Source organism: Sipha flava, unplaced genomic scaffold, assembly GCF_003268045.1.
Source record: "Sipha flava isolate LNK unplaced genomic scaffold, YSA_version1 102_pilon_pilon, whole genome shotgun sequence".
Classification (NCBI taxonomy): domain Eukaryota; kingdom Metazoa; phylum Arthropoda; class Insecta; order Hemiptera; family Aphididae; genus Sipha; species Sipha flava.
Window position 1 is genome coordinate 662257 of NW_020271716.1, and position 144179 is coordinate 806435.

The window sequence follows — 144179 nt, forward strand, 5'->3', positions numbered from 1 at the left end:
GCACAAGAAGATCGCGTACGGCGCGGGCGCGCTGCTGGCCAAACCGATGGGCGGCAAACGGAGCGTCTCGAACGTCCAGCGCCGGAACTCCGCGAGGAGCACGCGCTGACCGCTGACCGGTGGTCGGCACAAGCTCGTTTTCCGCACCGCGCGCACGGGCGAGACGATAGCCATCGACGACGACCGATGACCGTTTCGTTTTTTATTATTATTTTTTTTTTTTTTTTTTTGTACACCCGATACATTCCAATACAAATATACCTGTTCCGCGCGAGCCAAATACACGTTTTATTTTTTAAAAAACCGTTTTCACTCAATCTTTGATCCGCTCCCGTACCCCCGTACTGTTATTATTGTTATTATTGCTAAAAGTTGTAGGTACAGTGTGCCGCTATAATACGGTATTGCGTTTTTCGTACAATCGACCTAGCGACCGGTTTCTTCGTCATCTCGTTTATTGGACGGACAAACGCAATACGCGCGGATACACTACCGGATCGGGTAGTTTTGATTTTTAACTTTACGTCCAGCAGTGGAATGTTGTTTGCTGATATCGTACAAGTTTCCTTCAAGTCTCCTTTCCGAACGTTGTAGTTAAGTAACACGCGTATTGGCGTGCCCAGACAAATTTACCAAATTATGTACTATATTATAACTATTATTATTATTATTATTTGACGTAAAGTTTTGTCGTCATATTAAAAACGAAATAAAATATATATATATTCATTATTATTAACCACTACTTTGATCGAAAACTGTTTTTGTTATTGTTTCGATGTTAATTGTTGAGATTTGTTGTGCTCGACTGCATCACGTTAACACGTATCAAGTACAGTTATAGCGAAGGAAAAACTTTGCAACTCTAAAGAAAAAAAAATAATACGATTTCCAATAATGCTAACAAATTTGCCGTGATATTTTGATATTCAATTTTGTATGTTACGTTGGTTTTTTTTTGGAAATCACTATTCACGATCGCATTATAGGGACAAGAGATAATGGCCTCTAACCGATATTTTCGATAATAAAATTAAAATACAAAACGTGCACGTAACAACTATAACACAATATTCATCTACATTTTTCGATGCAGAAAGTATTTTATTATTGTTTTACAGCAAGTACATGGTTCGTAAGCTATCGTAGGCATCGTTTACGAGAAGTTAAGTTTGAGTCGTGATGAAAACGGATGATGACATTGAAAATCAAACTGAAATCGATGTTGGGCACGTTATAATAATCGTTTCATGACGGTCTTGCGCGCATGTTTATTCTAATCTTCAAAACGAACCGTCGCGTCGGTTGATCGTTACGGAAAGATATTTTAACTGTCGTGTCATTCAGATTATCGTCGCGGCAGACGATCGAATATTTACACGAAAGTTCGTAAAAGTTCGTGGGGGTTGAAATCCTGCGTTACAATATCACGCTGATTTGCATTATTTTTCGGTCGAATAGAGAGGGTCCGTCGGTCGTGTGATGAACGGCTCGTTTACGTGCAACAACACCGTTGCCTACGGTAATATCGTTCAGATATTGAATCGCGACAATAGACCTGTATTGTTGTGTAACACGCGTAAACAGTGCGTCGTTTATTCGGCGTGGCACATGTTGCCCGTGCTTGCCTAAAGTGAACCGTCGACGATTATAACATTACAACTATTGTCGTTGCGTTATTTTACAGGAGTGGCGAACACATGTCAGCGCGATGTAATGTGATTATGTTAATGTTTTTTGACACGTTCAACTACTGCGGTTAATAACAACGTTTCGCGGTCGACAACAAAACCTATATATATATATATTAGGTACGCGATAGTAAAAAAAAAAATAAAAAAAATAATAAAAACCGAAAAGTTTAGTGCACTACCGCGGTAAAATAATAATTGTCGTTCGCAGGCGCATTGGAAATACAATACAAAAACACGATGCAATGGTGTAGCGTTGAATTTCGCGAACAGAAACTTCGCTGTTCCGTACTCGCGTACGGATAATACGTATGGGGTGATTTTTTTTCCTTCCGAACATGCTCGAACGATGCATTTTTTCCCCCTAATTCCGATTTACGGAAAACGTAAACTGTGTACAGCGAAACCATACGTATAGATTCGTTGTACCCCCCGAGAAACGTGCCACGACGAGAGTTTCGGAAAAATCTACTGGACGGTCGTTTGCCGGCAAACGATGTTCTGGTTTGCACGGCAAAAGTTGATATTACCACAAGACGATGATAGGCTGTAAGAGATGTGAATCGGAAAATATAGCTTGTAGGTAACGTGGACATTAGGGTGGTCCTTATTTTTTTTTTTTAAATTTAATTAGGTTAGCCCAAAACTTATTCAAAACTATAAAAAAATAACTTATGTTAAGTTTCATAAAAATTGGTTAATCCTAGAAGGGTCCTCAAAGGGGTTAAAGTTCATAAACTGTGCTTTTTTCAATATTTTCATAATTTTCAATTTCGGCCTAAATTATACGTGATAGGTAAAAAATGCATAGAATAAGATATTTTTTTAATTAAATTTTCTATAAAAAGTGTTACTTATGCTTATTTCGTTAAACGAACCATTCAACTAAAAAATACAAAAACTTGTTTTTACAATATTTTAACTTGTATTATTTAATACAATATAAGAAATAATCGTGAAGTGTTATAATATATAAAAGTATTATAATATATATTTTTAATTCACGTTATATACTACCATTTCATAAATAAATAATATATACAAATATTATAAAATTAAATAGTGAAGTTAATAATTACTTTTTAGGGTATCTTTTTTTTCATCAGGATACCTTTGCCGGTAATCATGAATGGTTTGAATTAAAAATTGTTTCTGGTCTTCGTTTTTGGTAATTAAGTTGTTATAATCACTAATTAATTTTACATTTCATTCTGCCACGACATTGACAACTTTTAAGCTTGTAAATTTTTGAAGTCCTAGTATGAAATGCTGATTTTTATTCCATAATATAAGATCTTCATTTACAAATCAGTTTTAATATTGAACCTATGAAATAATTGAATTGAAGACTTGTTGATAAAATGTTGGTGTAACTCGTCGTCTTCATATAAACTTTCATCTGTATCGCTTGTAGAATATAACTCCACAGTGTCCATATATTCAACTAAAAGTTAAATTGTAATTTTATATAACTTAAAAGTATTATACAATAAATTATAAAAATATAGAATACAAAATACTTACAATTAGATTTTATTTTATTATCATTAGGTTTCTTTTTTTTTTCATATTCTTCTAAATTTTTAGAATGTTTAATTTTTCTTTTTCGACTAATCAAATCAACACTCATTAATGATCTTGGACGACCTTTTTTTCTTGTTAAAAATTGTCTGCCCAAGTCACAATAGTCATTATATCTAATGCGTCTGCATGAGCAATATCGAAAAGCTCATCAAAACATTATACAAATTAATTTTCACTTTTAATTTGAGTATTTGAGTATATTTTTTTAAATTGTTCGCCAACATAATTTTTTCTGCAAATTTTTCCATATGTTGTAAAATTTTTTTAATTGCGGTACACAATTACGAACCTCTCTAGTAGGTATTAGTGCTTTTTGCCAAAATATTAATGCTTTGTCAATCATTAACCTTGTACTTTCGGGTAAATTTAACTTAACTTCTCGAATGTTATAAAATAATACCGATCAAACTTGTTTGTTTGATGGTAACTTACATCCAGTAAGTTGATGTGAAGTAGTTCCAATCAAATAAATAGGTTTACGTAGATTTATTTTACTATCCACATTTTAAATAAAAATTTAAAAATTAAAAACAAATCACAAGGCGGACTTAAGTCGTACGGACTACAGACGTTCACAATTAAATACCATAGACAGCTGTTTACTACTTATAATTTATATCATATTTACCGACAACCTAATCGACAATATTTAATGCGATTATTGTGTATTAAACGAAAAATTAAAATCCAGCATGTTACCTATTGGAAAACTGTGGAATACAGTCATGATTTACATAGGCTATAAAATACTAGCAATCAGTACACTTCATAAGTATAATTTAACAATTATTGTAGTATTATCTCCTACTTAAATGTTACTAGAAACTAGAGAATAGCCCCGGTCCTATAAAAATGGGATCGGACTAGACCAAATATTTAAGATGTTTTGTTTAACCGGACCAGACCAATTCATAAAATATATTTTTCAACCCAAACCAATTTGAACCAAGCTCATAATTTTTTTTAAAAGCCCGGATCAGCCAGTTTGGATTTTATATTAAAAAAGAAAAAAACAACCCGGACCAAGACCGTTTTTATTTGATAATGAAAATCCGGACCAGGACCGTTTTTATTATTTAATATAAACCCGAACCATGACAAATATGGTGATTTAGAAACTAAACAGGACTGTCTACATAAAAAAAAATAATCAGAAACAAAATAAAAAAGTGTCGTTCCATTGACAAATCATCAAATTAAGTATTAATCAGAATTATATATTTTAATATTTATTATACATTTTTTTTCTTGGTTGAACGGTGTTGCCTGGTGGTAGTGATGGGTAAAATTATCTTGGTCTTGGTCTTACAGCAAGACCAAGACCAAGACTGAGACTGCAAGACCAAGAACAAACAAGACCTACACTGCAAGAGTCTTGCAGTCTTGCAATATTTATTTTAGTTCTTTTTTTTAAAAAAAATACCAAAAAATACGTCTTTTAGTGTAGTTTTTTAGGAATATAATAAAAATGTAATATTGCATTTAACGTATAAAACGTTGCAGGAATTGAGAAAATAATAAATTATTGAATTATTGAAAACAATATCACAAAAAGATTTTAAAAAAATGGTAAAAAAAAAAAATAAGAATAGATAATGTAAGAGAAATATTCTTTTATTTGCATGAAAAAGAAGTGAATTGGCAGTAATTTGTTTCCAAAAATTAAAATGAATATTGTATTAGATATAGGTACTCCAAATAAATCAACAAAATGACTACTTTGGCAAAATGTTTATTAAACTCATCAGCAATTAAGGATTTTTAGTAATTGTACAATTTTCATAAGTGACAATTTCACTGAAACGTTTTTTTTTTTTTAATAAATTGAATGGACAATAATTTTCCATATTTTTTTAGTTATTTCCTAAATAATTGGCCAAATAACTATTACTTGAAATAACTACTAGGTATATAAATATACTATATAAATAATTACTAAATTCTTATGCTTACTATGTTCGTGGAATGTATGAATCAAATATCGATGCGGCGATGCTTCTCCGATGAACGAACAAAATAAAATAAAACAATTTTAGACATTCACATTTCACAGTATTATTTGTAAATCGTATTATATTGTATATTCAACAGTAAACAACGTTTATTTTTATAATTTCTTGACTGGAAGGAAAATAATATTAATAACTGATAATACATGAAGAGTGAAATGACCGTAGTGAAAAGTAATTTCAAGAAATACGAACATAATATAACCTAATCTATGCTATTTATAAATAATTAGAAATAAATTGAAAAAAAAAAATTTTAACCCAAACCAAAAGAACAAAAGACCGAACCGGACCACACCAGTGATATTAAAAATATATTACGATTAAACCAAACCTAACCCATTATATGACTTCCCAGGCCCGAACACACCTAAACCAAGAATATCTCAGCATGTGACCGGACCTAACCCGATCCCGGTCTGGGCTTTTTTCGGTCCGGTCCGGGTTGAGCTTCGGGTCTGGGTATAGCTTCTACAGTATGATCATTACAAAATATGTAATATATTTGTGAGTTTATTTTATTATTTTAGATGATTATCTTGGAACAGCCATCTATTAATGAAATTGATCTCCCACCATTGTCAGTAGAAATGGACAAATCTGATAAACCTTATAGTTTACAAGGAAGACGCATTGTAAATATTAATCACTTTGTAAATGCTATAATTAATATTGGAAACCATTTGTCGTTTTTATACAATGGAACGCTACAGGCTGATAAAAGAAACAAAAGTTGGTCTAGGATTTGTTCTGAAATTTTATTGTGCCACTTGTAATCAAATTCAACTTGTGTCTTCTGAGGAACAAATAATTTTGATGAATTAAATAATACCTCTGTTTGGACAGCTCTATGGGTTGAAATAGAGTATTGACAATTTGCCGATTTATTTAGTATTCAAGACATTCCTACTCCAACCGAAAAGAAGTTTAGAAAACATGAAGTAATTGTTAGAAAGATATATTTTTGGTGTATATTTTAATATATTTAATAGTAAAATATTAGGTATATTATAAGTATAATTTATAATGTATCTTCTTTTTTTTTTTTTTTTATAAAATAATTAGAATTTTATTTGGTATAAAAGTGTGGTTTTGAAAAAAAATAAAATCACATTTTATAAAGTGTAACGTAATGCATATAATTGAATATTTAGCTACTTTTTCTTTGCATATTTGCATCATATTTGATACTTTTTAAATGCATATAAATCCGGGCTCTAGTTATAACTTATATGTTAAAAATCATAAAATTATAATATTATTTGGTAGTCTTTGAATATACATTTGTAAAAAATAAATACTATAGAACTTATGAGGCAGCTAAAAAATCGAACAAACCAATTGAACATATCTGTTATCGAAATTACAAAGGTTCAAAAAAAATATTGAGCAACATGGAATAATGTACAAATATTACATTGGAGATGGTGATTCAAGTGTGTACACAAGAATTATCGAAAAAATGTCATACGGTAGAGACGTTATTAAATTGGAATGTGCAAATCACATTACAAGAAACTTACACGATGGACTTCGAAAGTTAGTTTCTAATAAACACTATTCACTCAGATGTCATCAATTACTTGGACGGGGCTTACCTTTGTCTATCGATCGTTTTGTTAAAGGAATAAGAACAGCTATAAAAGAATGTACTAAAACAAATAACGTTCAAGTGCTACGAAAAGATTTAACAAACGCACCGTACCACGTGTTAGGCCGTCATTTAAACTACAGACCGTTTTACTGTAAAAGAAATTACGATATAGAAACTGATTTATTGCCTATCATGGGAAGTGCTAATTTTATGGTTGAAACAAATAGTAGTCAGAAAATCTGATCGTTTAGTTTACAATACCACTACAAACAACGCTGAAAATTTTATGAGTTTAGTGGCAAAATGTAATGGAGGAAAACGAATTAATCTTACGAAAAATGGTTAATTTCAAAGACGTGTATTGGCTGCTTCCCAAAATTACTCAAATGGTCCAACCTGGCATAACAGCCCATGGAAAAAAATGATCGGAAAAAGTCCTGGTAAATATTTCAAAATTAATATGAACAGAAAAAAAATTATAGCCGCTAAAAGACAAAATGGTATTAATAATAAATCAAGATAAAAGTTGGTCTTCAGTAAGACAACAGGCGACTATGACTATGATCCAAATGCAGCCGAATTAGATATTAGTGAAGAAGAATTACAATTGAGAATGAATTTAGTAATGGAAAAACTTAATAATGAAGCAGCAAATCAACAATTAATTAATGCAACTGAAAAAAAAAACAGTAGGACAAAATGATAATATAGAATGGCATGAAATTCGAAAAAAATCGTTTGACTACATCACATTTTGGAACTATAATTACAAGGCGATCAAAAACTCACTGTCATAATTTAATAAAAATACTGCTTTATCCAAAAAATTTGATTTCAAAACATATCGAATTTGGAAGAAAATACGAAAACAAAGCAATCGAGATTTTTGAAAAAAAAACTTCTCTTACTGTTTAAAAATGTGATTTTTTTTATTGATAGCGAACACCCTTTTTTAGGGGCTAGTCCTGATTATGTAATAGGTAATGATGCCATTATAGAAGTAAAATGTGTACCTTCAATCGAAAATAAAAGTTTACTTGACGCTGTTAGAGATAAAAAATCGTTTTGTTTAGAAGAATTTGATTCAAAATTAAGATTAAAAAAAAAAAAACATTCTTTTTATTGGCAAATTCAAGGGTGATTAAATATTATAAACAGATCAAAATGTGCTTTTGTTTTATATACATTGGCCAATGATATGTTGAATGGATTTATAAAGATTTACAACTATGGAATGAAATCATGTTGCCTAAATTAAAATTATTTTATATGAACTGTATGTTGCCAGAAATTTTTGATGCAAGATTGGCCAGAGGTATGCAAACTAAAAACCTATCGTTAGTTCAATGCTCGGCTGGAAAAAACGATGAAAATAGTTCGGTTTTATACTAGTCTGGAGCAAAAAAAAAAAAAAAAGGGGTTTCATCTCAGATTTTATTTATATTATATTGTACATGTTTAGTTTTATTTGTATATTTATGTCATTAAATATGCTTATTAGTTATTACGTATACTACAATATTATATTGTATTGAAAAAGTTATATGGAAATATGTATCAAATAAATAAGGATAATATTAGTAATATACATATATATCTATGTGTATGTATTTTTTTTATATTACATTGCTATGAATATATGTAGATTTAATACAATAACAGTATGTGTTTTACCATTTTTTAAAAGTGTTATGTAATATTTACAAGGTGAAATACGCTAGTAATTACGTCTTGTATGTTGAAAAATGTAAAGCTGATAAAAATTGGTAAAATTAATATTAATTTATGTTTAATATACGTGACGCGACCCAACGGAATTTAACAGTTTGAGAGTGGTATGTTCAGCCTCAAGTGTATGAAACTAATAGAGTAAAACTAATTTGTGCGTAAATCTTCATGTGTATTACGTTTCAATTTATTTACGCGCACACCGATTTTTACTTTTAATTTTAAGCACTTATTATTCTTTAATAGTTAACTCACATCAGTGATCTTCTATTTCATTATTCATATATTATCATACGTATTATAGGCTAACGTAATATTTATAACTTAACGATGTACAAGAAAACACACAGACATAATAATAATGTTGGTTGGTTTTCGCGAGAACTCGTACGGTTGTACATATTGAATCGTTTAAGTTATTCCTCGGAGACACGTTCTTAATGCATTATAATAAGATATTAAAATACCATTAATTCATTTACGATTTAATCAATTATAAGAACACATATCGACAAACAATTAGATACATTTTTATTGGTTAGTTATTTATTTATTAGAGTTGAATTCTCGAAAAATGTACATACTATTATATATAATTAATAAGTTTAAACGAATATAAATAAAATAAATGAACCTAGATATTAACAATGCGGTATTTTGAATTTTTCACAATGAAATAATTTCTAAACGTTCACAATTAAAAGTGAGTTTTTTTGATTCCATTAAATTACAAATAAACGTAAATAAATAATTCTTATGGTATGACAATATTCAGATGTAGTTGTATAAAATACCATCAGAAACATTACCGGCCATGCTTGATAGGGGTTTTTTTTAACAAAAAATGTACATATCAAGGAATCGGATTCTTACATAAATATTATAAATACAGTTTATTGGATTTTTTTTACGCTACATTTGTATCTTATCAATTATTTAAAAGAATTTTTTGTTCACAAATTGTACCCATAGGTTCTCGTTAGTATTTACTTCCATGTAAATATATTTACAATATCTTATACATCAATACAATACAATAAACATTTTAGCGTTTGTAGACAGAAAAAAATATACTTTGTGCAAGTTCAGTTCTTACAAAATTTTATATAAATATATATATTTTCAATCGGTGTTCTACCTATAGCAATTAATTTATAAAATGTGTATAGTTTAATTTTAAATAATTTCGTGATAATTAAGCGAATCGTAGATTATTATAGAATTTGAATTTCGAACAGTTTCATTCGTGAACGACAGAACTTTTAAATGCACATAGTCGAATTAACAATATTTTCAACGGCAACACGCGAGCAATATATTTTAATACATTTTTTTTTTTTTTTTTTTTATACAAAAATAAAAGTAACTATTATAACGTGAAATGAACCATTGGCTTATTGAAAAATATTATTACATCCAAACAACACGTCATTATGATCAAGAAACGTATTAATTTAAATACAATTAAACGTATTAAGTACTTAATCGTTTTATTTTTGGAATTCGTTTGGTAGGTCGATAATTGGTTTATACGCGATAATAGATATCAGATGACAATATTTAATTACCGCGACACACGAGTTGGTATTAATAAAATGCAAGGTTCAAAAATACTTTTGAATATGTTAATTGATGTTCCTTTTAATAGAAGTTTTTCAACATAATATTATAAAATAAAATAATATAATATTTACAAAAAAAAAAAATCACAAACTAAAACAAAATTAGGACAACAACAATTAAGTTACAATGTTATATAACAGTGTTATAAAGAAGATTTTGGTATAAAGCACCGTTTAAATTATAAAATTATGCCTATGAACTAAAAATAAAATATTATATCTGTATTATAATAGTAAAATTTAAAAGAAAAAAAAACAATTTTTATAAACACTTATGGTGCTTAGTCATCAAATAATTTTTCTTCTCTATCCATTTTATAACACATATTTATGCATATACATAATAAAGTGTCATGTATAAATAATGCAGTACCGTATACACGTTTAATATACGGCACTTATTAATCAAGTGTACATCTAAGTATGAATATTCAACACAATATTACTGTTAAGTCAAAAAATTTCCATTACACAACAAACTAGTGTGTATAAAATAATATAAGTTATGCCGTTGAAACATAATGCTAAAATAATTACTATCCCTGTCTGTTAATTTGTAGCTTAAAATTTAAATGAACAAATACAAAATGATAACGGTCTTAATACATATTTAAACAATCTCGGCCCGTGTCTCCGCGCCTTCGGTTGTGTTATACAATAATAATAGTAATAATAATAATAATAATAATATGGTAAAAGTTATAATAATAATAATAATTTTAATAATACATTTCTTCACGTTTAATAATGTAACGACTATCGCAGAATATCCTAAACAATATTATTATATTATAATACGTAGCATTACTGTTAGTCATTAACGATCGTACAGAATCCAAACGAACGGAAGAAACACATCTTATTCGTCTAAATCAATTTTTAGCGGTCTGCTAGCATTTCACATAGTAAAATCAGTTTATTATTATTAGCAGTTCGTTGCTATTTACCGAGTATTACAAATCGCCGAGCTCGATTCAGCTCTGTTTTTATACTAAAATCGTACTTCTTAGTACTCTTAAAACACAATATTAAATTACATTAGATTTACATGTTATAATACTTTGTTGTTTTTTTTTATTTTAATATTACACAACGAAAATAAACAATAATAATAATATATTCGTTTTTAAAACGTTGTACATAAATATACCAATAAGCGGGTGAGATACTCGACGTCGTTTGTTAATAAAACATATGAAAGAAAGAAAAAATTAAATTAAAACAAGGAAATAAACAGATTTCCTAAATTATGCACTTATCATAATGAATTGCCGTCACCGAGGTTGTACGGTGAACACGGGAAGAAAGTACATAAGTAAACACACGCGTAATATTATGTACATATAAAACGTTATCTCGTTTGCTCCCGTCTACAGGGTGTGTGTTGTTATAACCACGAAGGACGAGGACGACGCTCGTTCTCTCGTCTCCGCGGCGCGCTACGTGGCATCAGTTTATGACCAGCCACCGGTCAGTTTGTGGAACAGTTCCTCGTTCAGCGATTGGTTCACCTCTTTGGAACGCATCGAACAGAATATGTACCCACCGATGAACTCGTGAATCACCTTGCAGTCGGCCGATTGACAGGCAAATATTATGTTGCCCTCCTCGAACTGCACCATCATGTGCTTCACTTCCCAGTTGATGTTCCACGCCTGAACGCAAATAAAACGTAAAACATTAATAACCGTACCGAATCTACCGACGCGTCAATAGCACTGTCGTCGCAAATGCAGTACCTTCATCGTGTTGTATCTCCAAGTTTTTATATGATCCCCGGTTGTGATGTCCATGCGCATCAATCGGTTGTACGCGATTCCCAGGAGCTCTTCTTTCTTGTGACCCATGAACTTGACGACGAATAGAGAGATGCCGAACTCGGGCAGCGACTGCCACGCTTTGATGTAGTTCATCTTGGCTTCCATCAGAGTGAGGTCTTTTAGGTTCGCGTGCGCCTCGAGAATGCGCTGGACCAGCTGCGAGTTGGCAGATAGAAATGAAAACAATTAATGAAACACGCAAAAAACCGGACGAAAACATGTCACGTTTCGACAGCATCGACGAGTTATTTCGTCATCACGTTATCAATTAACGTGCTGATTGACGCACCTTTCCCTTAAGCTTTTTGGAATATCTGTGCGGCACGTAATCCTCGACGGCAATGTCCAACGACGACGGGCTGATGACCGGTGACTGCGTGACCGACGGGTGTTGCATCTCGAGGAACGCTTTGATGGACTTCACTTCGGACTCGTAAGTGTGATCGGACAACGGGCGCCCCTTAGCCGCCAGTCTGCACGCGGCCATCCATTTAGCGTACTGTTCCTCCTGAACGGCGGACAAAGTTGTGATTGGTAATTTTATAACACAATAATATTTTTTTAGCGGGTATCCATCCCGAAACTTACGCTTTCGCATCTGATGCACATTTCGGTCATGCCATCTGCACTTGGCACTTCCAGTTTTATACCAAACTTGTTCTGTGATATGTTCACATCAGGCGTCACCTCGCATCCCCTCAGACTGACGCTGTGTATGGGCAAAGCACCGACTTCGAAATCTTCCGCCGACTTGTACATCCTCAAATGCAAATCTCGACAAGTGAACCAATACCGTTTGAATGCTTTCAGTGTAAATTTCTTGGGTCTACGAAAAATCACAAATTATTTATTCCACTCATTTCAAGTGTTTCGTTTGAACCGTGCTTAATATATACTCACTTCAAGAATCGCAAGTAGTCGGATAATTCTGGTGCGTGATTCAAGTTGGCCATATTGCTGGGAGGTTGGAACCCTTCGAGAGTAATTTGAAGATCTGACAAAGCAGCATCAATATCGTCATCTCCACCGGCCGACTCAATAAGTGGTTGTGGCACACTTGCTTTTAAATTTATTTGAACCTAAAATTTAAAAATATTAATACGTTTGTTCACATATTTTTACGAATAGTTACACTAATGACAATACCATATGTCAACATTTCACCAAATGCTCAGGAAAGTGAAAAAAACTGAATAAATATTAACAAATATTATACATCTCATATTTTATCAAGTTTAAATTTGGTTGCTGTTTAAAATTTAGTGTATTTACTAAAATTTTTATGAGATACGTGTTATTGAGTAGAGCTTTAATATGGTTGATTTTTATAAAAATACTAAATAATATATCCAATTTGGAGGGGAAATAATTAATTTTAGGTTATTGTACAGAAAATATACTTTGTGCGCAAGCAGATAACAAATATTTTGATAGAAAAAACTCATTTTATGTAAAATATCATATACATAGTGTTGTCATTGGTATAACGAAATGTTTTAATATCGTTCTTTTAGTATACGATAGATTTTATTTGTTTTATCTGAAGTGAAAAGAAACAAATCACGCTAATCGAACTTTCAAAAATTTTATATTGATAAAATTTAAAAACTTATATTTTTAAATGGACCATGCCATTAAATGTGACGAGTTTATTGCAACATTGTTTTACCTGTAGTGCAGCAAACATAAGAGCTTCCTCCTCAGTACAATCGATTTCTCCGCTAAGTAAACTCCATTTAGCCTGTTCGTAAATTTGATTGATGCGCACAGCATCTAACCTGGGATTTAAATCATAGAAAGAATAGAATTTGAACCGTAATTTCAATAAGTCATATTCCCTGACACCTTGTTCCATGATCGACAATGAAGAATCTAACCATCTGTATTGGAAAAAAACAACATTTTATAAATAAAGTGTGACTACCTTTATTAAAAGCTACGAAGCCATTATACTTACGCTACATTCATTCTAGCTTTTTCCACCAACGATTTGGGTTTTAGAACTTTGTTTCGCACCTCTTGGTTTGGCGAAAACGGGCTGTTGGCCAACGATGTATCGAGCGATCCGTTCAGCATTTCCAATGACGTGACGTTACCATTCATTTCCGGTTTACTGTATCCTTTTTTCCAAGTACCGTTTTGCTATGAAACGATAAAAAAAAAAAAAAAAATCAAATATACCAAACAAACTTGCAGCTGATTGCGGTAAATATAATACAATACTAACAGACACCGGTGAACTGATGGGCGTAGAATGATGCTTTAGCGGAGCGCATATGAACGGCGAAGAAGACGTCATGTCCAGGCTGCCCGTGGAACCGGCCGGGCTATGATTGTTTACGGAAAATGAATTGGTATCGGCCGAAGGCGTTTGACCACCATTATATTGCATTTCCTTCATGTTGTGCTTCAGGTGATAGGCTTCCAGCGGCTTACTCAGGGACAATTCTTCCGGGTGTCTGATGTCTACGCGAAGTAATAACAAATTTTGTTAAAATAAATAATTTTATAGCATACATAATATTAAATAATATATATGCCACGAAAAGAAATACTCACTGAGCTCTTTGCATATCTGTATGACGGCGTTGAACGTTTTAATGGAAAAATCCACGCGCATATCCACGTACCGGAGATCGGGCAACTGGATGCGTGCAGTTTTATGCATTCTGGTAAATTGCAGCTTGGCGTCTGCTTGAACTCCGTATTGGTCCAACGTTGACCGTGTCCTGGTAAGCCATGAATTGCGATTAGGCCACCATAGAGCGTGATCCGACCAGTCCATAGCGATATCTGTGTAACAAACGGACGTTTTCGAAATTAGTTATGTCTATAAAATATTGCATGCAATCTTATAATTTTTTTATCGTTTCTATACATATTTCATTTGCGGGACAAGGTGACTTTCGTTAGGACGACGTAATTAAAAAGTCTGCGTTCCCAACGTCATAATTATGAATAACTGTTTTACTGTTTACTAATTGAACATATACGTACAATTCTATTCTCATGTACAAAGATATTAAATTTTTTACTGAAAGTTCAAGCTCGAACATTTTCCTTGTGAAGTAGAAGAAGTAGTATTAATATTTTCTATATTATCGCATTTGGATAAGTCAATTTACGATTCAAAACTTTCACGAGTTATATGCGAGCAACGTCATATCTAACAATCAAAATTGTCGCCATCAATTTATGTTTATTAATGTTAACGATTTGACATTCAATTTGTAAATATTAAGATTATTAATCATTAGACTCGCTGTTTTTATACGAACTAAATTAATTGACGTTTTAAACACAGTTCAATAAATTCCTTTCGGTTTTAAAAAAAACAATTCGATCAACAAGAAGCCACACAATATATTTAGAATAATACATCATATACGACTACTTAAAAAGTATAGTAACAAATAAGTAACTAATGCATTCCTTTACAAGGTCATCGTTTTGAGAACTAAAACGTCTTTTTTTTTCACTTAACGACCCGCGTCAAACATTTATCGGTAATATGCACAATCGTTATACTTATTTGAACCCATCCATCTGTGTTTAATCTACTACGTATAATATGTGACTGTCATCATTGTGTACCTCTCAACTCAACATTCCGAGGAATACTCATTAAAATGTATTTCATCTCTGAGGAATGTACTACGCCTCATTTCACCTATAGACAACCACCATTTTACAAGTTAAAATAAAAAACGCAATTAAATAAAACGAATTTATTGTTCGTTTTACTTAAACACTGGTATTTAAACGTTAATTTAAGCTTCAAACAATAAGGAAAATTTGAGTATTTTCGCGTATTGATATTATTTGAAACATTGATCAAAACTTTGAATATTATAAATGGTATTACATTTATTTTCATAAACACGCAGACATGCTATCAAATATAAAACATATTGGACTTAAATGTATCTACATACCGCGGTGGCATATACTTTCTAAAGACATATATGCCTATTTATGTAACTCATAGTCGTATTTAATAGGGCAGGTCGTGTGTTCTTTGCATATTGTATCTATACGACTAACTACACCGTATGGGTTTATTGCGATTAATTATGCAACTTCGACGAGTTTAATTATTTGTTAACTAAGGTCGTCGTTTGCAGTTTTAAATTAGTTCCAATTAATACATAACGTCGTATTGTGCGTTGTTAGTAGGGACATTTTCAAACATCGTGTTGTAACTCGAGTGGTTGTGAAAAAATGTGCGTACGTTTAATATAAAAACATTATCACGTTTATGTTACAAATATTTAATATAATTGTAAACACACACACACACACACATATATATATATAGTTGTATTGGTGAGCGGCAAGATGTTAATTTGAGTGCAAAGACTTCGTGATGTTATCGCGGTTTCTGTGTAGCGATGAAATGTGGTTTTGTGGTTTTATTATTACAGGCGCCGCAGAATCGCGACTCGCGCGCGAAAATTTATGAGCTGTTGCGTTTTTTTTTTTTTTCGAAAACCCCCTTCGAGCAAAGACGAAACGGAAGCTAAGTACAGAAAACGTCGTCGTGGCCTGGCCTTAGCGCGAGCACGGCCGCGACGATGACACGTCAACATCCTCATTATGTCTCTGCGTTGAAGTCATCGTCACGTCATATGGTTAAAAATATAATACACGTATCGTACTATTTGCTTTACAGAGACAGCATCTGTGCGTGCGTGCGCGTGCGTGACACAGAATAAAACGTCTTTGGTCCGGTAAGGTAATAATAATACGCATTATAACAATTTACACACATGGTCGTGCTGCCTGCCGTTGCCACTGATTTTACCGTAAGCAAACGCCATGTATGGAAACTGAATTCTTCGTGCGGCCGTCCGCTGCCGCCGACCGTCTCCGCTCCTGGCGGACTTTCTCTGCTGTGTTTCGTCGGCTGCGCGTGGTGTCTTCTCCGCGCGCGCGTACTGTTTTTCATCCGTCGTCGCCGGGGTACCTATCCGTAGGCCACACAATGGCCGGTGCGTTACCCGCGGTATGTTGTCCAGTCTACCGGAGGGGATAAGGTTTTTTTTTTTTTTTTTTTTTTTGTATTTTTTGAAGTTCCGATTTCACGCGAAACAAAAAAACAAGTCATATGCGTCCAGGTCAGCGCCACACGGTACGTCGGTATATGTCAATACTTCCCCTGGACCAAAGACGCGGAAATCGGTTCACTTCGACGGCGCGTGCATCACACCACGTTATGAGATATTAGCACCGGGGTGATGTATGGAAGTGTGCGCCCCCCCCTTCCCCAGATACACGTGACCGCGACCATAGCTACCCTCACCGCTTGGCCGAGGAAACGCGTGTTTTTCTGCTATCCGCAGAGTCGCGCGAGACGTGTTACAACGATCGTCGAGACCGCGCGGCATCCGTCCGCGGCCAATGAGAAAGCTGCACCTGCGAACCGGCCTTATACGGGAGTCGATCCGGCCGTTTCGCCGCCGCCCGTTGTCCTTGCCGACTCATTATTCAACGTAGCATTGTACTATGTATTTATATAAATTAGAAAACGTATTATAAAGTTATAAGGGGAAAACGTTAAGAAACGAAAATAACGTCGTCGTCGTCACACGGCCTTGTGTCGCTGCACTGTACGTGTGTAAACATACGGTTTCACGCGAAACAAATACATTTATAACGTACAATGCATATTACGCGCACCGCGACGCTTACCGCCTATGTGCGCGCGAAATATTGCGGTTCGTGGCCGCCAAAGTTAGACGGCTATCCTCGAACCATTTTTTCGACCATCTTCGATTCACAACTCGACAAATGAAATAGTCGATATGGTTAAATACTGTTTTGGTTTTGGTTGTGATATCCGGGTAATGCGTGTAGTTCTTATAAACTGTCGGTTTTTACGGAAAATTCCAAAAGATACACTACTACATCGAGTTGTTTTCAAACAACAATTGAAACACAAGGCTGCTATCGTTATTGGGCGGCACGAAAAAAAAAATTTAAATTAAAAACTTCGTTCCAACTCGTATAGTTCAATGATGTTTTCAAAACAATATGAGTGAGCAGAGCTTGAAACGTTTTGAATGATTATTGTTATTGTACTACCCCTATTTATATTCAAAACATTATTATAGTTACCGTAATACTATGTTGCGATGTACAATTAATTAATATTAATAGTCAGCAGCCGTTACGATTCGTATATTATGATTTGTAAAAAAAGGGACACCAAGATGCTGAAGCCATGAACTATTAGATCGAAGTAGTTCGTCTAACTTTGATTACGTATTATTTACATCGACGTTTGCAAAACGCAATTTATAACGACCGCGTTCGATGTTTCGTGCGTCATACAGTTATAATTCGCGCGTGTGCACTGCAGTTAAATGAGTTTTATAACTCGGCCGGGGTTATCGTCGGAACGAATTACGATCGGATGCACGTATACAAATATATTATATTAAGACCGGAAAGCCGTCGAACAGTGTGTCATTCCGTCGATCGGTACAATAAACTGCAGTTCGACGGTCACCCCATCGCGGTTAGTGGGCCGAAAGATTCGATGTCCGAACGATTTCGCCAGCCGTTGATGCAGTGAAGCTGTCCATAGACACGGTCGGAGGGGCGCACACTATGCAGGCGAGAATTTAACTCGCAACGAAAAACATGTATTTCGTATAAATGCGCGGTGCACAACGACTGCGATGATAATTCGTCGTACACGTCAGGAGAGAGAAAGAAAGAGAGAGAGAGAGAAGTAAAAATAATGATACAAATAGGTCCACCACCGGAAAAGGGATACGACGCATATAGACGATAATAAATGGAGTAAATACGAATACGCCCCAAAAGCCTGAGTGCGGTGGGTTATTATATTAATTCTCCTAGCGAGATTTCTTCTGAGGGACGGCCGACAACGGACAAATATTATTATGTGACACACGAATATAATAATAACAACAGTAATAACGGTAAAATGTTAACGAAAAAATAAATAAAATAGAAACACCCGATAATAATAGTAATGATTTATTTTGGGTATTCGATATTTTTTATGAAATGCAACGTTAATTCAACACAAAATCCGTGATTTCGTTTCAGGAAAATGTCAATACGTTCGTAATCAACGAGGCCATTCATTTTCCAATTCAAACACACACACACACACACACACACACACACACACACACTTACACACGTATACTTGAAACCAGTTTTGATTTGTGCACATACGTCTTGGAGCATTGTAACAATGACTGAATTACATCCGGACTCCCTATTATTATAGAACACACATAATACAGGACTTTGGTGCGCACATCCGACAAACGGGTAGCTAACTCTGTATTCCGTTCTGCAGCTTGCGGTACATGAAAGGATCAAATTTAGGAGCAGAGCGATTTTGGTTTCGATCCCCGGATTCGTTCAGAGTACAATAATGTTAGTTACCAACACGTGTATGCGGTGGCTTATTATTAAGTATATAAATGATAGTTCACCGCGGTAACAGTCGTTTTAATTTCATTTTTTTTCCCCGCTCTTCTCTGCTGTGGTCTCCCGGTGGTCACCATTGTTTTTACGATTTTCGACAAAATTACCTGTCCATATTGTATACTTAAATTATGTGTCCATGAGACGAGTCTATTGTGACCGCGATCGCGACCAAGTACGATTCCCACGAATAGGTCAAAAACCCGCGGGGGTGCTCGCTTGGAACACGCGCGTTATCTTGATTTTTTCGGATTTGCCATGAATGGGCCCGGCCAGATCCACACGAGTTGATTTCACGGCATAAACGGAGAAGATTTCGTCCGAGGCGGGCGGGAGGTGCTCGAAAAACCTCGGCGGTGACTTCACAGAAGTTCGTGAACGTTTTGCATAATTTTACGCGACACATAATACATGTATAAGCGTGTAATGTACGCGCGTTTATTTCGACGACGGACGTCTGTGCACGACGGTTGTATCACAACATCACGTACGTCGATTGAATATAATGTACATTGTTGTATTTATAGCAGTGCGCCGTTTGTCGGCCGCGTTGCCAAAAAAACTACCGTCGCTCATTCTCGGTGCTACTTTTTTCTCCATTTTAAACAAGAGTTCCGCCGGAAACATAATGCGTATACGATTCGAATTTCCATTACGTATCCGTCACATCCGTCGTCGTCGACGTCGCCATCGGAATCGTTCAGGTTTCCTCGACGGTGAACCGTACAACACTAAATCGTTGTATGGTAATGAATAATGATATTTTTCAATCGGTAAAGAAAATATATATAAAAACTCATTGCATATGCTCGTGGTCGTTATTAAATGTACACTCTGAATTATGTATGAGCTGTGTTAAACGTCATATCTGCGCGCGTTATATTTCGTCATAACTCATTGGTAGCGGGTAAAAATGGTAATGCGACGCCACTGTGCTAAGTAAAAAAAATGATAATTTAACGTACTTAGTAACTATGTTTAATGACGCAATTGTGTTTTCACGCACACCCAGAACGAGTTGTGTACGATACGGTTAGCGTGAGCTCATTAATAACGATATAAATTGATATCTAATTCGGATAAAATATATTACGCGGCGATGAAAATTTGTTCAAGTAAATTATTTAAATAATCTATAAGGATATTCGTTTATAATAATATAGTATATTTATGTATGCAACTACGACCATTGCTTACACAGGAGCGTGTAGTATATAATTAGCATGTATAATACGTAATCAATGCTAGATGACGCAGCTCAGCGTCGACAACGATTGTTTTACTTAACTTGTCCGAAGAATGATGTGGGCAAATCGTATTAAAAATAACGACGATTTTCGAACAATTATAATGTATTTCGTAAAAAATGTATACCGAAGTAAATCTATAGAACACATCATCATTAAGTACCACCTCATTATATTATACACTAAGTCTTCCTTACGACAATTACACGCAGGTAATACACTCCTCATTAATCATCCCCTGAATCATGTGTTATTGTTCTCAATGGATAAATCGTGTAAGCGTGTGCATGTGAACGTGTATTTTTTGATAACTCGAGTGGATGAGTCGTAATGACAAGAAACGTTACAATAAATCATAACATATTATATGTACTGAAATTAGATTACTTTTCGTTTGAATCCCACTCGTTGGACCGAAATCCGATAAATGGTTTTGATTATAGAAATTCTCATTATAATGATATATTGTTCTACATTTTTGGTATAGACGGACATTTATCGTACAGTATAATGTACACACATACGCACTTGAGTTATTTAAAAAGAAGATAACGATTTAGTTATTCATATGTCATTAATTCTCTTCGCCCAGGGAAAAAAAATAATTCCATTAAAATATTATGAATGAACCGTAATACAGATAAGTAATAATATGCATAAGTAATAATAGTAGGTACATGTTATTATTATATAAAAACGTTCGATTGATATATATATATATATATAACCCAAGACATATATTTCAAGCGTCATTCAAAAGTGGTACACTACAATCTGTTCAGGTTTGAAAACGGACAGTGTTGATTTTATTTTATTTATTTAGACGACTTACAATAACATTAAATACTTATATTAATAATAGGTTGTCATCATCACAATTGTGTGCCACGTTGTTTACGAAGCGGTTTCTTGGACCCCGTAAACGATTGTTATTAAAAAGACCTATTGTTTACTGGAAAAGTATTTTATTATTTTTTTTTCTGTTACTCCTTCGTTGCTAACTCTATCGGTCCCATACCGGATTCGATCCTGATTCATCGGGCACCGCACACGTACAACGTAATTTATATGGTACAATATTTACATTTTCGGAGTCGGTACACTACACAATAGCCGTCGTATATAAAATATATTTATACAAGTATAAAAGAGCTAAAGAGAAAAAACATGCGATGTATGTATACGTTAACGTTGTGTATAATGTTGCGTCGTAAACGCTCGCAACCACCCACAGCGATGATGTTCTAAACGCGCGGCGTTTACGCCACCACCGCGATCCTTGCCAGGGGGAAAAGATGATCGGTTTCGGTGGGGCCGAGGTAGCGGAAGAAAAGTCGGGAGGGAACAAGTGAAACTAATGACTGGTTATGTCGCCGCCGCCGCTAATAGATAATAATAATATAATAACGCAATAGTAATTAGCCGGGATTTGTAATGGTATTATTGTACGATGTGATTATCTACCGACTTCGCGTCGACCAACGTTGTAGTATTATGTACGCCTACGCCGGCCGACGGACACGCAGCTAACCCGCCGCGTTTCTTTCACACGACTTTTCGACCAGCTGACATAATACGCCGCGGTGTCGTGCGCTATCCACTGTCGATTTATTGGTGTCGCATTGCTACCGATATAATAATTCAAAAAATAGAACCAGGGTAGTTCGGACGAATGGACGAGCGTACACGACTTTAATAGATATATTACAGTTTTCTTCGCCAAACCGTTAACCTCAGCAAGAACATCAAAAACCCACGTACAGGTGTTCAAACATAAATTGAATCGAGTGCTGCGGAGACACGTAAAAGTAATATCGCGTACGATCGCGTGGAGAAACAAACCCACTCGTCGGAAGGCAATCGAAGGAAGAATGGTGACGTTAAGCTCATCCGACCTATGTTTTCGAAAGTTTTTTAAAAGATTTAAAAAACACATTCGTGTAAGACCATTATAATTTCAACGCCAACTGTGAAACTAAAAGTTCAAATAAGTTAGGAATACATTTTTCGCATAGACAGCATACGATAAACAAGTAGTCATTTCTTTGTAGATAGCATACCCCGGCATACCACACGTGTACCTACATTGCAGCTGCTCCTGGTAAACTTCGATGGACTACCTCACGAGAGACGTTTTCCGCGCAACAAGCGTCCACCCTCTGTAACATTATAATATGCTGTCGTTGCCGAAACGGGCGAGATTTTTATATTTCTTGCACTCATCGGCATGTGTTAACTAAAAAGTTACAATCTATGATATGATTACCGTATGTTATAGCAATAGTTTTTGCAACGGTGTCAAATACACCCACATCGTGAACTAGGGCAAGCCTACGCGTTATTTATTTTCTTTCTTTTCATTCGGAATAATTGTGCTTGTGACTTATATACGCCAACGAGGGAAACTACAGCATGCGTACATTATATTATGTATATATTATCATAGCTACTGTAATTCCATAATATATAAATAGATGTGTGTACGTCGCCGTCTAATTCTCAATTTTTATTCGGAACGGAAATTACTTTCCTTCCCGCTACGATGAAATAAAGGTACATCTGGCGACAAGGTCATCCATCATTCATAATAAATATAACGTTCAGCCAATATAGCGTCCTCTCGCCCTCATCCACCAGCCATTATCTAGTCCGCTCGTGCGCGCACCGCGTCAGAAATTACCTTCCCGACTTATTTATTACACCAACAAATTGATCGTAAGTGGAGCAACAAAGTCTCCTTTGTTTTATCATTCCAAAGCCGCCGCAGTTGTCGATTCTTCAATAGAATTACTAAATTGACAGCGTCATTCGGTCAACCGTTTCTATTAGGATTAATATTCTCAACGCTTCTCAACTCACAACAATCGTCTACTCTATTTTTCCCGTTACCCGCCGCATCGCACACACGTTCCGGAGGAACGTAATATTTAACCGTTCCGACAAGACAGTTTTTTAGTTTAACATTGTTGTATGTCACTAAACATGTACCAAACGATCCCTGCAGAAATGCGGAACAATACTTTCCTACCCATGTCGTTTTATTAATTTTCTCGATACATAATCGATTTCGTTCACTAAAATGGATGCACCAAAATTCGAAATCGTCGATTCATTGATTTTTACGTCGGGGGAGAGTACTGTGAATACAACTCGTACAGTTATTACGCGTGTGATCGAATACGTGCAATTGTCCACGCATGGTTTCCATGTGCATTCTCGTTCGGAATTTTGTACGGCCTCATTACGCGCAGCGCCGAGCACGTATCGAACCAGCAACAGAGACAGTCTGAGGAATTCCACTGACTCGGTACGTATGCATAATAATTACATTGAAGGAGGCGCAAAGGCATCTCCACGTGCAGCTCGCAATAAAATCACGACAGTAATATGATTACATGTTGGCTCGACGAAATATACTGCTGTACAGTACAAATAACACATATTGCTCATCAGGGGCGGATCTGAAGCCTGGTTTAGGGGGGGGGGAGGCGAATAGGAATATTTATGAGTGATATATAGAGTACAATGAATATTTGACCGTTATCTAACCAATTTATTGAAAAATAAGCACAAAGCTTAATACAAATAACTAACTTGGTGTATTTATTTAAGTACCTATAAAAGTTCACTATTCAAAAATATTAATTACAATAATAATTTAACATTTCTTTTTTTTTTCATTTGCAAACATATTAACGACTTCTTCTGTATTTACAAAAATATATAGAAAATAATTAAATAAATCTGTAAAAAAAATAAATACTCAAGGGGGGGAGGCGATCCCCACGTTACCTCCCCCGCAAAGATCCGCCCCTGTTGCGCATAGGTTTTCGTTTAAACGTTCACGTAACGCTAGATTTCAATTTGTTATACCGTGTCAGTATTAAATAGTATTATGCGACTGTACACGCGTTATGCGCATGGATATAATAATAACATTTTTTTAGAAAAACTCATGATGCGCGTGGAAACCTTACGTCCAAAAATATAATTAAGGTCGTTCGAACACGGCCAACAGTCGGTAATTATTCATCTACAGCTGATATTATGTGTAACGCACGAAAACGATATAACTCTATTCTCTCGAATTGCGTACACGATTTCGGTTTGGCCGTCACACAATTAATATACGAGTACACCACTATCAACACGTAATAAAATCTTACCGTCAACGCAATGTTAAATTTTGCGCCATAACCCTTTTATGTAAACAAAATTATTATTATTACTTTCGGTCGAGTCATAGGTATATACATCTTACGATGTAAAATATGCAATTAAATTTCAAAATAACAACTGATCAAAAAGGATTTATTAACCGCCAAGTAGTCAAATGTAATCATCACTTAGTTCAGTCTGTATAATATGTATATACAAATAAACAACGTAGTACACACCGCGTGCGTCTGCAACGCTTCTATTTTTATAAATACATGTTTAGAAATATATTTGTAAGAACCGTTTATAGAAAATAAAATAATAGCGATTTCGAATAATATCCTCACTTGCATTTTAACCGCGGCATGCAGCGTACATCGTCATTGCGAAAGAAATCTGCATACTATAGATTTTATGCGTGATTTATCGCACGCCCGTTTGGCAGGCAACGCTCAACTAATAACCCAACCATGATTTCATATTTTGAATATAAATATCCGACAGACCCCGGAATCAAACGACCGCCGTACAAAATACATTCCATCGAAGATTTTCTCATAATTCTTACAGCGAGTACATAATGACTTGTTGTTTTATCTTGGCTGTGCTCGCCGTGCGAGCGCACGCGCGTGGATAATGAATTAAATATTTTAATAACGCAGGAGAAAAAAAAATAATAATGAAAATTATTCGAAACGCGTGAAACATAAAAGTATTTTTTATTCGCAGTTGAAACAAAAACCGCTTAACCTTGGGAGTAATTAATGTCATTACTAACAATACACGTGGAACAACGTATTTTAGAAGCACAGGATAGGTCACCTAACATTTGATTTACTATAAATCTATAATACGTGTGTACAGGTACAGATCCTTACGTATTGTTTATTTTAACCTTATACCTCGTTAGTCAAGTCGCGTAATATTGTTAACGTCGTCACCGCGTAGCTTTGACGTAGATATTATAATAAGATCTCTCGTTATGCATCGTTATTATTAAATTTCGTACAACAGTTAACTCGATTTTTGGATAGATCTCTATGTTGCTACGTAATATAATATTGTTGTGACTCTAATAACCTTGAATGCGTGCAACAGATAAGCTTCAGTGGCTTCATTTTAGCAAATTTTTTTTATCCTTTTGTTGTCACTGTTTTAGCGGTTGTGAATCCCTTAGCAGTAAATCTTAAATCAACTCAAAATCATCTGATAGTCAGCTTCCTGGTGTGATCGAATCAACCACCATACATTCATCGATCGATTTCAAAAAACCCGCAGCAACATACACTTGTCTTCTACCTCTTTCCTTGTCACAGTTCGCTACGCAAACTGTCCGCTTAACCACCATGCCCATGTTATTAATTTATTCGTTTCTTTATTAATTTATATTTTTTTTTGTAATACGTAAAATGCATGTGTTTTTTAAGTGCCTAGCCCGTATAATTAAAAATAAATAACAGTTCGATGCCGGATCGCATGCAGGACACGCGCCATTTATAACGAAATATACTTCAATTGCCATATATTTTTAACTGGCAAAGGGTTTCCCGTTGTGTTTATAGACCGCGAATGAGACTCTGTGGTTGTGTGATATTATTCCGTTCAACCCTTTCATTCGGTTTCGTGAAAAGGTGCTCCCCTATGGATCGTCATTCATGCTTTGTCACAAACACATATTATTGTAATACTGTACATACATAATACATGTTCGGCTCCGTGTGTATGTGTCGTGTGTGTGTGTATGCAACGTAGCACCTTGTACGTCGCGAAAGGATTATTGTCGAGTAATGTCATGTATGTTATATATTTATATAGTTTTTGTACGATATAAAAATAATAATAATAGATGTGCGTGACTCTTCGTGTCGCAGTTATTGTCAATTGGAACTGTGGATAATTTATAACGGTGTGAACTTGCCGCTTCGTTATATAATCGTCTTCGCCTTTTCGGTCCTTATAACAATAACACAAATATTGTATATATAATTAATTTATTATATAATACAATGCACAATATATATATATAGTAGTATAACGCATGTATTGTTATATTGATACATATATACATATATATATATATATATTAGGTATAAGAAAATAAATAGGTATACAGGACGAAAGAGCGTGACGAGAGATTGACGGGACGTCCTTGACTTTACAGTTCAATAAAAAGGAAACTGATAACGTCATTATACACAACAGTCGCGGCTTCGAATGAAACGCATTGTTATCATGTTACGAAAACTGTCGCGTCCAAAACAAAACTAAAAAAAAAAGCTATAGTCACCACGCACATAATAGTATAGCTACGGCGTAAATACCTGTCACTTATTATTTTATATTTTATTTTTCATCCCGTGTGGTCCGTATATAACGTATTGCATCGCGACTATCCTGAAGTCGAGAAACGTCTGACAACGGTTGCAATAGTATAACGTATATAATAATATTATAATATTATTATTATTATAATATTTATAATACACGTTTCTGAATTCACCGTTAGCGGAAATGAAAATTCATCGAACGCGTTTTGTTTATGCAACCCGATAAAATATCTCCTCGGTGTATCCCATCGTTGTAATTATAAACAGACGTATATAAATCGAATAATTACACGATTGACGTTAGATAAAAATTTGCAAACACCACATGCAATTATTATATTATATAGTTGTACCATTTAATACTGCCGGTAAGACTATGTGCGCTTGAAAGTTCCAATATATGTATTTTTTCACATTTGAAACGTTACGAAAACATTAAATTAAAATGCAAATCGCGTCGAAAATAAATGAAATGGATGTCCGTCTGTCAGACGCTAACGAGACATAAACACAAAACTTTTTAGTCACTTGAATTTGTCATATCTTTATGATAAATCCGTCGTCGTTTCGAAACAGAAAATTACAGCAGTTATAGTTAATAGTATCAAATATTTTCAAGTGTCATGCGCGCTTGACAACACTCGAAATGAAGACAAGTTCTTTTATTAGTCCGATATAAAGTTTACAGTCGCGATTGATCGAACAGAAAAAAATAATAAATCAAACACTCTGGCCGGCGCACAATAACATTAGGGTCGCGCCAACGTATTCGTCGCAAGACGACATTAAGTATCGTCCGTCGGCAAATAATATTGTAATATGCTGCTAAGGCTGCATCGTTCGACATTAGCAACAGAGCGTACCAATAGATAGATATACATGTATAAAAGGCGCAGCCCGTTACCGTAACATTTGACCCACATTAAAAAATGTTTGCAGCTTAAAAGAATTAAAAAAGGCCTATCGCGCGAAATAAAGGGCGAGGTCCCACAACAGCCATAAGTTACGCACCTGAACGCTGTGCATAAATATACACGGTTCGACGTAGCGCGTCGGCAATCGTTATTGATGGATTCGTGCGGGTTGTACTTATAAAGTTAAATCGCGAACCGCGCATATTTACATGGGGACTAATGGGCTATTAGTCTTCGGGTAGCGGACGCGGCGGTTGTCCGGTTCTCGAACGAATATTTTTGCACGAAAATAATGACGACAAATCGTCGTTTGGATCATTTTAGTGATTAACTGCTCGGCAAAGGGCAGAACAGAATAACCGTACCAAATGCCAACCCGTTCAAATGTCAAACTTTTGCGTAAAACGGACGCGAAATGTTATCGCGAAACGATATTAACGCTGTATACAACAACATTTATTTAAATACGTACACACTGCTTGGTGTACACTCGTTGGTGAACAGGCACGCGTTATGTGCTACGCAGTTTACGTGCCCTGAACGATACACGTATAACTCGACGATGGCAAAATCGTAAATATATTAAGTACTTGCTATGCTATTGCTCAAACACTCGCCTACGCGATTTTGATAACGAATTAAAGATATATATTGTGTTCTTGTGAGTAGAGGTGATTTTTGTTCTTTAAAACGGTGTGCAGTACGTATAAGAATTGTATTCATCCAAACTCTGATAAGAAACATTAACATCGTTATTACGTGTGTGAACCGTAACAGTATTAAGTACCTGCATCGATAACTTATTTAACAACAGAAATAAGTCATCCGCGCAGTCGTTATTATAATACTGTCGAACAAAATACATTAAACCCAACCTAAGAACACATTAAGTAAAGATCAATTAAAAATGGTTAATAGGAGGCATAACGTGGAAGCAATGCGCGTATTTTGTGTTACGTGCGACTTACAATGCGTAGTTGTAAAAACTTCAGTATTTGAAAAAAAAATAGTTTTTTTTACCAGTCGGATAATATCGTATTCATCTAAATAGGTTCGAAATATTACTAGTAGTGGAAGAGTTAAAGCAATACACATGCACACACGCACACATACCCCTACATACACACACATAAAATTATATGTATATACTATATAGATTTAAAAAAAAAAAAAAACTTTATTTTACGATTCATAAAAATGAACACCGAACGGCAGTAATCAGAGACTATCCGCAGTGTTTCAAATTTCAACAGTCTCGGGAAATAAAATATTGTTATTACTTAAATTTTATATGCATGGATTTCAGTTATTATTTTTTTTCTCTCCGTTTCAACGTATTTCCATTATGAAATAATATACGTTTTTTTTTTTTTTTTACAATCGCAACGTCGTGATTTCTATTTTAAGATGCGATCGATATTACCGCACGATTTTAATTTCGACGAACACTACGCAAACCGCCGCCGCCGCCGTTGGGCACAATAAAAAAAAGAGATCGAAAACCGCTGCGACGGCACATAAGCGCGTTTTATTGATAGGTTATACGTATATCCGATATTATAATAGTACGTTATAATATTATCGTGTCGCCGTTATCCAGTGCGACGCGGGTTCGGTGTTCGACTTTCTATAAACCCCAACGATATACTTACGCCGCCTACAACAGTGCCGTTTGTTGGTCTCGACGTATAGTATGTATAGTATTTATTTATTATCAAAAGCCCGGGGCCTGGTGAGCTACGAATACAGTGAGTTTATATAACGTACACAATAATAGATGTGTAAAATATATTAAGAGTACAAACAGTAGGTGTACGTGGTTGAAATGAAAAGGTAGGGTTTAAATTGGCTATCGCTTGCGATCCATTAGTAGTGTGGTGGTTAGTGGTGTACACAGGGCTCTAGAAAGGACCATAGTGATTACGCGAAGAAATTTATAGAACCGAAGATAGACATTCTGTTGTACCTGACTAAGGAAAATAAAACAAGCCGAGTACCCTCCTATCGGTTGACGAATATTGTAATATTCTCGCGGTACCTGGCAATTCTGACATCGTGCGAGGTGGTGAGGGGTCACAACTCAACTATCGGTTACTACGCGTATCAAAACGCACGCCCACGACGAAGAAGCCACTCTGTACAATCCGACAAAACCTCACAGACCGGCTTCGTGTTTGTACGCACATTTATTAGTGAACACACCACACGATCACCGAGGATTATTACCTTGATGCCTCCGGGTAGCCTCCGCGGTAAACTTTGGACCGACCGACAGGGTTACGTATCGCACGCCTAGGTAATTACGATGGTAAAAATAAACGATGCACGGCACGCACTCCGTACGCGCACACCCGCAGCTACCCGAAAAGCCCGGCGAAGGATATTCTATTACAGCGCGCGCTCGCGGCGCTTCTAGAAACCCGTACATCGCACATTATATTATTATAACGATCGTATCTCGCCGACCGTAATCGTTGCCGTGCACGTGGTAAACACACATCGAGCGAATTGTCCAGACATTGCCAATATATTGAAACCGAATATTATAATATTATTATTTTCACATACATATTATGTATTGGCGTGTAAACTACACCCGCGGGCGACTGCGGTGTCATTGTTGCTGTGCGCGCGCGTGTCGGTAATCGTTTAATTATATACATAGGTCACTCCGTAGCATTGAAGCATCGCGCACGCGAGAGAGAAACAATGAGCGAAACAAAAAAAAAAAATACAACCCTCCCCCCCCCCCCAATTTGTACGACGGACTTATGTGTATTGCGTAGTGGAATTTTATTTCGCACGTGAATTCGCGTGTACGCGGATCGCGTGCCTACGGTTCGGGGTCGAATTGATGGGCAAGGGAGGGGCACAGAACGCGTTAACACCGACAAATTGGACAAAACGAGAGTAATAGATTATTATAATATGTTCGCGTAATATATATTTATATTCGTGTATATATTGCTGTAACCCACGGTGCGACGAAGAATTATTCTTCTTTCTTAACAGTTCTTTTGTACCCGACTCGTAAATCATCGTCATCTACCCTTCCGCCACCACAATAGGAACTTGAACGTTTCGCCACCGATTGAATTGGACGAAAAGCTACGAGTAAGTCGGTGGGCTGGGATCGACTGAAGACTGAAGACATAACGGATGCTGAGATGGATACATTTAAGATTAAGAAATAAACAAATCGTGCGAATGTGCAAAATATTTTATTTATTTCACTAGGTTTTTTGTGAACTATAACGATAACGGTAATATCGTCAGAATCAAAAGGTCTTCAGAAAAAAAAAAATCATATTTTAGTCCTGTTCTGACCCTGATGCTGCTGTGTTCGGATGGAGAAAAAAAATCTCGGACATACACAATTCTATTCTCTCTACTCTATTCTATTGTATCTCAATACAATTTGGAGTGTATAAGGCATGCGCACAAAATACTACAACTGTGACAAGCGGACGTCCAGACAACCCAGCGCATTAAACCGTCCGCGTCTTTTGTGCGTGAGCTCTTTTCCCGAAAACGCCATCGTAATACATATTAATTTATACATGCATTTCACTGTTGGCTAGCTGGTTACAGCAACATGTCGTTAAGGCGTACGCTGCTGAATCGATTGTGGAATTGATGTGGACGGAGAGACGCGCTGGTGTTTAGGGGTAGAAAATTGTTATTGCGAACGTTTCGCGATGAAATGTACTGCCGTATTTCATTCCGCACGAATATTTATGTTTCTCAATACAGATTTCGCCCGGACAAACTGAAAAATAACATCTAACGCGTTTTACTTGCGCCAGGCTCGCACATTGATTTACGAAATACGTACAGGGCGTTGTAATAAGAAGAATGTTAAAACCAAAAAGGTTAAACACACTCGACATTTAACTCCATTTTCGTCCTATCAACATTTTTTAATAAGATATCTTACAAGTGTACTTGTATTGCGTTACATATATAGCACCTATTTAGGACTTTATCTGATAATGATATGCTTATAATTTAACACTCGTTTAACACAGTTTTATTAAATAACGCGAAACATATTTATCATACGCTAGATTAATAAATTACTGTCTACTGAGAGTAACGGATCACATATGAGTATATTACATAACACACATGGTTTTTCAACTTAACACACGTACACAGGGTGGACCGTCATATCTTTTACTTTATTATGGATGTGATTGAAAGCGATACGTGGAGAGGAAGGAACGACTGATTTCCATAAATTTCATACACAACAATAAATATAACTCAGATACATATATATATGTTATATATGATTTATAATATCCGCTACCGAAGCAATGGTAGTCCAAATACTTGAACAAACTTATTTTTAAAAATTGTATTTCAATAATAAATATAGCACGATAAAATGAAAACAAATCGACGTAAAAGATAGAATGGACATTGTGAACTCGTATACTCCATGTTGACTCACAAAAATATCAAAAATATTTTACAGATTTTCTCATTAACTGGTTGTACAGTTAGGGAATTAATTATTGAGTTGCTTACGGCTAAATCATTGACATTTGAAATAATTTTCAATTTTATAACTTATAAAAATGAAATTTCTAAATTTAATTTATGCGAATAATTGATGTCATACAACACGAATAGTTTTCGTGTTCAGAAACGCTTGATATTACACTTAATCAAAATTAACTTTTGAAAACACTCGATGTTGTGTTAAGAAATGTCGTTATTATATTACTCCAAAGCGGCCTTATAATTATCGTGTAAATATTGTAATCAAATCGCTACAATAATAACCTTTGGTCAAATCATGAGCATAAAAAACTTACACAAAAAAGTGGTCTGTTCTATTTTTTTCCTTAATGTTCTTAAATGTTTCGTGTTTCACAAAAAACAATTGTTGTTCAGAGACTGCGATGAGCAACTCGTCGTCGTTCGAATATTATTATTACTATTAACATACCATCCCCTTGGGACCGGTGCGTCGTATTCGAGACCACTGGTTCGCTGCAGCAGGAATACGCATGTGTACACGACCCACCCTAACGGTGGACGTACGGACGAGGGTCCGGGGCATATTGTGGAGCGAAGCGACGGCGACGATTCCCAAAAACAGCTGAAGCCGGACATGTACACTCGTCATCGTCCTGCGAACGGATGGCCTTTTGTCCGCCGGACACAAATCACACCTCGACCGCAGCACCGCGTCTCTCGCCCGTGCACCCGCGATGACGTCGACATTTTGTCGTCGAGTTGAAACGACCGCGCGTACTATAAGGTATATTACGTACCTAACCTAACCTACGCACCCGGTTCGCACCGCACACCCGGTCCTGGCCCTTTGCCGCAGCAGCGACACAATGTGTACATCCGGACGAATATTTTACAGTCCTTAATAAACCATGGGTTGTGCGTGTACGTACGCGTATAATTTGACCGAGCATTGTGCATTGTACACGCGCGAGAATACACCACTGACGCACGCGCTCGTATGGTCCGTGCTCGCGCCGTCCAGGTGAACATTACGTATAAATAACAATATATGTATATGTGTGTTCGCCTCCACTAGCACATGCATACGAAGAGGGGTCGGTGACAGTACTACGTAGAAGGTGCGTATTGTGTTTTTTTCCCCGTTTTCACAAAGAAAAACCGTGCAAGGGGATAAACGAATATTGTGTATGCCGAATTTTCAACGAATACGGTTGTAAAAAAAAAAAAAAGAGCACTGATTAGCGGACAAAATATATTGAAATAAACACCAAATTACACGCGCGCACGTTTTAACTCTAGTGAGGGATGTATTTACAATTGTATGTAGTTTAAACGTACTATCGGACACTGTTGTGTTCATGCTAGTCCGTTTGGTTTTTTATTTTTTTAATTTTTATCGCTGTTATGTATTATTCTTGTTAGATATTACAGCACCTGATAATGCACGTTAAATCGAAACAAGGTTTATTTTTTTTATTATTTTCAACTAAACGAATGATATTGGTTCCGTGGGAACGTCCATTACGCAGGCCGTATTTATTACCAAGTAAAATAAATTGCCGCCAATCGACGTAGGACATAAGTTTTATTCGTAAAACGAAGCCGATAAACATGACAGTTCATCAATAAGCTTTAACAACAAAAAAGATATTATTCTAAATACCAACGGATTTTCAATTGTCGCGGCTTCCTTTAAGCGTGTACTTCATCCGAAGTAGGTACGTGTTTGACTAACAAGTAGGTGTGTATTATCCACGTACAACCGGTAAGAAATTTTACGGTCGATTATGTTAACTCATTAGTCGTTTTATTATCATTCAGACGAGGATACAGATAAATAATACGTATTGTGTTGCATTAGGAAGAGAACTTGAACCACTACAGATACGTCTGTACAATAATATACATCCATATGCATACGTATTCCGGTGCAGGGGTCATACTGCGTGAAAGAAAGAAAAATATGATTTCTATATGATAAGTATCGTCCGAGGCATTGTTACGGAGCATTATTTTTCCCCCTTTCTTTTCTCCGCTGTCTTGTCCGTAGTACATATCGATTTAGAGCACACAGAGTTAAGTTCCCGGAGGCAGAGTTCACACTGCGTAAGAAGCTATTTATTATTATTATTATTATAATTTTTTTTTTTTTTCTTAAAGAGTTGCCAGACAAATCGTATTAATAACACCGAAAAGAATTCTCTGAGGGACACAAAAGGTATACGCGTACGTATTTCTAATACTAAAAGCCGTTTAGCGTAGTGTTTCGTACGTACACCGAAGACGGATTACTTTTACCTAGAAATTCAACCCTTAATTTGGTGTGAATAATGGCGGTTATTATAATAATATTAGATCTTATTAGATCTTATCGTCTACCGGGTCCAATAAAACCAGTTTTCTTTCTTACCAGCGGCACTACAATGAACCACTGGTGGAACACATCTCACAGCGTGCGTTTCCCGCGTGTACACTCTTCGCCGTCGTCTGGAGGGTAGGTAAACAGTGTATTGTAGAGGATGACAGGTACGGTAATTTTTAACAAATAATTGTAATAATAACGTACGCAAACATTACACTTTATCGTACCACCCAAGTGCACCCCAACATGTAGAGACTGCGATTGCGGTATTATAATATTACTGTCAATACGATAATAATGTACCTACACGCCGAATATGAATGCGTGTGAAAACACGTTAACCGGTCATATATTATCATTATTATTATTATTATTTTATGTACAATTATAAAAGTCGAAACTATTAATATTTTCTACGTATATAAATTTGTAAAATTGTCGATTCCCACCAGAAAGTATTTTCTCTTTAGCGTAAACAAACTTGCTGCGCAATAATGACTGTACTGCAGTGAAGTACCCTACAGAAACCGGTCCGAACTCCTGTCTTTCCTATGTACACGACCAATATAAATAACCTGTTCTTAATAGACAATTTTTTCTTTAATTTTCATCTCGTACATCACTTATGTATCAGATTTATATATATTATATTTTGTACTGAAAATGCGTAAACTCGTATTGGAATTCCACTACAAAATATATAATGTACTATGTAAAATATAATAACTTCAAATAAAAAAATAAAAAAACATCGCTTACTGTCGTTTTTCTCGATTTCAGTGCCACACGCAAAAAATATAATACAAGAATACCGACACGTAATAATTGTATAATTAAGTCGACACGTAGAATGAAAAACTGATTATGATTTTCATTTGTCCGATTATTGGTGTACTATATAGAGACTATTGACAAAACCGATTTACCGACAAGCGCGTACTCCTATAACCGACTGAACTACTGCTCCAGGTGTTATTTTTATCCCAATCGATCATACGACTACCAATACGGCAACTGCAAAATACATATTATGCATAATATACATATATACCTTTATTTTATTGGTACGTCATTAACTACTAATAGAGGGTTGAAAAATATATGACTCAGTATTACACTGTCGAGGGTTCCGCCGTGTTTGTTTTGAGTATAATACACTTTTTTTTTGTGCGTCCCCGATGACAGTATCTGTAATAGTGTTCCAATATGTGTGGGGACAGAGTCGACGGCTTAAGTGGTAATCGATGGATGGATAAAGGCAGACGTTATTGGCTTCGAAGGGTCTGCCGTCGCCGGTGCACGTATTATACAAACCGTCGTAAAACCCGTCGAAATTAATACATCTCAGTATTAAGCTGACCTCGTACCGAGCACAAAAGCTGTATCCATCCCACCCTTACGCGCGGCTGTTATGAGTGTGTCGGACAGTCGAAATTTGCCACAGAAACCAATAAATAAAATATCGATTTTTCTTTTTTTACGACCTACAGCTACCATTTAAGCACACCATGGGTGTGCGAGGTCACGATACCTGTCAAACGAACATAAATCTTTCACTAGCGGTTTTTACGCTTTTTTAGACGATTTTATAATTATAGAATGTACCTACGTGGTTGTGTTCAGGTTAAAGGATTTATTATTACAAAAATGTATTACAATGATATTATGTTAACCTAATTTGAATACGGGTTTGATCTGTGATCTGATTCATAAATTGAAATCGTCAAATTATATTAATATAACAACAACACTAATACGGTAGCGTACAATATAATATACAAGACTAATTTTGACTAGTGTTAATAGTATACATCATACCGGTAAAAATGTACGAGTTCAATAAATAACTACTATACGTGACAAATATAAAATACTTCGGAAGAAATATTTCTCATAACAATACATAGATAGCTAAAAGTGACACTGTTCAATTGTGTTAGATTATTTAAAAGCATTTTTGAAATTGTTTCCAGATGAATAATGACTGAACGACAACAACGCAGTGCGTACAGATAGGAATGAATACAGAACGCGATGGAATGCGTTGTTCACGTAATTAAACAATAATTATTAATTCCAAATGGTGCGAACCGTACATACCTAACCTATACGTTTTTGTGTATGCGTAGCGTGTTATATTATAATATCTGTTCGCAGTCTGAACTCGATGTTCTACGAAATTGGAAACAAGCGAATCGACTCCACGATCTCGAAACGTGTGATTTTCATCTTTTGAAAATAAATCGCTCGTATTACGAAACGCATTTTAATATTTAACCGAAGCTCGAGTGCATTTAACAGAATGCCCATGTGATTTACAAAAGCCAGTAGTAAGCCAGTAGTAGTATCGTTTATATTAAGGCCGTGCAGTCACGCGTTCAATCGCCCTTGCTGCAGTCGATGCGGTATAATATAGCGGTATTTTTCAGTCGCGATAAAAATAACAGCACACAAGCTGCTGCGTAATAACGAAATATCTTATTTTTAGTGTAAGCTTAACCATTTTACTAGCAGTCGAAATCTGCTACGCGTTATACATATGTTTTTGCGACTCCGATAAAAGGTACTGATCGTCTTCAAGTTTTATCTCGTTTGCGTTTTTTCGTCGCACTAGGATTTCTGAAGAAACTGTTCCGAATTAATTCTCATCAGAACGTGTGTAACACCCCGTGCAATTGATTCTGAATCTGAAGTGGAAAAAAACATATGCCAACAGGGTTTCCGAATAAATCACCCCTGTACAGGCGCGTATGTACGAATACAATATCGTTTAACATGAAAACCTTTTTGCCGAGATTTTTTTCACTCGACTCTTACACAATGATAGGTGCCGGCGAAAAGAACAGAATAACGTATTGGGTGTGGGCGGAAACCATTGCACGCGTGAATAATGACAAAACGCACTTAACCAGCATCACTGCTCGTAGCCTGTAAAAAAACCGTACCCTTAGGTCGTTCGTTTCATTTATTCGACACAATTTTTCTGCCGATATAAATCGAAGAATCACGATTTAATGTGCATATAGGTACAATGTAGTAAAATTTGTTTAGCGCCAAACCGGCGCGTCTTTCTTAAATATAAATTCTGGTTTGTATACATAATACATATACATGAAATAGCGCGAAGATTCAAGGATTCCACAAAGGGTCCACCGCGCATCAAAAGCCTCGAATATAATAATATACACTATTATTATTATTATTATTATTATTATTATTATTATATATAAATATAATATGTTCTCGGATAATACAATAAAGGATCTATTGTTGAATCACGTCCTTCTACCATACCTCTCCCTATTTACACACACACACACACACACACATATATATAGCGATGTACAGCTGATGACGATCCCTTTTCGCGCGGAGAATACACGTTATATGTATACATGTATATATATATATATACGTCATCACCCAACCGAAAAACCCACTGTTTTGTCAAAACGCACATTTTCAGCGAACAATATCTAATCTCCGACCATAAACGACGCGCTGCGCACCATGCGATACACTCATCGCAACCCATAGACGTAAGTGTTATATTTGCACAATATACGAATGAAATCTTCCAAGGAGATAACGTCGCGTAGAACTATTATTTTTAAGACTTTTTGTTGTTGTTGTTTTCCACCAGCACCATCGCCATTACCACCACGGCTGAGTATAACGCGATTTGCGCACCCTTCGAGCGTTCATGTATACGCGCGACCGATTTAATCTAAACGTAATCGTTTTCTGCCCTTTCCCGACTGCATTGAGCAGCTAGCGGTGGCGATATATCGCCTCGATAACACGTTAATAGTATCTTTATTATTATTTTTTTTTATTCTTCCGATTGGGTTCGAAAACCACCGTTACGCGCGGTATACTATGCACACCGAGACCGGTGTTCCGATCGCGTCACCGATATAATTTATAAGTTTATAACACGCGTTCTACTACGGAATCAGAATGTTATAATAATATATTCATGTACGCAATTTATCTCCGAGACGGAGTACAGTATACATTTGCATGATAAAAAAAAAAAAAAAAATACTGGCACACCAATGACTATTCTATCGATCTCTACACATGTACCTACATCGTTTTGCGCGCGCGGTTAGGTAAAGTTCCCGTATACAATATACTGAAGGACTAAATGTTACAGTACGCGCAATATTTTATAGGGGGGGGGGGAAACCTTTTAGGGTAATTTTCACTCGCGTGATCGTTCTTCATGCAAAAATATTACGCTTTACACATATATTATTATACATCATGGTTATTGGAAAACGTGACCGTTTCTTTCTCCTCGTGTTGTACGCATAATAACAAAGACTGCACATCATACGCGCACGTATTGCGACGATAAACTCTGGACATGAATAATCGCCCAAAGGATTTACCGTGGAGAAAAAAGAATAAAATGCAAACAGTTATGTTGTCGTCGTTATTATTATTATTATTTTTGTCGATTTTCTGGACTAAAACAGTCCGATCGCAAGCTCTATCTTTGCGGTTTTCGCGGCAATGGCTCGCCGACTGCTGCATAGACCACCGGGTGTAGTTCTCTTCTGCTGCTGACACACGCGCACCACACATTCAACAATAACAACACACTGCGACTACCTACATACCTATTCTTTCCCTCTTGCGATGAATGCACACCGCAACAACCCAAACACGACTTTTCAACACGTCATTTATAATAATAATAATAATAAACAAACATTGCGGGGTGACGAGTCTGTGCGGGCGTATTGATTAACGAGTCGCGCAGCAGAAGCGTACACGCAGAGATGTCAACCGAACGGCGACCGCATGCGCCCGCAAGATAATGTACATAATGGCGGTTTTTGTGTTTTGGCTTTCAGGCAACGGATACACAAAAAAGAAAGAAAAAAAACAACGAACAAACGGTTCACGGACGGCTGCAGCGGAGGCAGTCGTGACGGGGAAAAACTGAAGGCTTCATTAATAACATCGTACGGGGGAAGGTTTAAAACGTCATTTCCTGCCGCGAGACGACAACGGTACACGATATGCACAGCGACGCAGCTCCGGAAGGATACGATTTGTCCGTCTCGGAGGACTATGACGGCCAAACATATTGGGTAATAATGATCCGAAGAATTGTGTGCGTTAAGACGACTCGCGTTAATCCTACGACCGCGCGGCATAAAGCGCGTATTTTCGTCCGCGAACGCGACTCCATTGTACGGCGTATACATATTATTTTTCCGTCTTCATTGTATTCGCACATCATATTGTGTTGTACGGTAGTAATATATTATTATGACGAGACGTTTTTCACCGTCCGGTGCAGTACGCGTTCATAAATTTTTTTCTCTTTTCCGTCGTTCCCACCTCCACCACCACCACCAACACCACCGTCCATGGTTTTCGGTCGTCGTAGATCTCGGGTGAAAGTTTCACGCGACTGTTCACCGAGACGAACTGTCGTCCGTCGTGTTGACGATTAAATTATGCGCGAGAATCTGTCCGATTTGAACACTACCGCTTCACCGCATCGTCGGCCGCGTTCGTAGGAATTCTGAGCGCCCGCGGTCGTCGAGATTTCATCCGTAGCCCAGCAGCGGCTGCATTCCGACTTTTTACGATCGTTCAACTTTTTACGACCCCCACCCTGGGGCTCTCTTATTGTGTTCCGCAACATAACGTCGTGGCAATATTATATCGATGTTGCGTATCGAAAAGAACACATCCGAAGATGACGGTGATGTCGCAATGTACAATAATTACCACGATACTCCTGTGTGTATTACGACCGTACCGATATTGTTTGAATGTACCGATTGATTAACCGATCGGGACATTTGTTCATTTTAATTTTATAGCGATTGTTTTTATACATATCTCGTACACGGATATTGCGGTACAACGTAATTACACGCACGTACACACGAAACACAGCTATAATCCGCATATACCTATATATTTGTTTATCATTCGGACGCGCACATTGTCGGATAACGTTATTCTAACGTTGCACGTTACAGGTCGCGCAACTTATCCGACAGAAATCCGACACCGCCGTCCGTAGAGGACCTTACCGTTTTTTTTTTTTTTTTTCACAACTATATTCTGTAGCCAATTTATATGTAAAAACAAAAAATAAATAACCAAAGCGCGAGCACGTAAATGAATTAGTAGAAGAAAAAAAATATTATAAAAAAATATTTAAACAAATGGCATTCAATTGTAAAGAAGAATATGTTGATCCCACACGTGCGGCATGTCCGGCCGACGAATTAATGGGCCGAAAAAAATAAATACTGGTTGTGAAACGACTTGAGGTCATATGGGTGTTTCAAGGCTTACACCTCACGGGTTTTTTTTTTTTTTTTGTTTCTTATTTCGTTCCTACTAAAACGAATCCGCATATGATACTGGCTTCCGTGGATTTTTTTTATCGCTGTTTTTTTTCCCGTCAAAGCACGTAACCATCGAAACTTGTACAGTTATTGTCTACAGCACAGTGTGTGTGCGGAGGCGTTTTTTTTTTATGAATTAAACGCGTGTACGATTCGAAAGCATATGCATTGAACGATATAGCAATCGTACGCGACTTGACATTGGGAAATACCACGCAGTAGTCTAGATCCGAACGCAGTATCCGATGATTCAATCGTTTTAAGAAGAAAACGGAAAAATGAACATACACAACCGCCGTGGTCGCATGCGCAACGTATCGATATTTGCGAGTAGAGGATTCGCGCGAACGACAACGGCGGGGGTTAAGTAATGGTACAGGATAAGCACAAACACAGGTAAAAACGTCGATAAGGAGAAAATTATGTACACGACATTCCGCATTTCAAACCGTTCGCGGATCCCGTGCGTTTCTCGCGTTAAAACGTAGAGCGTAACAATTCGTTAGCCCCGCTGGCACGACGATGCGAAAGCAATTTATATTTTTATTATTTTTTTTTTGGCGTGATCAGCGTGTTCAAACGTGTGCAAAAAAAAAAATAATAATAAAAATTGATGAACGAGTGCGGTAGGAGAAGGCCGCCGAGTAGGAGAGACGGGTCGGTCGCGATCGAAAGCTATACAGATACACATAGCCGGGTCGCGGAATAACCTATTACTTTATAAGGCGTTTCCTAAACGCGCTACACGATTGAATTGCGTCATGTAATTTTCGGATTTCCGGCCAATAAAACGCACGCCCACCGTCGACGCGCGCGAGAAAACGGACCGCGAAAATCGAAACGCACAGTAATACCAATAATTACACACAAGTGTATCTGTCCGCCGATCGACGGGTCGTGTATCTGCATAGCGGCGGCGGTGTTGGAAAAAAAAAAAAACGGTAAACGTATGCGAAATTCAAAAAAGTATATACCAATTGTATTACTTTCGTATTATTGTATTTATATTGAATACGAGTTTGCGGTGAAAACGGTCGAGACGTTTTAAATGCGGCACGTGGTACCGGGAACCATGATGCGCCCCGTCAAAATATTGAATAATATCGCGGAACCGTTATCGAGTCTCAAATCTAATAGCGTTCAATTATTCGAAAGACAGCCGCCGGGTGATTTTTTTCTCCCCCGGTGTTTAACATATACCCATCAGGCGAATTCAGTGTTCCCTTTAGAAATATTCGCATTATAATATTATTGAGTGAATATTATGATAACAAATATTTAAATTGGAGAAATAATGTTGTTGATACTACATGCAGGACACTCGTCGTTTTAAAATTGTGATTATACATACACTACGCATTTAACCGATTGTTATCTGTACAAATGAATTACTAAGACATTTTATGACGCATTTTGTGTGCTATAACGTATAAATATTTAGGCGCATCCGTCAATGTAACAAACGTCATTGACATACCATCATGACATACCGTGTAATAGATTAATAATTACCTTTTAATAATCATTATTCAGTCTGCCTTTATGCGTGTTATCATTTATAAATCCATTAAAGGAATGAAAACTTTCTTTTTCTAACATTGAATAACTATTACAGTAAAAATGTAGTATTACAATAAACATAATATTATACGTAACGTTTTCCTTTATCCAAAGACCCGTTTTGAACATGGAAACATTATCGCGTGCTAAAGAACCACAAGTAATTTAGATCGAATCGCACGAAAAGTTTTAAATAGTATAAAATGAATTGTAGATGAGTTGATAAGAAGAATAAAAACGTGAGACAATTTGTGTGCATTAATTGAGTTGTCGAAGGGAAAAAAAAATTAAAAAAAAAGTTCCTAAGCTTGAAATAAAAGGTGTGGATTGGATCGTGTGTGTGTGTGTGTGTGTGTGTGTGTGTGTGTGTATTTCCGCTCGTTTTGAATTTGTTAGTCGGAAATATTATTTTAATTTTTTAGAACGAGAAAAGGTCAAACGATTCAAAACATATTCGTAAAAAAGCAGCAACGTAGTGACATTCCTACGCAAGCGTGTAATGTAACGTACAAAAATCCCCCCTTCTTATTGTCAGACCCTCTCGAGCTCGACAGGACTACCAAAAGCAGCAGTCAATCTGACATAGTATTTGCATACAAGGCAGAAAATTATACGCTCCGCAAAAATGCGAAAAAAAAACAGTATCTTATTACGATCCCACTGCATATTAACAATAGACGCACATTGTGATTTTATTAAAATCATACATACACGCCACAAAGTAAATCGAACAACAGAAAAAATAATAAAAATTATTAAAAATAATATTATTTTGCGAAGAGCTGTGCAATGCTATTCATATGTACACAAATATGTCTGAAATGATGTCGTATATCAAACAACCAACACATTTTCCCATACCTTATTAATATACTACAGCAACGAGTTTTTTGTCTTATACTGCACCTACCCATACACTCTACAGATAACTAATAAAGAGTTTTTATTTTTATGATTATTATTGCTATATCACGTATGCAGTTAATATGTAAAATACCGCGTACAAATCAGTGAAGTCTCCTCTGAGCGGAGAGCGCAGACGAATAAAACTACAGCTAAATACAACATGTATAATATTATATACTGTTTATTCTGCGAATACGTTTGTTTTGGCAATGTTCCTGTACGGCGGTTAATTAAAATTTACTTTGTGCTCGGAATGTGCCGCGCGACAATTGCCCAAGCTCTTGTGCGCTACGTGTTAAAGCAATTTATCAAATTTAATTAAATTTTAAACACACTGATTAAACGGCCGTATAAGGTAAGACGAGATGTTCCCATATATTGAATTCTCCGAGGTTAAAGTTTGTGGTAGATACGTTTACATTTTATTAACGGTCGCATTCGGTTTTTGTTAATCAATTTTAACCTACAAGCTAACACGTTATATTTTGATACATTCTCAATAACGGATGATTTACAGTAGTTGCCAGATAAATTGACACGGCGGCGGCGGCGCGATAACGAAAAACCAGGGGTTCTCTGTATTTGAATATTATTACCGAAAATATATCAATATAAACCAACAATAATCGCAAAACATTTTAAAACGGATTTTATGTTATTAATTAAAAATCATATATTCTGATTATGTTCTAATTTTAATTTTAATTTTATAATGAAAAATAAAAATTGTATTAATTAATAATAATTGAAGTATGTTATTTGAGCACAAATTTATCTATATTTATTCTATATAATACGTGCACAGTACGAGCTTTAATTGGTATCCCATCGATCTTCATTATTTTTAAATAATCCTATGTTAGTAATCTTTTACTATGTGGTTCTTATACGTAATCAGTGTCACTGGTTAAGAATAACGCGGTAACATTTACTGTACAGATAGGAAACACAATAGTACATAACTATTAAATTAATATAAGTTACTATGTGTAAAACACAACACAGATATATGCGTAAACGAGAGTGTAATGTAATGTATATTATCGAGGAAAAACCGAAAACTAATGTAGTATAATCCGACGAAACGAGGTTTCGTGAGAACAACATTATTATTATTTTTTTTTTTTTTCATAATTCCAAATCGAATCAAAAGTGTTATTTTTTTTCTTCCCCCGTTTTATACACAGGAGTTGCATGCGTTTAAAGTGTATCAAATAGAGAGAACAATAGACTAATGGGGTGTAACGAACAGCAGCCATAAATCGTAGTTTATATCACACAACATTATATAATATACAAAAAAAAAAAAAAAAAAAAAATAGGATTTGACGTGAAAAAAATTATATTGCGCGTCATAACCGTCACTAACCTTTACATGACGTATCTCTGCATGAGACCGTATGCTGTATTTACTTTACACGCATACGTTATAACGCTCATCGCAGGATCGGCGGAAATTCAAATTTACTGTTTTTGGAGGTTAAATCAAAGGAGAACGTATTGTCGTTGTCGTGATTTCCGAAAGTGTGGGTTTATCTGCTCAGCTGGGAACAAGATAAACGCCTATAGGTATGCTACAGGTCGACCTGGGCCAATAATAATAATCGGCCCACCACATTTTTTTATTTTTTATTTTTCGACGTCCTACCCGAAAGAAACGCTATAAGTATGATAATCCAAACGCCCACGGGGTGCGTATACACACGTACGTTTACGTGCAATCGCACGTTTCTGTATACATATATATATATATCGAAGGGGAAATAGCGTTAAGTAAAAAAATCAACAAGCCATTTATGTAAATCTCATTCACCGGAAAGAGAGGCGAACAAGTTTTCCCACCAACAACAACACCCGACGGCGAACCGACGACATGATTTTTTTTTTACGTAGGTATCTCTCAATCGGGTATTTATAATACCTACGTTATTATAATATATGAAGCACGCTTGTCACAAGCGCACGGACAACAGGCGACGGCCCGGCGCACCGACGAGGAATGTCGACAATTTTCCGCTGGAACATATGTGCGCGCAAGTACGTTCTCCAGCTCTCTCTCTCTCTCTCTCTCTCTCTCTCTCCCGCACAAAGAGACGGCGTCGAAAACGCTTTTATATTCAATAATATTCGTCTTGAACACGTGTCCACGGGGTGTACAGAGTTCGTGCACAGTGTGGTGTGTACGTGGACAATACTATATAGGCTTACACATATGCGTGTTGAACGCTGCGCTCGCGGGACAAGGGTGAAACAAAACGATTTCGGAAAGCAATACGTTGACGGAAGGCGAGAAATGATATGTACACGGGTATCCGATAAGATAAAGATAAAACGCTGTACACGTGCGCGTAATACATTCGTACCCGTGTACTGCAGGTGCCTATTAAATGCATATTTTATATGATGTACGCGGTGCGCGTTTGGAAATCGTGAAACGCACTTCGTCGTACAAGGAGTTTAAGTACGTATGCTTATATCGCTTTGATTCGGACCGTTTCCCCGTGCACAACAATGCGCATACGACGTGAATTACGTTACGCGGGTGTGTATTATACAGGGTATGTGATACGTGCGCGCGCGCCTATATCCGAGTACGGGTACGTGACCCGTTGTGGTGTATAATTTAAACTTGTTACACGCGGTGTAATGATATTATTAAGACTTGTATATAGTTGTGTAGTGTGCAGAGGATATTTGTTTTATAGTTGTTATAAGCGTTCTTTTATTTTTAACTTTTTGATAAATTCGTATGCGATCTATTTTCGACGATATTTATCTCGAATCATTCGTATTGGCATCATCCCGTCGAATAGAATCATTGATTGGTCCTCCGGGTTACTACGCATGATATTGTGCGTGTTTTTTTTTTTTTTTTTACTTAAAACGGCTGTAGCACAATTATTGATACATAGATAAACACAATAGTAATAATACATATTATTATTATTACATTCGTTGTCGGTTTCGTTTGAGAAATATAAATCATACATTCGAATAGTAAAATAAAAAAAATTAAAATAATACCTACCCATTAAAAGTCGATTAATAATAATACACTCGAGAGGATGTAACATACCAATACGTCATCGTTCATAGAATGTCTATCGATAAGTATCTATCGCATAGGAAATAGACAATAAAACATAAATTGGATGACCAAACTCGATTCAGACGTCCGAACTGTGACGATTTTTTCGTCTGTTCTAAGATTTTCTTTATCAGTTTTGTCGGAAGAATCATATACATAATAAAATAAAATACGCCGTGTAGGTATAACATAGCCCGGGCACAATAGCACACCAGAGCTGCGCATATTGTTGAACACACGTCGTCAATCACGGTGATTTAAACGATAATAAATTAAGAGAAAAAAAAAAGACATTGAGAAGAGGAGGATCAATACCCCCGAGACTCGTACTGATAGTTAAATATACATATATTATATCCACGTACGTACATTGAAACAGATGTTTAAACTATATAATATCCATTTCGGCTGGAGCGTTGTTTACGATTTTTCGGATTGGCCGCCAAAACGTCAATATTATATACAAGGACAGCGTGCGGGGGGACGGAGAAAAAAAATATACAACCGTAAATACATAAGTACATACGTACAAAAAGATCCGTACATGCTACGGAGAGAGATAGGGGTAAATACAGTGTGTGTGAGATAGAGAGAAAGATAGACGGAGAGGCGAACATGCATTATATTATGTATAACGAGCGTACATATAATGTATTTTTGACAGACCGACTGTCGTTTCGATTCGTTTCGGATTATTATAATAATTATTATTATTATTTGCAAGTACACATTCGGGCACAGCCAGCAGCTAATCGATCAAATCTGATGTTTATGTATTTTGCAAACGACCGGGTCCATTCGCAATTAGACACACTGCTTTTGCTATACACTTCGAATAAGTCATAACCCAAGGGAAATATCAAAATTTGCAGCAGCAGACACAAAATATTTAAAGTACACGCACATTATGTATTTTACAATTTAACATGTATGAATAAGTAACTACACAACGCATGCGTTAACCATTCGATGGTATTTTTGAATCACAACAGTGTTTGAAACACGATACACGCATTGTATATACATATAAATGAATATATATATATATATATATATATATAAGTATTAAAAACGCACGTGTTTCAATTGTTTTTTTATAATTAACTATTTTTTTCCATATATAATTTCCGGCATAAAGCCAAACGGCGGTAGCCATCGAGGGGAAAGTGTATACATTACCTATATATATATATATATAACTATCGCAGCCGTCTGCAGCCAAAACAACAATACGTATAGAATAGACTACATGATATAATAAACGCATGGGTATATTGTGGACCAGACGTCGAGGAAAAAAAAAACAATTCAGCTGTTGCGAAGGGGTTTTTGTTTTGATTTATAATTTTCCGTTTGTGCGCGTGTTCTTTACAATAGCGATAGATTGATGATTTTAAGTTAAAAAACGCGTAATCTGTTTACAATGCAAATGCTACACGTTCGTTGTACGATTGCATGAATCTGGCCGAAAACGCCTCCACGAGTCTCCGAGATATTGGATCCAAAAGGCCTAACCAAAAAAATGTACAGCTCCCGTCGTTTCGGTTCAACTATCACGCTGCTGCTGCAGACATCCGTTCTGCGGTCGTGTGATTTATATACGTGCAAGTTTGAGTGTGTGTGGGCGATTGTCTTTGTCGGTGGACCGGATCAACAGGTATGATGAAAAAGATGAGAAAAACAGCATATAATATTACGCTAATAATATTATAACAAAATAATTTTACGCGCGCATAATTATAAATTAATGGTATATAAATGATGGTAATCTATGTGGACTCGAAAAAAAAACGCTTTTGGTACAATTATATCGTTCGTACCCAAACGGATTTTTGCGTGTTGACGCGATTCGTTTACGCCGTGGTCGCGTATAGAATTAGGGATGGGTCGCAGCCGCCGACGATAATTAAACATATGCCATGTACATTATTATTCCGTGTTAATATATTCCTTATGTGATCCGCTGCGTAGTTTTTAACGGGAGTGCTCCAGTGGTTCTCAGAGCCATCGACTTACGTCGCGGTGCATGCGCACCGTAAATACGGGGTGTTCCGGAAAAATAGGAAAATCTGAAATAACTCTTACAGAAGTTAAAAAAAATATATATAGATAATTGTATTGTTCGAAAGAAAATGTACATTATATGCCATTAAGAGTTCGAAAGGTTCAAATGTCCTATGATATAATTAATGTCCGTTTAGACATATACATTCTCGAAATCGAACGCTGATATTGCAGTGCACAGCTCTTTTCACAATAGCTACGAAGTTTTTATTGTTCTAGAGCTAAAGTCATTGAATCGCCGATCGCGGCTACTGTTTAGAGAGAATATGACGGAAAAGAAAACTGCGAAAGATCCGGATTTTGTTAACGACTTGATCATGTCGGACGAGGAAAATTTTAATTTTAAGAATTTATTATATTATTACTTAATTCTTTTAATTATATTAGTACAAATAGACACCATCTTACAGAAATTAATTCTACAAAAATAAAATGTAGATTGTGTTTTTAATGAAAGAAAATTATCGAAGTACATATTTTTTTATTTCTGTTGGAGTTATTTCAAAATTTGTTTGTGGATATGGATATACTACGGATGACGGACGTACACCATACCAATACGTTGTATCTACATATTTACGCAAATCAACTAACGCAGATAATGTGCGACCTGATTAAGGCACGCGCTCGATTGCATACCAAATGCGCATAAAATAACAATTCGTACGCACGCGATACGCTTCGCTGCAGTGTACACGTAACAAGTGAGTACAATATGTAAATGTGCGTGCCGCGTACGTTATTGTTTTCCCCAAAACGAGCCTGGTTAACGAATCGGCACACAACTGCCATTCAACAACGCGCGGAGATGAAAAAAAAATGTATAAATTAAGTTCATACCACAGTAATAATAATAATAATAGTAATAACGTACGATTTGGTCGAAGCTCGCAGAAGCAGAATGTCACGCGGCACAAACTATATGGTCCGTGAAACCGGATTCAGAATTTACACGAATAAGACCAATAAAAAACCATCTTAGAGAGACAAGAAACGATATACGCAAACACACACGCACGCACGCACACTGCGAAGCCTGCGGCAGGCTTTCGACAGCCGCGACAATGACAATATTGTCACATGTAGACCAATCCGGCTCAGAATTTCTCCACCGTAAATACTAGCTTGTAATCTTATATATAAGCACGAACGCCGTGTGAAATCGGCGCCCCGTAAAAAAATTTGTCCTCTTAAGCCAATACGTATCCATGACCTACAGAGAATAAATAATACGCGAGTGTTGGTCGAGAGAAAAGCAGAAAATAAAACGATTTCCCAAAATAATACCATAACACCAGACATTCCTGCATTCGAAGCAACGCGGTGCAACGCCGCGTTTATATTATTATTATTATTTATTATTATTATATCTATCGTTTATTACGTTGAGCGCACTGTAGCAGCGGTGCATTACACGTAGGCGTTGACCCGATGTCGACAAAAACCAACTGTGAAAATAAACACATAACAGGTTTCGGGTTTTTTCTTTTTCCTTTTAATTATAATATATGCATACATTTAAGTGTGTGCGTATGTTTCCCTCGCCGTCGCGCCTTTCCTTACCACACACATACGCACACACACACACACACACACACACACGCTTACGCAGATATGAAAGCACGGTTGACGGCAATGATGAAGGTTTGACATTGCTCGAGCTACACGTGAAAATATAATTTTTGTACATACATACATAGTTCTGATAAAACGTACATGCGCGTGTCATCTGCTGCGATACGGTAGGAACAGCCTATGTGAAATGATGTACATATTTGTCGAGTAACAATATATTAATCATGATTATATTTAGTTGTAATGTTTCGTGGGCACGGCGGACGCGGGTGCAGACGCGATCGTCACCCGTCACGTCATCACGATCGCGGACAAGACGTGTTGTACGATACGCATCAAAATATTTATTTTTTTCTCCTCCTTCCGTACTATATACTAAACGTTCGTGCGCACATTACACGCGTTGATATTTTCTTGATCGTATGTTTCGCGTAGAGAGCATAGAGGGATAATATAAAAAAAAAAAATGTTGATGACCAACGGTCGTTACGCGCGCGGACGAGTTTCCTAAAGGGGCCCCGGACACCGGATGTGCATAAAGAAAATCGACCGGTCGCGCGCGCGCGCAGTGAAACTCTGTTTTTCGAAATGCGCGACACAACTGCGCAGCATTGCTGTACGTATAAGAGCACGCCCGAAAACGGAATTCTCACAACCTTCCACAGTTCTCCGCGACAGTACGGCGTGTTGGATTATTCATTATTATTCACATCCGTCGGCACGTGTTTATGTTTCGGTGCTTCGCGTGGAATGCACATCGGGCCATTATTAAATCCGTCGTATTTTATCGTATAAATATCGATGTTTCAAGCGCGCCAAGTTTCGAGTCCTAGGAATACGGATGCTAAGACGAATCAAGCACTTGTTTTCCGCCCGGAGATTAATATACCGTACGCATCGAACTCTGTGCACATACCTACGATTGTTCGGAACCGTGTCAAACTCAATTGCACGTGTAATATGCGACCGAGCACAAACGAAATCGAGTTATTTCAATACATTTTTTTTTTTTTATTATTTATTTATATAATCCCTCGGGCGCGCAATCGCAGTCCAACCCTATAATGGTTTAATTTTCGATCGTAATAATAGGTTTCACACCCTCCACGTGTATGGAATACGTACCGCATATAATAACAATGTACGCGGTTTCCGACAACATTGAAAAAAAAAAAAAATCGGTTATATATCATTAAATTATTATTATTATCTACATGGGTACGTACGAATGAACAATATCACATGTATTTCATGAATCCGACGATAAAACCCGTTGCACCGTCGAAAGCTGTTGACGCACTTAGTGCGGTCGTGTGTACCCATCGTGTTAGTCAGCCGCTCGTGTTCAGATATACGAGTCTCTCGTACGTATACGCGCGTTGATCGCGATAACGACGCGAGTTTCTATAACACACGCGCATAGCACCGCAGATTGAAATATCATGTATTGTTAACGGACTGTACAGTTTCACTACGATCGGTTTTTAAAAAAAAAATCGTACATTTTCATCGGCTTCTAGGTCGTCGAATGATTTAATAGACTCGAACTGCTTTGGGTAATTTATCTATATTGTATATTATTTTTGTTCCGAAAATCAAGCAGATAAAAGCCCAGCCATATGGGATATGTCGTCTAGTGAATATTCTAACAGAACTTTTTAAGTATATCCAACAGGTCGTCAAACAATTGACATTCGAAAATAATTAAAAAAATGTTCCGAATGATCCCTAAGCTTCGGATACTAGGTAATATAATGGCTTGAGGAAATTCTTGGATGGACCAATATTTTCTTTCTTCCTTTTGTCTTCGTCTTCTCATTTTTCGATATATGACCCACAAACACGCAGCTTCTGGCACGTCCATTTTCGTCTAAATTGCGATTAACTGACGCGCGTATACGTCAACCATCACATTTACGGATAAAAAAAAAAAAAATAAAAAATAAAGTACTATATTGCATTTACTGACGTAATTATACTGATATCGTCGGGAGACACATATGCACGCGTGTCGTGGCAAATAAACAGCTATGTACATGATTTGTGCTGCAATGACGTTCGATTGTCATCCGTATATTGTAATTATTGAACACGTACTGTATTTTATTATTATTATTAAAGTGCGCACCGCCCAGCCGTGTGTTTCGTGAAAAGCGCGCGGCGTATGTCTTGTAACGTATAAGAATGTTGTTATTTTTTTTTTCGACTGAGACTGAGAAAGAGTACCGTAGCAATGACACATCATGCTATTGTATACAATCAAGCGAAAAAAAAAATGTTAGTTTTGCTACACTACGAGAGCATTCGTGACGACGCGTGCACTTACACACACACATACATAATATATATATAATAATATATAGTGATATTACGTCTTGTACATAGATTTTGCGCATGGTACAAGTGTGATATTGTCTCTGGTTGGATGTATGAGGAAAAAATCATCCTAGGTCAGCAGTTCGTCAGGATTTCTCGCGCATCAGTGAAAGGTTTAGACGCGCGGAACGCGCAGCGTCCCGAAGAACGCGACCGCTGGTAATTACATTGCACACCACAAACGGGTGGTGCCGGACGAGATCGGTGCGAATGACCAGGGCAACAATACTACGGCGACCGCGATGTACACGCGCACAAACGTACGTACATACGTATTAAATAATACACGTATGTAAAAGCACATGGGCACGAGCTGCGGCCACTTTCTAATTAAAACGTAGAACGCTCGCCACTCGATACCAATATACACGCGGACGTCTACCGCCAGGTACACGACCGGGATATTTATCATTAGTCAATTATTATTTAACACTTTATTCACTCTGTCCGCAAACCGCTGCAGCGCCACGCGAATTCTATGGGAAAAATATCACTTCAATCGACACGCTCGACGTTCAAACGGAATGAATGCGCGACATGTACACATTACACATACGCCCGTACGTTAAATGCATTGCATTTGTACACTATTACGGTCGCTTCACACCTACCGAATGGTTATTAATTTCCTACCGTGTTTATGTCAGTGTTAACATAATATTATGGTCGTTGTCGCGGCCGTATGTTTACCGGCGGAAAGAATACACGTCACGTCTTGGTTTAACGTGCGTCGAAAACGGTGTTGCTTTTTTTTTTTTTTGAACATCATAACACTACATATTATTATTGCATTCCGCTATTATCGCGACGAGTTTGGAGTCGTCGAAGAATATGAACTAATCGGTTTTTTCACTGACTATTTACAAGCGGAACAACAGACGAAAAACATTTCTGTTCGTATGCCGCACATGCGCTCGAATGTATACATCACACAACTATTAGGCCGAGCGCACTTTGAGACGCAGGTTATTGAGACTCAGGATTTTCTGTAATCTGTTAGTTAGAAATTACTAGCACCTGTTGAGAGACGGGGCAAGGCAGAGCAGTGTTGTGCCTATGTTGGCCTACGTCACGTAATGTTCGCGACACAGATTACTGCACACGTGCCACGAGTTTTGGAAATTACAATAATTCGTAAAATTACGAAATTACATAATTGAAACTTAACTTGTTAAGTTTGTTAATTACTTGTCAAGACTTTTGGACAATGGAAGAGGCTTTATTCGAAGCTGTCAGACATTACAAAGTCTTGTTTGAAACTAGTCATGCCGGCTATATGAAGGGCACAACTCTCTTGGTTAGAAACAAAATACAATACAATAAATGTGATCGCCACTATTCAGGTACTTTGGTTGTAATGCATGCACACGGTACATGAGCGTCGTGCATTAGAAGCGCAAAAACTGCGTTAAAACATAAATTCTGTAAAAAGATCGAAATTACCTCCCAGGCTACGTTTAGACTACGTGCTACATCAACAACCGTACGAGTGCGTGTGTATACGACTAAAATTCATCAACGGATGCAATATGTCCCACTACGCTGTTGTTATGATAACACGGCGTAATGAATTATAAACGTACCGGTGTGCATCACAATAATGCACTTTTATTGTGATGATAGACACTTGCGGTGGTTATGCGTCTACATACATATATGATTAGCGATTATTGCACGCATTTCAATACTTATATAACATAATAGTAATTAGGGCACTGCGAAGTAATGACACATATACATATGAGTGTAGGTGTTTAACGTTACGTAATTTTTGATCAATTTTGTTTGGTTTCGGGTAATGTACAAACGAAATATTACGTTAGTGTGCGTTACGCGATTTTCACGGTTCTCGAACAACTAAACGAATTCGAGTAAACGAATTTGACACCGGTGCTATAACACGCGCGCGTTCGCCGGAAAGCCCATAAAACTAGATGGGCGACCGGCCAAGAAAACGATATTACGTTTTCAGTTTCAAGACCTTCTTATTATATACTCGTATAAATATATGTATTGCTTAAGCGCTGAGAAGTGAAAATAAAACTAAATAATCTTGTGGCGCCCACCGCTGACGACGAGGACGCGATGACACGGTCGGACAACATGCCACCGCCGTCACCGTTCGGCTATAACGTCACCTGCAGTAGTGGCACGAGGGGAAAGTATGAATTCGCAACTCCAGACGTTTCCATGTTAGTGGTTTATCGTTCATGAAATCATGAACGGTTTATAGTTTTAAAATTCTGTATTTTTTTTTTTTAGCGATCACAAAAGATTATGCAAGTTAAAACAAAGTCGTGTATATAAATTCGTTAGATCGTGGAATTCGATTGTTGAAACTATTTTGATAAAAAAAAAACTAGAAATTAGTGGTTTTGAATAATACGTAGGTATCTAAGTCAGGATGATCGCATGGTGTTCCATAAATTTTAGTTTTAAACTGATAGACTTAGTTGCATGTTTTTGTTAAAATAATCTCGTTTTATTTTAAATAAAATCGGCTGTGTCCCACAGGTTAACCGTTGCGACCACCGATCGGTATTATGCTCAAATCGCGGCACAGCCGCACCTGTGCCGGTGGAGAGGTAGGGGCGGTATTCTTCGGTCGTTTGCGACCGGGCTTTACACGTACGGTGTCACGCGATGTCATCGTGGAGATGACCGATGACGGCGGCGTTCGCGGGTCGAGAATAAGGTTTTTTGAAGGCCGGCCAAGAGACGCGGTTAAAAATAGTAATCGCCGCGAGATCCTGCGCGCGACCACGAGTGGCGGGGGACGCGGTATCGGTCGGTCTGCCAGGAAAACTTCTGCGTGGACGCGCGCGAACGACGTGATGACGAACACGGACCGCGGTGGTGCTGTTTAGTACGATGTACAAGTCGCGCGTCCGGCGGAATGACGAAAACGGAAGGAACGTTGGAACTGTGCCCGCAGGAAAGCTTTAAGTTTCCCGAAAACACGTAAACGTATCCCTTAGCCGCCCGTGCTACTAATGATAACTCGTATGATAAATGATAATGCGCGCGCGTCATAATCCTAATGTGTTGTACCGCAGAGACCGGTCGGGAAACGAATCACAAACGATCGGCACCGGCGTGTATATGTGATACCATAATACTAAATCGATTGAACCGATAAAACCGCATGTAAAAACGAGACGATGCGTAGTAATAAAAATCTATAGCTTTTTCGATTGCGGTGCGACCGCGCCGTGGGTTTGATCTGACGCGATCGCATCTGTTGGTTAACTGACGATCTTTGATCTCGTACATATTCATGTATTACGGATTAAATGTTGCTCGAACAGAACGTTAACACGCGGTACCTATTCGCTCTGTCAGTCAATCTAAATTAATAGTATTGTAATGGCGGTTGGGTTAAAAAAAAAAAAATACACAAAAATGAAGAACATTGTTTATCTACAACACTACGTGTTACAAAAGGATAGTAAATTGTCCAGCACGAAATATACATTGTGCGCTGTCCGTTATGATAACGGTTATTGTACCTGAACTTTTAAATATATGTATATATATATATGTATTATGTAATTGCATGATATTTAAAGATTTATTAGGTGGTATCCCGACAACCTGTGTTTACAGATATTCATAAAATACTAGTTTAAGGTTCACTAAACATTTTCAGTATAATGTCTATATACGGTAACACGTTTATCATATGTATAAATATCTATAAAAAAAATCATAATTTACGTTAATTGTTCGTCTCTGTTCAAGGTTTTTAGTTGTTTTTTGTGATATACACGCTGTCGGCTCTTACTGCCGAGAATTCGTATATTAAGGGGTAATTTAATTTCATAAAACATCCGATATGTCATATCTGATGTTTATAATACGTGTGTTTAAAAATAATTTGTGTTATTATTTTTATAATAACACTAGAAGGTTAGAAGGTATTCGTCGAATGGTCTTTATGGAATTTTCAAGCATCAGTCGAATCAAAAACCGGTCTCATTCAATTACCGTATTTAAATTATACAAGCGCATCAAACACCCGACGGAGTTGAGTTATGATACATATTTGGACATTTATTTTTTATCTCCAAGCCGGAATCAAAATAATAACAGGAGAGAATTTATTAATATGCACCATTGGTGTGTACCTATACCTATACCAGATTGCCGCGCTGTTGTGCGGGTCTGTGATTTCATGTAAGTACCGTTCGAGATATCAATAGACGACGAAAAATAAGAAATGTACAGGGTCAATCATAACCCGTGCAAATGAATTGTTTTATATTTGAATTTTAAGTCGAACACTACTTCTGCTATACGCAGTTACTAATTTGATTTGCACCTGTATCGACGCGCACGCTTGTGTGCCAAAAACATTACAACTCTCGCGTTCCGGCGATGCACTAACTGCACACACACAATAGGAAGCCATTGATTCTATCGAAAGAGATATTACACGAAATAATGACTGTCATCGCATACACGGTCCACTTGCACAAGAGACGATGTAGCGGATGTGGGTTGAAGACGAATGTGTTAGGACTGATTTACAAAATTTGCTACATTTCATTTTTGTTGGGAGTGGTCTTGGATATTTTAACAAACACGAGGCACTGTTTTTATTGTATTATTGCGACGATACATATCAGCGCGAGGTGGCCGGCTTTATCCTTTCTTGATACGTTAAAAGTGCATGGTTTTCGTTTTTCAATGGTTTTCTTCGTATTATTTGTTCGAATTTCACAAACATATGTAAATCGTATAAGTCTATTTTGACTTCAGCAACGCGAACAGTACGTCCAACTGTATGATCGATTACGATCAATTGCAAAAGCGCCTTTAAACGCGGGAGAACACATTGACAATATTAGATATGCTGTTTTCAGCGTATACGTATAGAGACTGATGCATGCGAACAGACAGTTCTTGGCCTGTTTCTGCATAGGTATTGGATCCATCGATCCAATGAAAAATCACGACGAATCGTGTACAATCGACCGTTTCTTAGCACACTCGTAGGTTTGCACGTGAAACATGAGCAATTTATACGATCGTTTCTCGGGATGTTATTGATTACACGTTTTAATGCGACGATAACGAATATGGTGGGCGAAAATCCAAGATTTTAAAACGGGTTTCGACCAATTACGCTTGTACATGAATAAATTTGTACATACCCGATTCGCCTAACGAAATGTTAGCAACACAATCAAGAATACTTGTACACGCCACACACACAGCATGTACACAATAATAAAATAATATTAACACATTGTTTACGCTCCTATTGACAAACTGCCCAATTACGCGTTGAACAAAAACGAGAATTCGGAGTGCGAACCTACAAGGTGGTCCTGCAAAATCACGAGAGAAAGCAAATTGAAAAAAAATATCTATATTTATAGGTATAAGTCTCTCTCACCTCGCATAATATCGTATTAATTACACGGCCCGGTAGTTTTGTTTTCCATCGGAATTCTACGAACTCTTAATTTTAAAATTTATTTTAGCAGAATACGGTACTACACAAGAGATAAAAAACACGTAGGTTCGTATATCGAAGAAAACACGTCGGTACACCGGTATTGAATGTGCCGAAAAATGCGTGTTAAAAATGAATATCAAGAAACACGATACACACGAAATCCGATACTACGCGTCTCATTGACAGAACGCTCGGGTAATAGGAAAATATACAATGGCGTGTAGACTTAAAAAGGACTGCGTTTTTATAGAACCTTACAATCCAAAGGTACAACGTCTAAGTAAAATAATTTGATCAATAGATACGAACGAGCGTATATCATAACATAATATTAAATAGAACACGCAGCACCGCTGTATACGATTACTGCGAATGGTTTGTACCTATTTATTGCTCTCGGTTTACCTACCCGTGTATTACATATTACATATATGCTGTTAGTCATCGAAACAACATGTTTTACTCGCGGCAAACGATGATCTTGTTGTACGCGCGATTTATATATAGTGTTTTGTACACGTCTATGTACCTAAAACTGGTACACCTATTGTTATTATTACCGTACGCGCCTAATGTGTGTACGTGTTTACTATGGTTTTTTTTTTTTTTGAACATCAGCCGAGAACGGGATGACGATCGTTATAATTCCGTGTGTGTAGAACAAGCGGCTAACGAATTCAAATGGATTTTTGTGAATAAATGTGACTTCACGTAGGTACACTGCTCGGCCGCGGCAGTAGTCCGGTGGACCGAAAACCGTGTTCCTAGACGGGCACCGTACGGAATAATTGCACCTCGCGTCTCACTCGAATAATACGGTCGCCGAGAGTTAGACGGTGGTTATCTAGAGGTCAACGAGTCGACCATATGTTTTACGGCGGCGGCAGCGGCGGCGATGGATGATGATGAATCATAGACGGTATAAATAAATACTACGTGCAGAGGTGTGTGTATAACATTTAGATGGATAATATATTAGGCTCGGGTTCACGATAATAACGCGAACGTTTCATATTATGTTATTCGTGTGTACACCAAGTAATATAGGCATATGTAACTGCACGTTTGGTTTAGACATTATTTATAATATGAAGTCCGAATGTTCCGATTTTCTCGACCTTTAGACGTACGTAATGTTTAACGAACACGTGCGTGTTATTTTATACGCAGCATCGAGACGTGGGCCTTCGATATAGTCCAGAACTTCAATAAATCACCTAGAAACAATCCGGGCAAAATTACTCTCCATCTCACAACTGGTAGCGAATGGTTTGCGTATGTTAACAATCAACAAACCAAGATCCTACTCGCATTATTACAAATTAGACGAATTCGACTTTAATAAACTATAAACAACAAAGAACATCAACCTAAAATTTCCCACATATTTCTGCCATGAGACTAAACTCGAGAGGAATAAAAAAAAAATACATACGCAAGCCGTTACATGGCACTTGTACACTTGTAATACATAGGTATACAGCTCGTACTGCACCGCAGGTTTCATGCAGCACTTTCTTCAATAAAAAAAAAAATTGTGTACGAGGTGGCTGCATAGTATATTATTTTCTTCGATGTCATACTCGAATCGAGTATACGCTGATAGTATAAAACGAGTATCGACACGGTAATTATCGACATGGGACATAAACACTTGTGTGAAGCCATGGCCATTTTACGGATTGTGTACCGATCGTAAAAGCGTATAACGCACCTATGAACAGATGGGCAATAAAAATCGGGGTAAAAACTTTCTACTTTCCGCGGTCGTCCGTTTTATTAAATTATACATCGTATAGAAGACGATGACTATCGCAACGCACGGCGCCCCACGTTAAGGAGAAAACCAAACAGTCTCGTGTGGTTGACAAATCGACGGGCGATATAACACAAAGCCGAGAAGACATTTTTATTAAGTGTTTGATTTAATACCGTATGTAAACATAAATATATCTGCGGACATTTATGTGATGTACGTTAAAATATCGCAGTGGGTCTCGACGAAAACTATATCTTTGTCGTTGGTAAACTGGGCGGAGAGCGAGTGGATACGGACGCTACAGTATTCCTGCCCATATGATAACCCTGTACGCTCCGCGCAAGGATATTACAAACCATACGACGACTCAGTGGTAAAAAACGTGTATGAAAAGGGCCGTCCACGAGTGGGACCGCCAGTGCATAACTCGCGCGCACGTAATCACTTATCGGTTCGTTAATCGATATCAACAACGATAAAAAGTAATTAAGAACAATGACAGAATTATTATCACACGCGGAGACTCTGGCGAGATGATGCGGGACATGAAAACGTTTCGGTTAATTATTATTACCAATGGTAATATACATGAACCACGACGACGTAGTACTGCGAAGGAGACGAGCACTGAGGGTTCATTTTAATCCGAAGGTTAACGTATTGAATACGTATGTATATATGTTTAAAACTCGCGCTCGTGCGTAGGAAACGTCGATGGTCCGCGTAGCGTGTACGCGACCGAACGGTGATTCCAACAATGAACAATATTTTAGGAGTAGAGGTGATAAACGATAAATCGTTCGAAAAACACGTATGAAGTGCACACGTGGTGTATACAGGCATCTGCTCCAGACGAACGTATAAGGAGTAGTTATACGCTATAATAATAATAATAATAATAATAATAATAATAATAATAATATTTTCATTATTACAATGGAGCATGCGTACACCGTCTAATATTATAATACATCGCGTTACCCGTTCGAGTAACACGTATACGACGACTTCCGGCGTAAGATCACGGAATCGTGTGGTAAAAAAAAAAAAATGAAAAATAAATAAACACCGAAAAGAAGTATGTGTGTGCACTCGAGAGCAAGCAAAGCGGTTGGTACGCAAGTTGATAAAATATTATAGGGTAGGTATCATGTACCGTCGATAAAACGCTACGGATTCGCGGGTTTGTGAAACTTCTCGGTGCAAACAATTATTTCATATTATAAAAGAATAATGTACATCGATATGTTTGTATAAATGCACGGGGGTGGGATTTCAGTAGGCTTGTGCAAACGGTAATGTCTCACCGCAGTGTATTCGAGGTGAAAAAAATGTCGTCTGATGAAAACCGATAGCCGGACAATCCGTCCACGCGTTCCAATATGTAATTCAGTATGTTATTGTATTATCATTGTACCTCACAAAGTGTGCGGCGCTCACAGGGTTAACATTTACGGCATATACCCTTGTGTGGTATAATATCTTTGATTTTAATATTATCATATTAACTATCGTTATCTCGTTCTAAACAACCTTGCGGGAAAAGTTCACACAACTCTTTGGAGTTTTACGAACGGAAAGCGATAATATGCACATAATACAGTACTCGGATACACTATCGTTCGGCACACTCCGGTTATACGCACTGAAATCGATAAATAAATAATTGTACTACTGCTGCAGAGCAGTAAACCCGATACACTACATGTTGCACGCTGTTGCACACACGATCTATTAGTTATTACTTCTATGGCCAGAAAACCTACCACTCGTACGTGTCGCGGATGATGGGTCCAGTGAAATGAAATACATATATAAATCCGATACACTAGTCCGGCGTGTTATATATAGAGTTACACGACGCACCTTCCGAAATCATGAATTGTACACGGGTAAAATTATAATAAATATACGCGGTGACCACTGTGTGTGTGTGTGTGTGTGTGCTAATTTGTGCATATAGTTGTATGATCTGCATAAGCATGTCTGAAAATGTCGTGCAGGTATGGTATATTTTTCATTAGGAAAATTGAAATTTTCATTTAGGATACGAAGACAAAAAGTGACTTATACACAATACACTACCTCGAGAACGTACGTAGTAATTGTAGCTACTACAGTAACTAAAGCTAGTAAATAATATACTCACTACTCATAGGTACTTATAGCTATGGATATTAGATAATAACTATTATTCGTTAGTTTTTGTTACAGGCATATTATAAGCATAAAATATTTTATGTGAAATTATTTATTATTTAGGTCTGTTTTATTTAATCGTTCTTTTTACTTTTTAGTAATTATTTTTAATCATTTAAGCATACATTTAAAACGGAGCTGGATTTTGCAGGTCTGGCCATTGCCGTAAACACGCCTATGATGATCTGTGAATGTTCGCGCACGTCATTGATACCGCGTGGCGACGATTAATGATTGTATTTTCTAAACGCAAACACTCAATTAACTCACTCGCCCGCGCGCGCATCTACGTGCCATTTACGAACTCGGATACGTTGCCCGCGGTAATTATACGCTAACACGTCGTTCAGATGTGCGCGAGAGAACATAATACTAAATCTCCTGAAAACGACGCCCGCGCGGGAACGCAAAACACGGTAGCGCCACCTTTCCCCTTGTCATCGAGACATTCGCACACGCGTGTGAATATCATTATAACCGTTTCACCTGGCCGTTGGGCGACGACGACCACGATTGCCAAACGAAAAACTATTGCCCACTGAAAATATATTACGCCCGGCAAAACAAATGATATTTGTGCACCGCACAGGAACTTACCAATTTTTTTCCATTTTTTATTATTTTTACCCGTACCCCTTATTGTTTTATTTTTTACGGACACGGTCGTTCCTCCAATCGATAACGAACATGGCCTTGAGTCACGTGCCATGACAATGAATCGCGTGAAGCGTGTGTAAGTTCTAGCCGTGTGCACGCGTGCGATCGAAAAGTATACATCTGCATCTTATTATTATAATAATTAACCTTATCAACTGATTTTTTTTCCTACCTATTATGTACTTTTTGTTGACTTACCCACGACGTATACATATATATATATATATGTGTGCATACAAATGGGCGGTTATTATTAATGAATGCAATCACGGTGTGTGTGTGTGTGTGTGTGTGTGTGTGTGTAGGAGAGAAAAAATAATAATAAATGGGTTGTACGATTTTGCGCGCGACCGTGTAAATCATCAACGGGCATCGACATCGACGCGCTCGGTGGCTACGAGTAGTTTGGTAACAATTACAATAACACGTCGTCGACGGTTTTTCGTTTGGCTTAAGAGCGAATTTTCCTGCACCTAAATATACGCATGGTCAACCGGTGACCGGCTACAATTGTTAATATCGCATAACGACTAAAACTAACGTCATTTGTTAACACAGACGACGGTAGAACAGCACAACAGGACGCCACAACCACCTGAAAAATGAATTTTATAAAAAATAAGTTAAAAAAATTATCCCCTTTTTATTTGATTTACGGCAGCGATTTTATTTTATATAACATCAAATCGAAAACCGAATCCAAATATTAATACTAATCATTGTTACATCTTGGCTAATTGCTTATGTGATTTATTTTTACAATCGTTAGCTGTATTAAATTTGTTTAGAAGAATAAAAACAGTCGTAAGTCTATTTCTGATTCAACCCACGCTATTTATACGTACAAAATAATATGGTTTATGTGCAAACATAATTTTTCACTCCATTAAATTTACAATTCTTCTAAATCGATTTGTTTTAAAACATAGCAGCTCTTTATGTACCCGCATGCATATTTTATTTTTACACGAATCGAATTGAGAAAACCTTCACCTAAAAAAAATAATATTATGCCAAAATGTTTGTGTGGTTCGTCATGTTCAAAAATGGTCGGTGTGTTCGTGCCAAAATAAAGCAATAGTCGTTCTTCGTTCTCCACCAATACCTGAAGACCAAAGTTTATTTTATAAATATATTAAAACTTCTAACTATATCGAGATAAGATGAATGCTATATTTAGGACTGTGTCTGGGGTTATTTGAAAAAGAAATCGAGAAATTATCATTTTGCGACCATGCGTTGTATTAAAAAAAAATAAATAAAAATAAAAATATAACTACGGCCATGTTTTAATAAAAATTTATTTTGAAATATTTATGATTTTAAAACCATATTAATAAATACTAATTAATCGTTCGCCTAGAATCGTAATGATTTCAGATTCGACGTTTGCAATAAACATTACCGCTGTATACTAAAAAGTAATCAAGGCTAACTAGTGTCGGCTTCGATTAATCGCGTACATTATGTACGATTGGTTTGCCTACGGTACAGTAAACAATAGCGAATAACGCGAAAGAGCACTCATACATGTACGTAATAATACGGTATACGGTATACGGTAAGTTGATAGCAGCGACCACGCTAGAGCCAATGTGCGCCTTTTATTGAATAACTATACTGTGTACAGAAAGAACTCGGGCGGTGGCTGATTATGATTTACGCAAACTGTTGGTTTGGAATCGAGCATTATATTTTTCTTCTCTTCTTTCCGCGTGTAACAATCGCGCGTGTACACACGCGAAATAGGGGGGGGGGGCAAGAAATCTATACATTTCTTAGCGCCAGAAAGACTATAGAAACAAAATTAATGATACGTGTTCTCTCGTTTTTACAATATTGCTTCCTTTTTTTCCCTAGACGGGTATATTAAATGTACACGTACAAATGTGCGAGGTACGCCGGTATCCTTCTACTTTCCTAACCATTCTTCCGAAAGCCACGTGAGCTATCAGTGTTTCCATCAAAACTTCCGATGTATGTGTATATTATTATCGAGTTAAATTAATAATTGCGTCTGTAATTCCATATCTATACCACGGCTAATAGTACTGTTCTCATCGTTTTCTCTCTCCGAGCACATGCGATTTCCACATGTGATACGACACCGGTGCACACGCACAGTCCTCGTTGCGCGATGAATCTTGAGGAAAAAAAAAGCCACTACACAGACACGTCCGAGATGCAAATCAGAGAGTAGTGCACATCGAGTGTATGAGGTGCATATAATAGACTGCATTTATTCATTATTAAAAGAATAATCTCTCTCTTTTTCTTTCTAATAGCCCGAGTAATAATAAAATGTTTCCGTTACATCCGAACACGACGAGATCACAAATCAGAGGATACACGCATATATATGCTCATCATCATTATCATTATCAGCTTGGCGATAATTATTTTCAACTCTGTCGTACATATTCGTGTGTATAATACACGTATATTATATTTGACTGGGATCCAATAAAACGGAGACAAGGTTTCATGTTATTTTTCTATTTTTTTTCTTTTTCATGCGTATGGAAATTCGTCCGAAAAATTATTGTTATTACTTACACTTGTTCGATTAATAATAAATCATGCAACAGTGTATCGATCAACTTCAAACCGTAGCTGATAAAACGTACCTCCACTCGAAACTTCACGGATTTTTAGCCGAATGCGCATCCAGCGTTATATAACGAAGCTTTTAATAAGTACAATAAACCGGAAAATATTTCATTTGGGCTCTCACCGGTCGAAATATATACATCAATATATTTAGACCATGAATCTCTCTCTTACCCACCACACACACCCGCGCGCACGCGTGGCTACGTGTTCCACGAAAGACATACTGACAATGTGTTAACAATCGAACCATTATAATAAATTTCGTTTCGACGAATATACAGTACTAGTGTGAATAAAATCGTTTGTGTGAAGTATACGTTTAAAACACACAGGTCTGTTATTATAATAATTACGATGGGTTAAACAATCGTTTCCATTCTTACAGTGTATTTCGTTAAACATTTTACGTAACATTGTAATAACGGCCGTCGTCGTAGCACGTATAATAGTTTCCGGATTGAAGAACTTAAGGATAAATAGTTGTAATGTCCTATGATATTTTATTGAATGACTTGCTTTTCAAGAAGCACATAGCCCTTTTCACTGTAACAATACAACTCAGAGCAATCATGGATAGCAATAACCCAGGCGACATAAATATACATACTTTTTATTCCAAAAACGTTTACTCAAGTCTCACGGCTTAGGTACATATATTATGTGATGTAGACGAGAACACCGACCGCACAAATGTTAATATATTATAACTAGATAGATTATGTTGTATCAAAATTATAACATGATATACAATCGACCGCCTTCCAAAATCACTTTCGTTTGTGCCATTATTTTATGTGAATGTATAATAGGTTTATTATTCTTCGAAATTCTGTAAATAATTCTTTGATTCAACACTATATTACATTTTGGGTGCGCTATACATGCATATTTAACACGATCAAACAATAGGTAAAAAAAAAAGTAATATACAGTCAGATTTTATTGTCTCAGTCAGTTTTATATTACACTTGTGAAACTGCTTCAGCCTCGTTATGTGTTTATATTCGTTTTTTTCTTTTTGTACGCAAAAATTTTTTTATAAGCGTATTATATTATATAAGTGCTTATAAATCTTGAACTTGTTACTCGAACAGATATTTTAATCATTTAGTACTTGCGTGTATACAGCGCATACAACAATGTACGAGTACGATATTTCACAAGTACCTCGTGGCTCATAATATGTCACGGTGTTAAAAAAAAGCAAGTCTCGCGGTATAAGGTTGATATACGTATCTATAACTTCGAAACTTCGATCGAATCTGTCGATACATCAAATGTTGTTGAAATCAAATAATCGTTTTTACGTTAATTAAAAAAAAAAAAACTACTACCGGACATTCGTAGTGTGGACGACTATGATAATAATATTTTTACTGTTATTATTTTAAGCGAAAATATAATATTTATATCATATATTATGACATTTTATAATAAGTGCGTGATATATACTATAGCAGACCACGTTAAATTGACTCTACTAGTCCATTGATTACACATATGTCTACTAATTGTATAATATTATGTATGTACATAAAGTCATATCGGTTGATTTGTACATGATGTTTATAAGTATTATTTTCATATTTAAACAGGAATAAGTGCGGTGCACACGCATGCATCGCTTCGTCATTATCAGTGAACTGATACGCGTACGAATATTGGACTATATTATATTAGTATATTTTATTCAAATATAACATCGATGTAATAATACAATTACTAACGCATATAATATTTAGCAGTCGAACAACTGTGTACCTAATAACTAGAGTCACTATCACACGAACAAACAGACCCGTTGGTGATAAGCAGACGATGACACAGTTTTTACACATAATATATTTTAATACTATAATCCCCACTCCGTCTCTCTCTCTGTATGCATGTTATATACATATTATTGTACTAGTGGATGTGGTGAGGTAACGCGTGGTATACTGTTTATATTATCATGGTGTTGTAAATTTCACCAACTTATCATTGCGTTTTAACTGCTGTACATATGATACGTATACGTAAACGGGAGTTCATGCAGTCGGTTACAGAGTTGCCAAAACTCAAATCTCAGCCAACAAAATAAATACATTGTAATATTATACATCCCTATCAGCGAAATATACCATCATATCGTCGTACAACAGAACAACGTAGACTGCTCTTGTTTTCCTCTAAGGATTCTTTTATGATATACACTGGCGTTTACAATTAAATCGACTTCTTTACAGACATGTTCATACTTCACGATATAATACTTCCGCGTAGTGCGTTCACCGAAGATAACCTAGAGATTCATGTATAAGAACTATTGTTCGGATTCGTATAATGCCGTATCGCTGTTGTTGAGAACGACACATTTGTCCGGTCGTCCTTCTGCGGTAAACCTGCATGGCCATTACGTTCACAGATTATGCTCATCTCGTGGGCCAGTGTAGTTGCGGGGGGGTTACAGGGGGGAATGAGAAGACGTGTACGGGATACGTGTACATGGGTAGGAATACTTGGCGTGTGCGTAGTATATCCGGTGAACGGTACACGGTAAATAATAATATAATTAGGAAACGTTGCGAATACATATACGAGCGAGTGTATTATAATAATGCACGTCTTTATCTATCTAGTGGCCTACACACAAGATATTTTTGCCCACGCTACATAGACGAGGTTCGACATCTGATCGGCACAACGTCATTAATTCGTAATGTAAATTATTTAGACGTATAACGTGTGCGTGAACACTTGCGTATTTACGTGAGTGTGTACATTTCGAATTACGCACACTAGAATAGAAAGTTATGCAACCGATGCAGCGCGTGGGCAGTGGCTACGACGTATCCCTTGTATGGTGCACAGGATATTGGATACATGCGCAAACATATGGTTCGCGTTTCGTACATACATACGTAAAACTCGGTTACAACGTTAATAACGTTATGATATAATAAGTTATCGGGATCGTGAGCCCTCGGACAACAACACGCCGTACATCGCCTGGCGTATAGGCGTGTGTGAGGCGGTGGCGAAGGCGTGTTATTTCATTATTATCATTATTGTTGTTAGACACAGGTATTATAATATATGAATGTGTACAATAAAAGTGTGCGCTCCCGCGGCCATCGGTCGTAGTCCCTCATCGTCGACAATCGCCCGCGCGGCTGTAGTACCAGTTCTACCATGTGTGCGCTGCAATGCTTTAGCGAGGACAGCGCTAGTTTTCGTCATTTATATTTTCTTTTGTCGCCATAAAACCGGCACCTATATTGTGCAGTTAACACTAGATCGAAATCCGAAGGTCTGGTTCGGTTTCGATTGTAGAAGGAGACGAAGGTGACTTTGACTTTGTACACCAGGAATATATGTTAGCCAGTGTAAATGCGGGGCAATATGCAACGCACAATTTTTGAATAATTAAGCAGCTTCATCCAAGAGTCACAGATTGATTTTCATAAATATACGTTTGCTGTCAATACAAATTCGGCGTTATAGATGTCTCGAAAGCATTGAGAATGGATAAATTTCCGTCGTTAGCACAACCTGTAAATTCGTAAATATCATCCAGTCGAACAAGCCATGGTAGTATCTTAGAGTATGTTCTGAATACTAAATTACGTAGTTCCAAGCTCGAACAAAAAAATAAACCATCGTGGAACGCGAGAAGGGCGAATCAGTTTTATTTGCATTGGGTTTCAGAACAAAAATACAACTAAATTGTACGTATATTATCACGGTACGCTCGTGCTGTGTACGAGTGTAACGATTACCGACTGTCACGGAAGTTTCAGTTTAAACGTTTATGTTACGTAAAATAAACGGTTCACACGGCTGCGAAGAGGAAAAAAAACCGAACAAGGAATCGAACGTTATTGAAAACGACTCGTTCGTCACCACGCGCGCTGACCGTGGACAACGGTCCGTCAGACGTGTCTACGTAGGTAAGTACGCCGGTAATCGGGGTGACGAGACGGGCGATTAAAGTATTTGCAGGCGTTGAAATAAGTGTAACAAGAGTATAAGTCGCGCACAAAACTATTTCTCGCTCTGGTGCCTCGCAACATTATATTACGGTAATCAAAATAATAATACATATATATTTATGTTGTATTGTATAAAAATGTTTACATATGTGTACGCATAATAATAATAATTATAATAAATATTTCTATACGAGAATATAGCAGTAAACTAACGTCGACATACGTGATCACACACACACACGCGCGCGCGCGCGTGTGTGTGTGTGTGTACTATAGCGTTTATACGTAATATTTATTCGATAAACGGAGAGGTTATTGGAACATTGTTTTCCTCGTCGGCGCGTATTAATTCGATATACAACACTATATGTTTGAAATATATATATGTAAGTACTTATGAGCATTCGGACTTCGAACTGCGATGACAAAAGAAATCGCGGAGTTGATATGCAACAATCACCAGTGTATATGCGTTATTAAAGTGTTAATCGTTGCGCTTGTAAGTTGATGATAATACAAGAACACGATTTTTACATGTGTTGAACAATAGTAAAATGCTTACATTACGAAACAATAACAAAACAATCGGACCGCGTATTTTTTTTGTATACTGTAAACGATAAATATGAACATAAAATTTTTTCAATTTTTTTTTTTACATTGCTATATAGGTACTAAATACGCGAATGCAGCACCGAATTCTGTTTAATATTATTTTATTATATTGTAGATATTATATACACCATAAGACCAACGTTTATTTTTTTCGACACACCAATATTCGATAACTAGAACAACAATCCACCATATGTGGACACAAATAATAACCCAACCCTAACTTTATATTTATGATTACTAAATAACAATAATAATAATTATAATAATAATGCCTTGACGTTATAATACATTAAAAATATATTTTTCTTTCGGGTATCCAAAGTGTACACCAAAAACGGTCATAATTACTTCTTAGAAATTGTCCACGTGTTCGAAATATATGATTTGAATAAAAGATTTAATTTTTGTTTACGTGGTGTTTTTTAAAAAAATTTTTATGCGTGTCATTGTAAAATAATCAACAGATCAGCAACTAAGTTGAGCATGTAAATTAAAGGTTCAGAAACCAAGACATTTTTAATCTCAAACATAGTCAATAATCAAGATTCGATTTATCAAACAATTATAAACACATTGAGCAACAACAATAAATTGAACGTTTCAACTCGTTCTTTTATCGAAAAATAAAGGGTTTTTTCCCGATACTCGTACGCGAATAATATTGTAATATATGAGTATTATATAAAAATGCTGTTATTACCAATTCATGGGTTATCTATGTAAGTTTTTTATTTCGATGTGATCAAGTTTGTGAATGAGTTTCGTTTTGCGTAACGTGAAATGGAAATGCATTACATATTGCATAAATATTGAATAATAATAATGATTCACAAGAATATATATATACAATATAGGCGTTAACGACGGACGCGGCAAATGCTTGTGTAGTTTGTACAGAGAACACCGCCACCGCGAACTGCTGTATGTACGGTTTATTATGCGGTACGGATAGTGATTATGACGCGTGTAGTTCTGACATTGAGGTGATTAGAAATGGTAGTATTAAATAACTACACAAATGTAAAAGTTTTGATCGGCCGAAGAAGGCGAAATTCGAACGCCAAATGAATTCTAATAACAAACATACAATTATACCGATCATGGAACGGATATACGTTTGAAATATCTGCTTCGAATGCTATATTAAACGAAAATATTTACCATTATGCATATTACAGGCATATCATTAATTATTCCAAATTACATGTTCAACGTACAGGCACGTAAATAATACTTATTTAAGGAATATATAAATATACATATAAGGAATGGGACGATTAACCATCTTCAAAATGATTAAAGTTTAAATTTTGTGCAATAAGGTACCTTATATATACCATATAATCTCAATTCGTGGTTACTAAAATATAGTCTTTGGGAAGGGGAGGGGTTCGATCAATCCTACTACCCCTTAAATTAAGTGTCCGGCAGTGTAAAATAAACGTTCGATACGATTTTCTATCGGATGGCTCGTATTCTATTTCTTGATATTTTTTTTATTTTTTCAAAAACAAACCCCCAGAGATTTACCAAACCCTAATGATAACAGAAAATGTAAGTTGGACTATTCGAACACGTGCGACTGGAGTCTTCATGCACAGAAATATCGTGTGGTGTATGCCTCATTGCACGAGTGTACGCCGTACGGGTCTTTGTTTCCATGTACGTATTATATATATATATATATATATATATATATATATTGAAATGAAGGTATAAACAGTATTATTATTATTATTATTATTATAGATATATACATTTATTTACGTTCTACCGGCGGTGGCACAACACATGACCCCGTGTGCACGACCGGAAATTCAGAGCAATGTGGCGTTCAGTCGATTGGGGAGAACCGAAGCGAGCCTTGGCAATCTCTGTTTTTCAGGTTAGGGCTGAATTATACCTCGGCGTTTTTTTTCAAATACGCATTCGAAGTCGGCACCGTATTCCACGAGTTACCGTATATGCTTGTACAATGTTGTCTATAATAATTATCAAACTATATGTGATCTGATATTTTTCGTCACCCGTAAATAAGAAAACAAGAAAAAACTTGGTAATTTTAATGTATATGTATGATGGGGAAAAACACTATGAAAAAAACATAACGGATCGCAGCCGCGAGCTACTGTCTTTATCTGAATTAATGTACTTTTAATTATTTCGAAAAACAAAAAAACGGAACGGCTGAAACTCCGTACATATTACCCTCAGCCTTAGGCTGTACATCCGACGATAGCGATGGTTTTCAGAAAGGTCAGTGCTCAGTTAGGTTATCTAATAAATAATTTACCTTATAACGGACAACTAAAAAATACAAAGACGATTAAAAAAAAAAGGTTATTCTCTTCTTTTGTAGACTACCCCACAAACACCGCAGATGACGAAATAATAATAAAACTGAAACTCTGTAATAAATCAACCTCATGTTATATTGTCCGTGTATGGTGTAAAGGTACAAGCGTACTCACGTATTTTATACGCATAAAGGACTGATGATGTTTAAATAATATCCCATTAACGGAGTAGTAAATGCGAGTAAATATTATTTCATTTAACATTAAATTATTATCTAAGCGATTAAACGTTTTAATCAATTATTAGAATCATTGGTGTCGATAAATTCAAATTGATTTTTATAAAGCAATTATACAATTATTTATAATATTAAACGTTTCAAACCACGTTCATTATAAAATATTTACATAATATTTAATAATATATAATATATATGTTATCCTGACGTAATTATTATCCATCACTGGCCTTTTTTTTCATGTTGACCTCATTATTTGAGTTAAAAAAAATTAGTATAAAAAAAAAAACACTAACTAACCGTTTTTTGTGCATCACATAAATATCAATGCACACGAGTTTTGTACACGTACTAGAGCGATGTACGCATAACCACATATTGCACGTACAAATATGAATGACCCATCTCGTAAAAACATAATAACACTAAAACGCATTTCCAAACGAGATAAAGAAACGATTTCACATTAAGCAATGATATACGATTGTATTTATTTATTTATTTTTTTTTTTTTTTTTTTTTGTAGAGTTAAATGTGCTTTGTGCGGCAGGCGTTATTAAATGAATAATTATGAGCAGCTCTTACAAACGAAAATTAATTGTTTCGAATCAATTGCAGACTATATCTGTAATGTCTTGTGGTATCATTCGTCGACCTTGGATTTGACGCTGATATCTTTTACAAGATCTTCTTTCGGTCTTAAATTTAACCCCGGTCTGAGCAATAAAAAAAAAATACCGCAACAGAGTACATATTATTATAATATTATATTTAACATAAACCACAAAACGTATTTTGAACAATGTTTAATATATCAATGCAAATACGTCCTGTCAACATATCCTCCTTGCAATAAACACCGGATAATATCATATTTTCATGCGAAATATTTTCTTTTTTTTTTATTCCACCGTTAATTTCGTATCGTATACTGCAATATTCGATGCCTTGTACCAGTATTGGCTATATAATTACTATCCTCAGCATGATGTCAATGTGGTGCGGATGCAACACGTGGGTGATTGTCGATCTTCTGAATTCATAATTAACTCACGACTTATGTGTGCTTATATATATATAAAACATACACATGGTGAAAACCTAACATGTTAGAAATTCAATATGATGCCTTTCCCCTAAATGCGTCTAAAACGAAAATGCCCGAGTCACTGTGCTATAATACTTAGTTAATGTATTTACTACCGAAATGTATATGTGTACCGGACACGGTTATAATATGCACGAAACACGTAACATCTGGTAAGGTTCTCGTGTTGACGTAAATCGAAACGTCAGAGACACTCACATATAAATGCGTAGTATTTAAAAAGTTTTTTCCACACGGCGCGCATTGTTATTATTATTTTCTTTTATAGTTTTTTTACTTTTACGTTTTGTTCATTTGTAAAATGTTTCGTGTAAACACGTGGATGCGAGTCCAGACCAATAAGTCATGTTTATCTGCAACGACGCCGATTGTCGTCGCATTTATTACGTCATAATAATAATAATTATCCATTCGATTATTTGAACTGAAAATTATTAATTTATTTAAGTCTATATGTGGACCAATCAGCTGTAGACGTATAAACATATGTAAGTAAAAAGTAATAATAAAATATAATCGTGTTGCGGTGCTATTGTATATAACACCAAACATTCAATGACAACTAGTTATTTGCAAACATATTATTATTAATAAAAATAATAATGTTATTGGTGTATTCATAATATTTTTATGCAAATTACTCCTACTTGACGTGGAGGTAGGGAAAACGAGTCATGGAACACAGATATATTTCATGTGAGGGTTTTCGCATCTATCGTCGGGCACTGGTCAAATCACATCATAGGATATAGCCACCGTCGATGTTTCGACAAAAACCAGTTCAAGGGAAAATATTAAAATAACATTTGAACACAAAAGTTGAAGAAACGTGATTTGCTTTCAAATTATTATTATTTCTATAACGAGATAGATTAACAAGGCACGCGCGTATGGCACACGAATGCAAATACAAATCGAAGATGTATATATATATCATACTTATAGTTATTGTTCTCTTTTTATGGTTTACCCATTTTTAGCGATATTACGAGAAAGAACAATACACTTTTTTTACACGTAATTTTAAAACAGAAATAGTAAACTCGTCTATTAAACAAGAGAAACGTAATAGGTTTTTTATCATTTACAAAGCATATATAATTCTAATATTATCCACAGCAATATAATTATATTGCATGTTACTATAGTTAATTGATTTAGAGATGGAAAAGTATTTAAATGTATTCTTCTAACTGCTTTGTACTAATTTACGATTATTATTTATAAATTATTTTACGAAATCCGTTTAAATAGTATCAAATATCGCCGCTAGGTACAAATATATATATTATTATATATACAAAACAGCCTGCAGTATTAAGTATTTATAATATACATTAATTTTTTTTAATTTGTACTACAAATATATCGTGAATGGCAATTTCAGCTGAAGAGAAAACATCGAATAAAATTGCGCACTAACCGCGCAGACATAGTCGGAACTTTTCGAGGATGTGATGACTTTTGTCTGCAACTGGACGTTCTAAGCCTGCAGGAATACGGCTCTATAGATTATACGTTAATCCACGTACGCGGGCTCCTCTTTTAATTTAAACCCCGTCACGTGCATCCCCTTTTACATACGCACTCACACCCCAATATGCGACTCCTGCTGGCCTCAATTCAATCCCAATTTACAATACACAATTTCTCACGAGCGTGTGCATCACTCAACGTTTTAATAATATTACGGGGACTAACGACGGCGACGTGAAGAAAAAAACCTGTTGACCGTATGGGAATGACAAACGACATAACCCCATCGGTCGGCCGACTATTGTGCGGGTCATGTGCGAGCACCCCGACCATGATTTTCACTGGAAATTTTCAACAAAAACGTCCCAGTACTATTATATTTAATTTAAGGCTCGTATTATATATATCTATAAATTTAACAATTATTATTATTATTAAACACCACTAACCCCAACGTCCGATACAGTAGCCACGTAGGAATTACGTGGATCATTGTATTATTGTTTTTCTTTCTTTTTTCCTTTTTTAAAGCGCTTCGACTTGAATAAACCTCATGGACGGAGCTGCGCACTCGATGTACAACACGCAGAGCAATATATCACATAATGCACATTATATGTACCTAAACATCGTCGACGCATGCGACGTTCAGACAAAACATTAAAAAAAAAAAAACCTTAAAAGCATATTTATTGGACCATATGCAATAAATACCAGTATGCGTATTAATACACGTGCACACATATAATATTATACACGTACAAAAGCGTATAGCTCCGAACGGTTCGCTACCGGAATACGGTAGCAATATACAACACTACTATACGTGTATATTATATTCGGTACCGGTGTACAATTTGTGAAGATTTACGGGCGATCGCGCAGGCCTGTGTGCGTGTATACCTGTACATGGGTACAGGGCAAAAAGAAGTCATTGCGGAGGCTTGTAAACGAACGTAAATGTGTACCAGACGTTGCACGTGATGTTTTCAGTGGCGAACAGCAACGGGTGCAGGTCGACGGGGGTCGAGAACCGTCACAGCGCAGAGCATTGGATCGCCAGATGGTCGGGATTTCGGGTAAAACTTTTGGAAAACACCGCGTGGACTTCCAAAAAGACGACGACGCACATTTAACGTTTACCGAACTGTACACTCGACATAAGTCACACGCACGCGCTCGCGTAGCAGATAGGGTCAGGTTTATTTTTACAGCCGTGTGGTGTGGTCAGGGGTGCCCAAAATGAGTAGAAGGGAAAAAACAAAAACCCGGCGATGATCCCGACCACATGGCACGCCCGCAGTGAAAGAGCATAAATACATACGTCACGACGACTCCGTATATGCATGTAGTAGGTACGCCGCGTGTGCTATAACAGCAGCGGGAGCAGCAGCAATCGTAACCGCCGATGAGATATTTATTGCCCGCGCTAAGCCCCGACCCTGACACTGCACCCGGCCAACTGGCGAGAGTATATAGTTTTCGAAATTCCTGCGTCGGCGGCCGACTCACGACCATCTGCGTGCAACGTTTGACCGCGCCACGGTCTTAATGAAAATCAAAAAATAAATAAATAAATATCAAATCCTATTCTCTACCAATAGAAGATTTAAGGAGTGGTTTGTCCTTCATCTCAACAGTCTGAAGCTTTAAATGCATAAACAAGACCGTTTTAAGATGTGACACACAACTTACGAATTTAAAAACATAATAATATATTTTATAAATGGTTTTTTGGACATATTCGTGTAGATTTACGTCTACATTTGAATGATCTCTGTTCACCCTAAAAATAATTCAATCGTATATGATATTGAAGCGATGGAAGGAAATTGTTTAAATAAGTAAGCGCGTAGGTTTATGGGTATATTAACGTTAATAACGTATTTTTGTATACATAGAAAACGCTATAAATTTGTTTGCTAAATAACTTTTAAGGCGTTTACAATTCTATTTATATTTATTACAAGAATAGGCACTATTATTTTCATATACAAATATTTTTAATCTTATACAGTAGGTATATATTCCTTTTATACTAATACTAATAGAATAAAACATAAAAAGTGTGTAACAGTTTTTTATTTTATTGAAAAATGTTGACCCCCCCCCTCAAAAAATAGAATCTTAAATACAACATTGCTCTCTGCAGCGCATGGCTTTTGCGGAGTGTCTCTGTAGTTCCCTTCCGGATCGCACACCTCCTCGGCACAACAGTTGAATATAATAACATATAATACGTGTGTAATGCACGTTATACCTTGTGTACATAATATGAAACTTGTGTGCATGCGTTACAAGTAACGACTCATATTAGCGTGTGTAAACGTGTGCGCCCCCCCGCCGGATGTAACGGCCGTACAGACCTCTATTGTGTGTTCGTGTTTCGGGCAGGCGGTCGGCGGTAGGTTGGGCTGGTCGTTGTCGTACAGGTGATAGGGTTAATAGTGAAAAAAAAACCCACCTATTACCTACTACATGCACGCAAGTCTTCTTTTTTACGTTTCTTTAATGAGATCGAGAGCCGGACTGCGCAAACGCACGTATAATATAATACGTATGATATAATAAATATATTATAATAAATAGGTTGTTACCTCCGTTGCCGCGTGCACTACAGGCGTATATAATTATAATATATACCCGTAAATGTGTAATTATATTTTCACGCCTATCGTGTCTCTCTACGCATGTAGTATACGCACAGGAGCAGGATACCGTGCGAGAATTATTGATAAGACGTTTTTTTGATGTACACCGCCACTGCCGCTGCCGCACGCATTTACGCGCACGCACGCATACCGTCATCACTTTTATGACCGAAAATCCAATGCGTGATTCGATTCATCTCGAACATTTACATTTCAACAATAGCTTCACCACCGTACATATATTAATTACAATTGCAATACATATATGTGCGGTATGACTTGCACTTTTATACACACACACACACACACACACATATATGTATACTTATTGCACGTTGATTCATCCCTCTTCGATTGCAGTACTGTGAAGTGCGGGGTGAGTATTGTTAGACTACAGTCTTAATTCCGCCAAATCCTGGTTTAATCTCATTTTAAAGTCGTTTCCAATCTACGCAAAAACCAGCGAAAACGTTATTTATAGTATCATCCCGGGAAAAATCGAAACATGCTTCTATTGACTTCTACCGGAATAATCTAATACATCTGTATATACAACTATAACAAATCGATCTATATTGTGTAACTCTATACTTAAAGACATCACATATATTACAAAATGTTGCTGCGGTAGAGTAATGCACTACGTATGCTCTTCTTTAACTTCACAAAATACTATTATTAAACAACTAAAAATATTTTTTTCCTCTGTCTGGACGAAGGTGCAAATAAAATATAAGGTTAAAACTTCTTCAGACTATAAATGAATCTGATAAAAAAAAAACGAATCATCCATAGTTTAAGAATTTTAATTTAATAACCGTACTATGGGTATTTAAATAATATAATATATGTACAGTAAAATATGAAATGTGACGTGTTTATAGTAGTAGAAATGTTATTATTCAGGATTGGTTGTATTATAATTTTACACTTGCTGCATATATAATAATTCCATTATACTATTATTATTATTATTATTATTATTATTATTATTGTCATTATTAATGCAGTTAAACTGTTTAGAATTGAATTGGAGAAAAGTACTCGTTTACAACAATGTAACGTGAAGTTAGATGGAGGGAGAGTAAAAAGAAGTCAAAATAAATTCACATTTTATTATTTTTTAGGGTACCAGTTTTTATGTTGAATACAAACACGAAGAGGGTGGGCCAAGTGATAAAACACCCTTGAGAAGAAAAAACTAGTGGAAATGCATTAAACCGGCGCCCGACGTGGGGCGCCACTTAAAATCAATCCGTGTTTCAAGATAACTTCTCACAGACTCCTGTACACTTGACATATGAAATGTGATGGTCTTAGAGATAACTCAGATTTTAGTGTATCTTAAATGAAAAGAAATGTGTATTTAAAACTATAACGGATAAAACTAGTAAAACTACTCCACATAATCCATAACATAAGTCATTACCACCAAAGATTTTCTTAATGACTTCTAAAAAAATTACGTAATTGTGCATTTGAAGATGTTTTCTTTCTCTAACTAACTAAAACTAATTTGATAGAATAACATACATTTTATATATTATTTTTTAAAAAAGTTTTATACCCATATACAAATCTATAATTCAAATTTAAATTACCAAAACGATTACTAACCACTATTTAATTCCCTGCCATTATTTTTATATAAATAAATATACATGTATAATGCATACAGTCACTATATTATAGTCACATTTATAATAGATGAAATAAACATTCAAATTATTTGAGGATATAAAACAAATTAGTACCTATTCAATAAAAAATTAATACTTTAAATAATAAAAAACATCTGTTACTTAACCTTCCGCTTATTCGAGATAGATATATACTATATATAAGTATATATACATACATAGATAACGAAAGAAACGTTAATGTAAAAAAAAATAAATTATACGTTCATAATATTTGCTGTGGATTTTGTCACATTTTTGTTTGAGAATTTGCTACTATATACAATAAAAATGTTAATAATAAATTATAAAAGACGTTTAATTTAATATTTAAACAGTTATGTTTTATACATAAAGGTACCTAAAAAATAAATAACAACTATATAATTGTTTGATTATGTAATTATTTTTTCACTTAGATATTAAAATTAATTAAACCTAAAATGTAATAATAAATTTTAATACAAATTTATTTAATCTTTATGTGACAATGCAGTGTATGAATATTTTATGAGTATAACACCACTTTGTGAGTTTTATCCGTTCCAGGAATAAACTAAAACTACGGAAATACTACAAAACCAAAATAATGTATATTAATTGGTTTTAGTGTGATAACTCATTATGCAGTGAATTATTATTTTAAGAAGTACATAAATTTAGTTTTAAAAAAAAATTGGAGGCGTAGGCAGCAATAAATGGCAGCTGTATAGTTGACTAAGAAATAGTTAAACACTCATAGATGCTATTTTGGTTTTAAGGGTCGCGACACATATTTACAGCAATCTACGAAATGTATACTCTAAACATGGTAAACTGACTTGAGTAATGTAAATTAGTTTTTTATGATATTTAAATAGTTTATTTTCATGCACAAGAGACAAACAATAAAATCCTCCTAATCCTGTTTACTTTAATTTTTGTACTGCAATATAATATATGGTATATAGTATAAGATGACGTGAGTGAATTTGAAAAAAAATATAATTATTGCAAGAATATAGTTTGTCATGGTCAATAGCATTAGGTAATGTATCTTAAAATTAACGAATGTAAAAAATTATCAGGTTAACAATATATTTATATTACCTAAACTATACCATAGTATCGCGGGGGTGCTATTAACAGTATTCTTGTTTTAGTGCGTGTTCGGAGACCGAGAAGTCATTCATTGATAATAATGAAAATAACACGTACAAGCAGACTTTCAATATAATATAATAGTAACAGCAAGAGTTGAAATGTTTGCATTTTTTTTTTTTTTTTATGTGCAGTCAATCTCGCCGTAAACGTTTTGTTTTCTACGTATTTTTCCTCTGCATTCTTTCATTTGTTTATTTTGTAATTATTATTATTTTTTCGACAATCTGTCATAAAAAGAATAAACAATTTAAATTTAAATGCCAAGTCAGAAAAAACATACATTGTTTGGATGGTCTAGATAAGGGCATTAATATAAGCAAACAAATGTGTATGATTATAATTTTAAACAAAATTCCACTTAGAATATAGATATTTACTAGATAACATAGTAAATATTTTATGCACCATTGGTATCAAATATTTATCTGATATATAAATAAAATTTAAAGAAATGTAAATATTATGAAAATTATTTGAAGTTCACAGAAAATTAGCAATAAAATTGTGTATGATATACATATATATGACAGCTTTTAATCGTTTTAATATATTTTTAAATTATATTTATGTATAATTTATATAAATTATCAATTCAGTATCATGCAATTCCTTTACTAAAATATGCTAATAAATAGTTCATTTAATGCGCAAAAAATATTGGCGACCGGTTGAATGATTTTTTCTTTTTGAATTCTTAATGGATTTTAAATTTAATAATAAAAAAAAACCCATACATTTTAATGGATTAAGTTAAAGGTAATCTTTTCTTTTGCTTGTTTTTATATTAAGAGAAATAACATTTTAAATAATTTATATTTGACATACAAACAAATTTATTTGTATAAATGTATAAATATGTATAAAATTGTATAAATATATAAAAATGTCAAATATAAATTATTTTTAATATATTATTATACATATTATAAATTGTTATTAAACTGAAAATCCATTAATAATTCAAAAACAAAAATAATCATTCCACCAGTTGCCAAAATGTTTTGCGCATAAAATTAAATATTTATTAGCATATTTTAGTAAAGGAATTGTAAGAATATACAATTAAACAATGGTAAAGAACGATAATAAATGTATACGATATCTTAATTGAAGCATAGGTCATATTATAGGTTATAGACAGCCATAGACGGTCGTAATGCAGTTTAAAATTCTTTATATATTTTGTTTATATGCCTATTAAAACGTTTCAAAAATTGATAAGTTACATTAAATATATTTATAAGCTACGGAATTATAAATACATTATATTCGACTTTGGAATTTGTTTATTTGAAATAGAGAGATGTGATGCATTTAACATGAAATTCAAAAGTAATTTGAATAACCTAATTAGAAATGTATAACAAATTCGACTAAAATTGTGAAGATGACTATCTCAGTTGCTAATCGAGTCAATAATAATCATAGATAATTTATGTGTTTGGTAGCAACCAAATGGGAATAAGTACACAATTATACACAATTGAGTGAAAATAACAATCCAATTATGATCATACAAATAAATAAAATTAAATAGGTACCCCCAAACTGGCAATAAAAATTGAATATTACTGTGCATTATTTACATAATTGTTATTTAACCTAATAAAACAGTCTTCTAATGCAACTGTAAAACATTCATATTGCATCATGAAATATATTATCGATATTCGTAGAAACGCTTATATATGCTACACGTGCACATTTCTAGGTATCCTTATATTATATTATCAGATAAAGTCGCTTTTAAATTAAAATTTAAGTCTGCAAGAATAACACTCCTATAATCTGTACTTTAATAATAGTCTATAAATAAAAACACTAATTATATTTAAAAAATATAAACTAAAAATCTATTTAGAACTATCAATAAAACGATCATAAATCTTAACCATTTAAAATACTTATAGGTATTATGAAATGCAAGTAAAATATATTTTTTCGTAGTAGATTTATAAATATGATAGTTACGAGTAAAGCATACTATTGAAGTATTTAATTATTTACAAAAAAAATTTTTGACATATTGAATGAATATGTTTTAAATAAAATGTAGTAGATGATTGTTATAATGTTTTATTTCGTTTAAAATGGTTTATCTATATTTACTCGATTTATTTTACATTTATTATTGGTCAAAATCCATTGATAAATATAAAATAGTTTCGTGATTAATTAATCATTAAATCGGTTAATTATCAAACCAGTTTTAAATTCAGAAATTCTTTTTTAAATTTATGTGGTATACCTTTGGGGAAATTTTAAATGAAAAAATAAATCTAATAATTTAAACCCGTTTTGGAATTACGTCGATGAAAAGTTAAAACGTTGCAGCTTTTTACAATCACAAATAATTAAGAATTAAGTAAACGTATTTTTAGTGTGATAAATAGATCTATAATACGAGTATATGATATGTTAAATATAGTAGCAAAAATAATAAATAAATATTGAGAGTAATTGAGGTGTACTGATTTTATTTGATATCGTATAGTTTAAGCTCTGGTTTAAGCTAAGGAATTAGGTGTAATACATTTTGCGATTAAATAATTTTGAAACATAAAATTTAAGTAATTCTATAAAATATCATTTTTATTTCTGTGTACAAATTATTTTCAACGAACAACTATTATTCATTCGTAACGATCGCGATTACTATGTAATGGTCGACCAATATATTATACGAATTTCACAAGTTTAGCCTCATATATTATTTACATGTAAAAAGACATTATACATTTGTATTCATTATTATTATTATTAGACGAATTATTACGAAACTCTTTGTTGACGTAACACGATGATGACCTATTACAACAATATTATTATTAATTATCTACATACATCACAGTATATCTGAACTGGCCTATACCTGTAGACCGATGTACACGTAATTTTTTCCTCCCAAAATTGAGAGCAATAACGTTGACAGTGAGCGTGCATGACAGCCATACCATTTAGAGATGCACGCCCGACGCGATACCAGGAAGCAAGGGCTTATATGACGGCTAAGTAAGTTTGGCTCACCTAAATCTTCGACCAGTCTGAGCATGACGCCTCCGATGTGCAAGTCGCCTTTGACCCGGAGCGTGCGTTCCACCTGCAGATCGGACACGTATATCTGCAAGTTCCAGGAGCCATCGCCGATGATGAACCCGTTGGCGGCGGTCATTTCGCGCGTTCTTCGGGGGGGATCGAGTGCGACGAACAGAAAATGTAGGGAATACTAGTGGCAGACGTGAAGTCGCGAGCGCGCGCGTTAAGCCGGTCGGACGGTGGTCGCGTGTGACGTCACGCGCCGCGGTTAACGGCGGAAGACCGGTCGGACGGTCATCGTCGGAAAGCTTTCGTCGGTGCGGGTTGTCGTACGACTTTCGGTCGGGTCCGGTGGTGTCCGGGGGCTGCGGGGGCGAACGGGAAAAATCGAAACGTGGAGGAAAAAAAAATAGAAGAAAAAAAAAAAATACGGGAAAGAAATCCCGCGCGACTTGCGTGTGTGTCGGGTGTGCACGAGTGTATCGGCGGCGCGAGCGGACTGTGCGGACGGACAAATCGACTACGTGCGGCGGCGACCCGATACGTACTGCGGAACGCTGGCAAACCTCCTACTAACGGGGCGGCGGCGGCAGCGGCGACGGCGGCGGCGGCGGTCGGTCGGTGCGGCGCGGCGGACACGTGATAACGTGGTCGTCGTATAAACATTATTATTATTATTATTTTTTTTTCGTACCATCGGAGAGAGCGCTGCACACGGCGGCTGTCATACCAATTACTCGCGGAGATCGTGGCGGCGGAGAGGGGGGGATGGCACGAAACCGGCCGCGGCGGCGGCTAAAGACAAAAATGTGACCTCGACCGCGCGCGGTCGCCGAGAGACGGCCGGGGCAGACGACAACGGTGGCGGCAACGGTGGACATCGTCGTGGTCGCCGTGCAGACGGTCGTGGCTTCTTCGCGCTAGAGACGCAACCGCGGTTAGCGCCGAGAGCGTACCGCACGTCACCGCACTTCGTTGCACGCGGACGTGTTTCCTTTTTTTTTGTTCATTTTGTTCGTCTTCCGCACTGAACCAGGTCGTTTATCGACGTGCCAAGGTGCCGATTCGGATGTCGTCCCGAACGCGACGCGACGGGATGACGCGTTTACAGCCACCCGTTTCGATTCTCGTAGGAACAAAACGCCACCGTCGATGCCCCGCCCACAGTGTCGTTTTTGCGCGCTCAAGGCGTGCGTGCCGCGAATGTGACCATGCGTCGCCTCCAACGCCTATGCGCGACGAATTTCCGTTTCGCGATATTCAGCTCCACGTCGACCGTGTTTACGGAGCGATTAAATAATAAGAAAATATTACGTAACGGTTGAACTTGACCAATGAAACGTTTTGATTTCGCAGTGCTTTCGGTCTTTTTTTTTATTTAAGATCGGTGTTCGGTATTACGAGTTTTTACGAAGTACAGATCATTTTCACGGTTTCTAGATTGTTCGTGTTAAACGTTCAAGTATCGTCTACTGACAAGATACGTCTGTAGTTGGAACATCATACGGAGTTTGGATCGGAGACCGTGTCCGCAACTTTAAAGAAAGCCACACACTACGGTTTTATTTCTCCGTGTACGGTGTAGTTTAAACATATTTTGTTCGTACGCCGATGGACGACACACACATTACATTTCGTACCGTTTTACGGTGTTACGCCGACCGTTTTATTCGAACACCGAAATTGACTACACACTATATTTTTCTTCAGTTTTCCTATAGTTTCCACAGTCCCGCATATTGTTACTCCTGTTACGTGCGTCGTAAATTAAGCTTTTGCAGCTACTGTCATATGGCATTGATTCTTAAAACTGAAGGTAAAAAACAAAAAACAAAATGGACTTAAGATTGGCTACTGAAAAGATCTGAAAAATGTATGGTTTTAGTTTAAACACCAAATATGGGCATACACTTTAGGTTTTCTGAATTTCGAACACCGAAAACGGACAACAAAACAAACTTCTCAGTTTTTAATCCGTTTTCGTATAAATAGGGTACACTGTTTCACATAAGTCAATTAGTAATAGTAATTAGGGAAGTTTTTAAACATTTTTTTTTCTTATTAAACTTATAGGTAGATATACAACATAATTGTTCTGAATTTATCGCGGTAAACGATAGTAAATTTTATAATAAACGACCATCGTTCCTCGTATTATTCTTCATTAGTTATATAAGTCGATATTATTTTAGGAACTTTTTTCTAATTTATATGTACTATCGAATGACCATTACTTTTATTTCGATGTTATTATAGTTTAGACTCGCCGCATAACTTGCGTTCTTGCTTCAAAGTCCAAATTACACCGTCACTGATGAAATGTAGTATGTTATTGTTATTAATTTTTGTGAGCCTATCGTGTTCGCTGTGGTGTGGTGATTAAAATTATTTTAAAAAACCTAATAAAATAAAACACGGAGTCCATTCTCGTATCTACAACAATAACGAAACAATATAATATTATTATTATTAATATTATATTTATATTTATATATCATTTATGTGAATCGTGCCGCCCTCGCGTATTTCGTTTTCTGAGAACAAAAAAAAAAGGGGGCTTAACCATCGTCGTCACCGTAGGTACCTATTTTTGTTCAACCCTTCACGTCTTATTCCACGAGAGCCGCTGTTCCTTTGTTTCTAACCCACCAACGACGCAATGATTTCCCGCGCACAAACCAAACGCGTCCGATTGTTAGTGTTATTTATCTCTCTCTCTCTCTCTCTCTTAACAATAAACAATATTATTTGTAATAGAGTTTTCTCCGACTACACGTCGAGATGTCGAATAAAACACTTACTTTATCCAAGCGCAGATTTGTATAGCAAAGAGGGTTTATTATATTGGGTCTGAAGTAGGTGCACACTCATTATATGTGTCAACACTTATTTTAACGCTTTTCACATAGTGCCAAATAATTGTAAATTGTGTGATTTTAAATATATATTACTTACTAAAACTATTGTTGAAAAAATAACATGTGCCAACAGTCACAGTTCATAGGATTTCAATAAAAACAACTAATGTATAGGTGTACATATAAGTGTACGGTTAACTATTTTTCGATAATACTGGTCACAATAAGTATAGTTTTACATTTATCAGGTGTTGAACAGATAATACACATTTTAATATATTCATTGTCTATGTTTTTTTTTTTCTAAGCAATTAAATACTCGAGGGGTTGAGGCTTCGGTATTGTTTTTAGATACAAATGCAACGGTATTCGATAAATTATCCAATTACGTACACCCAGTAGGCTAGTTATCAGCCCTAATTAAAAAATATCCCCGAAGGGCTTAAATACTTGCACTGCGATGTGAAACAATACATGGCGTCGACACGACAGTGACGTCCTAAATAACTGTTCATCTTTATATTCATTATATACGAGTATATATACACACGGATTCGTGGTGCACGGAAGAAAAAACACGGTTTTCGTTCGTGTGCTTACCCATGTTTACTACCAAAGAAATCTAAACGTCCTAAAGCAGAATTTTCGTTCACGAATATGTATCTCTAAACACTGACTATGTTGCAGCACATGGTTCCCAGTACACGCATATTTGATATTAACATCCACACCTTCGAGGGCACGTTTACCTATAGGTTAGGTTGTTGGCTGGTTTTTACGAACGTATTATTATTCACAGACATTTTTATTTTGTTAATACGGATCGTTTAGCATATTTTAGCGTTGAAATTTGCATATTATGTGCCTGTGTCTATATTGGTTTATTTATACACACGATTATATCTTTAAACATTCATGTAACTCGAAGTCGAACGTTTTTAGTATAATATTAATATACACACGCTTTTACTTTGAGTATTCTACATTGAGTTAATAAATAAATGAGCTAATACGATCATAAGTTTTTAGAAAAGACGAATTTCACTTCTTAAACACTCTTGCTGAAGGGTCTATGTAAAATTTGAAAGTTGAATACTGCGCATTGATATTGCATTTTACTTATTGGAGTTTACATTTTTTTTTATCATAAATTAAAAATAAATACATACATTTTGGATAACGGTTTAATTTTTTTTTTTTTTTGATTAAAATGTTAAACATATTCTTTTATCGTATACAATAATATTTAATGGTATTAATTTACATACATTAAAATCAATTTTCTTTTCAAATTTTATGAAACAACACTGTATATTAATATTGTGTAAGTGCATGTCTAAACGAAATGAAAATGATAAAATAACTGTTTAAGTTAATAAACATAAAATGTTTTTTTTTTAAACTACAGTATTACATGTACTAGAATATACTTAATGAAAAAAAAAAAATGCTACATTGATTAGCACTGTATATGTAAGTACTAGGTATTAAAGTAAATTTTCTTGTATGTATACCTGTTACGTGTATTGGTGTTAAAACAAATGCAAATCTTATTGGAAAATATGAAATAAATAAGCCGTAGTAGCAAAAATCTGAAACCGTTTTATAAGTTATCATTATTGATTACATACATATTAAAAACTTCTATAAAATTTAGAAATAAGTAAAATTAAAACCGTAAATTGTTTGAAAATAATTTGATCTAAATCATTAGCTGTGTACATTTAGCACTCTAAGTTCTCCAAACATTTTAAATTACTCAGTAAAAAAAAAAAGTATTTCTATCAATAAAAAAAAGCTTTAACTCGTAGTCACCAGTACACTTTTTCCGTGAATATTGTATTTCTGTCTAATCCATTACAAATATTATTATTTTTTTTTCCATTCAAACATGACACTATAAAATAAAATATTTATAGTTGGTTTTCATTTTCGGTATATTTTATTCTTGTTAAAGCATGGTAAAGCAAAACATTTACAAATTTTTAAACATGAATAATTGTTGAATACTCGTATTTTCAATTTTAAATAATAAAACATCGTATTAACTTTTAATTAGATTAAAAATAATGAATTTTCTTTATGTATTAAGAAAAAATTAATACTTTTGGTCGAAAATAAAATGTTGAGTTAATTAAAAAAAAGTATAAAATACTCAATACAATGGGTATTAATTTCAATAAAATTTATATTTTCCATTATAACTCATAAGTATAACTTAATTTTTTACAGGTAAATGTTATCAACAATTAATTAATACAATTTAATATTGCTTATAGATCTACTGCTATAAGTTAATCGATAAAAATTCAAATTTACGGGTGGGGGTAATCTTATATTATATATATTCTTAAGCATAATACTTTTCCACGATACAATATTATTTCTAGTTGATTATTAAACATTTAGACTTTATTTTCTACGGTTTTTCTCTAACTAATCAATAGGTTGATTTATAATTAAATCACTTCTTGTATAATATTCAATTCAAGACAATAGATGACTACATTGAATATTAATTCTGCGCCTATAGCATTGGAATACATCATAGAATCGTGATTTCTAATTGAGATGATGCTTATGTCAGTTTTGTACATTTAAAGAGTATGATTCATGCATAATAAAATCATATCACATTTCGATGCGGCGTTTGAATTAATCGTATAAAAAAAAAATAGACCATTAATTGTGTCTGGGGAATTATAATGGTTAATACGATTTTTATAGATGCTATTAAATATTGAACGAACTTAGACTTGTGAACTATTAGATAGATTCCATGTAAATTTTTTTATCGACCAATTATACATATATCAGATGGGTTGCAAAAGTACTGACATACGTGCACATAGTGATGTATGTATCAGTCACACATAGACTTGCACAAAACAAAATTTTAATTTAAAATACTATTTTTTTATTTTTATTTTTTTTTTTTTTGAGGATAAATCATTATATTCTACATGACAACAGTTTGTTCAAATCCAACACGATAATTTTGTTGAAAGAGTGTCGTGTACTAGGGACACAATATTTCAATACTAGTATTTCAAATTAAAAATTAAAAAGTGAAAAAAATGATCTCTCAATTCAGTCTTGAATTATTCAAACAATCTTAAACGTATTTGTAGAAAACTACTTCTATACAGCTCACACAACATGTGATTAAACAGTTGAAGTTAATTTTTGTTAGACTATAAATCTACTATGTCTAATATTAATTTTATAACCATGTACATAGTGGCGGAGCGGTGCGGGTCTTATTGAAGCAGCTGCTTCATGACTAAAATAGGGTGGGTAGGTAGTGCTGTGTGACAGAAAAGTTTAATACATAATTTTTACATTTAACATAAAATATTATTTAATATTATTTTGTTCGAGCACGTTAATTTAATATTTATGGGTTAAATGACTTGGAGTGGATACTTCATAAACGTAACTGCTTCCATTGGAAAATAAACTTTGCGCTGCCACTGCATATGCATACCACAAATGCATTCAAGTAGAAATATATTACCAGATTCTTCTAGAAGTAGATTCTAATGATTGTTTATACATCAAAGGTAATATAATTAAAAATCCGAACTTTTTTTCTAATATTAAATAAAAATACTAGAAGAATTATTTAATTTGTACTGAAAAAGTGATAAGGTAATACCTAACTAAAATTAAGATGTTTATGAACTAAAAAAAAAACTGAAATATGCATGCACGTGTACACTAAAAAATGTACCGAAAAAACATTATTTAGTAGTAATTATTATAACGTAAAATAGATCTAAAAATTATCTATTGTAACCGATGTACAGGTGTTATTATATTCATATGTTCATATTCATATGGATGAATAAATTGAAATAAATATTATCTTTACTTGAACAAAATATGGTTGTACTTAATCGAAACCTATCGTACGTTTAGCAACAGTTACAATATTATACAGCCTTAAAAATAAAATACCACTTATTTTATTATAACTTGTAAATTAAAACTCTAACATCTGCCTACTGAGCGTACTTATCGTTAAAATCAGCATTAATACATATTATAGTAATGAGCTGCAATTAAAATTTATCTGATTTATCGAGAAATACGACTATTGCATTTATGATGAATGATTCGGAGTAAAGTGAAACTCTGTGTGGCAATTATAGCTTCTATATACAACACAGCTATATAAATTTCTTTTATACATGTATTCAATAAATATTATTATATTATAATAATACATTTTTATTTAGATCCAAATCGCAAAATCTTAAACAAAATATTGAATATGCATTTAAAATAAGAAATTTAAGAAAAACAATTTGGAATGATTCGTAAGAACTGAAATAAATATTTTTTAAAAAAAAGATAGATTTTCATTATCGACTCCAAATAGAGAAATTTAATTTTAACAAACTCCATTCAATGAATCAACTTGAAAAACAAGTAAAATCATAAAAATATCTATATAAGGAAATTAAAAATATCGACGTATTTCACACATTGTTTATTGAATCCCGAATATGTTAGTTCTACAATGCGATTTGTGATTGAACAATATATAAATAAATGTTATAGTCAAGTGATTTATATTTCACACAATTCATACAATTAACTTTTGTTACCGTCAAAATACTCAGTTTTTATAATATGTTAACATAATATTTTTTAAACCCAAATAATAAGCTATATTTTTTTTGACACTTTTAATCGTAAACATGTACTAGATACTTGCTCAAATATTTATTTAAACGTGAATTTTCTCAAATTGGCTCTCAGTTTTATTTTCAACTTGGATTATTATAAATAGACTAACGAACACGCCTGAACAACAGTTGTTTACCATCAATACGTTTAGTAGATGTTTTCAGTTATAAAGTGAATACAAAGTATCATTTTATATCAAATATAACGTATTGAATACCTATATGATGGACAATAATTTATTGACACGATGTTTTTTTAATTTTTTTTTATATTGCTTATTAAGCTTTATTTTATATTGTTTTATTATATTATTTTATAATTGCTTATTTTATATCCGCACTAAAAGAGTCAAGGACAGTCCCCACAAAGTTATAATAGTACCATAATAATTATTGAAATACATTTATGTTGATATATTGCCGAAATCAAGTGCGTCTGTCTTCAAAATTACTTGTATTAAAAACTTGGATTTTAATGATGTATTATATTTTGTTATATATTTCACTGTAATAAATGCTAAATAATAATGATTTAGCTATATAAAATTGAACTGACATTAAATTAATTATATCATAAATCTAATACATTTACAAAATCACAACAATTGAATTGGTTTTCGTTATTTTATCGATTTTGAAATAATATGTATTAAAATAAAAAAAATATGTTAATCACCGAATAAAACGTTTTAGTTTCAAAGTCTATGTTAAAAAGGTATTTGCTAAAAATCAATATAACTTTTCATCTTTTTTAACGACGAATCGTATTTTTATATTTACGAATATTTCTTGGGATCTATATAAGTGTAAATGTTTGAATTTTACCTATTACAAGGAGGCAATTATCATTTTTAAATCCTATTTGAGTATTTGAAATATTATAAAAATTTAAAAGTAACATAATAAAATGTACTTCGTTGTTAACTTTTCACGGTTAATCATTGTTTTTATATATATATATATATATGTATGTATATATATAATAATAATAAAAAAAAAAATAAACCATGATAATTATATTATAATTTAGATTGTACTCCGTTATATTTGAATTTGATAAAAATCTATGGTTTTGTTATTTCAACAAATATAACAGATTTCAAAACGGTAATTAAATTAATTAACAAAATTAAGATTAAAGATAAACCTTTATAAATGAAATTATTATTTTTAATTTAATGAAATGAAATAATATCCTTAAAAAAACTTTTCTCGCTATTTATTTATTTTAAAATGTGCAACATTGCCAATGTTTCAAGAATGGTTTGTTTGGTAAAAACTAGAAAATGTTCCAAAATATATTGAGATAGAATAAACAACTTCGGTCTGGTATATATTTAATATATTTAGTTTCACTATGACACTGTCAAAATAAACATTGGTGAAATATATTTTTAGGTATTTTATTTGTGACGCATAAATATTTATAATTAATTATCATTCAAAATGAGTACCTAAATAATAATATCTATAAATATTCATCCAAAGAGTAAGTTTTAAAATAATATTATTAACGGGGATATAAGTAATATGGAGTTGAAAATTAATTCAGGTTCAATACCTCACGACTTGATTAAATAATACACATTATTCGATATAGGGGTAAACAAATGATCAAAATTCAAATGTATGATAATATCAAGAATGCGTAAAGATTTGAGTTTGACACAGTTATAGGAGTTAGCCTGATATAAATTATATTTTACAAAAAAAAAAAAAAAATGTGTGCGTATGTACTGAACAAATATTTTTATGGATTTCGTAGAACATTTGTATTTGTTTAATTTCATTAAAAAACTCTTTATATTTTTATTTGAAGTTAAATTCATAGTAAAAAAATGTATATTAAAAAATGAAGTATAATAAAAAAAATACTTGTATTTCCTTAAAATAATAAAGGAACACATTAATTAAATTCAAAAAGAACCTGTCACTTAAATATCACTTAAATCCCTGTTGTATGAATGTAAATGCATAATCATTAATATTTAACTGGAGTTTAAAAAAAAAAAAAATTAAACCTAAGTTACAAGGTGACTGTTGTATATTTTTTTGATTCAGATGAAGAGATAATATCTATTTGACACATAAATATTGTATTATTCATTAAGTAGGACGAAAAATATGGATTTTTCAATGTTGAACATTTACATAGCTTAATATATTACCAAAAAAATCGAATGATGTCTTAAATTTATAATTTAATAATATTTACAATTTATTTAAAAACATAAAATAATTTTTATTGTTTCCGAAATAACGGGTTTTTTTTTTTATTTATTTTATTCTAGTAGGTCACACCAACAATATAAATAAATACTAAGAGAAAAGCCATAAGTTAAATAATTTTATTAGATTTTTTTTTTCTATAATACAATAGGAAAAAATTTCAAAAAGGTCTCTTTTACGAGTATATACTTGTTATAAAAGTCAAAATTTCAATGAATTTATAATAAACACAGCTAATAGGTTTTTAATATTATATTATATACAATACTAATAGTAGTTCGATCTGATAATTTTGAATATAAAATCTTTTAATTCAACTATTAAAACATTCGAATGCCGGTTTTATACACAAGCTTTATCTCGGTGTGTAAAATACTATAGTATAGTAGTCGCATAGTTGTCGCATGATAGTTGAGAAGTTACGAATAAGTGCCTATTGATTATATCACTCATGAGATCTTAAATTTAAGTACCTATATATAGATAAAAGGGACTTCTCATCTTCTGTATATAGACTTCGCAATGAATATGTCCAGAAAAAAATTAAAAAAATTAATCGTATTGTTAGTAACGTCCGCAAGATTTCAACCACAAATTCTCTTCCTAACTAATCTTTACCCAGGGGCATATTTAGACTTACTTCTAGGGGGGGGACTCAAATTTTTTTTTTTAATTCAGGCTCAACATTTACAAGTAAAATTGTTGGTAATATTTAAATCAGGCGAATTCTTAATATTTGTGTTTTTTTTTTTATAACTCAATGCCGGATCCACTTACAATCAACTATTGTGTAGTTCTTCTTTAACATCTGTCTGTGTTTTGAAAGTTACGCTTATGTCTTATTTGATTTTACACTGAGTATCGACCTGACAAAAAACCCAATTTATTACATTCAACATTGACCGTGATGTTACCACTTATTATTGGTACTGATACTGATAAAAAATAATAATCATCAAAACTTCCTTGTATTTATTATGTTTTTTATTACTTTGAGAATTTATTTTCTTTATCTCTTTTTTTAAATAACAATATTTGTCGAACAAATTTTCTCTATTAGGACTCACTTAATTATCTTCTTTATAATAAGGAATGAAGTAGATATATTTGTTTTCTGGAGGAAAGAATTCTTCTATACCTATAAATATGAAAACCTCTTCTTATTCATTATTGTTTTTAACAAACCAAATACTTATTATGAAACTTGTACAATATACACCAATTAGTTTATTAAAAATAAGTTGCTTTATAGAGTTATAGTTGTAGAGTTGAAAAATAAAATAAATTTAAAAAACATCTTAGGTACAAAATAATTTAAAATGTTTTTACAGTTCTAAATACATTTTGTTTATAATGATTAATTGTTAATGAAATATATTTTATGACCTACATTGCATCATTCTTTAAATATCAAAATACCTACCTATATGTGATGTTACGAATATCTACCTTTGGCAATTTTAGAAAATTGTGTCTTCATAATTTTATTGCACCTTTATTTTTAAAAAGTTTATCTTTTATTAATATTCCACTAAGCCGGTTTCTCATTTTTATATTTAATGACCCATATGACTTAAAATGTTGTAGTATAAGGAGACCATTTTGGTATCGCTCCAACATTTTTTTTTAATAAAATGATCTATAATTTAATTTATTTTCATTAGTATATAGAATTTTTGAATATTTTGAAAATAACTTTTACTATTACTCGAATTCATATAAATGGTTAGAAGATTATCAACATTAGAAACTTAAGACTCTGCTTCAGTCTTTGATAAATTTTCAAAAATGTTTGAAATCAATTTCTTAGGTTGTGGTCTATCTGTACAGTATGATATAATTCATATATGTACAATTATGTAATACTATTTCTATAAACAAAGTGCTTATTTGATTATTGATTGTTAATAAATTATGTTATACCTGATTGATTAGTATCAACCTGAATAATATTTGAAGTATTAATTGCATTATTTTGGAATAGCTCTATGGTTACATTGTAATTTGATACATCTATAAAATATAGTATTAACTGTGCTATAATATATAAAATATACTTTAATTAGGCACCTACTATAATTTTATTGACCGTTTGGTCCTTCTAGCTATCCGGGGTTTTTTAGAGGTACTAATTGTTTTGATAATTAAGGAACCAAATTTAAACATTGAAAATACCATAAAAAATTGGTCCATTTCTTGACATAAATAAATATTAAATTGTAATTATTCACCTACATACTAATATAATATATTTTGTGTTGGTTATTAGCATTAAATTTATATTCTTTTTTTATACACAGTCAAATTCTAAAATTTAAAGAAATATTGAAAATCAAATAAAAAAACTGACCAATTTCAATAATTAATATATCTAAATATTGTTTAAATTAATACATTTTCAAATTTTTACTGTAACTAGCAAAAAATGTAACTAAGTGTTTAAATTAAAAGATCACTGATAATGTATTAACTTACGAATTAATTAAGAAAATTGATTAACTATTTTGATTAAATTGTTTCTTAAAGAATATAAACTATTTATAAATAACTAATATAAATAATAATGTAGATAATACAGGCTGCAATTGCAGTGATAAATCTCGGAAGTTTTTAAAATATTAATATTAGGAATACTGAACATATTTTGAAGTAGGTGTAATTCATTTAAATTTAATAATTTTTTAATTTAAATTAATTGTGTTTATTGTGGTTTTAACAGTATTTAATTAAAGTTGGTACTTAGGATATTATTATTATATTGCATTCATTTATTTCGTTTGATATTCGTGTCAAATTGCATATTGTGTATATTTACGTAATATCACAATTTTACTGGAATTTTTCTCGAAACATTCTAGACTATAATACCACTCTTTTCATACAGTGTTCGCTTTCAGAAATAATAAAATGTATTGTACACAATTGTTTTTGATGGTGATTTTAAAAGTATTCGTTTCGTAAAGTGCCCATAAATTATATTTTTTTATTTACTATCTTTATGTACTTAATAATTGATATACTATTTTTTTATTATACTTATACAATAAATACGTATGGTCTAAATCGTATACAAGCTATACCGTTCTCTGAAAAAAAAAAAATATAAATTATATTTAAATTTTAATTAGCGTGAAATTCTCCTCCCATTTAAATAAAATCAATGCAGTCCCGGGAAAATAAACGAAAAATAATCTACGATGCACCCGATGCGAAATTCTTAACTCTAAACTCTAAACTCTAATTTTCTTCACAATGAGCAGGTGTTAACATATTACGCGCCTGGACTTGACATAACGATAAATACGAAATACGCTCTGTCGATTTGGCACCACTTTTTTGAAGATAGTCTTTGGACACAAGATTTAAAGGGGCACCAGAATCGATCACTTTTTGGGGTTGAATGTAATATAAATCGTTTATAAAATTGATATTTGAATTATTTTTTATGAACATTTAAAATACGTAGATAGTAAACCTATGCAGTTATAATTTTAATTAGTAAAATAGTAATCCATATTACACTGTGCATAGGGCTGTATTTAATGGTTAGTTAGTGGAGTCAATGACCCCCCCTAAAATATTTAAGACGACAGCAAAATTTTTACGAAGATTCAAGATATAAAAAACAAATCGATTTTTTTCGCATTTTAAATGGAAAAAATTAACTATGAATAGGGCTCGGAACTTCATGTACTTAAAATTTACTTAATATGCATGCACTTATATGCTTAAAAAAAACAAATATGCTTTAAAAATATGCACTTACTTTTTTTTTTAACGCAAACATTTTCATTAATAAAGATATTTTACTAAATATACTCATAAATAACAACAGTACAAATGTTATTAGTATATTATACTAAGCTAAACATAATTTCTAAATATAAATATATAAGATAAAAAAAAAATAAAATAAATAAATAGCTTGAAATTTGAAATTTACTTTCAAAATTTTCTCATTAAATTATATATCTATCTGTAAAGCATAAATAAAAATTAGAAAAAACGCTTAGAACCCAATTCATAAGTAAGAAATACATTTTATTTTTATATATTGTTTTTTTATATACAGTCGTTGTAAAAGAAAATTGAAATTTGTATCTTACATATAGTCAATTCCTTAAATACGGATTCAGGAGGGGGGGCAATCGCACCTTTCGCCCACTCTAAAATACGACCCTGTGTCTACCTGTAGTATTCTCAAACTGCACATACGATCGACTGAAATGAATTTGCTTCGGGAAAAGGTACACCGGATCACGGCGGAAACGCTCAGAGAACTGGGCGACGCAGACCGCCGAGCGCGCGACTTGCTCCTGCGATCCTGGTACGAATGCGCCCACTTCCACCCACTGAATACGATGTTGTAATAATAATTACAACATATTCATTTTACCTGCAAAACTTTTGCTTTGAACCACTGAATATTTTTTAATGTTTTAAAAAGTTAAGGGATCGCCGATTATCCGATTAATACAATCAATAGTAATCATTAAATAATTATGGTTAAATATAAATAAAACTGAACATTTTGTGTCAACCTAGGATTTGAGAATCATGATATGTACAATCTTATGAAAACTCTCAAAATAAATATTTTATTATTGCTAACATTTTTAAATATTTTTATCAATTCATCAGTTATCATCAAATATGCTCTAAAAAATGGCAAAATTATGAAATATGTGCTTAAAATTGCTAAACCACTAAATATGGCAAAATATGTATTATAAACTTTTAATATGTTTTTCGTTGTGCCATGAAAATAATTTCAAGCTTACTTAGCAATAAAGTCCAATAAAAACATGCAAATGCAACATCTTCCGAGCGTTAATTATTATATATAAATGATTATGATTATGAAAAATAAAATTATATGAACATTTTCCTTCCTGGCTTAGAAAATTGTATGGGTTTTTTTTTATTTCTTCAACAGTTGATGGTGCATAAGTGCAAACGAAAAAAGTATTATTCATTGAAATTAGGAATAGTTATTTCTGTGTTTGTCAACGTGCTTCAGTTAAAAAAGAAGAATAACCTAATAATTTATGCTTTTAAAATTGGAAAAAATCTTCAACGGCTATAGAAGCCGATGTCATAATAGAAGGGTTTTTACAAAGTTTCAATATGCATAGCTTGAAGTACAACAAACTGATTGGTATTATTTATTAAAAAAAGCCTCTAGAAAATCCATCCTCGTATTGGCCCATTAGTCTTCTACCGGTTCTTGGTGAAATTCTAGAAAAAGTCATCCTCAGACGCATCACTATCATTGCACAATCGAATATCAATATTCCAAACTTCAAATTTCCTTTTCGTTTTCTTCATGCCAAAATTCATTAACTTTACCGTATAGTGGACACCATCTCATCGCACTTGAAACCAAAAAATACTGTTCTGGAATCTTTTTAGATGTTGCGAAAGCTTTTGATACCATCTGGCATGACGGTCTTCTTTTTAAACTAAAAAAAATATTTCCTGCCCCTTTACACCTAATACTTAAATCGTATCTAATATACATATATTATATTATATTATATCTAGTATTACATAGGCACAACTTGGAGGGAGGCTAAGCCTCCTAGCCCCTGGGACAAGATTTAGCCCCCTCCCCATAAATATTCCATGTTATACATGGCATACCGCATATTGAAACAATGGCTGTTCACATTTTTATGAATGTTAATTAGTAAATAGTATAAGCATAACTAGTCAGCTTTTTCTTTGCTTAATATCCCACAAAGGCCCGGAGTCCATATATACCTTATATTTTTTATTTTTATTTTTATTATTTTAACCATACAATATTACTTGATTTATTTTATATTTGCTGATTTTATAAATATTTACCATAAAGGAATAAAATTAACGTAGAAGACAACTTAAGACTTAAAATTAACAATATGGAGCCCGGTATTGACATCTTAATTCATTCAATACAACATAAATTGTCTCATTGAGTTATTTATTCATATTCATTATAGTTAATAATGTAAATATTTTACCTTACGTTATTTTTTGTGCATTAATTGCATGCATTTTTAATTAAATGCTTATGTATTTATGTAATACAAATTAATAAAATAAATTATAAAAAAGGCTTCATACATGCATATATGCATGCCAAATAATTTATATTTACTTGTTGATAAGTAAAGAAAAAAGATTATTAAGTCAAGTGTAGCGAGAAAATTTTTCAAAATATGTAAGTGGTACGCGGATATAAAAAGGTTTGCAATCACTGATCTAATTGTTATATTTAAATTTTAAAATTTCAAGACGAAAATAAGAAAAAAGAATAGTCAGAAATTATACTTAAAAAGTTTAAAAATTAAAAAGTTTCAAATAATTAATATATCAAATACATTGATTTTTACATAAAAAATTAATTGTACACGTTAACATAAATATAATTTTATATTATTTGTATGAGTGTTCATACTTTTCAATAATATGAAATTGAAAATAGAACAAAATATTTTTTGAAAGACAATGAGAATCGTCTTCTCATAGTGTTATCTGAGCAATGACAATTGATTCTTAAAAATATTATCAAGTAATTATTAATTAGATATGAGGAGATACATGCGCATTTTTTTTTTTATTCGTGCCGAGCTTACAATCGCCCAAGCGAACACGAGTGCTAGGATATACGAATTTCAAACTGCCTCATCGCAATATAATCAATACCTTACTAATACGATAGTTTGTATTGAGTTTTGGAAGCTGTGAACACTTATTATTTATTGAATGTTTATTGTTTTTTTTCAACTGTCATAAATTTCGGCTGAATGACAGTAGCATTTTTGCGACCTCTTGATCCGGAACAAAATACGACATCAACTCTTGCGTGGAATAACTACGGCACAGCGGAACGTAAAACTACGTTTTTATCGTGATTGGAAGACACTGTCTTTTGTCTCAACGGGCTGCGAGACCTACCTAAGCTCAGTTGCGCCCTGTACACGTTGAAATACTGCGATCGGCCTAAGACGAAAACTCACAGTGGCTTTAAGTATAATTAAAATTGTCGACCATTTTTTTTTTTTCTTGTTTATGATTTGATATATTTGTTAATCGACTATTATTAAATGTGTGGTGTTATAGTCAACAACGTTAGAACATTCTACCGATAGTGTTACTGTATGTATACTATTGTTATGTTGTGTTATCGAAGCACCACAGTTTGAGGTGTTTGGCCTCTTTTAAATAACAACATAATGCGCTGTATAATACATAATAATAATAATAATAATAATAATAATAATAATCGTAATAATGCATAGACGTTGGGCTGGTATTGTGCACGGTAATACCACGTCCGCAGGTGGAATCTTCTCTCGTTTGTCTTGACGTGTTACCCGGTCCATGTGTAATATTGCGATTCGACACAAGGTGGGAATAATAAAATTAGTAGCCTTTCATTAGAACGCTATTGTCTCTGTATATATCCATCGGTGCGACGACTACAACGTTGGCAGCGTTCTGCAATGCATGATTGCGAATGACATAATAATAACTACAACAATCTAATGTATCCAAAACTTCCGACGGTGTTTACCTGTTATAAATTATAATATAGCATACTATCACTGGATATTATGTAGTACTAAATATTATTTAGTATCACGTTTAGTGATTATTTAAAATATGTCATATTAGCTGTAATACGTATATGTACACAACCGTATAGGTAAATATACAAAAAATACGTACCTACGTGACGTTCTGAACAGTGTTGTGCAATAGTTAAATTTATCTAGATAACAACTTTATATACTTATCTTATCTAGATAAAAATAAAAATTCGTATCTAATTTTTATTTTACATTCAAATGCAATTAAGTAATGAAAAATGATATACAGTAGGGTCTCGATAATCCAAACACAAGCTAATCCGAAAGATGCGGTAATCCAAACGAGCTCGAGCAGTACCGAATCGCTATAAATATTATATTAACTGGCTGTACTTACACACACACACACACATAATTATAATAATTTTTTGTACACATTGTCTTTGTGAAGTATGAGTTTTTACATGATTAAGATAGACAGATAAAAAAAATTTTCATAATTTAAATTTGAATGAATCGATGTTTTTGTTAAGCCATAGATAATCCGAATGACCCCTTTCCCCGATCTCGTTCGGATTATCGAGACCCTACTGCATATGATTTTGACTACAACGGATAGTACGGGAACACAATACTGGTTCTGAAGGGCTGAAGAGTAAAGTGTGTTTAGAGATTAAAAACACATTCTGTTTGTAAAAAATTAAAAATTGTCAATCATAGAGATAAACATTCAGTGTATGTAAATATATATATTTATATAGAGGACGCCATCGTTTTTTCGTGACTCAAAAGGATAAGAGTATTTATAAAGATTTATTTTTAAATAAAGAAAATAATTAAAAAAAGTACAAAATATATTATGAGAAAAAATTATTTCTAATTATCTTAGACATTTTAGAATTTTAAACTTTGTCTAACACATGACAGAAAGTGTCGTGTATAGTGTCCCAGTTATAGATTTCGAGCAACATTGGCCTCGCTAACGAAGACCTGTCTTTTCAATAAGTATAGTATACAACTATCCAAGTGGTCACGTTTTTGATTTCTATTATATATACAATATATATATTGGGAAAAATCTACTTCGATATTTTCCATTCGTTTCTTAAGAAACAATTGTTCCGTCGTTCTAAATCGTCGATTCGCTATTAATTATTGAAATAATTACATTATACAAACCGCACTACGTATTTGGGCGTCTGCCTGTCAACCAATGTGGTAAAGTCGTAACAATAAAGATAAAACTATACAAATTTTTCACATTCATAACACGTGCACTGAGAGGACGGTTGCGGTCGAATCCGTTTGCTAAAATACTGAAACGATTGTCTTGTTCGTCGGATAATATTACACAATTGTGCGCGTGTACGGGACCACGTAGTCAATATGTGAGTTCATTACTCGTTGGCGCACTTGGTCGTAAAATCACCTGTCACGCGGCGGTGTCACATGTGCGACGGCAAAGATCGAATGTGAACGCACATAGATATTAAGGATATTCGGCGTGTAAGAATAACGAATCGCAGAACCGACGACTTAAGTGTTTCTTTTTATTTTTTTTCCATACATATCGCGTAGTTATATACACACACACACATACTCACCATCACCCTTTGTTCGTGGTCAACGTATTCAGTCCGTGTCACAGCGAGAACCCGCTGGGAGGACGGAACGGACCGAAACGGAAAATAAAATAAATCCGTTTAAACGATTGTTTTCGATGCAGTCAAAGGACCTGCGGCACGGTGGTCATAGGCCGTTAAACGGTCTTCTGCTTGTGTTCAACGTCAAATGACATAATGTACGCGGCCCGCAGGTGTATACAGATATATAACGCTCGATGTAGGTATCTACCAGATGGAAGTTATCTACGCGTGTAATGCGTTCGACCGCGACACGTCGGTCATAAAGTACGAGAAAAAATAAAATATATGGTTACCCGGCACGTCGATTGTACGTCGAACTGTTACTCCTGCAAGACGCGCCAGGGAGTCTGCAGTTGGATCTTTTGTAGTCTCTTTTCGTTTTCTCATCTCCTCTACCCAACTATTCTACCACCCTCTACCCCCATCAGACACTGATAATGTGCGTGTTCGAAGGAGAAAAAGAAAATAAAGGACTTCGCTGCGTGCACGCATGTTATATTTATAGCGTTCGATGGTCACGACAATGCACGAACGCATCGTATTATAAATATACAGAGGAGGACCACACATATAAACGGTATAACCCTAAACATTACGCGGTGGAGTGCGTAACGTATAAATCGTATTAACATCGTACGTCCTAAAAAAGCAACAAAAAAAAAAGAGCAAACCGTTTTTTCCCGGCGTGCGTGTTAACGGTGACATTTATACCCGTGCTTCGTTCGCGCACCTTTCAATGTTTATTCGGGTTCAAAATGGCTATGATGGTCGTAGCACATGTCGTATTACCCGGATTAACCAACCGGTGGAAGTACATATACCGTGTCACAGTATTCGACAAAGGTGACAATAACCATGGTATCTGCACGGTGTTGGCGTATAATCGCATGAATTAGGTAAAAACGAAACTATTATCATGCAAATGTATCGGTCCGGTACGAATATTTGAATACCTTTTGACTGCGAAAATTATACATTACAAACGATTCGAATCGTACAGCGAGTCTCGGTGCTCAGCCACTAACGGTGACGCAACGGACGGTCAACTTTTTATTATTCTCATTATATTATTCTCCCGTGCACGGTCAACGTTTTTGCGACCGCGTACACCCGTGCCAGCATGGAGTAGGACACCGTCGGTCGCCTCCGACGGGAGAATGTCCCGATGGAAAACGCACAAACAGATACACAAACGCGTGCATGGGTAATAAACGATTTTTTACACATGGTATTTTGGTTGGTACATCACGTTAATATATTAAACATTTTTTCCTATTAAATAATTCAACGATATTGATTGTTTTTTATTGTTATAATTCCCTATTTAATTGTCTTGCCCAGGTGATTGGTTCTCTGAGTTTTGCATTTGTCTCGCTAATTAAAAACCGTAATGTCCGTAATTTTATTTTTCTACTTTCTCGCCGCGCACGCACCTGTATGGGTATCGTCCATTGTTATCGATATTTCCGCTGCATTCGGTCGCGGCTCCGTTGTTCGCGAGACCCGGCGAAGAAGACCGGAGCTTACGATTTTCACTTATAGACCGCCGTAAACGATTTCGTTGTCGCTCTTATTGTTCTACACCGTTTGTGCACCGCGTTGTATTGGTTTTAATAAGCCAGACGTATGTTACCTACGTTATCAAGACTCGTCAGTTGCCGCATTCGTAACTTTTTTCCTATTTTTTGGGTTTATTGTTGAATTGGTTATAACTTTGTTCCGAATTAAAATACGAAATTTATTTTAGAGCGACTTTATGCAATTTTCGGCGTTTTTTCGATTTGATTTGCAATTTTATTGATTTTCCTCGTATATAATTCGGTTTTAGATACTTTTAAATATTATTCTTATAATTTAATTTTTTTTCACTTAAAAAATAAAATAACAACGGACGCCCGTGTCAGATAATAATATAACAATAATAAATAATAATTTATGATTGTTTCGAACATGAACGATTGCGATGGCAGTGGTGGAAATATAATTTGATAAGACGGTGCAAGAGTTACGCAAATTGCTGTTCTCAAATCGAAGATCTTTCAACATTGAGAACATAAAGAAATCATTTATCGTGCTGCGCAATCATTTCTAAGGTAGACGACAGTGCCTATAAGGAACATAAATGTGTATAAAATAATAATTATTCAAATAAAACGTTTTTAAATATCGATAATTTTGTTCATAGGCTTGTGGAAAACCAGACTAAAAACACTATTCCAGTATTAATGTTAATTTTTATTTTGAAATATTCTGTAAAATAATTTATATCTGTAATGTGGTAGTCATAATAAAAAATACTTGTACCATTTTTTTTTTTTTTTTTTTTGAAAATAGTTATTTTAATAAATAAAAAAAAAGGTTATTGCAATTTTTATGTGCAACTTTGTGTATTTTTCACTGCGATAATGCAATTTTTAAGTGTAGTCTTATTAATATTTTACTACAAAAATGCAATAAATCTTAATGATTTTCAGTGCAATAACTTTCGAGCCCTAATCATCGCATATGACGTTCGGAACCGATAGAGATTTTGGAATATCTGGTGTGCGCGCACCTTGTACTACATATTAGTTGTATACAAATACATTTTACTGGAAAGAAATAGAACGTGACGCTGTATCGATATAACGTGATCGTTACGTGTGTGTGGAAAGGCACTAGGTATATGATAGGTAGCTCCTACGCTAAGGCGCACCTTAATGGCTTGATCAATAAACAATTTTTATTTTTATTTTTTTTTTTCGTGGTACAAAAAACATCTGGAACTAATGTGTTATGTTTTTCAATTGATTAATTATATTTTAGAAATTGACACGCGTTCTGGCCCGCGCACAACGTATTACCATCATGTGCTATTATTATACGTATGTATATGTACAACGTCACTGTGGTTCAATTAAATTTGTGTACCTACCAACACAGTTTTTGATTATTTACACTGCACGAGATTCACTTAACACAGCGACGTAAACAGTAGTAGTGTGTGGAATACGAAGGCTCCGCTCGTTTTGTTCTTGAAACGTTTCGGCATCGAACTCTGTATGCATGTGGAGACCATGTTTCCATCCATGCGATTTCATTGGCATACGGTGTGTGTGTGTTCCAATTTTTGAAAACAAAAATATTTATTTGGAACGAGAGTCAATCGACTCCAAAAACACATTAATCGTTAATCGATACGTTTGATAAGATTTTTTACCATCACGTGGTCCTTGGAATAGTCGGAAGAAAATGTCCGGATAGCTGAAAAAAAAACGGCCGGAAGAAAGTATAATTATTTATTAATAAATTGCACTTAAAACACAAAGGTAAAAACTAGTTTAATTTAATTCGTTCGTCAAAATAATGATTACAAGGAGTGGCGGCTCGTGGCTTGGATACTAGTCTCTTGGACGACTTAATATGACTTAATGTCCTACACCCAATGGTCAAATGGGTCGTTTTGGATGTGACAACATGACGGTTTTGATAGTTTGTTTCCTGGGAGACCGTACTTGGAGAGAACTACAAACGAAGTGTTCTAAACCGGTACCTAGAAAATCAAACAGCCCTAGTACTTCAAGAAAAATCAATAGAAATTAAACCCTCCACAATATAGCAGCCTTTCGATATCTAGTGTTTCAGAATTATGCAAGTTTCTATACCAATTACGATTTATTTGAAACATCAATATAAATCGTACATGAACAAACGATCATTTTTTCATACGGTCGCACTCTCTTTACCAGCACCCACGAGCCGCCATTGATTACAAGTAATTCGTTATTTGAATTTCACCGTGCCAATCACCTAAACATTGTATATACTGTTCACGGCTCGTGTCCCAGAATCGTAGATTTAATTGAAAAAAAGCGACAAGAGAGATTGGATTAGACGAAATAAAAACGCACAACGGGATGTTGGTGAACAACCCCCTCCCGTAAAAAACAAAAACACTACATGGATTTGGGAGGAGGGGAACTTAATACTTAGTGTACCGATTTAAAAAATAAAAACAAATCAATCGTGAGCTTTTTCAAAACGATTGCTCGAACGATAACAAAATTAATTCGTTTTGGAAATCAATACGGGTCAAATTGGATTCAGTCGAGGGTGCAAGGTATCGAACATAACCGAATCAGAAACTACGGCCGAATATCGTTCGAACTAAACGATTCGTTCGGTGCCCGTTCGCTCGTGTATCGGCAAACTGTTTACACCTCTACGTACGATTCATTCGAGTTTGGACTATAATGTAAACGCACTTTACGGGATTCGACTGCGAGTCCAGTTTCATTTACTACAAGTACCTACCTATCAAATATGTATAAGTTAGAAAATTCATCAACGAAACAGGTTATCAAAACTAGACGTGTTATTTTAAAATTTTATACGAGTCAAATTGTTTATCTAATTTTATGATATTTAAATACAACTGACGAGGTAAATACAAAAAATAAAAATGATAATAATAAATAAAAATAATCATGATACATTGAAAATATTCATGTAAAATCATTTTGTAAAAAAAAATACATTAAAGAACTATGTTATTAGGTAGGAAATTACCATTTATATGCTGTAAATATGATTTAAAACATGTAATAGCAATTTGAAAAGTTATAAGCAGTTTAAATATTGGGTCAGTTTGAAATTTCGTTAAAAATTAATATAATTGTTAGTTATGGAAATGGGGGATAATTATCCCCCTCCTCCTTAACTATGTACATCCAAACATCCGTGGGACAAAACGTTCATGATGGTTACGTTATGGTACACGAGATAGAAAAAAACAATTGTTTTTCGTTTTAACTTATCTTAAAAACGTCTTTTATTGCACATTTGTTTACGACGGAGAACTATTTGATAAAAATAAAATCGCCAAATAAAACATATTTTCGCCGTGGAGTCTGGTCGAATTTTTTCGTTCGGATCTTCGCGCAATCTGCTCACCTTCAACTGAAGTCTTACGAACCCGTTAAATTAAACGTTTCATCTCGGGTGGCGTTGAAGGCAGGCGTGTATTAGCTCACCGGGATACCGGGAAAATCCCGGTTGGCCCACTTAAAAATTATAAGATTTGGGTCCTTTACCAAATAGGTACCCGTAGTTTTAGTTAAATTCAGTAATTTTGTTATTTTTAACAATTTTATTTGAATAATTGAAAAGATAAAATTACATAAAGGACAAATAATAAATTCCGTTGGTTATTTACTGATAATGCAATTTTTTGTATACTACTCGTATAACTACTAGTTTAGATCATATTTAACTATTTTATACTTATACATAATATCATTGATTATAAATACAATAATATATAAATATAATAGTATTTATAACCATTGATAATATGTATAAATATGTATAATATGTACATATTATATTCATCGAAAACAAATAATTTTTATTTAGAATTCTAGTGAATTATAATAAGAGCCACTAGACATGACAAATATTGTACATATTGTATTGCTGTGAATTATTTCTATTTTTTGTGATTTTTTATTCAATTCGTACCAGCAATACATACAATTATATACCGTTTTTTAGATTTATTTCATTTTAGTTACCATTTTTCTTGTCTCATAGTTTTAAGTACATACACAATACACACAAATACACATACACACACTTGACATATTTCAATAAAACATAACTCACTAATAGTTGCGTGGCGAACTCAACCACTATTAGTTGAGCTACCACACCACCACACTCCAAAATATTTGTTTGGTCGGTGTCTGGAAGCGCGTCATAGCCTTTGTCGCACCCGGCCCAAACTAACTACATCTATGTATGTCCGTAACACATCAATCAATGGCTAATGTACAAAATAGCCGATCAATATATGAAACAAACATATGATTATATGATTATATGAATATATAATAGTGAATATATGATTCTAAATGTTAAGCGTTTTCTTTGTCCGAATAGTATGGATTATGTGCACATTATCCGGATAGTGTGTACTTTAGCCATAACATATATACGAGTATATCCAACCATAAAGATTTTTATTCCTTTAAAATTATTTTATATCGCAAAGAAGAGCTACTCCTCTTAATATCCAGTGTGTTGGTGGTGCGTTTGGCGGAGTCATCAAGCATAGTTCACACACATATGTCAATCCGGTTCTTTTCGGTTTTTTATAAACTGGACACGGATAACCTACTGCCCGCTTGCTTTGGAGCAAATTTATCGCAAACATGTAAACGACGGGCATTTCCGTAAACATGATCTTGTGCAGTGATTCCTGAAGTACTCTATCTTTTCGGTTCCATCCCGCTCCGTCCAAAAATAGTCCATGTACGTAGACGCCTTCCTGTAATAGATTAATTGTTAACATTGTTTACACATATCATAAGTAAAAGGTTTGTTGAATATAATTTATTATTGTATAAAAAGTAGCATCATATTGCAAATAGGTAAATCACGTTATACACATATACATATATGTATTACAATTACAGAGTCAATAGGTCACTTGTATAAATAACCTTTTAGCGTGTTATAGGCACTACATTATAATATTACTTATGTGTACGCCATGTGCTTAGTAAAATATTAACTATTACTAAAAGCAATGTAGTCATTTTTTTCTAGACCAATGTACAATCATAATCCTCAAATAAATAAGGTTTATATTTTCGGAAACGGTATATAATATTACAATAAAAATAGTTGCTCACCAAAGGAGAGGTGGTGATGTCGGTTTTATAATGAACCAATACTTCGTTTTGAAGTGCTACGTTATCCAGAGTCCAACCTTTATGAGTTCTAGATATTTCTTGTTTCATCGCTGTTAAAAACCCTTGAGGGTTGAAAAATCCTGTCATCCAAAACAAACGCGGCTTTTCTCTGAACACCCACAAAGATATTTGACTGTGTCGATTTAGCAACTCCATGTACCAAAAACCTATTGTCGACGACGTCCAAGATACCTTTAACCAATGTCCTGGAATACGGCCATCGTATAAATAATCCAACGTCTCGGTCAAAACCTAAAAACACATTATATCTTATTGATTTTTGAATCAGTGGTGGCTCGAAATTTATTTTCCAATAAAGCAGTTACGTGTGTCGAGTACCTAACCCAAGTCACAACCACAAGATACAATTAAATTGTACTTTTATATAAGTATTTATTTATATTATAAATAAATATTAAAATTAACAGGTTCAAACCAAATAATGTACAGTAATATGTATATGTATTTTATGTTAGATGTACTACTTATGTATTAAGCTTTTCAGTCACACTGGTTGAATTATGATATTCGAAGATTGTTTTATAGTTATCATACAAAAACTATTGAAGTAATTAATTAATAACTATTAATTACTTAAAATGAATACAAATTAATTTTAATAATTACTTCGTTCATTATGATTATTCCGTCGATTGCCAATAAAAGGTCTTCCAAGGTACTTTTAACTATTTCAATAACTTTTTGAATACGGTCGATTTCTTGTCCTAAAAATATGTTCATGGGTTGCGTAGGACCCATTATATTCAATCTAAAATGTATGCAAATATACAACCTTTAATCCAAAGATATAAAATATTATTATGAATTACCTTCCTTTGATTTCAAACATATTGAAAACAAGCGGAAGTTTATCTAACAATTCTTTAGACATGTTGTAAACCATTTCTTCCCTTGTCACTTCACTTCCACCACTAGATCCCTTTGGTTGAATCAATGTTATAGTATCAAACATTTCTTGAGCAATATTAGTTTGATATCTATGCAATAAATATAAATGTATTCAATTATAATTCCAATAAACCTTATCATTAATAATAAAACTATTATATTATTAATATTACAGTTTTAAACTTACGTGATGTCGGTGTTTGGATGAAGTCCACACGACTGAGGTGGATCCTTAAATGGCATTTCTTCGATTGCTAACAAATATTTTGACAATACTTCGTGATCCAATATGTTGTATCCTTTATAGAAACAAAATGCTTCGTCAAAAATACTGTCAGTAAACCAAAGTTCGGTAAAATTGTTTAATAATCGTCGGTCATAGTCATCGGTTACACGGCCGCCATAATGTACCTCGGCTATCATGTACCTATAATATCGTTTTAACAATGATTATTGTACAAGACATATAATATTTTGAATAATATTTTTTTTTATGGGAGAAAAAAATGCCTCTTTAATCATGTAATAACAATAAAATTGCAATAAATATTAAGGCTTACCTGAGAGCGATCCAGTCAATTGGAGAATTTGCATTCATATCGTCAACCATCTTTTGTAAGTACAAAGTTGACGAGTACCAATCCGATGTATTGAACTCATAGGGAATGTTCCATCCGACGGGCCCAAATTTTCTACGCTCTTGTACGACTGAGTGAAGGAAAGAAATTACGTAAAGTATTGGTCTGTATTGAGGTATGTTTGAATAACCCAACGTTTCATCTCCCATGTTGTTATATGTTCTCATTAAACCAGCTCGTAATCCTTAAAAACCAATGAAACTATATTAATTATACTCATTAACTTTCGATTCATAGTTATTTATCAGTAAACAGTTATTTAACGGTTTATAAATCATATATATTTGTTTAATTGACTTATAGTATTTTTTTTTTTTTTTTTTTGTGGGTGTAAATGAGTACCTTCTGGTGGTTCGTACGTAAAATGCACAGATATTTGTAGAAGTGATATCGGGAATTTTGGATGAACTTCTGTAGTTATCCAAATCCTAAAGCTCGATTGATTTGACGATGAAACACTATTATATATATATTCATATGTTTCTTGCATAAAGTTCAAACATAAATGGCAATTTTGAAGTAATACCCATCCTCCCTAAATTAACATATGTAAATATTAGAATATTAGTATTCTCTAGAATAATTAATTTAAATCTCGTCGATTACTTACATCGATTGCACATTGCTTTATAAGTCTCTCGGCGTGTACTTCTTGACCCTGGCCCATAGATACGGAATTGAATAGTATTTCCATTTTTTTTGGCAGTTTTCTCTATAAGATCGCTAGGATCCGAACCCATGCTTAGAAAACATATCAAAGGTGTATCACTTCGTGATGACAGGTACATTTCTTCGATGTCAAACATCACCGTTTCGACAAACTGTGGTCCCAATGATTCCGCGACGTAAGTAAATGCTTGGTTTAAAGTTCTATCTGGACACCACGCTCGTATAACCAATAATTTTTCAAATACACTAATAGTATGCAAATTATTTGGCATTATTTCTGTTTCAGGACTACTACTTTCATACCAATTTTTCCACGCAGAGCCATTTTTTTTCTACCATTGTTAATATTTCATCGAACGGCGGAAGAGCTTGTAATGCAGTTAAATTCATCCAACAAATGTCGGTCATCCAATCAAAAGGTTTGGGCCTGATTGAGTTAATATCAGTTGAAGCGCCGCCTTTAATAAAATATTCAAATTGATTTCTTGTAATTCTTCCCATGTCAATATCTATTTTCAACGCTACGAGAATGGTGAAAAGTGTTTTGTGAATCTCGTACAAACCACGACACTTGTATTTGAATATAGCAAATGTTAAGTATTCGATTATATTTTTGATCCTGCGATCAAGTGATATAGATTTCTGGGAATTGGCTAATGACAAATCAAATTGTTCTAAGAACTGTTGCAATGAATTCTGGTACATAGGATTGACCATTCCAATTTCTACAATTAAAAAGTATAACACAGATCCACGAGTTGCTATCGAACGATAATTTTCACGCATCAAACCAATTTTGATTTGTGTCTCATTTGCCACCTCTAATTTTTCACTAACATCCATAGCCGTATCTTTCGTTTTATTTAACGTGTATAAAACCGTTTCGTCGTCTACTAACGATCCTTTTACAGTGGTTAATTTTACTAAAAGATCGTGCTCTAATTTTTGCATTTTTCGTTTTTTGAGAAGTCACTTCTGCGATCAATTCTATACGCTCTTGTTCTAGTTCTTTTTTCTCAGTTTCGATCACTCTACTCAATAATTGATCTTCTAAACCTTTCATAGTCACAGTAAAGTCAATCACTGCACATCGAGCATAGAGCTCCGGTGGATATGATGGATTACTAAGTTTTGAAGTGAGATATAGACGAAAATGTTCACTTACATCAACTTCTTTATCTCCAAGTAACACTTTCAGACTTCTACCAACTTTATAATAGTTTTTTCTCCAAAATATTATTTATAACTGGATCTACATCTTGTAATATATCTTGGATTAGTAACGGTTTTCCGAATGATACACAGTCTTCAAGATGATTTCTAAAGTATTTATCATCAAAAGAAGTAATTTTTATATCGTTTATTGCTTCTTTATTTTTAATCCAAGATATCCCTTGACTTTGTGGATCAATCATAATAGTAAATTTTGACGATTTTGTAACAATTATACCGTTTTGAGTTGATAGTTCATCATTCGGCAGCCCTTGGAGATTCCATTCACTTATCGTAGGAGCATCGGCCAATTTATCTGTCACATTTAAATTGGGAGATTTTGGAATATTCTTCTGAATTAACTTTTGATTCCACGATTGCATTAAATATTTTCTATATTCTTGGTTAAATGGCCCAGAATACGATAAAAAGCCTGTAAGGAGAACAATGTCTCCCAATGAGTTTTTAATTTCCATATTAAATCCAGCTAGCTGCTGCGTCCATCTCTTTCTTTCTCCTTCTAAGCCCTCAATAAGTGCTGTAGCTGACTCCATTTTATATTTACATTTATTACCTTCGTCTTGAACTGCTTTTTGTGAGTTAAGAGCTATATTCAACTTTCGTTTCGCTTCAAATAGCTCCTTATTCTTTTCATAAGCGATTGCTTCCGCTTCTGCCAATTCTTCTTTTGCCTTACTGAATTTGGCTTCTTGTTTAACTAAATTAGCTTTCAATGGAAGTACTTCTTTGTTTACGTTAAAAAAATCAATCATAGCTAACGTCCAACTAAGAAGACCAGCAACATTTCCGCAAGCACTTTTAGCTTTGTCAAAAGTATAGTCCTTATAATTAAAATAGGGTTGTAATAAGTCCACTGTTTCTCTATTAATCTTATCTTTCTCAAAATTTTTAAGATAAGTGAGAAATTTTAAGTCAGACATCAACTAGAATATAATCAAAATAATAAATAAATATAATAACTAGTAATTTATTAGTGATGTATACTTTTAGCGATTCTTTCCAGTTAGGTTCTAAAAACGATTTTTCAAAGTCTGGTATGACTTTTTCAACTTTACGTCGAAATAGTATGAGCGTACAATCCATAATCAATGTAATCAGGTAAGGTGGACTACCTAATTTTCTTATTGTTCCTATATCAGCTGCATTAATAGTCTAAAATTGTAAAAGTTTGTTTTTTTTTAAAATTAATAAAAATGTAATTATTTTAGAATGTCGACGAACAATATTTAATATTGTAATGATGGCAAAGGTGGAATATTTGCACTATCAACGTTCCTTCAAATCCAAAATATTCTCTAAGAAAACTAAATCAAAAATATGAGGTATACTAGGGTTGGGCCACTGGCCCGTGCTATATTTTAAAATGACATCATACAATTTTATAGTTTATCGTCTATACTCTAACTTATCGATATAATAATTGTTATCTGATATTAAACATCGTTAAATGTTTAAATATCATACGTATGTATACGTATAGCTTTCAACCATAGCTGTTTGTACCAAAATATTTAACTATATCAGTTTCTTCGTATTGTGCTGTCATGTGTGTTGAATTTATTATTTCCGTGTATATAAATGCTAATTAAAATTCATGAATGACCTTTTTTTTTTCTTCTTTTTTCTATAATCTGGTCCACTAGATTTTAATTTTTTAAAAATTGACTCTCTAGTAACTTTTAGTTGCCCATCTCTGAAGTATACTATCACGTAAGAATATATCTAACCTAACCATGGAGACAACGACAACCGTAATCAAAAACAGATTATGCACCATTGTCTACAAAATATAAGTGAAGATATAGGGGGGGGGCTAACTTGTAATACTAGAGCAAATTAATGGAGTAGAATTTTCAATAAAAATTGCAGGAAAAATGCACACTAGTTACTTACTATAAAAAAATGATATAAGGATATAGTGGTCTGCGCATATAATGAGATAACGTGGAGATGATACCAAGATTTATAACAGAAACTGGAAAGGAAGAGATCTTAAGGCAAACTATTAAAGAAACAATAAAACGTAAAAGAGGGAGATCTTAAAACAATAAGAATGTAAGAATGGTAGGAAATAATCTAAAACCAACAAGTATAAAGGAAAATTATGGTACCAGCAAATACTCTATGAGAGATGTCAGTAAGAAATAATATTGTATTGTTTGTTTTCTATGAATGTATTAAAATAAATTAACAGATTGTTTAACTTAAAATAAAATGATATCATTGAAATCAAACAATTTTGATTAGAAAATTAAGTATGATAGTAAGACGTACCAATAGAGCTGCTTCAGCGGCATCTAAGGCAGGTTGAGCCTTAGCAAGTTTAATTTCAGCCACTTTTTTTTCTTTTGAAATTATTTTCAATATTTCCGAAGCTCGATCTTTCACCACTGCAACCTCGGCTCCACTCTTTTCTGCTGCTTTTACAACTATATTTACTTTGGTCGTAACCTAAAATTCAATTTTTAAATTATTTAAATAAAAAAAAAAAATAAACAAATAAATTAGAAATTACTTCTGTGCTAGCTGCTGTTGCAACAATTAATTCTTTTTCTTTTTCTATCAATTCTTCTTTTAACCTTGCTACTTGTACTGAGGCATCAGCAAGTTTTTCTAGCCCTAATATTCGTTGCATTTTCATTTCTTCAATTGTTGCATTGTTTTTTGTGTATAAAACTTTATAACCATTTACAAACAGGAGGAATGATTTTGGGGTAACAAATATTTGCCGACGAAATCTTTTAGAAAATAAATCAATACAAACATGTCAATGTCACAGTTATTATATTGAAATTATTAAATATGATTAAACATTTCTTCAATTTATTATTTTCGGTAAAAAAATACATAGCCTAATTTCAATATTAAAATGATTTATTTCATTAGCTAACTTTAATTAAGATAGTATTAAATAGTGTGTCGATTGGTATTTAATGGTGTATTTAAAATATTTTGAAGGAATGGACATGGTTAATATTCCAAAATATTTACATAAAAACTTAAATATTTTCACTAATCTGAATTTTCTATTTTTTATAGTTTAAAGATTTTTACAGAAAATATGTTTAAATTATTTTAAGTTTATTATTTAAAAACTTTTAAATCTATTAATTCATATTAGTATACTTAAGTACTATACTTAGTAAAATAATTTATATTATATATTATTAATATAATTACTATATATACATACCTATATGTAATATAAATGCATACCTTTGAAAATAACTAATGCAATCTTTGGCGACGTTATCGTGTATTTCACCTAGCGATTCTATAATTGATTCTTTTTCTTCTACCGTGCAAACCATAGGAAAGTCATGTAGGAAATGACGAGAAACTCCTAGCAATGCATCATATGGCCACGCGGTATACCAATCGATAATGCAACCGGATATGATACCGGGAAATTTCAGTGAACGTAATCGGAAACTTTCGCCAATCTTTAAAATATAAATAATTAAAATACACATATAATTACATTAATGATTTTGATAAAATTTAATAATTTTACCGGTGAAAAACATAGAACTAAATGTAAGTTATTCATAGCCTGTTTAATGAAAAATTCATATAAATTGTCTAAAGTTGGAATGGCTTTGGGGTTTTTCTTTTTGAAAATTGGCATTAAATTGTTTAACATTTCTTCAAGTTCTTCTTTGGGGAATAAACTGGCTATTTCTCCCGAGCTTAATATATTATTAATATATTCTAAGAAAGCTTCATCTTTTATATCATTGTCGGTAAAAACGAAAGTAGTTTTTAATCCTTCGAATCCAGCTTTTCTATAAAGTAATCTTAAATCATCCAAGAAATTATTAATACCATATGATCTGAAAAATCATACATTAACAAGTATTCATTTTTTTTTTCAAATTCTGAAAAACATAATTAGATTTCTTCACCATATACATTAGTTGGTGATTATAATTATAAAATTCATAATAAATTGTACGAGGTGTGATCAAAAAATACCGGGACTAAAATTATATATGCGCTAAAAATAATTGAATCGGGAATATACACACATCAAATAAAAATAGAGATAACACTCAATTACGTTATTCAAGCCGCGAGTTAATATTAACTGTTAGTAATGAACGACAATTCATTGAAATCGGATACTTTTATTGTGTCTGCCGTTTTTGTCATGTCGAATAAACTCGAGCAGCGTGTTTGCATTAAATTTTGCGTTAAACTCGGTAAATCAGCGACTGAAACTTTTGAAATGATTAAAAAAGCATTTGAAGATGAAGCGATGAGCAGGTCTAAAACATTTGAATGGCATAAAAGGTTTATTGAGGGTCGTGAAGACATTAATGATGACTCTCGTGCTGGACGACCTTCAACATCAAGAAGTTTGGAAATGGTGGCAAAAGTACGAAAAATTATTCGATCAGATCGACGAATGACGATAAGAGAACTTTCTAGTGAGTGTAACATTTCTTTTGGATCATGTCAAACTATTTTAACTGAAGATTTAGGCATGAGACGAGTCTGTGCAAAAATGGTCCCGAAATTGTTGTCTCAAGATCAAAAAAATCATCGAATTGAAGTTTGTCAAAGTTTGAAAGAACGAACACAAAATGACCCAGAGTTCATTAAAAATGTAATAACTGTTGATGAAACTTGGGTCTATGGTTATGACATAGAAACTAAACGACAGTCATCACAATGGAAATCAGTAACTTCACCAAGACCCAAAAAAGCTCGGCAAGTTCGTTCTAACGTGAAAACCATGTTGATTACTTTTTTCGATATTAAAGGCCTTATTTATTACGAATTTGTTCCAACTGCTCAAACGGTAAATCAGACTTACTACAAAGAAATTTTAATTAAATTACGAGAAAAAATCCGTAAGAAACGTCCAGATCAGTTCCAAAATCGATCGTGGTTGTTACACCACGACAACGCGCCTGCTCATTCTGCCTTATCAATCCGTGAGTTTCTAGCTGATAAACAAATTCCAGTTGTACCTCACCCCCCTTACTCACCAGACCTCGCCCCTTGTGATTTTTTTTTATTTCCAAAAATTAAAACTGACCTCAAAGGACAAAGATTTGATGATATTGAGACAATAAAAAAGAATGCGGTAGATCAACTCAAACAACTTAAAGTTGAAGACTTCCAACACTGCTTCAAAAAGTGGCAGGAGAGATGGGACAAGTGTATAACATCGGGCGGTGAATACTTTGAAGGAGACTAATATTTGAAATATTATTTGTATATTTAAATAAATAAAAAAAAAAAAATCCCGGTATTTTTTGATCACACCTCGTACTTAGTATAGTAAATAAATATACCTGGTAAGGAAAATTGAATACTGGAAATAATTAGCAATAAATGATGCTAAAGTAGTTACTGATCTTCGTCCAGAACCACCAATACCCACAAGTAAACCGTTTCCACGGGGTATTCTTAGTATACGAGATATAATAACAAGATGGAGTATACAATCTTTGAAAAATACTAAATCCATTGATGATCCATTTACTACCTCGTTCATTTGATTCATGTACATTAACATTCTAGCTTCTAATACTTCGAAACTAAAAATGTAAGAATTCAAAAATATAAATATTACATAGTAATATAATTATATTACAATGTAATATAATTTAATGTTTATCAATCACGTTTTATCAACCAATCCTTATTTAAACTATTATTTATCTAATTCGAGATTTCTATATTTACGGAAATTTCGATACAGTAAATGTATTTTAAAATAATGTTGTTAATATTGAATTCATACTTATCAATAAGTTCGTATATTTTAGGATTGTCGGATTCATAATCATCAGGCTCATCACCGGTTTCTTCGGCTACGTCACCCATAAAATCTACAAATAAATTTGAGCTCATTTCATCCGGGAATAGTTGAAATATTTCTGGTGCTAGAAAATCTCCTGCGCTGGTTTTAACAGTTTCCGTGAACCAATTTTTGTCCATAGTACTCGTAAGCTTATCGAATATGACCCGCTGTAGTTCATGACACCATAATTTTAATAAGGTAGCAATGTTTGGACACTCTTCTGTGTATATCTGTAACATTCCTTCCCAAACTCTTGATAAATCTCTCAAGTTGAAAACGTAATGGAAATTAGCTGGAGTTGGTAATAATTTTTGTTTGATCTTCTGCCACACAATTCGAGTTAGTGTCACCAACGATGGAACAAGTGCAACTATCTCTTGGTTAAAACGTTCAATGCAAAAATATCCACATCCTAAAGCACCAAATATTTTGTCCATGGACTTATCTGATGGTAATGTACAGTTAAATATGCAGAACTGTCTCTTTAGCCTAGGTGGTATATCATTTCGACCACCCCCTGGGTGTATCATAGCGCCCAGCATATTGACTCCAGCAATATTAATATAATCTCCGGGTTTCGTTAAAGAAAAGAAACCTTTGTCTTCTAAAAGCTGACGAGTTATTTCATTGGTAACCTGATAAAAAAAAGTAAATTATTTTTGAATAATTTTAAATAATGGGACATGTACGTTTTTTGCTTTAGAATTACCGTTTTTATTAAACACAAATTTGATAAAATATTCTAGAACTTAATTATATACTTTATACTTAATTGTAATATAATTAAATTACAAGATGTAATGCTATGTTTTAAAATCGTATTATTTTACATACGTTTGATAAAATAATTTAGACCGAAGATGTAACTATTAAATAATAAGCAAAAGAAGACAGTTTGTTATCCCTTTTCGGAAATTGTTATTATAAAAAGTGATAGATCAATGTTGTCATAAATTAGTTGCGACAGTTATTTTATTTACTTGATCACCCCAATCGTTAATGATCGGCATGTTTATGTCATCAATGAATATTGTCATTTTTCGATTGCCTGGTGGACCATAAGTATTACCAAATCTTTTCTCTACGTAACCCTCTACAGTGTTCTAAAGATTTATTAATTATTACATTAAATGTCACACAAAATATATTATTTTTTTTACTTGAAACATATTTGGAGTGGTAGCTGATGAAAAGTTTAACATTTTGCTCAGTCTTGTTTCTGGATCAAAATCTTGCATGTAACTCTTTATCATTACGGTTTTAGCAGTACCTTGTTCTCCAATTAACAGAACGTTTTTTTCTTGATTTGCAATTAATTTTATCAAAAATATTGTTCGAACGTTGTCCAAATTGGGTACTAATATGTCGCCATAAACTGGGATATAATCATTAGGATATGTATAGTCGTCTATTAATAATCCCCAATGCTGCCATTCACCTTTTGTTGAAATTGTGAAATCGTAAATTGATTCTTCTGACTAAAGGAAAAAAATAATAATTTGATGTACCTAGAAATTAATTTTTATATAACTTACATGAAGATTTGGCAAATTCATTTTTTCTTTCAGCGTTGTTATTATGAAATTCTCAAGTGATTTTCGGTCTACTGATTCTAATACAGCAGCAATACTCCACATTATTGCAAAAGTATATAAACGTGATAATATAATCTCTGATAATTCTATACAAATGAAAATATTTTATATTATACATAAAATTTAGCTTTTAATTATTATAATTTTACCTAAACTTTCAGGAAACATTTTCAAAAGTCCATCAAGTATATCACAAGTTTGATGAATGTAATGAGCTTCTAACAAACTCATCTTAGGAGTAAGCTTAGATTGAAGCATTTTCAATAATTCATCGTAAGTATTATCAAAAAGTTTTTGAAAACAATTGAAAAGTAATATTGGTTTTCTTTTTCCCCATCCCTGAAATATAATGAACGTACTATAAGAAAGTATTCAAATCATAATTAGGTTAGACCTCAATAGAAATATACATTTATTTACCAATTGGTCAGTTTAAAGCACTTAAAAATTATATTTATAAAGTTATAATAAAAACCTTAAAAAAGTAAATTTAGGTACACATAATATTTTATTAAACCCGAGATAATATATTAACCAATAAATGTATAGTATAAATGTTGGATTTAATAAAAATATATTTGACAATTGATAAATTATTAATTAAAACATCAAAATAATGAATCGATACATTCAGAATTTTCATAGAGCAAGAGTTTATTCTTTTAACATACATAATATAACAAATTTTTATACTATTTGCAAAATTAATTCGTATTTTTTATTCAACGAGTAAATTGTATTGTTCAAACCGTGTATTCAATCAAAAAATGAAAAAAAAATAAAATAAAATTCACCTGAAATGCTGCTTTCCACGGCAATACAGTGGATGAGAAAAACGTCATTCCCATCCTAGATATTGTAGCTGGGGAAGCATTGTCTACATTGTCTGGTTCAAAACAAAGCTTAGCATTAGGAGCCATTACAATTCGGTCACCATTAGCTAAGGTAAGTGTTTTATTGTCGTCTAAAACGGAATTTAAATTTTCTATCCACACCGCATCTACTGGCCCATCCAAAACAATCCAACAATACTGGTGCGACTCCAACTATAATAATACGAATATAAATATATATTTGATCATATTAACCACAATCGAAACTATATTCATATGACAGAAGTTTAAAACAAATTACTTTCAATGTTTTTCTCCATAGTGTCGAAAATATACCATCGGTCCAATCGTTAGTTGATACATCTAGCCTTCCAAACATTTGTGAAGCTGTTATTGATTTAGGATTCATACGGTATTCGAAATGTGATAAACCAGTTTTTGTTAAGGATGATAAAAGGCAATGTATTGCTGCCGTTTTACCAGATCCAGTGGGTCCTAGTATCATCAATCCATGTCGAACTAATGATGTTTCATATACCTATGAATACAAATAAGTATATTTATTGTTTCAAAACTCAATAACGTACGTTAATAAATTATTTTACTTGAACAATTTTTAAATTCCAAGTTGGATGATTGACCAGTGATAACTCAGCACACGTGGCTACTATTGCTGTTTGTAGGTCTTTATAAGTCGACGAACTTGATTTCATACCGACAAACAAATCTTCAATCAAAGACAAAAATATCGTTTCATCTTGATCAATCAACTTTGAAACATTCATGCCTTTTAGCACTCTCATAAGTATTGTTTCTTCCGATTCGTTCGGGTTACTTCTTCTTTGAGTACCAAGTGTACGCAATACAGCTAGTATATTACGTAGCCCAAAATCATAATGCACCTGTTTACTCAATTGTTCTTCGCATAGTTCATATAAAATGAAGAATTTTTTAGACAAAAATTGGTTATTTTTAAAACCACAGGCTGCTAATTTCACTCGTATTATTATCTAGAAATATATTTACATACAAGTTAATTTACATAATTATGGTAACCAAAAAAAACTAATTTCAACAATGCTAATGTTATAAAATGGTCTTATACACGAACTAAAATATGATGATTTCAATATCTATAGTAAAAAGGTGAATCATAATCTACACTTTTGAGAATTTAAAATAATTACTATAAAAAAATAATGTATTTAGTATATTATATTATATTTTTTTTTATGCATAATAAATAATGTATTTAAAAACAAAATAAATGTACTTACCAGTCGATCGGGCACCATCATAGCGACGCTTCTAAAAAGGACTTTTAAATTTTCCGGTAATTCCTGACGTCCAGCATACCCAGGATTCATTGTTAGAAATATGGCGAATTCTGGATTCAAGGGAACACTATCACCATCGCTAATGGAAAAATAAAGTAAATATAAAAAACACCGTATAATACACTAGTCTACAATTTTTAACACGTCATACCTAAAAGTGAATATTTCTTTTTTGAATTTACGCGCGCTAAACACAGTGTATATTTGTTGGGCAGCCACTGAAAGTACTGGCAGCTCAATGCGGTTGAACTCGTCGAAACAACCCCATGTTCCTGAATGCACTAAACCTTTAAAAATACGACCTAATCCTCGGTAGTCCATTTGATCGGAGCAATTAAACACCACCACATATTTTCCAAGAGACTTTCCCATGTCTTTGGTAGTCTCAGTTTTTCCTGTACCCGCAGGCCCGGCTGGTGCTCCACCCATATTCATTCCTGTGGTGTAAATAATTCATTAAGTATATATTACTACAAAAGAGACCATAGTTTGGTTCCGTTTAAAGTCACGTTCAGTATTCGGAGTCACATACCAACAGCTTGAGCCAAAGTAATGAAACAGCGATCAGTCAAAGGTGTAATAACAAGTCTATCTGAACAGCCCAAGAACTCATTTTGGTATATAAAGAGTACATCGGTTATGCGAACTTCACTTCGATCAAATTCTTCATTGAAATAAAAACGTTCTTGTTTCAACCATTCGAAATCCGATAAACTTGTTATTTTCATACGATATAATACTTCAAAAATATCCCTGAAATTATCATGGATCATTATATATACTTATAAATATATGTATTTATAAATAATTTGTAGGGGTTTTGACGAGAAATTATTATTTTAGTAGGAAAATGGGAATGAAGAAAATTAAACAACTCAATATGTTTTATTCAATAAAACTATTCCTTCATGAGGTATTTATGATTTGTATCGATTTCAATTGTTTTCAAACCTTTGATGAACATGTATTGTAATCAATGTTTCGTATTTTAGTCTTTCCATTTTGGTTAAATTCTTTGTAGTGCAATCAATGAGCATATTCAGGATTTGAATAAAACCATTATTTGTATCTTTCATAATTGTTTTCTTGGTAGTTGAATCCTTAATAGAACTTTCTGTTACACTTGTCCATAAAATTTGAATACCAATGAGACCCATCTATAGAATTAATCGAATTATTATAAACAATATATAGATATTACAATAATTTTTTATAGGCACTTGTGAAGGAAATTGATCGACCATCGTAATAACTGTGAATGTTGGGTCTGTCATCATATAAGTTACTACATTTGCTATGATTTGGTTTACAGTAAATTTTGTTTCATTAAGTAAATAAGTTAGCCAGTTTTCCACGCCTCCAACGCACGTAACTTGATGTTCTAATTTGATGCTTTCGCCTTCTCTAGATACAATCTCCAATGCTTTATCATATTCACTTGGGCTAAAGATCAGTTTGGCCGTATTATCGAAAAGGCTCAATAGATGAGGTTGAATAGAATGTGAATTTGAAGCTTGACCTAGGATTTCGAGTAGTGCTGGGTCCGATATAAAATAGAATCTTGAAAATATGTTCCTCTTCAGATCCAAATATCTAATGAATTTTTTATTATTTAGAATAGCAAAAGTTTCAATAATTCCTTTAAGAAATTTCATCAAGACATTGTAACAATTTAAAACAAGTGTTTTGTATGAAACATATTTTAAAATATAATATGGAAATATATTGTGGATACCCAGCTAATGACTTTTGACACAGCTCCAGTTGTTCAAACATGTATGGTAATAAAAGTTCCATTGACCCATCACCAGTGCAGATTTCAATAACATTTTCAACAAATCTGGCCTTAGTCATTATTTGAACCCATAATTTATCAATAGCCTAAGTTAAAAAAGTATTAGTATACTATATAAAATAATTTTTATAAAACCTTTACAGTAAAACGTTTTGTTTCCTGTGGGAGCTGCTTAGCTATGTCTCCTCCAACAAAGACAGCTTCTAAATAAACCCAAAGATTTTGTACAAGAATCCAATTTTCCAAAACTTGACTAGTTATAGCGAACTTTCTCACCCATTCCATTATTTCTGATTTGAACGTAACATTATACCTATAATATTTGGTATTAAAGTACTTTTACATATTCGACATACTATATAACACTACTTAACACTACGAATACACATGATTGATAATGCTCGTAATGATTATTGTACACAAATTGTATACATTAAAAAATAAAAATATTATCTCAGATGAAATACTACCTATTAGATGCTAATGAACTCATTATCATTTGGCTTTCTTCTAATGTAGCTACAACTTCAGCTAGTTCTTGGCCTTTTACAATCAAAAGTCCTCTAGTTTTGAATTGACTTAATTCTGCTTTAATAGTTGACCACTCAAAAATTATTTGACGTAATTTCGTTTCAATATCAACTTCTTTAACTGCCGTTTGGCATATATCTTCTATTTCAACTTTATTTTCCAATAAAGGAGCTTTTATTACATCAATCAGAACAAAATTAGCCTCGCCGACGGGAAAATTGGTATCAGTTAGTTTTTCTATCATATTCCAATGTCTCTCTTTAAGTCCATTTTTAAACATCATTTCTACTAATATCATTTTCTCAGACCATTCTTCAATATTGTTTTTTAATTCATTAAAAGCTGGCCAATCTTTTACTCCTGAAGGAAGTTTACGGCATTTATTAGAATAATCCACTAAGTTATCAATTATATCATCTATTTTTAAACGATTCCAAGGTATAATCGACCATTTTTCAATTGAACTATTAACTAAATTGTATAAATCGTATAGTTTTTTCAATAAACTGAAAATTCGTTTATTTTCATTTAATGAAGGGTATGTGGTCACTGGTGTGTTGAATAAACGTTCACCGTCTTGAAAACGATCCATCAAGGAAACTAATTCGTCAAAACGATCTTGAAATAATAAAACCCTTAACAAAACAAAGAAATGAATACAAGCTAAATGAATAACATCATATAATCTTCAGTTAATACCTTTCAGCAGCTTCAGAAGCCAATAACCCTTCGACCATAGGACCTTTTTCTCGGAATAGTTTATCATACACCATAATATCGTATTTAAGATGTTGTACGCCATTATTTAATTCTAATCTTAGTGAATTGTAAATTGTAAATAATCTTTGAGGTACTTCACATGTCTAAAGTGTACAATATCATATAATTATTAATAACTATTATGTTAATTTTTATTTTTATTTTATAAACATTACTTTAATTTGAAGCTTTTTAAAACCATCTATGAGTAAATTCAGGTGCCTCTCACTATCAGGTGGAATTTGGGCTTTATATTCATTTAATATATCATATAATTTTATCGTAATTTCTACATCATTGTCCAACTCTGTTAGACTATTTTCAACATCTTCTAAACAAAATACCACTCTCTTAGCATCAACCAAATAGTTGATTGGTAGTGCAAGTTGATTATATCTGTCTGATATGTAACTGTAAAGAGTTTTAAGCTTAGACAATTCTAACAGAGTGTTAGCAAATACAGTTCGCCATTGATTTATTTCATTGAATAATGATTCCTTGAGTTCATCTAATGAAAGAAAAATCAAATTCATATATTATGTTATACTGTTTAAACCTATTTTTAATCAAGCACCCAAGTGGATTTCAAGAAATCCAATCTTTAAAATCGAAGGCTCGTTGAAAACGTCTTCATCTCTTAATTTCATTGCATCAAAGTAATTTCGAATATCAGCAAGATCAAATTGTTTTCCTAATTTTTCTTGTATTCTTAAAATTTTGTGAGAATCATTGATTAATAAGTTTTGATACTTAGATTTGTATTGCTGAAAAATCATATTTCATTAAATATACATTTTACTTACAAAAATAAATAAATATAGAACAAATCATTACGGATATAATTTTGGTGATTTCCATTTTAATCGGCTTAGATGAATAGTGTAATTCTGAAAGTGCTGAACTTATGCTTTTAGATCTATTTAAACTTCTCATATAAAAATAATCATCATCCTGCATATTAAAAAGAGAATGTTAAAATATAGTCACTATCGTCTGACGTAATGCAAAAGTGTTTTTTTTTTATACTTTCATATGATGAAAACCCCAACGGGTTAAATTTGTTGACACATTTAATATGCATTTTGATATGCTCTTTATGACTGTGCTAATTATTTTCCATGACGGTTCTATTGATATTTTTAAGTTTTTCACAACTAATCGGATTTTGATGATTTGTGGAAAATTTGTTTGTACATGACGTCTGTATTATAAAATATAATACAATTATAAAATACACCATTCACGGGAAAAACATTTGTACTCACTCCTGAAAACTTAGGTTCATTGACAACAAATTTAACGTATTGCATATCATATTAATCAATGCATCCGTGTAAAAAAAATTATAAAACCGAAATACGACCATACATTGTTCATCGACTTGTTCACTTGTAGGATGATTGGCAGTGGAGATGAGTTCATCTGTATATGCAACAAATATAATGTACAATTTCGTAATATTTGAATTGAATAATTAATACACTAAAATTGGTACAACTCACTGTTACATTTAATTACGCCATCTGAATCTTTAATATTTTCTAAAGCTAATACCACGTTGAAGAAATCAAATTTTTGATTATTATTTTTTAAAGGATACTTATCATATATTCTATAAAGAATCAACTTGATTACAAAATGAAACACTTTTTCTATGCGAATTGAAGCTTCCGTAATTTGTTTCATCTTATTATTTATATGTGTTTCATTAAGTTCTAAAAATTCTTGAGGACTTATGGCTGTTTCCGGTAATTTGATCAGTATAGATTGATTAATGATTTCAATTTCTTTTCGTATTATACGATCCATATCGGCTATCTAAAACATTTATACAGTGTAAGCAAAACTAATTAATTTAAAGAATTTTATTCAAAAATCAAAAAGTTTAATATTATGAAAGATATCGATGTTGATCATACTATTTTAAAAAATCTCTCAGAATAATCAAGAGCTTTCGTTGTTAATTTCATTATCTCCATGGCCCCAGTTGATGACCATTTTATGGTGTTTAAAATTGGAATCATCAATTTGTCCACTTTCATCATTTCAATATTTGTCAATTCAACATATACGTTTGGTACAATTTTTCTGTTAATACGGACCAATTAAATTTGTATTAACGTTTATTAATTATTATATCTTGTATATACCTTATTAGATTATATTGTTTCAAAATTGATTCCGCGTACATATAACGTTCGTATAACATTTCTTTACGCTGTAATTTAACCTGCATTCTACGAAGTAAAGGAAGGCGTTTGAACATCATAATCTGAGCGATATCAATCGATTCGATGATAAATTTCGTAAAATTGCTTTTGTACATCCTTGTAGTTGGATCTCTCATCAGTAATGCGCCATTCGAGTTTTTTTTCTGTTTGATTTTATTATGAAAAAGCAATACTTTTAACAAAAACAGTTACCTACTCACCATTTGGGCCATCCATTGGTGCCACTTAGCATTTAATGATAGTTCGTGACTTCTGAGTTCGGTTCGTAATGAATCGTACGTACTTAAATCCATTCCCCATACGTTTGGGTCCTTACTCTATAATACATTTAAGTATATATTAATAATTACATATTATTTTTATACAATGTTTTTAAACTATACCATTTGTATAAATAAGATCTGAAGGAACAAAAATTAAATTTAATTATTTATATATATAATATAAATACTAATGTTTATATGATATCAATTTTACTGATTAAACGAAAAAATTGAGTGGTTGTATTTTATCCTCATATACAGTAAGTACAAAATTATAAGTATAAAATTAACATTGATTACATTGTAAGTGATTTATTGCATGAGTTATAAGTCTACGAGTACTATATTTTATGTTTAAAAAAATAAATTAATATATTTTTTTATTTTACCAAAAAGTATTTCATAGGAGTTTCAATCTTTTCTTCTATCATTGATATCCACATAATTTGATTGGAAACCAAAGGCATATTATTCGACACTGGCATTTTACTTTTATTTTCAACATATACATTTTTATAATCTAAAATAAAAACGTAGAAAAGTGTGATGTGTTACATGTCTAATATACAATTATTAATAAAAACTGAATTTACTTATGATTATATCTGTTAATATCTTAGCACACACCGGATCCAATTCCAAATTATTCAAATTCAATAACTCACATTTCTTTAAGATTTCAATTTTATTTTCGAAATCAGGTAAATCATCTATTACGGTTTTAATATGAATTTTTAAACGATTTTTCCATTCCTTGACTCCGGTGTCAAATGTACTACTGTCCCGTTCGAACATTTCATCATCAGTTATTTTAAAAAGATCTTCTCTTTTTTTTGTAAACGTCAAGAACATATCTTTTAATTCTGTATCATACTCGAGTATCATAGGAATAGTTGACGTTCTTATTTGTTTAAAATACTCAAAGGTTTCTATCATATTTTTTATCTACAAAAAATAATTTATTGTTAAATGTACTAAGATAATCAATTAAAAAAGTATAAAAATATATTAGATTATACACTATATGTGTAATTCAAATAAATAATTGTATAATTAACTGTATATTTAGGTTAATTTTATACAACAACATACTTTTTTGATCCGGTCGAAAAATAATGTAACGTGATCAAACGAAATAACAAAAAATACTTCAAAAGGCTCACAATTTTTTATGATTAATATGTTCTGCATTTTATTGTAGCAATTGAATATATGATCTTTTAGTGAAATACATTCGACAAGTTTTTCAATCATTATTTGTTTTGATTGTTCCCAAAAAACCACTTTGTTGTTGTTGGTTAAATAATTTATGCTACTTATGACAATCTGATTTAAACACGTCAAAAGTATTTCCGTTATAAGAGATTTATCGAAAGAGTAGCAAGAAAATGTTTGGAACATCGACAGAGTATTGAAAACATTTTCAATTGATAATTTCAAATGCCCAATATCACTCGAGTATAATTCCTTGAAAATCGCTTCGCACGAATTCAAATATTTTACAGTGTCTTGGATATTTTTGTACAAATGTAGTATTCTTTGTTTAACAATCGTCCAAGGCTGTAATTCGTATATTATATCGATTATTAATATTACTATTGATTATCACGTAAGATTATGGAGCAAATATATATTTACTTTAAATAGAACAGAATTAGTCCGTTTCATAGCAGTTTCGGCGAACTGAGCTAAATTTCCCTCGATCAGGAAACATACTTTGTCCAACTTAATTAACATTTTTCTATAAAATGTAATTCGTGTATGCGGTCCGAGTGTTAATGGCTTTTGTAATTCATACTTATAGCTCTGAAGCATCTATAATTAAATAATTTACATTTAATTATTGTATTTTATAAATTATATTTACATAAATATATTGACAGGGAGTGTCGTGATCGAGCGGGATAAGATAGCAGATCCTGGTTTGAAACCGGTCAACGGTAGTTTAATGGCACCAAGACCACCTCCAGAAAAGAAATCACCGATTGAACGGCCCAATGCTACATAGTTCACCATAATATGGTATATAATTATCTAAATTATAGACTATGTTCAATAAACGAGCTATATCGTAATCACAATATTTCAAGATTACACTCTGACCTGAGCTTTGCCACTGAACACTTTCATCGCCGTTTATTAATACGACGTTTTTAATTTTAATTTGTTCCGCTGATACTAGCCGAAATTTATTCTGATTTGAGTTGTGTTACTAATTAATAAAAATCTAATAATACAGTTTACCTCGAATGAATTTAGTCCACAAAACCATTATAGAAATAAAAAAAATAAACTCATTCATATAAATCATACTATATCGAAAATAAACACACGTTGGGGTAGGGTTAGTGAACTTTGAGTTAAAATTATCTTTAAAAAAAATATGAGACGTGATAGAGAACCAGTGATATGCGAAACGAACAAAGATGGCCGGAAAAATTTTCAGAAAAGTTAAATAAAAGAACGTTATATTCAAATACATAAACAATTTTTTTATATTATTGACATTGATATTTTTTATCACTCGCTAAAATTATGTCCGAAACGTCATGTCGAATATCACATTCGTCGTCGTCAATCAAATCGTTGTGCAAATGCATGAGTGTAAGTGTGAATAGTCGTTCATAGACTTGTTCATTACTTTAAGACAGTGGCGTATACAAGGGCGGTACCTAGTGGGCTACAGCCACCCCCCTTCCCAGAAATGTTTTAAAAAAACTTAAAAATTATTTTAAATGTATGTTTTACTCGTATTTTAATGGTGCTTTATGCTTATTTAGAATTTGCGTCTAACGTCAAATCGTTTTGGGACATTCTGTTAATGAAATGTAGATAAGTACCTACTGTGTCTTGTTAGTAAATCTTAGATAGCAATGGTAATTCAACTCTTTCCATAGAAGAAAAAAATATTTTCTATATACGCTACTGCCTTACGAGTATATTACTCACCGATTAACGAATAATAATAGTGTGTTACGAGATGGGCACAGTGCCATAGGTGAAGCCTGCATTTTGTCATTACTGAATTTGCCTTTCCCTGCACTAGTCACAGATATTAATTAGATAATAACAATCATTAATTAGTAGGGCTCGGACGTTTATAAAATTGCACATTTTTTTTCTATTTATCCAATTTAATGCTAATATGGATACAAATTTAATTAATGTTCTACTATAATACTATTTTTAGTTTGCATAATTTTGCATATGTAATGGTTTTGTTTTTTAATTGCATATTTTGGGGTTTTAAAAATAAAAATTCTGTACACTTTTTTATAAAACAATTTAAATTAATGAACTATACAATTAATTCTACCAGTGGCGGATCCAGGATTTTATTTTCTTTTTTTTTTTTTGGTGGGGGGGGTTGAAAATATTTTCCATTGGGATATTTTTTATAACATTGCAGTCAGTGATAGATAATTAATTAAGTTAATAGTAAATAATATAATACATACTTTTTTTATAAATTAAAGTAATATAATATTACTTTAACTTTAATATTACTTATTATTAATTTAAATCTAAGACAACTAATTTCTTGTATGAATAAATATACACATTTTATACTTTCCCATATACTTTAAAAAAAAAAAAAAATTCTTAATTCATATAATAATTGATTTTTAATATATATTTTTCCTGATTTTGGGGGGGTTAACCCTCATACTCACTCCCTAGATCCGCCACTGAATTCCACAATTTGTATGTATAAGTGTTATAGGTGTGGTAACTACAATCTACCATGCATTGGGTAATGTGGTCAGAGACGGCAATTTACTACTCTGATAATTCGAATAAAAAATAAATTGAAGGTTGAGAATCTTACATTCTTCAAATATGCTCCAATATCATCAGTTGATGTAGAACGAAGTTTTTTATGATATAAAAATTTACTTAGTGATAACAGACCCAGTTACAAATTTAATCAAATTAAAAAAACCATAGTAGTACAATGTAACGCCAATAATGTAATAAATAATAAATAATAATGTAAATAAAACACTATGCAAATTTAAAAAATGTTTTTTTATGCATAACTTGGTGTTTTTATTGGCTAAAAATTCATATTTTATCATTTTTAGCGCATATTTTATTGTATATTTCGTAATTTTTTAATGCATAAATGCACGCATGTTACAGTAGTTTTAAGAGCATAAACATCCGAGCACTACTGATAAGTAATATTTTATAGAAGTAGTGCCAAAACTAAAATATTCATGAGCTTATATTTATCAAATTAAGAGACATCATCACCTCGCAATCAAATTAAGAGCCCTAATTATATTTGCCTTATACAAAAAATATTGTTCAAATATGAAATATTTAATTTATCTACCGGGTAGTATATACTAATTATGAACCGTTTTTGTTATTGGTTGATAAATTTAAACAAAATAAAAAAACATGCATTCATATTAAAATCAATTAATATCTAATTTCACTCAAAATCAAGTATAGAAATTAAAACATAGGCCAAGGGGTGCGATTTCCTCGTTGCTCATCTCCAAAAATACGCTCTTGGCAGTTATTTTTTTGTCAAACACGACCGGTGAAAAATACTACTTTTCCAAGAACTATTCTTTTTTTGATTATAGAACGGAATAAAGATCACTTTTCATCGCATCTACTCGCATCGATAAATAAGCTTTTCACGCATGCGTAACAAAAAATGAATTGCCTTTTGGTGCGAATATATCCAGCTTTGAATCATTTCTTCGACTTTCAAAACTAATTCTTTTCTATAAAGCATGTTCTCCTCATCTTTAGACGGAACTTTCAAATTTCCCAAAAAACTTGATGGTGATTCAAATCCAATATCCGCAGTAGAGTTCTTAGATAATTCTATAAAATATGCTTTTTAAATAAAATAAATTTTTAATAATATATGACATTTCTACAACTAACCATCGATGTATGATCCCATATCTTGAACATTTTGCACAAGCATTGATAGCTGGCTGGGTGGCAATTGCTTCGATATATTACATTTTTCAATTGCACTTGCATACAATTGAAAAATTTGATTCTTTCCTCGGAGCTGTGCCATAATTGATAACAACTAAGCGTACGCTTATGAAATTTAAAACATAAAAAACTTAACTCTAAGCAATATATTTAAAACTAAAATGCTTTGTAATAAGTTTATTATAATAGATTGAATATAACTATAGAAACCCTAATTGTTAATTATTATTATTATTAATTATTATTAGTTTAATTATTTGTGTAAATCAAAATGGTACTCTATATATTATTAAATAAAAATGTTGTTCTCATATGTTATATATTCTAATATATTTTACTTTGCAATAACAAATTATGATTATGATATTGGTAATACATTTTTATTTATGTATTTATATATGATATACAAATCATTAGACGTTCTTTATCAAATGAATAAATGCTATGGTCTAGTTAAGCGTGTATTATGAATCATAATGAAGATCATTACTGATTTTTTAAATTGCTAATGAAAATTATGTCCGTGAATAAAGAAGCTAATTCGAAATTATTGTTGCATTTATTAATTGATTTTTTAATTATTGTCTCTTTTTTGTGGCTTACGTTATCGTTCGTTGTTTATTATTACCAAGGCTCGAATTTTATAGCATTTGCTAATTATTATAGGATACAGTATAGTAGAGTGAGCTATAAATTTGTCTTATGCACATGGGATTTTATAGTACTATTTATTACATATTTGAAGTATTTTAATTTTAGATTTACAGTGTTATTTTTGAAGTTCTGTTGCTATTTTTTCTAATATGCATAACATAATGCTTCATTTCGTATTTTTCATAAATCTCGCTTATACTGAATGAAAAATAGAAAAAAAAATTTTCATTTATGTGAATCTATAAGAAGAAACCCACTTTTTCGTTTAATATTAATATATTAAATAATATAATATTATTGATATTATAGTCTATTTTTGGTAGCTCGACTATATCGAATAATATTAATTTATTATTTTTAACTACTCATCTGTTTTATTTATATTAATTTTATTATTATTTAAATTATTGTATTTTAGTATCCGTCAGTTTTATGTATCGTTTGGTTATATTTACAAATTGTAATCGTTTATTACCATAATTTTTTTTTTTGCTATTTTAAATGTTTTCAGGCCATATTATAGCGCATATTTTAATAATTTTTAATGCTATAAAATCCGAGCCCTGGTTATTACTAAGGTCCGGATTTTTATACAAAAATTATTGTTAAATATGTAAAATATGTATATATTTATGCATTTAAAAATTCTAAAATATGCTTTAAATACTTAAATATGCTTATGTTTAAAATACACTTTACGAATAATTTATCTTGCCTTATATCAAGCAATATTACAATATGATCTGTTGGTCTGGGAAGGTACAGCTAAAAACGCAATACAGTCATTAATAATACAACAAAGATTAATAATTAGAACCTGCCTTAGTAAGTTAAGCCTAGAAGGATCAACAATAGAAAATTTTAAACTATTCAATGTTTTACCACTAGAAAAACTGTACAAAAAAATAGCTATATTTTTCCTAATTAAAAATTGTAATATATGGGTGAACGTAGTTAAAACGCATGATAAAAGAAAAAATAGAGCAAATTATGCTAAAATACCTTACACTAAAAAATCTTTCGAACATACATTTGTTAATTATTTTAGTCCTGCGTATTTCAACTCACTGCTAATTAATATTAAAATAAGTATATACAATATACGCTAACTCCAGGAATCTTAAAAGTCGAATCTCAAAAATTGATTGTTAACTGGTTAGTCACTCTATAAGATTAGTGTTTTATGTTTATTATATATTATATTATGATTTGTTATGTACAACTCTATCTTTGTTTCATTTCTTTATTTATAGTTGATCAATTATTATATTAATTACTAGATTTTGTAACTCTCTAACATCATCACAAACTTGCTTACAGATGGTAGATAGATTCATCTTATTATATTATTGTAAACTTGTTCTTTTAAGCTATGTATAGTTTATAATAAATAAAAAAAAAACTTATTTATTATGTGTATAAATAATGTGCAAAATATATGTATAAATATATATATTATAATCAGAGCTCGGAAGTTGTAGCATAAAAATATTACTTTTTAGTTCTTAAATATGCACTTAAAAACTCTAAAATATGCGCTATAAATAGCACGAAAAATCAAAAAAATATGCATTTAACTTGAAAAAAATGTAATTTTACAAATTGTTAGGCTCATTAGACACAGCCTGGACTGATTGAATTATAAAATTTTAACAAAAATATTAAATTACTTAAATATATTTGTAAAAATGTACTTATTATTAAATTATTTTATATATTTACCTTGGAAATTATCCTAGATTATTAAAATGTTTGATAATCTAATGTGATGGTCATGGGCGTGCGCAGGGGTATGCTGGGTATGCAACTGCATACCCTAAACATAGAGCCTTCTTTCTAAAATTACAAAAAATAAATAAAAATTATGACATATTTGGTCTTATGTATATTATGTGATTTTGTATTAAATTATGATTTTTATCATATTCAGTCCCAGACAGTTTAATTTATTTTTAAATCACAAATCATATACTGCAATAACGATTTAATGTGTTAATGAATTAAGAAGTACAATAATTCAAGTGGGATTAAATAACTATCAACTACAGAACAAGAAATAGCTATAAATAAAATCCCGAAAACATTATCAGTGATTTAATAACTTAACTGTACGCAGAATCGTTTTATGATTAATTTTGATTATTTATCAAATTTAGTTTGTTTTTCATTTAAGTATATAATTACGTTTTTATTTATTCGCTATTTAAACGTATTACTCAAACCATTACAAGTATTATGTATTTAGATTTTTTTTTTTCGTAATTTATTTTAAATTTTAATTATAAAGACATTTAAAACGATTAAGAAATGGTTATCCAGTCACTTTTTTCGGGAAAAAAAATTTAAAATTTAAAATTAAATAGTTATTAAGACCAGAATTTCAAACGCTTAAATTAACTTTCAGTTTTAGGGGAGGGAGGTAGGCAGTGGTAGCCTTTTGCATACCCTGAAAAAGAGGTCTGCGCACGCCTATGGTAATGGTATAATAAGAGAATAACAATGACGTCACTAACTATTAATAGGTACAACAAATTGTCAATGAAAACATAAAATAATATTTGATGAAGTCTATTTATTTCCAATAATTAAAATATTTTTAAAAACATAACCAAGTAAATACAATCATTATCAACAAAATTTGATTATTTCTAACATTATATGAAAATATACCCGAAAATAGCACTATAAACCCTAAATTAGCAAAATAGCAATAAAACCCGTAAATACGCAAAAAATAGCAAAATTAAATTTTGTGTATGATATCCGAGTAGTGAGAAACATATTTGTATCTTACTATGAATGTTCTAGGATTAACCAAGAAAAATATACATTTGCTAGAACTTTCGAGCCCTGATTATAATGAAAAAATACAATTTAAATATCAGTATACTTCTGCTAACAAATGTGTACAAAATGTTTATAAACAAAGTTTAATTCAATAAATGTAAAATTAATAATAAATAACGAATGTATTATTAATTTTGGAACGAATACCAACATAAAATAACATAATGTTATTTTTTTTTTTAAATTGGAAATTCCTACGATTGTTGTGAGTATACAATCTAAAATAAATTTTTTAAAAACTTTTTTTTAGATCACATGACACTATAGGCGACTATTTATAACAAGAAATGTTTTCAGGTGTCAACTCTTCAATTTCTTCATTATCGTAGTTTATACCTCCACTTAATGTGCCACAAATTTTTAGATAACAAATTATATAGGTATAATGCTTGTGTTAGCTTAATTTTAGTGACTTTTATTAATATTTCTCCTTCACTTATTTTCAAAATTTTAAACTAACAAGATGGTTTTTCTGAGATTAGTACCTGATTTTCTATTTGTAAGATGATTTCTGTAATGCATTGAAAATTGGATAATATTACTCTAATTTTATTAATTAAATTATCTTTAAATAAAACTTGAACTTTTTTAATATCATTTTTTTTACTTTAGGCTTGAAAATTAGATACTAGATTTTCTTTGTAATTAAAGAAAAATATTTTTACTGGAAAATCGCATAAATGACGCAGAGCCCTTCCCCCACATTTGTTTGTTATAATTAATTTGTGGTATTAACAAAATTGACGAACCGCTTATATTTTTACGACTACATCACTGATTATACCCATGGCATACTTATGAATATGGCGTCCTATTAGTATTTATATATTTTTATGTATTCAAACCTATTAACGAGTAACGAGTTTACAGATCATTGAAATCGGGAGAGTCGTACGAAACTATAAATAATCCAAAATGGCATTTATTTTGAAGGATATACATTTAACCACCTGCCAAAGTTATTTACAATATAGATATGTATGTTTTAATATATGATTACAATTATTGAATACTCGATGGTAAGCTTTGCCAATTGCGATTACATTTTAAACTAATTTAGTGAACAATACTTTACGATTTTTCTAAAATCTATTAAACTATACAATTTTAGGTTTAACGGTTAATTTTCTGCTGTTAATATACATTTTTTTATGATTTACGAAACGACCAGTCAAATGAGCAAATATAATATAATATAATATAATATTATAATATGTATAATAATATAATAATAATATAAAAGTATGATCAAAAAATGTTATGAAGTTACAGATATTTTATTATATTTTAAAGTTTGAAGTTAATGGTTAGTTAATTTTAAAAATAAAAAAATTACATTAAGCACTGATATAAATTATATATATAAACAATTTACAACAGATCTTAATTAACATTAATAATAATGAAAAAGCAGAAAAATCTTATATAAGAATATATGTATTGAACTCTAATTAGAGTAGAAAATATATATATATTTCTTTATTTGGATTATTTTTAATCACTCAAACATCAAATTTATTATAATTTATGTATAATAAATAAATATATATATATATATATATATATATTATATTTATTATGTTTATTTTTTATTAATTTTTATGCAAATCACAAATAATAAATATAATTTCAAAAAAAGTATTTTTTTTTAATGTTCAATAACAGTATGAAAACTAAAAATAATTACCGCAGCTGAAAGTGTACCTAACTATAAAATTATACAGACAATAAATTTATACAGTTAATGCAAAACATTAAAATAAATATACAATATTATTTAACTTTATTAAAATAAAAATAAATAAAACAATACAATGGACAGGTGTGTCAAATTACCTAATGAATCTCAACATTTTGATCAGCTTTTAAATTTCTTCTCTAATCCAATAATATTACATAATATCATTGATTAAGGAATAATTTTAATAATAATTGTATGCTATAATCAATGATAATATGTACCTATTTATGTAATATAGATTTACGGCCACTTTTCATGACAATGGTAATGTAGTTCATGGGTGGCATGACTAATTTTACTCAACTGTCTTAAAACGGTTGACTACTTTTCCCGAGACGGGTGGGATACCTATTATTAGTTAATATCGTGATAGATAATATGCTCTTTTTTAAAAATTTTTCGAAATATTTATTTTTATATTATTATAAACTCCATAAACTTGTTATTGAATATGGTATTTTAAAAAAACATTTTTATGGTCTTGAATATCAAAATTAACTTAATTGGGATAAATTAAAAAATAATACGTTAATTTCAAGTTAATCTGTAAAGAAATTAGTTAAATTAATAAGTTATTTATCAGTAATGAAATAAGTTAAATTAACTTAACTTTTAACTTCTTAACTCTTTAATGCCCAAGCTTGCTTGTGACCAACCAAATTGTATAAAATATTAAACAAAGGGAATACATAATTTGTTAGGTCTTAACATAACCAAGCATTCAATTACTCAGGGTCGACCGAATAATACTTTTTATAATATATTTAATACAAAATGTTATTTTATTTTTTTAATTCATATGGCAAAAATATTATTATTATAATATTTAAAAAATATAAGATGGTATCTAAAACATGTTTGAAACAATATGTTAAAGTTATAATGCCCAGTTTAGACCTTACTGAACGACATTCTTTGCAAATTATTTTTCAATAAATAAAATTAGTTAAAACAGTTATGAACATCTAGTAGACTTACATAAATATGACCATCATAAATAGTAATATATAAACATTTTTAAAAATATCTTAGTTAAAATTCATTAATTAATTTAAGTGTAATTAAGAAGTTTATCAATATGTGAACATTGATGATGACAATGGGCAAATGTTTATAATTTTTGTGAATGTTGATAAAATCAGATATCCTTGATATATTAAAATGCAAAAGTAATACTTTAAAAAAAAAAAAATAATAAAAATCAATAAATATTATATATTTGTAAATTAATATATAAATAAACAAATATTTTATATTTAAAAATAAATAAATAAATAAAATTTTAGTCTGGAGTATAATTATATAAATATAGTATGACCAGTTTCAAATTAAAAATTCATCATCAAGTATATACTAAGTTAATAAAATTGGGACTGATTATGATAAACTAAAATCTCAACTTTTATGTAGTTAGTTATTTCTATATATCAACTGTTTATTTATACATTAGTACTTTTACTTGAATTAAGAATTAAAAAATTGATATTTATAGTAGACAATTTGAAAAAAAAAATTGAAGTATCTTTTTAAACCTTCTAATTAGACTGCATTTATAACTTCACATCTTTACTGACTTCATTATTTAATTATTAATATCTAGATTTTATTAAAAAAATTTACAAAATAATACGTATAATTCATGAACTGTTATAGGAAGATTGGTATTTTTATGAAAACATCACCTATTAGGGCCAAGTTTTAAAGATCACATATTAAAATAATGTTTTGTCGAAAGAGTGTTTTTAATAACTACTTAGGTGAAATTAAATAAATGACATAAATTATATACAGTTTACAGATTTTTAACATATAAATAAAATAAAGTGTTTAATAATAAGTAAAATCCTTCTTGGTTACATTATTTATAAAATTATTATATCCATATATGTAAGCAATGTATTTATTTTTTTGTTACATTTTTATGTTTCTTAATATTACCAGTATAAATAATTGATCTCATTGTATAGAACTTTTAAGACTTTTAAATTCTAAATCTGTAAATACTTCTAAATCAGTAACAATACTTAAATACACCAGTTAATTAGACGTAACAATCAAAAAATAATAAAAGTGAAATGAATACAAAAAAAAAAAAAAAAATGACTAAATTATAAATAATACAAACAATAAATTACATACTTATCTAATATAAAATTACAACTGAACGTTATTGGTATTTTTTTTTTTTGGAAAGTGTTTTCATACTATTTAATACATAATAAATAAAAAAAAAAATTCATCAGTAGTCCCAAAGTCCCAATTCTTTCATTTTAATTTGAAACAGCCTATCTAATTCAACCGCACAATTGGACCAATATGAGTCCTCCGGATTGAATGTTTTGCAATTAGTAAACATACGTTTCATATCAGCAATGAATAATTTTCTGGTTACATAGTAACCACTAGATAATCGTTTGGTTATTGTACTTAAATCTGCAAATTAAATAAATACATATTACAAATAATTTTAAAATGTGTAAATCTTAAATTTTTTTAACTTAATTTATAAAATATTTATAAATTATACAAATTTATACACTTTTAATAACACAGGTAATGTTGCAAAAATAATTTTAATTCACTATTTGTTATGTTTAAAGATTTATGGATAGTCTTTAACTCTTTAATACAATTTGACAAATAGTAGTACAAGTACTATTAAGATCTAATATTGTCCCAATCTATAAATGGATTCAAAATGTATACTATTAAAAAGCATTCCCTTCAAGTTTTGTTACATTATTTTATATAGAAAAACCACATTTACTGTATAACCATACATAATAAATGAACAGTACCAAATAATTTAAAATATGAAAAGAAATTACGAATTATTACTTATATTAAGTATTTTATTACTATATTTTTTATTATTGGTATAAACTATACATACATATACTTGAACATTTCAAAAACAATCATAATTTCCTATATAAACTTCTATATTCAAACTTTCATAAAATCTATGAGTATACTAATTAAAATCAACTCATATAATCATATACTAACCCATTGGATATTTAATTAGCTCGTAGTAACCAGGAACTTTTTTATCAACTGGTGTCAAAAATGGTTCAGATAATGAGTTGTTTTTAATCTAAAAAAAATAAACATATTTATTAAATACAACTTAATAAAATAACAAAAAAATTAAATAAAAATAAAAATTATTAAACTGTTAATGCTCATAAATACATAAATAAATAAACAATCTTTGTATATACCTGATGATGAACTTTTAATTTAAAACTGGTCGCACTATACAAATATAATAATTATCCAGATTAAGCATTTATTTAATTATTTATCGCTATAAATACACTATTTGTTTATTTATTTATATATTAAATAACATACGAAAAGAATTATGATCAATAATATATGACAATTCAATCATTAAAGATTAGAATATTATTATTTTTAGTATATTTATATAAATTTACTTATACTTACATAAACTAATACTTTTTTTAAATGTTTAGCTAAAACATCAATATCGGTTGATTCTTCTGTGACTCTGCTATTTCTTGTTGATCGTGTCGATGGTATCCAACCAGTATCCATAACACCAGGTATTGATTCAATTGTCACCATTCGCACACCATCTAAGAAACATGTAAGACCTGGGAAATGCCTTTCTATTTTTCGATGTTTTTCTTCCACCAAATTTTTAACTATCTATATAAGTAAAAACCACAACAAATTATTATACAACAATAACCATACATGACCATCTATTATTTATGCAATGTAATATTTTCAATAACATTAATTCAAGTTTACTAAAATATCTTTATATTTTCAATATAATATTTAATTTATATTTATAATATTTAAATAAAATATTTTTTTATATTTTTAAGGCTGTCAAAATTTAATATATTTTGTTATAAAATGTAACAAAATATTAACAGACATAATTCATATTACAATTATCAATTATACTTGAAGTAATATTTTTTTCGTAGAATTAATATTATCATATTATATAGTATACCTAAAAACCTAATGTATTACATAATGTATAAAATAAACACTTAATTTGAATAATTATAACTAACATTAATAATATTTCCTTGCATTTTTTAAATAAATTATAAATATTATCTTACTTCTTTTTGTAAACGTATAACTGATGTTAGCTGTGTATATATAATCTTTGGATTTAATTCACAATGCATGAGTATGGCACCCTGATAATGTTTTATGTACTCTTGATGAATTTTTTTTGAAATTCTTACATCTTGGGTAAAACCTTGCTTTTTAAAATACTCTGTAAATAATAAATATTTATACTGTAAATTAACTATAAAACAAAATAAATCAATTTCCTTAAAAAAAACATACCAATTGCAAGTTTATCAGCATACGTAAGAAAATTTAATATATTATGCTGAATATGATAATCTTTTAAATGATTCATGAGCTGAGTTCCATAACCATTTTCTTGTTGATCAACTTTGACTGCACAAAATACTATTTCAGTAAAACCCTGAGAGACAAATGGGCAAAAACATATACCACCAATTGGTACACCATCTTTCAACAAAGCCAAAGTTTTGTGTTTCCTGATTTCAAAAATAAACGAATATATATGATTGGCGAGTTAGTTCTAAGGAATTAAATCAACAATCAATCAAGTAAATTTATTTAAAGAAATTAATGAAAAAAATAAAATATATCTTAAATTAAAATAAAGTCAAATATCAATCATGCCAATTTTTTTTTTTTAAAAAAAAGAATATTTACAATCTATGCTACATAGCATAATAAACAAATTTGAATATATAAATAAATAAATTTACATCCTTAACACATGCGGAGGGAGACAATCCAGTAATAGAACCCAACGTTTTTTTATTTCTTTATTTTTTTTATTAATTATTAACTTAACATAAATTAAATAGTTTGATAATCATCAATTGTTTAATAAATCACCCTAAAACTTACCACCACAATTAGAATAGTTTAAATTACAGATAAAAACAAAATGTAAACTATTATGATTCATGTTTCGACTAAGATGATACTTAGCAACTATGAAAATCAATTTATTGAAGCAAGTGAATGGTTATATTATTAAACTTTCTGTTATAACTTCCAAATGTATTTGAAATAATATTGATAATCAATTAATTTTTAATCAAAAATACTATAACACAAATCATCATCACTACTAAGATAATTAACATGTCTTAAAAATAAATATTTTACATAGATAATATAAATCCACTGAACTCACGTATCAAAAACTAATCGTGTGATGTATCTAACTGGCATTCTTGGCAATTGAGTTCGAAATAAATTTCTTAGCTGCATAAGCCATAACATTGTACTTTTTTCAACTCTTGCATCTAAAGAATTACCAATAACTACAAAACGTATTATTCCATGTTCTTCTTCTGTCCGAGCCTGATGACCTCTTGGTCCGTTTTCCAATCCGAATTCCTAATTTGTTACAAAATAAATATTATTACAATAATTGCAGAATAAACTAAAAGTAATTTATTGTTAACATGAAGAAGAAAGAAATTATGACTAAAATAATGAAAAAACAAAAGCTAGAATAGAATAAGTAGTAAGAGAACTACATGATAAACAGTTTTAATTAATTAAATAATAATAATTAATATAATAATTTTTTATGTATTTGAAGTGTTAAGAAATTAAAACACTGAATGTAAATTGGTACATTGAAAATAAAATTATATATATATATGTGTGTATGTATGCGTATTATT

The 144179-nt window shown here is 32.9% G+C and overlaps 4 protein-coding genes across 4 annotated transcripts in view; 1 reads left to right on the top strand and 3 right to left on the bottom strand.

The window, feature by feature from the left end:
* Window positions 1–303, top strand: part of LOC112681619 — a 3041-nt gene extending 2738 nt beyond the window's left edge. Inside the window, exon 2 of the mRNA XM_025551868.1 lies at window positions 1–303. This exon is cut by the window's left edge and continues 428 nt beyond it. Within this exon, the coding sequence (XP_025407653.1) occupies window positions 1–109 (109 nt within the window). The 3' untranslated portion in view covers window positions 110–303.
* Window positions 304–11300: 10997 nt separating this feature from the next.
* LOC112681369 (unc-112-related protein-like) lies at window positions 11301–84018 on the bottom strand. Its single transcript, XM_025551633.1, has 10 exons — window positions 83874–84018; window positions 14608–14841; window positions 14276–14514; window positions 14006–14190; window positions 13718–13928; window positions 12949–13127; window positions 12637–12874; window positions 12338–12556; window positions 11968–12204; window positions 11301–11883 (listed from the first exon to the last, which is right to left on the bottom strand). Exons 1-10 carry the CDS (start codon window positions 84016–84018, stop codon window positions 11683–11685), a joined length of 2088 nt encoding a protein of 695 aa, XP_025407418.1. The 3' UTR covers window positions 11301–11682.
* A 24881-nt stretch (window positions 84019–108899) lies between these two features.
* Window positions 108900–123078, bottom strand: LOC112681610 (dynein heavy chain 8, axonemal-like). The gene is given in 28 exon segments (XM_025551860.1): window positions 108900–109193; window positions 109561–109872; window positions 110248–110389; window positions 110451–110618; window positions 110717–110956; window positions 111090–111351; window positions 111510–111702; window positions 111778–111867; window positions 111869–112165; window positions 112167–112796; window positions 112798–113061; window positions 113063–113992; window positions 114054–114221; window positions 115344–115520; window positions 115585–115807; window positions 116286–116512; window positions 116584–116902; window positions 118373–118618; window positions 118825–119519; window positions 119865–119987; window positions 120045–120362; window positions 120420–120565; window positions 120635–120818; window positions 121274–121525; window positions 121614–121850; window positions 121918–122322; window positions 122590–122716; window positions 122792–123078. Coding segments are annotated over 28 exon segments (7956 nt in total).
* Window positions 123079–140677: 17599 nt separating this feature from the next.
* Window positions 140678–144179, bottom strand: part of LOC112681692 (histone acetyltransferase KAT2A) — a 6104-nt gene continuing 2602 nt past the window's right edge. The window contains exons 10-15 of the mRNA XM_025551975.1: window positions 143681–143886; window positions 142786–143006; window positions 142551–142711; window positions 141892–142116; window positions 141448–141535; window positions 140678–140871 (exon numbers count right to left, since the gene is read on the bottom strand). Coding sequence (XP_025407760.1) covers window positions 140678–140871; window positions 141448–141535; window positions 141892–142116; window positions 142551–142711; window positions 142786–143006; window positions 143681–143886 — 1095 coding nt within the window. The remainder of the gene's footprint in view (window positions 140872–141447; window positions 141536–141891; window positions 142117–142550; window positions 142712–142785; window positions 143007–143680; window positions 143887–144179) is intronic.

Excerpts from the sequence above, each read along its gene's own strand:
- LOC112681369 (XM_025551633.1), bottom strand. The coding sequence starts at position 84,018 with ATGACCGCCGCCAACGGGTTCATCATCGGCGATGGCTCCTGGAACTTG. Across the intron at positions 14,842-83,873 it reads CAGACTGGTCGAAGATTTAG|ATATCGCTATGGACTGGTCG; the intron begins GTGAGCCAAACT and ends TTTGTTACACAG. Across the intron at positions 14,191-14,275 it reads CCATCAGTTCACCGGTGTCT|CAAAACGGTACTTGGAAAAA; the intron begins GTTAGTATTGTA and ends ATCGTTTCATAG.